Here is a 122794-nt window from a genome sequence, read left to right on the forward strand (position 1 = left end):
ACCTCGCTTTTGGAAGTGCAAGCATTCATGCATTATTAACTGCAAACCCGACGCGAAAGTACTTACCCCCGTCAGGCAAACTAGACCGAAGAAGTATGATCGTCTTGGTCTTATTGTTAGCGGGAGACATCCATCTGAATCCGGGCCCGGTGCAGACAAGAAGCCAGTCCTGCAGGCTCGAGGAGCTAGCATCACAATTAGCATCAGAACTAGCATCTCTTCCGCTGCAACAACAACTACGCGACGACAACGGAGACCGAGGAATAAACGGAGACTTCGAGATTCCCCCGGGGACGCCTCGGCAGACAGACACGCATGAGGCAGTGACGAGAGGAAGAGAACCGAGATCCGAGGGAACAAATATCCGTCATGTTGTTAGCCACCCTGCTAGCATATCAACGGCTAAAGCTACAACGGATCTCCAGTAAAGGGGTTATAGCATGCGGTTTAAGTGATCATTATATGATATTCTGTACCCGCAAAAAGCTAAAACAAAGGGCCGGCTGTCACAAAACAGTCATATCTAGAGACCTCAAAAACTACTCTAGCGAGGCCTTTAACCTAGAACTGGAGAGCCTGGCCTGGTCAGATGAGCTCAGTGGTACACAAGTTGAAGAAACATGGCTTGGTTTCAAAAACAAATTCTCTGCAATACTCAATGATTTGGCCCCCCTAAGAACAACCAGGGTAAAAAATCGCGCTGAGCCGTGGATGCACTCCGGCATACTGACCGCCATGAAAACCAGAGACAAAAAATGCTCTGAGTTTCATAAAAGTCAGTCAATGCTTTCCAAAAGCACGAGCAGTGAACTCCAGGCCCACGTGACTGAACAAAAAATTGAAAGAAACAGACTAAGAAATGACGTAAGCTCCATGATCAAAACTGCCAAAAAGAATTTCATCAATGTCAAAACTGAGGAAAACAAAAATAAACCCCGTGAACTTTGGAAATTACTCAATAACCAGCTTGGCTGCAGTAAAAAACTCAAAACGAGATTTTCTAACTTAAACATAAAGACAGATAACAGGCTCATCACAGACAAACTGGATGTGGCCAAGTACTTGACATTTTTTTTCACAAACATAGCCACAACTCTTGTAAATAAATTACCCTCCCACTCAGGGCTTTTTGGAGTAGATCACATCATGACCTACTACAAAAACCTAGGGGTACGCAAAGATGATTTCAGTCTAGCAAGGGTAACAACAGCAGAGGTACTCATTAAACTGAGCGCCCTCCAACCTAACAAGGCCACTGGCCACACCAAATTCCTCAGAGACACAGCAACCGCCATCTCACCAGTCATAGCTCACATAATTAACCTCTCCATAAAACAGGGAAAAGTACCCAAAGACTTCAAAATTGCAAGAGTAACCCCCCTGCACAAAAAGGGCAGCAAATTGGACCCAGGCAACTACCGCCCTGTTTCTATACTTACCTCCATCTCGAAAGTCATGGAAAAAATAGTATATGAACAGGTCGAAAAGTACCTCGCGGAAAATAAACTAATCTATGAATTTCAATCTGGCTTTAGAACATCCCACTCCACTGACACATGTCTTCTTTATTTGAGCGACCACATCAAACAAGAGGTGGACGAGGGCAAATACTGCGGCATGGTGATGCTGGACCTACAAAAGGCTTTCGACACTGTCAATCACCCCATTCTGATTGACAAGCTAAAAGCAATTGGTTTTGATAAACTATCGGTGAGCTGGATGCAATCCTACCTGGAGGGGAGAGAACAGATGGTGGAGGTAAACGGTACTCTGTCTCCTCCCTCCCAGTGAGCTGTGGTGTTCCACAAGGAAGCATATTAGGTCCGTTACTGTTCCTAATTTATGTAAATGACATGTCATCAGCATGTGACTGCAACTTGTTCCTGTTCGCGGACGACTCAGCCCTGCTGGTCTCTGACAGGAACAGGTTGCAGGTTGAAAAAACCCTCAGCTCCGAGCTCGGCAGAATCTGCACCTGGCTCGCCGATAATAAATTATCATTACACCTGGGTAAAACAGAGTCCATTCTCTTCGGTTCGAAACATAACCTCAGCAAATCCGACGACTTCTCAGTTGCAGTGGGTGACATTATTGTCACAAGTAAGAAGGAAATTACATACCTAGGATCTATTCTTGAGGCAAACCTCTCCTGTGACAAAATGGCATCCAATGTAATAAAAAAAGTCAATCAAAGAACTAGATTCCTATACCGGATCTCCTCTCTGGTAAACAAAAACACCCTGAAAACTCTGGCAGGAGCACTCATTCAAGGGTACTATGACTATGCTTGCACGTCATGGTACCATAGCACCTCCAAGGCGCTAAAAATAAAACTTCAAACATCGCAAAATAAACTGGTCAGACTACTGCTTGACCTTTGATCTAGAACCCACCTCACCTCTGCCCACTTTGACAACCTAGGATGGCTTAGAGTAGACGACAGAGTACAGCTACTTGCAATGGGCCTGGTCTACAAGATCCACTACACCTCTATGGTACCCATGTACATGTCAAAATTCTTCCCAAAGGTCAAGGAATACCATGATCATAACACCAGAGGGAGCTCCACAAATCATGTGAAACCCAGATTTGGCACAAAAAAGGGGGAATACACGTTTCGCAATTATGCCACATCAAGGTGGAACGCTCTTCCCACAACTGTAAAGGAAAGTAAAACTATACTTACCTTCAAAACCTCTCTTAAAGAGCACCTTCGGGGGAGAGCATTGCAAAACTGGCCCCGGTAATGGTACAAATCTCAACCTGTCGTTCAATGGACAGCTTCCCCCCCCATCTATGTATATACTCGCATTTTAGACTCTGTTACTAACTGTATATCTGTAGACTTGGTATGTCTTAAATGTCCGGTTAGGATGTATTAGAACGAAATCTAAAATGAAAATTGTAAACAAGCAATCTGTATGTAAAAAACCACCTGTATGTAAATTGTAAATAAGCCATCTGTATGTCAAATATGTCTTATATGTCTTAAATGACATGATGAATTGGAAATGGGGGACCCTGATGTAAACAAGACGAAAGTCTTTCTCTGGTCTGCATCCCCTTAACAATTGTATGTTTTGAGCTGTACTGTACTGTACCCAATATACAAGCTGTTAATAAACTTTTCAATCAATCAATCAAAACAATCCCTTTCTAATGCATAAGAAAAGCAAAAAAACACATTTTGTGGTGGAGTGTGGCGTCTCACAGCTCGAGTAAAGAAGCTGCTCTGTAGTGTGATGGTCCAGCATTGGATAGTTTTGTATTGCTTGCTAAATGGCAGCTAAGTAAACTGGCTGTGGCGTGGGTGGGTGGGTGTTGTCCTTTATTATCCTTTATGCTCATCACAGGTGTTTCTTCTCACAAATATCACAAATGTTTGGTAAATGGGTTCTAATAATGCTTTTGCACAGTTTCAATCACTGAGCCATCCTGTCTTGGACTGTGCATATCCCATGCTTCAAATACATGTTTTCAGCTTTGTATTACTTCTATTAAAAGTAACAAGAACTACAATGGTATCCACAAATACTTGGTTATATGATGATTGAAGCATTTAACCAATGTTTGTCAACTGTGGTGGTGATGGAATATTTGTTATTGGCAAACTTACAATGCTGAAGAAATCTCAAATGGGTAATGACATTAATAATTCACATAATAAGCATTCAATTATACATTTAATGCATCTTTATTATGAGTCAAGCATTTCCCAGTCTTTGTTTATCCCACTGTTTGTTCTTTTCCTTATCTTTTTTAATGAAACCAGCACAAGTACATGGCATGCAGCAGCAGAGAGGTCTATAATCAGTTGGATCAGAAGACTCTTTCCTGTGTGACACATTTAATGCATAACATGCTTCCAGTGAGAGCTCTTGAATGGGTAGAATTTTGAAATGTGCCAGAGTGGCTCCCCACTGAGCGGTAAGCTAGGTCTTTGATGTATCGCGCTGTAATGTGGTTGTTATCCATAATCGGCTTGAATTCAGGAGGGCCCCGGCTGAAAGAGGTACAACGGTAACATGTTCTTGTGGTACATTACAATTTGACTCTCTTCCCATTAAAAATCCTCCACCCTTGCCCATCGTGACCGGAACTAAACACCTTGAAAATCCCTATGTGCATTCACAAAAACACTAAGATTTAGTAAAAGCCAAAATACCGGTGTTTCTCAGACAGGATAAAGTATAATATTAGTAACAGAACATTGTATATCATTTAAATCCTGTGAACCCGTAAGATGATGCGCAAATGGAGTTTCTTGATGCTTATGCAAATGTCCTGTTTCTGCACGTCTGTGATACCATAAGTTTAAACAAGAAATAATCCTGACGCGATCACATTAAGCTGTGCTGGGAAAGGTGGGAGGCAGACAAGAGTTTGTGATACGCATCAATGTAGGGCTTGCAAGGAATATGAAGATGATATTTTGCATTGCATGAATAACAATCAACAGTTGAGGAACAAAGAAGTGTTTTGAAATATGAACACTATTACGCACTAAAACGAGACCCCCTAGTAATGGAGTTTTAATGTTGCACAACGGAGGGGGAATTTTGTGAGAAACAACCATGGAAGTGACTCGGACTAATAAAATCTTAACATGTAATAATAATCACGAGTTTTGCTGTCATACATCATCCAAGTAATATGGGTGCTCTCCAAAACCGAAAGCCATAACACGGCTCCACATTGATGCTCATGCATACGTTTCAACAGACACTAATCTACATAACCCGTAATATTTGTGCTGTAATAAAAATATTTTGATGATGCAGTTAGAGCTCCTAAAAACAGTCTGATGGCCTGCCTAGTAAAAAATAAATAAAGTTAAGCACCCAGGTTGTGATTGTTGCTCTAGAGATCTACAATATTATTACCTTCTAGCCCGTGCTTAGGGTTTTAATTTAGCAGTGATAATTTGCTTATGCAGGCCTCCACTGATTAGACTTCTTTGTTGCACCAACTGTTTTTTAATATAGTGTGAATTACCCACTGTGCTTGTTTATGCCACCCGAACAGGACTGGAAATAAGCAGCGAGCCTGGCTGAAATTAAACATGGTAGAGGAACGAAAAGACACACGGAGAGAGATAGCAGTCTGGTGGAGACGGACAGCCAGACAGAGGGAAATGGATGAGATTGGGGGGTGTGGTTGGGGGAGGTTGAGTGTTTGAAAAGGAGAGTAATCAAACTGCAAAAAAGACCAAAATATAATATTGAATGCAGCTGACTCTCTGACATTAGCTAGACTATAATAGTCAGGTTTGAGAGGCCATCCTCATTGAGGTTGGCGCGAGTGAATGGAAGTGTACTAGTTATGCATCATTACAGGGGGAAGAGCTGTCCACTTCCTGCTGAGAAGAGATGCCCTCTGCTTTCACACTAAGCGGAGTAGTTCACAAAATAACAGCATACCAAGTGTCTGTCCCCCCTCTCTTTGACAGAGGGCTCATATAAAGAGCCTGTGGAAAAGGATACGCATCCATTTAAACTTAAAAGCAGGCATCTAATTAATAGCTTACAAGAGAGAAGTCATAATAGCGTGCAGTTAAAAGATGGCAAAGGAGGAAAGGGTGTCAACAGTACATAAAAATGCACAATTACAACGGTAAAACATGCAATTTGATGTTTTTTCCAACGGGAAAATAGCACAGAAGCAATATTTTAAATTAAATTACGAGACGGATTGTAAAAGCAAAAGAAAATCGTTTTTCTTTTGACTCTCAGTGAGCAGGCACAAGGTTGCCCCACGCATCATCAATCTGTATTGTGAAGAGCTCCTGAGGTTTTTTTCATCAAGGTCTTATCCACTTCAGAGGTTCAACAGATTAGCGATCCACTAGGGTGCAATGGCTTTTCAGCGCAGTGCTTTACGTCCAATTTGAAGTGTCTAAGAGCATTCTTGTCATTAGTGTTTACTCGAGACTGTTTTTTAGAGAGCCCAGACTGAGTGTGACATTAAAGACAAATAAAACCACATCAGCCGTGTTGATCTTTTTCGAAGGCTCTGGAGAAACAGGCCCAACATTTTATCTTAGCAGACAGCAGTTTCAGAGGTTATAGATAGGCCAGCTAGTCAACGCTATTATTTACCAATGGAGCACAATGTCAACCCGCCTATATACCTCTTTGCTTTTCTCTCTGTATTGTTTGTTCCGGCCTTTGTGAAAGGGGGGCACTTTATGGAGGTGAGCGTTGAGGCAAAAATATTTCTATCCATCAATGGATCAATGGAGATGTGTTTACCTGTCTAGGGGCACAATGTTCACTCCATAATAATGGATATTAAACAGCTTGTTGACTGAGTGCTTTTGTCCTGGTCACTTGTCAATCCCTTAAACACTGCTGGCCAGTGGAGGGACACACACTACCGCTGAGGGGTGACACCTTCAGCTATCAGCGTCTGTCGAACTGTTCATTGAGGCCCTTCCTCCCTCGCTGGACAAAAAAGGACATGTCGGGTCAATGAGATTCACAGTAATTTAACTGAAAGGGGTCATATTCAGTGCAAACTCTGAGGCCCTTTAGGTTTAAGTGGTTGCTTTAGAAGGTGCTGGCCTCTGCACACACTCCCTCATCAACCTGAGTAAGCAGAGTTGCCCAAGTTTCGAAAAGAAAAGATTGATCGGCACAGAATGTATATTTAAAACAATATATAACCCCCGCTAAAGAATACGGCTCCTCTCTTTGGATTCAAACTTTTGATTAATGGTGATAAAATGGTGATCAAACTATTAAGAGTCCAGCAGCCACCAATTATACCTCACATAAACTCAACTTTACAAATGTTAAGCTGCAGGGAAAGTATTAATATGTTGCCAGAATCATATCAATGACGGATACCTGCTGAATATTAGCGCAGTCAGCTAAATCCTCCACCCCCTCCAGTTAGACAGAATGAACCACCCCTTTGTTTTTAATCATGACTCCTTGCCTTCTCTATAACCCAAACTGTTCTTCACTGTAATAACTGTCTCTCATGTGGAGTGGATTTTTAGCTCATACCTCAATAAAACAGAAACCCATGGTCATTTTGTGGCTGTTGGGCTACTTCAGGGATTGCAGAGTCTGGGTTTCTAGCCGCTGCAAAGTGGTGCGATGGGAGCAGCAGAATGAAAAGGCTGGGTTTGTTTTACATAAAGGCTGTAGCCATCAGGACTCAGCAGGACAGGCGGAGAGTGGCTCTCTGGGCCCGATAAATCATGACCTGCATTCATTCATTCAGCACATTCAGGCCCAGACACACATTTCTCTCCCAGCATCTCTGCTGACTCCTCATTTTTGATCCTGTTTTAATGTGTGACCTTATGCTAGGATTTTTGTTTCTCTGTTCAGGGGGAGGGGAAATGAGATGGCTGACAATTCAGCATTGAGATGCTTGTTTTAGATTTGAAAAAAACTCCTTCACTTTTAGACAGATTTAAAGTTGTGTGTGTCACATACTCACCAACTACTGGTGTATATTTTTCCATTCTTTCAGGTGAATGCACAGCTCTCTTTAGGTTAAATGGAATTCATAGTGTTGAGTGACAGGGTTTGAATAGGCTGGAGAAAATGGGGAGGTAAAAGGGGCATTAGGAGTAGCTAAAGAGGTGGGGGTGGGCCAAGGACTGACACCATCTTCTGCCTGTGACACGAGCACACAAACACTCAGAGATATTCAATAAAGGGTCAAGGTACAATCATTTGAATACGTTTGTGGTGTGTGTGCACTTGCTTGTGCGTGCGTGGAAATGCATGTTATGTGCAAAAAAAAAGCCCTTTCACTCTTTGTTTCAATGCCTGAAAAGACCTGCAAGGAGGAATATGCAAAGATACATTCAGCTACTGGTTACTCACAAGACATCAACACAATTTGGTGTGACTACCGGAAAAAGGAAAAAAAATAGAGAGAGAATAAATCTGAAAAACACTGCACTTAGAAATATAGTGGAAGTAGCTCAAGTAATAGTATAGGAGCTCAATACTTTTCACTTTCCTGTATTGATGGACTATGGGTAGAGAGGTCAGTGCACATGTTGGTGATGGTAATTGTTTGTTGGTTTAATGCTCGGTGAGCTGTGTTTACCTCCCATACAACATTGGCTAATTATGTCCTCCGACTGAAGGCAGAGCTGATTACCACATGACAACCAGACTTCCTCACTTGTCATTAGCACCGCAGGATGGCAGAGAACATGTGAATGCACTCGCCTTTGTCTGACTTTAGCCAGGGATAATTGTGTATTGTTCTACAGAAATCACCTCGGCAGCATTTTTGAGAAAATTAATGAGTCCAATGAGGCAAACTGAGAGGGAATAGGACAAATCCTTCAGTCAATAACTCCTGACAGATGTTACTTTTAAAAATGCTTGGACGAAGCAAACATTTCCTTGGATGGAGCTCGTAACCATGGTTGGGTCTTTAAATAAATATGTTACTCTGTACGTGTTTAGGACTGGCAGACGTCTGGATTCCTCATACATTAAACAGACAGCAGTCTGTGATAAGCAAAGGCTTCCAATGTTATTAATTTGTTATTTCTCCTCTGTTTGGTCCCTGGCTGGATTATCGTGTTGAACACACAGTCCAAATTCCACTGTAAACATTAACAATTAATCTTCTCACCGGCTCTCCCCCCTGAAATGACTGCTTTACATAAAGCTGATCAAATTAAGTTGTTTGCCGTGTCCAAATTCTGTTGTCACTTTGTCTAGAAATGATACAACATCCATTTGCTGATAGCTGGTTGTGCAATCCTTAGTTACAGTAACAGACCATCATCATAATTTGTTTCCCCTCCTCGAGCACGTCTTATGTGTAGCCGACATTTGCAGCTCTAGCTCTGAAACAGGATGGGTGTGCACAACAGAAAACAGCCAGTCCGATTTATATTAGAGTAATCCTTTAATTGCTTCATGGCAAAATGTCTATACCATATTAAGTCATTCAATACAGCCAGTTAATGGAAAGGCAGGGAGAGATATCATGATTTGCATAAACCTTTAAAGCCACTGCCTCACAACGTGGTCTGCCTTTCTCATTTTGATCACATTGACATATTCACATCCGAGGTAATCCCCAATCTATTTTGGGGCTAGGACTGAAGATGATCTGACTCTGAGAAGCCTTGTGCATGTTTCTATACAAAACCACTGTTACAATCACATCATGTTTATAAAAATGCTACTTTTGTTGGACTAGGTAGATCAACATAAAGAATACAATAATTCCTTCACAAAAACTAGAGCTTTGTTAACAATAACATGATTGTGTTGAAATGTTGCCGATCAGTCACACAATTTATTTTGATTCACGGTACATCCATATACATAATCCTTGACATGGGCCAGGTCAGAAGGAATATCTAATGTGTAAATAAATGCAATCACCATTTCACATACGATTCATTAAGTAAACGTTGATTTTTGTGACACATTTAGGTTTATTGTGACAGCACAGGATACGAGGACATGAAAGAACAATGACATGTTTTCATCTTAAATATTCCTATATGTTTTGGTAACAATCTGACAGTTTGTCATGTGCAGGCCCCTTGTGATGGCCTGAGGGACGTTCTGAATACCTGAAGACATCAGAAACCCTATCGACCAATGCCTTGAGCAGTATCTTTACCGAGTAGCCATTTACTGAGGATGACTGACAAAAACAAAGAATCTATGGGCGGAGCGTCTCAAAAAGCATCTGACCTGCATCTGCATAGCAAACCCTGTCATGTCATAATGAAAGTTTTGACAATATTCAAAGAGGACATGATGGAAAGCAGTAAACCATGAATGCCGTTTGAAGTTGTGTAGTGCTCTCCTGGGAGAAGGCTGTCTGAGTGGTGGACCTTTCTTTGGTAACACCCTTCAGAGGCGCTGGTGGGCCTGAATGTTTTGGAATCATCAGCTCCAATTAAATATATTCTTCCTTCACTTAACACTCAGTTCCTCTTGTTGTTTCGTTGGAGGATGGATTAAATGCTCTTGAAGAGGTTTAATTTGTATACATGTGTCAGTGTATTTAAATGCTTACTTGTATGTAGGACTCAAATTCTAGCAGAAAGATATAGGCTACCAATATTTGCTAAATTTAGCGGTGATTATTCAAACACGAAAACAATGAATTGTTTGATCAAGACTTTTAACAAAACTACAACAGAAAGCGCTGACAATGGACAGAGCGAAGGCTTGTTGACAACGTTTGACTGCTGGCACATAAACCGTCCATTGTCAAGGCCAACAGGCCGCCATTGGCTGCTCTGATCACCATGTGAAACAAGCTTAGAGCAAAGGTCCAGCCAAGCTTTCTCATCAATGGATCTCCTCCGGCCCCTGCAGGACGGGGGTCTCGGGGGTCGCAGCTACGGGCACCATGTCCCAAAGCTAAGGTCAGTAGGGCTGACTCAGGTTCATACCTCAACAAAAGAGCGCAGACGCACACAGTGAGACTGGCGGGTCAGATGCATTACTAAAGAGTTCAGTCCGTTTGTTGTTCGGTGTCTAATCCTCTGGGAACAGAAAATAGTCACTGTTGCCCTCTATACAGAAGAGAAACAAGTAAGTATGGCATGCAACTGAGTAAGTGATTGATATGGGAATCAAACCTGTCAACCTGTCTGTAGGAGTTAAGACACTTGAGCTGGGTTTAACGGCAGTTGATTTAAAGTTGGATTTCAACCATTGGATTTGCACCAGACAGATGTTGATTGGTGTGTATCTTGTGCTTTTGGGCTTTAATTATATTCCCCAGACTGATTAGCTTTGTAAAATATAGATGGTGGGTTACTCACAACTCACCAAAGCTGACCTATTGTAGTTTTTGCGATATCTCTGTAGATATCTCTGTATATCTCTGATATCTCTGTAGCTGTAGCCTCCATGTTTACTTCCATGCTTCTTTGAATCATTGTATGACCCTTTACACCCTTCAATTTTGTTGACTGTTGCTGGATGCAAGGTCAACATATTTAATTTATTTTCATTGTAACAATACTAAAGGCTTGATTGCACTGATTTTCCTGGCTTGCACTGATTTTTTGTAGCTTAAAGGTAAAGATCTCAATCTGCAGTGGATGAGTAAGGACAGAGAAGGCCAAGAAGACAATGGGTACAGGCCAGGGGACAGGGATCTCATATTTGGCTCGTGATTGCACTCAGGGTAGACAATAAGTAAGATTCATTAGGTCATTTTTTACTTGTGTCTGCCAAGAGCTGGAATGAAATGTTAAATGTTTCATGGGCTAAGAAAAGGGCAGAATTTGTCTTTGTGTTTGCCATCAGGAGAGAAGGAGATAGGGAGAGAGAGAGAGAGAAGAGGGAAAGATTTGAACAATAAAAATAAAGAATGATTGGATGAGGCAGCATGCGCGAGGAATACTGCGAGAGTCTGGGAAAGAAGGAAATAGGAGGGAGGGCAAAAAAAAGAAGGGAAGGAGTGAAAAGGGAGAGTAGGTGTGTGAGGGAGTCAGGAGGAGCAAAGAAAGGAGGGAGCATGGCTGGGTGTTTTGGGCTGTCTGATGGATGAGGGTGTAGTGGGGTTGGTGGGGGCGGTGTCTCCTGAATGATGATGGCCTAATATCATCATCCCCCTGTCAGGCCTAATAGGCTTTCCTTGGTAGGAATCACTCACACAGAGCCGCCATAATGCCCAGGCCCCTGACAGCATCATCCATCCACTCAAGCCAAGCCAACGTCTCCAAACTAATAAGGAAATATATGGTTCAAGGAGATCTGAAAAATTAAACAGGTAGCTTATGAACAATTTGTTTCACAGGGATGTTTATTATATTTATTGAATGTTGTAGCGGTTGAGGTGTCTCTCTCACTATGGCTTCATGTTTGAGACATTGGCTCGGAGTACGAGATGCTGACAAGGCAGGTCTGTAAAGTAGGAAATAAACATCCTCTCCTTCTTTCTCTACCGCAGGGCTGGCCTTGTCTTCCAGTGTTGCCTGGCCTTACTTTTGTCATTCCTAAGCAAGACAGAACAGCTCCTTTCATCTCGGTAAAGCTATATTTTCCACCGTTGTTGAATTAACAATATGCGCAAGCAGGGAGGGTCATTATCAGTTGGAATAAAAATACTTTTTTTGAATCCTTAATCCCCTGATCTAACGGTCCATTGTTCACATCTTCTAAAATATTCTAATTTTAGCGGCAGAGCCTTGGAGGAGTCACCCATTCTTGTTTTCCTCGCAGCAAGCCTATCTACGGTACACCTGTCATTGCTTTCCCTCATGCAATGGCTGATCACAGCACACTTTAAACATGGTTACTCTCCTCTTATCTCTTCCCATACCCTACCGATCCTGCTATCTCCAATCGCTGCTTTAATCATGTGGCACCTTCTCAGCAACCCCCCCCCCCCCTCTGCCTCCTGCATCCACAAGAGAAAACTGTCGCCATCAATAACGACGGGAACTTTTTCAAAGTCCACTCTTAAAAGCCCCTGTCCCATCAAAATGGTCAGATTCCATTATCGATTGCGCGCTATGAAAAAGATACTTCCTCGCACATTAGACAATCATTGTTTTGGCTTCACTTTGACAAGCTATACATACATCCATAACATGGCGACATATACATCAAAAGTCCTCCTCTGTCTTCCTTATACATATAAAATAATTACTTGAACGCTCTTCACTCTTTCTGACAGTCAATATTTGAAGTTGGAGGGGGGTGGAGTGGCCCTTATACACATTTACAAGCATGCACATATTTTCTGAGTTAGACTTTGCATATAAGGATACATTTTCATTGCTGTTTCATAGTTGTTTTTTCGCTCCTTGTTTTTTAAATCTGGTTTGCGTGTTGTTATTTGTAGTCAAACCTGGTAACTGATGCTCTTACAAAGATATGGCCACAGACTCATCAGCAGCCTGCTTTTTTGGTTAACATCTTATTCATAGTGAGCCTCTATGTATTCAGCTGCATCTCAATTGTGGTCAGATCTAACACTGACATACACACATCTGCAGCCATGTTATCATTGTGCACATGGCATACGGTCCACCCTGCGTACGCCCCTCTTCAGTTGTAGGTTAAACCTGCAGCACGAAGGGTGTGTTAATAAGAGAGGGCTTGGTGAGGTGCGTTGTGAGGCCATTGTGGTCTCCACGCTCGCTGGTTTTCTTTGTGCCATGAAAGCCCGGCGATACAGTAACAGCCAGAGGCAGAAAGGAGCTGTCTGTCGTCGAGACGGCTGGTAACACTTGTTTCACCCACCCTTCCAGGGGGCCGTGGAGAATAGAGGAGAGGCAGCTGGTAGGCTTAACAGGAAATGCAATGGTAACAGTGTCAACAGCTGCCCCCATGGCCACGCAAGCCAAACGCCCGGCAACAACGGGCCGTATGAAAAGCAACATGTTTGGATAGCTGGGGGGATTTGGTTCATACTGTATCTCTGTGTAATGCTGCGATTGCCAAATGAGTGCCTTTGTGTGCTTTCTCATTAGAGCTTTATACTCTAAGCTTAGTCATTTCACAGGTGATGACAACAGTGAATGTTGAGTAAACAAGACAAAAACAACAGCTGAAGAGGAGCGGACCTCTGGCCAAGTGAGACGGCCTGCTGCTTTGTAACCTTTTAAACAAAAGATTATCCATTCGGTTCAGTGTTTACTCATGCAAGCCTGAAAGCATACTTTATGTTATGTGGTGGTTATGACATAATAAAATGTTTAACATGTGTAGTGTAAAACGTCTAAGTATATGTTGTGAGCTGTCCTGATTCTTATTTGCATAACGCATGCTGCACAGTTTGTATAAAGTGAAGATAAGGGCAAAAAAATTCCCATTACCCGTGGCTGTTACAGTGACCTCAAACTGGGGTCAAGATGACCTCCCGAGGAGTCAATAAATCACGATGTCACCTCTGCTGCCCAATCCCCTCATGCTATCACTAACTTTGAGTGTCCTTAGCATTCTTTCACTTCCCCTGCTCCTTGCTTGACCCCCAGTCCAAACAAACCGCCTGTCAGCGCCACAGCGACAGGTACGACAGCTCCAGCTCAACGTGAGGAGTGATCTCCCCCAAAAAGTAACACTCTCCCCGTCCTCGACTTTCTGTCTCCAATGCTCTGTCTCTACTCCCGCTTCCTCCCCTATCTCTCAGGAACAACTCAAGGCTCACATTTGATGTCTTTCCCTTCCTCTAAATCATACTTGAGCTGTGAAAATATGTAATTATCCCATGCCCGCTAAGCTATTTCAGGATGGAATTTGTTTTTAGTCTATATCTAAATTCCATGTGAGGGTTTTCAAATAGAGAACATGGGGGGAGAGCAGTACAAATTTCAGTCGACACTATCAGAGCCTTTATTTAAGTCTTAGTTACATCCAATTTGCCAGGAGCTTTAATTCACCCTTACAGGATCATTGTTGGACATACATCTACGAATCTTGTGGTATTATCTACCATTTGCTAACTTTAATACCTTGCTGGGATTGCTCTGCATTAGAGCTTATTCTATGTCTGACTTGAAGATTTGGAGCTCCTTTTATGTACAATTCATTACTTTAATATGAAAGACTCATTGGGGTCATCTTGGAATGAATGTAGCCATCAGTTTACATTCTTAGTCATCATTAGAAGAATAAATATCAATGAGATTACCTTCATAAGCCTCGGAAGTTCCCCCCACGACCCCACCGCTACCAAGTATTCTCAGACATGGGGGGAGTATTAAAGGGCTATTTCAGTTAGCGTGTAAAATCTTAGCTGTGAAATAGCCTTTGCTTTTGAGCCCTGGTGAATAATCCACAATCTTTTTCATGTTGCAAGGCGCTTTGGCAAAACGTGGCTCTGATAACACTAAAGAGGAAGGCCAACAGACAGTGGAAGCTGCTTTCAATGACCTTAAATACCTTATCTGCACCTTTGAAGCCAGGGCGAGGTGATTGGCAGGTCAATTTGTGATAGCATCGGTCGATGTACTTGGCACTCTTAATGCTCTTTGCCGCAGATAAGTCTGCTTAATATGAAAACTGTCATAATTCATCCGCCTTTGCCCGCAATATACATTTTCTTGTGGAATCATCAATCCGGTCACCTGTCAGAAAAGACGTGTCAGGATTCCCATTCCACCATCCGCCCTTGTGTGATTTCACTTTATGGAGATTATCCCACACTATGAAGCAGTTAGGATTATTCCTTTGGTATGTTGAATCAAAGTTAGTTTTTCCCTCCCTGAGCATCACATGTAGTAGAGATAGGGGGAGCGAGCGAAGCTGCCGGACCCCTCGGAGTGGATGTTTTCACTGTGTCCGCTCTTTGTCCAGTCTCCTGTCAAACCCATCACAGTCCCATCCCCTCTCAGTCGGTAGTTTCCTGTGTAAATTAACAGACTCAGTGGTGAAGTAGATTCCAATTTTGAAGCAAAGTAGAGTGTGCAAATTAGCCATGTTTTTTTAATTAAGCCCAGTGCACAGTGTGAAGGCAGCGGGGCCGTTGTTCCGGATGGACCAGGTGCAAATGTATTCCCCGGGGAAGCGCCACGATGTCCGTCCTCCAGCCGAGTCCCATCCTCGGCCTAATCAGTCCCCAGCTTGCAAACTGTCCACATTTTGGCCCCCACTTGCTGAGACACTGCTGAGAGTGGTCAGACATTAATCATTATGTGAGGGCCTCATTTGTAACATTTCCATTAAAAGTTGCCACCATGCAGGCAGGCTCAATATTAGATTGTTTGATAATTATAGTTTGGTGGCCAAATGTATTTTTGTATGTGTCTCTCAGTGGAGGCTGTGACATATTTTTAGGAGTCCACGGTGCTGCCAATTTCTGTCAGGTCCCCCAGGTACGATGTCCTAGCATGCTGTCAGGCTATCCCAGTGGGTAGTATGCTGGAAATGTTAACATTGTGTCAATTTCATTTCTCACTTGTTTGAGGTGTTTTAAAGACATTAACAATACGGAAAAGTTAGTTAATCTTTAAGTTGAACAATGGAAATATAATCAACATCTATTCAGTTTATTTACTGCTTTTCTTTGTTACACATCGTTGTTAATGTATATCTTTAGGTATCGGACTTTTAGTTAAGCAAAACAATAGGTAATCTAGGGCTCTAGGCTGTTGTGAACAGTATTTTTTGACACTTTCTTTTGACATTTTAAAGACTATTAATTTATTGTCAAACTAAATAATAGTGATAAGAAAATCATTAGTTGCATGCCAAGCAAACGGAAAATAAGCAATGTGAAGAATAGACAAGTTTATGATTTTAGGTTGAGAAAAATAGTTGAGCCAAAAGAAGAAATCCAGTTCAGCATCCTGTTCTGGAACGAGTAGAACCTAAATTATGAAAAAAGCAGATCCTCTTCTGGGTGACAAGGACAATTGCGTCTCTCTTTGGGTTGTACACATTGCTCTGTGGGGGCTGGAATCAGATGGAGACTAGCCACAGATAATGAGCTGCCTTTAATCATGGGAGACAGTACTTTGAGATGCCTCACATCACATTTGCATGCAAGAGAAAGGGGGGGTCTAATTACTGAACTACAGAAAAATCACACGGCTTCCTGTCCGCTGCAACTGATGTTGAGTCCTAACCAACCTTGACAGGAAGTGACAACAAAGACTGTCTCTGTTCTGAACACAACAAAACAAAGAAAAGTAAAAGACAACAAAACTGAAGACATTCATGATTGGAGGGTGTAGATTCATGAATCCTTTCCTATTTCAGAGTGAAAGCACAGTGGTTCTCATTTGAGCTTTTCTTTGGCAATACAGATAACTATGTATGCTGATAAGATACAATATAATGCTAACGGTTGACAGCCTATACCGTTGACTTTATGATGTTTAAAAAAATGCAATTCTTGACAGCTTTGTGTGAACATTTCCAATGCAGTGGTAACCCGTTCCTGCTGACAGAATGAAGATGAAACAGTGTACATCAAAATAGAAATGCATCAGAATGTGAGCTGAAGCTGACTTTGACTCAAACCCGGTTCTGACTGAAATTGGCAGGAGAGGATTCTTGTCAAAAATGCTCCAACACAGTACAGAAGAAGTGAATACATTTCTGGATTGGTGATATAAAAACAAAGCACACGTCCTGCACTCCCTCAGTGTCTCAAACACTAATTGCAAATGACATTTTAAGATGTTTTAAAAAATGAAACGTGACTCATATCATTCCTCTGAGGGTTTTAAACCCGGTCAGCTCATAAAATCTAAATCTTCATCAGACCACACTTATTCACACAATGTATAATAAAACAATCTTAATGGCAGAATCCACCTTTCCTTCTCTCATCCATGTACATTCCATTAAACTAAAATAGCTGCCTGAGATAAGTCCTCCAATCCCTCCACTATTTCATCTTTGTCCATATCTATAAGCAGCAAAAAAGATTTGCCCCATAACCTTGTGTGATCATTTGCATCTAAAACGATATTCGACATTTGTTATTCCATCAATCAATACCATCTCTTCCATTCTCTGTGTGCATAATCTCAGAAACCTGCATGCAAAACGCTTAACAATAACATGTATGTTATACAAGAAGCCATATTTCATCCCTGGACGCATTTACATCCTGTTAACAATTTCTCAGGGCAGATTAGAGGGCGCTGAGACAGCAGCCCAGATCCCATGAGAGGTGGGCTTTGGGAGCTGATAAGGCCAACCATAGGAAGGCAGGATTAATACATATGACCAGGACACATGGAGGCCCTCTTATTATTCCGGCAGAAAAACGGCCCTATCCCATCGGCCCCCGCGTGATTAAATACAGCCCGAGTGCGGACAGGGAGGCAAAGGGATGGGGAGATAACCGATTTTATTTATGCAAGCCGGTTAGCCTGGCAGATCACGTCTGAGGATTGTTCACGCTACAGGGGTGAGGGATCGCACCGGGGGAGCTCACCCCTGATCACACACAGCGCTGCTTTAGCTGTCACTTCTCCACCTTGCCTTTTTCCCTCGTTAGAATATAGATCAGGTATTCCCAAATATTACATGCCAAGGATTGACAAATAGAGTTGTGGTTTGCTGCGAGACCTTATTTGATTTGTTTTACTTTTATTGCTACTGATGAATCAAATCGGACAAGATTTTCCACATGAATATCTATTTGGGTGGAGGATTAACATTTTATATCAAAAGTTTGATATCAAAAAATCTATTTGACATTTATTTCCTTTTGGAAAGACATTTCTGAGGTGGTCAAACCTCACTTTGTTTTGGAGGATTATCACTTTTATAAAGAGTGAACAATTTCCTAATGGCAATACATGGAGGTCACATTCGGGTATTACGGTTTAGGAGGAGCTCAACTTGAGTGGAACGACGTATTTAAGGTTCGACTTTACATTAACATACTCACATTCTTTCAAGACGTCCAACTATTTAGGCTACTTGACAAGAACTTCTGCAAGTTTTAGCAGTAATTGTAGTTCACATTAAATTCTGAACACAAATCTTTGTCGGAGTGGGGATTACCTAATTAACTTCTTCAAAAACATGTACTCATTATAGATTGAAATCCTTTTGGTAGTTAGAGGGTACTTAATTAATTAATTGTGTTAATGACCCATTAATGGTGGTGCACAAGAAATTCTAATGAGCCACCTTAATTAAATATTATCTCACTGTTTAATCAATGCGTTTAATTATTCACATGATATTTTCTGTGGAATCAATTTGGTCCCGGGTCGCAGGAGCCAAATGCTGATTGTGTGCACTCTCATTGATTCATCGCTGAATTGGTCATTCAGTTCAAAATCCTCTTTTAATCATGGGGAATATGAGCCATTTGGCTCAGATCCATACATTTTTGTGTAAGAGAGTAATTCTGATCATTTTGATATCAATTTTAATCGACCCTGGGTCACATTTTACATCTGTTTGAGAGACATGTTTTAATTAGAGATATGAGATGCAATTACAACGCCACGGTCACAGTGTGTTCCTAGCCATTAGGGAAGATAAATGGTAGGTATTCATACATTTTCATATATTAATGACAATTTACCTGTAATTTGCTCATGTACACTGACAATGTTGTTTAATACAATAAAATGTGATTTTCTATATTTCTTTCGGAGGGTAACAGTTTGACTCGACTGTGTAAAATCTTGAGTTTTTTCACAGACAAGCCGCGGACAGATCTCAAGTTATCTCCAACACTGAATACACATTCACAACATGTGTAATATTTAGGTGAGAACACATCCGTGCAAGAGAATGCATGTTCTCTAAAACGGGACTCATAGCCATGTCATCGCCAAGTTCTTCTCCATTTCATGTCCGTGAACCGCCGCTGTTCCTCTCTCTGCCACCCCTCCCCTGTTTCTCGCAAACTGGAAGAACTCAGTCATCATCCTCGTTTTAGCTCAAATTTGGTGGGATCAAAGGTGGCCAGCTGGGTGTGGGCGGGGAGCAGATGGCTGCATGCTCTGGGGGGACCGGGCAAAGGCCCTTCAGGTTTTAACACCTCCTCTCCCCTGGGTGCCCGGGTGGGGGGGATCCGGCTCGAGGAACCTACCTGAGCTCAGTGGCATGACCAGCAGGCTTCCACTGCTCCACCCCCTACTTGGCTCACATATGGCGCCAGCCATGGGGGCCTTGAGCTGTGGATGTGACCTGAGGAAAATAAACTGTGGAAGGGCAGAGGAAGGTAAGCTTCACTCATTAGGATGAGTACACGACAACGAGTCCGTCCTTTGACATGCCAAGAATTCACTTTGTGTGCAAGGAGTTGTGGACTTTGGCATGCAGCAAAGTTATGTGGTTGACAAATATTTTGGACACATTTCTTTTTGTAATTATAAGAAACCATTTGAAATGGATTTGATGATTTTTTAATTAGTAGTTTTACCTCCGCTGTTAGATCTCTCTGGGCCAGGCAGCGGCTGTTTCAGACTGCAGGTGCTGAGGCAGATTAATCCCTTGCCAAATCAGCTCCGCCTCAGCAATCTCAAAGTTCCAGGAAAGGAGCCTGCTGGGAACGTGAAGTGGTACTTGTGGTCTGGGATTATGACTTTCAGACTTGTTGGCCTTGAGAACACAAATGTAGCCTCTTGAATTAAATTTGCAGAGGGAAAAGGTTCTGTGTAGAGGGGGGCGGGCCGGGTTGGATTCATCCTCCGACCAATGTTTTTTCGGGGATAACTATTTTTCCATAAATCCATCTTAAGTAGTCACATTCTCCCTGTGGCTAATAGGATCATGATGGGAATAATCTTTACAAATCTGACGGAAAAAAAGAATGTCCTGGCCTTCAACTTCTTCCTCTCGGTAAATGAACAATTTCAAGAGTCTTTCCTGTGGGACATTGGCAACGAGACAAAAAACTAAGAGAAAAACAACATCATTTTCTCAGGAGAAGGGATGAATGCAATTGCTGAAGCTATAAAGGTTATACTGTGTCCTTATTTTAGCTCTAATGGACATTCCGTATGGAAACTGTAATGCAATACAAATAAAATATACATATATTTATATAATGCACACGTATTCCCCAACAGTAATCGCTAGCATTTTTCTGTATTCTGCATGTGAAGACTATGAATACTGATATGTTATATTGAATTGTAATGAGTCATAGAAAATTAGACATTAGGACAATACAAGCAACCTGTATATGTCCAGGGAATACACCTTTTAAAAAATGGCATCGTGGACTGAAATTGAAATGGTGCCCAATCAGACATTTGCACCCCATTCTCACCTTGTCACTCACACGTGAATCTACATTGCCCCACAATAACCCTGAATGTGAACAATATGACCAAGCAAACCTCTTTTGGTCATATCAAACTCTGACAGCTCAGGGATACAGATCTGCTCTATATTTACCCACCTGCTCCCACATACAAACACATATCAGTCTTCACAATTTCAAACAACAGAAATTACACCAGAGAGAAATCTGTAATATATATTTTTGATTTATTTTCTCTTACATGCCTGTCCTCTTAAAGCCTACTCTCTTGGAACATAACACCAACAATTGCTCAATTGCTCTTCTAGAGCTCAAACAACAAAGTCAATTACATTATTGTAATATCAACCCCTCGAAAATCCAAAGATAAGACAAAAAACTTAGAAAATAAGCAGTTCCTCACGTTTGAGAAGCTTGAAATGATTACTAGATTTTCAAAAATGTTACAGAATTAATTTTGATGTAAATTTGGTATATTTTGGTTTTAAACTCTTGGTTGGAAGAAATGAAGCAGTCTATATAGTTTACTATATTCTATGGGAATAATGATTCTTAATGAATACCTATGTTATGAAATACCTTATAAACTACTTAACAGAGCTATTAACGATGTATGAACAATTTATAAAAGTAAATAAATCCCATTGATCGGGCTGGTATTGGCTATGTTTTTTCACCTATGTCCGACTCAAAGACAGTGAAGGTATTGGCCGTGTTGTAACTGAGATCCACAACTTAACAAAGAACCTCATGCGTGGACTATTGCATTCTGGGACAAAGGTGCCATCGCAGGATCCATCTATCTCACAGGATCTCATTGAAAGCTAGGAGTTGATTTAGGTTGCATGTGTGTTTTCTGTCTATGCCTTTTGTTTGTTTGTATGTGTGTGTGCCTGTGCATGTGTGTATATCTGTGAGTGACCCATTGTGGCCAGACACCTGCCCACAGGCTCCTTGTCTGACTGATGAATCAGTATCTTCAAGGTGTCTTTGAAGAAGTCTATTGTATGCCTTTGTTCTACACTCTTAAGCATCCTGTCCTGCGTCTCCCTTTGCACACTAAAGAGAAAATAAATCCACTGCTGACACTGCCACAATGAATGGCCTGGACCACCGTCCCATCAGCCATCTCTTCTCAGCTCAGAACAGTGGAAGAAAAGGATAACAGATGCTGGATCAAAACAAAAAAAAGAAGAAAAAACAAGGGTGTATACAGAACCTGACAATAGACTACAATTTATTTTCCATCTACCCGTCATTTCTATGAAAGAGTTCTGAAAAAACTCCCCAAAAACTTTTTCTCATTTTTATTCTGTTTCGTGTCTTTATTCACTTCATTTGATTCCTCTCTTATTTGTGATGTCACACCTGCTATCATTCATGTGCTGCATGGTCTGTCAGGGCAGATTAGAAGCAGGGGCTTGTGCCTCGACAGCCATCGTACAGTATCAATATTGTGACGGCTGAGGAGCCGCCCGTCCTCACATCTCCTCGCAGTGCAAAGACAATTGAAAAGAGGAAGCGTCACAAACCTGACACCCGAGTCACTTCAAGGAATCCCTTTCAAGAAGAAATAAAACCTTACCTGACAAAGCAAAGCTAGCCCAGGACAAGAGTAAATAGCATCAAACAGCAAGGGTATTTCCACTTGTAACAAAAGGAAATGCACCCGCTGGAATCAATTAAGATGCAGGAAGTACAATTGATTTAGTTCTTACAAGTTTTATTTTACTACAGCAATTTAAAAAAAGTTAAATGTGGTTTATTGGGCAGTCGTTTTATAAATAAAGAAAAAAAAATCTGCTCTGCTCCAAGCAGATGCAGAAAAGACTTGCTTTCACTGAGAGTTGAGGTGATTCCAATAGCAAACAGTCTCATTAAGCATCATAAAGCATTTTCTATATGGGCTAATGCATGTTGTAACATTAGCAGAATCACTGCCTTGGATTTTTCATGCTGTAATGTCTGCCACGGAAATGTTTCATAGTTGTAGTCTAAATGTAATAATTTCCTCTAATACTGTACAGTACCACTCATTAACCCCAATTACTCTTCCAGGAGGCTATCAAAATGACTCTTTTCCAGTGTTCTCATAACTCCAGCTGCTTTCCTCATCAACCAGTTTAATCTGGGCGAGTTGGACTGGGATGTAAGCCAAATGAAAAAATGTAACATGAGGTTAATCACCCCGAGTACATTCTCTGAGTAGTGTAACCGTTTTCTGTTTTTTCTCTTTGTGTGCGCACACTCCTACCCTGCTGAATGTGTAATTAAAAGTTAGCCATTGCTTTCTTTGTAGAATATTTGCAAAGTTTGTGACTTCTGAGTTAAATGTGCTCTGCCAAGAACGGGTTAAGGAGAACTGTCACTGTGATCTAAATGCTAGCTTGCTGCATGCAACCAGCCTGGTTATAACCAAATTCCTCACTTTTCACCTGAAGATATCTAATTGACCCGCTGTCTGTTTACTGCCAATGCACACTTTGCCAAGCCAGAAAAGCAGCACTGTTTGTGCACACCACTTAAGATCTCTACAGAAAGCAACAAAGGTCCAGAAAAAAAAAATACAACAACATGAAACAAATGGAGAGAACGTGACAGAGAAATTGAAAAAATACCAAGCAAAAAAAAGTCCCAGGGTGATTACAAGATCAGCATGCCACGGTACAATTACCATCACTTTGGATTTGAAATGGCCATTTAAAGGGCAGTAGAGCATCCTGGAAAATTAAACTGGAGCCTAATTAGCACACTCCAACCTGACAACGGAGCAGCTTTCAGCCTGGCTGAGCAGAGCAGTCAAGCACGAGGAAGTGACTGACTGAAGGACTGAAGGACCAAGGAGGCCCTGCCGCTCCTGCTCTGAACCCATCACACACCCAACTGTGAGACACACTTATGCACACACACACGCGCACAGCAACAGCATTTTGTCTTTTCCCGGCACACCCATCTTCAGAGACGTACAATAATGATCAACTATACACATCAAGTATATCTGCATGCATTTCTGTGGTGAATTCATGGTGTAATTGTATGTTTTTGTAGAAGTCTTATAGAGCAGTGCACTTTCCTTTTTAGCAGCATGGTGGAACTCAAGCACGCCTTTTAGCCCTCTCAGCCTGCCAGCAGCGGTTGGGTCAAGCTCGAGACCCCTGACCCCTCACTGTTAAATTAACTCTGCCCCCAGTTGGGTGTTGTGCCAAATGTCAGGAGCGGCCTCTAATCCTGACTAGCTGTCTGGTTGGCCACTCAGCACCAGACTACCTTTCCTGTCAAGGCCAATATACCTACATACCAACCTCAGCTCAACTCTGCTGTACGCTCTCATGGAGAAGGACCACCTACTTTATACACCTGAATACTCGGCCGTCAAATTTAGTTGTTTTAAGCACCAACAAAATGATGCAGCAGAAGAGTTTTAGTTTCAGCTGGAAAACTTTTGACCATCAAAGTGGGTAAAAAGTGGAATGGCAAAATTCTGCCAGAGGGATGGAAAAGTGCTGAGGGGAGGTGAAACTAGACACTGTCAAGACGGCTCTGTGTGAGTGTGTGTATGTGTGTGTGTGTTTCACCTCGGTCTTTCCTGAGCCCTAGGGTCTGTACTGAGGTCTGGTCAAAGAGAAGGAGAGCCCCATGGCTATATCTGTCACACAGTACAACAGGTCCACTTTAACTCCCCCTGAAAACTTTGCAGTGAGTTTGATAGTTAGGTGTGACCTAGATAAAGTTAGAAACATAGTGTGAAATAATTTAAAATGGCAAAGAATATACAATGTCATGTATGTCACAATTTTGCCATATTGATCTTAGCTTGAGCAGGAGAACATTTCCTCTGGACAGATCAATCCTAACTGGTTCCTGAGACCTACAGTATGCAGCCCCTCCATACCACACACATGGAAAACTGGCATTTTCTGAAGGCACAGCTAATTTGATTCGAGTCAAATGTGGGGCTCAATCACTGCCTATTAGCTTAGATTTAATTAACCCAAATCATGTTATTGTGTTTGATGACAAAGAGGTTTCTGTGCGGGAACCTCATTGTCAGATCATTGTTCTGTTGTCTCATTCAGCTCAGTCAAAGGTTGACATAGAAAGACCAGCTGCAAATATGGACTATAGAGGGAAACAAAGGACTTGCTTTATTGTTAATCGAGGGCGGCTGCTGGATACCTGGACAGAAAGACCGTGTATTGACCATAGGCTTAAAATAAAGAGCCTGGATGTATTTAAGAGTTCTCTTTCAATTCAAATTAATCTGACAAATAAGGCACCCTACATTTTGAATAAATGGAAATTGTTGTCATCATGGAAAGAAAAGAAAAACTCATTATTGCCTCACATCACATCACTTCCTTTTCACATTCAACTTCTTCAGTATTTTGGCTTTACTCCCACTAATGATGCTGTACTAAGGAGGACATACAGTATGTATATATATAGCATTAAGGCAGTTTTAACTGGTCTTGCTTTCTTGTCACAGCATCCCATATTTGAAATCAAGTCTCCGTTTCTAACCGTTTCAAGTCAAATTAGCAGGAAAAAAAGCCTGATACGCAAAGAATGAAAAGTGCAAATCAATCACCTTCAAAGAAAATGACATAAATACCATTAAATTCCATAAGATCTTATTTTACCTCACTCCACTCTTAATGCCTTTCTCTCATCTGGAGTGACATGATATTTTTTCCCTGTGATACACGCTATAATTGACAAAGCCTGGCTGCACTTTGCCAAGGCGTATTGAGCTGCTATCTGGTTGAAGAATACAAATTCATCCTGGATTGGAGGTGCTCAACAAAAATGCTGCCAATTATCTGAAGCCCTGTAAATGATAACTCTGTGGCCACTCGAGCATAAAACAAGGAGATGAAGATGAATCTAACTCTTCCCCATCATTTCATCCCATTTAATTGACAAGCTCTCACTTGGCTGTTAAATTTAGAAGATTACAAATATGAGCTGAATCCCGAGCACCCAATCCACTCGCTCTAATCACATGCAGAACCTGTCGCAAATTAATCTACATATTTTAATAAGGTGCCAGTAGCGGGGAAGGTGTGTGCAGACATTTAACGGATTATCATCCGCCGTCCCCCGAGTTCAGAAATTGAATACATATCTTTCATATAAACATTGGAGCCTTGGCTGTTTTGAGCAGCTTTTCTCTTTCCAACTTGCTCATATTCTCCTCTCTCTTCGTCTCTTTTTCCCTCTCCTAGACGATCATGTGGACTAGGCTTTCAGAGGATTTTACTTCACTTGTGGTCCATAGTCTTATACTTGGGCCGATTAACAGTCCAAGCACTTATTGAACAAAGACGATGTAATTTCCCAGCCCGGCTAATACCAACAGCTCCTGGGTTTCTTACTTGCAATATAATCTTTATGAGAACAGGAGCTAAATATTATTGCTTTATTGAGAATTAAACCTGCTCTGGAGATGAGGAAGCCTTTGATTCTGAAAATGGCCATGTGTAAAACACTATTATAGCTTGCCGTTTTAAAAGTTAATAGGCAAACCGAAAGCTTATTGGGGTTGACTCATGCCAGTGTCGAGTACTGTACAGAAAATACTGCAAGCAGAAGCTAAAACCTGATTAAGATGAATCCAATGAGTCAAGACTGCAGTGTTAGTCTGTTCTGAACACTTTCAAATATATTGTTTAACACTTTTTAACTTCCCTATCCTGTACTGAATGTAGATCACAGTCCCAAGTGCATTGGTCCATACTGAAGACACAAATGTTTAAAAATGTAGATTATACTATAATGAAACATTTCCCAAAACAGTTGTGCACTGTAGTCTTTAGCAAACAGTTCTAAAACAGTAATGCACACACTTTTCACTTATTGATTATAATTGTTTTTAAAGTTCTTTTGTGCAACAATAATGGTCTATGACACCAATGAATAAGCATTTTGGATTCTAGGATTTCTGTGTGACTTTGACAATAAGAAGAATATAGCATATAACCAGACGTATCTCTTAACATTGACCTTTGTAGGCCACGTTTGTCCATATTGTAATTACATGTTTTCATTGTGCTTAGCTTTAATCCCCGCTCTAAACAAACACAAAAACATGTACTCGAGCCGTAAAAACACCCATCCTTAACATGCAGCTTAACCTGCTATTCACCCTCTTAAACATACCTATTTTCCTGAAGAAACACTGAAAATTACAAGCTTCCTCATTCACCGCAAATAAACCGGTGATGGGAGACCTTAAGTGGCAGTGCAAAGAGTTATAAATTGTTTTTTTTGTTCACCTTTTCACAATGCCAGGAGGAATATAGCCCCATTACACTCTTGAGGGTCACTTTTAGTGTCTGAAGGTAGTGCTTACACAGACTTTACAACGTGTATCATTATAGCTCGCCATATAAGGAAGCGGCGGGGACGAGAAAGGGAAAGAAAGAGGAGGTCACTAAGGCTGTCAGTTTCACAGGGAAAGGGAGGAGCAGAGATCAACACTCAATTATCACCACTTAACTGAAGTGAATCTTCCTTCTTATTCCTGCCACCTGTTTGTGAAATCAGCTATTTGAACTTTTCGCACTTCATACAGTAGCCTAATGCGTTCTGTGTTCCTTTAAAGTTCCCCTTTGTGGACTACCACACAAAACTCACAAATATCTCTCCCAACCAAACACAGATGTATCCTCAATCAGTGATATCTCAGTACCAAGAGAAAACATTGATAACCCCCCCTCCCCCCCACGACAGTGATTTGTCATTTAGAAATGATTCGTCTGGTGCTGTCCCGTCTCCTGGCTGGGTAAGACATCACATGTCAGCGGTGATTGACAGTTCCCAGTTCTGTCAGTTAGCTGCAGGGGAGCTGCAGGGAGAGATAAGGACATCTATCTGTGTAGTCCCCCATGGCAGGCCGGGGTCACGTGAAGGTCCCCCCCAACCATGATGATATCTGGATGTAGTAGGCCTGGGTTTACTCCTACTATAACACCTGTCCTCGGCTGACCTCTCAACCCTAACTGACCCCTACAACTTATCTGGATCAATCTGCAGGATCAGTTAAATACAGTATGTGGGTCAGGTAAACATCCCTAAGTGAAGCAGAAGTTCAATCGTAAAGCATCATTGATGTAATTAGAAATTACCTTTATGGCCAATGTTTGATTATATTAAGGAAACACTTGAAATCTTCAGATCTGTAAACATTTCAAATCGTCTATTATATGAAAATGTGTACATTATCACGTAAATTATGTAGAATTTAAATATGTTTGTGCTAAACATTTTAGGTGCGCTCTCACTTACATAAACCTATTTTGTTACCCTTTTTCCTTAATCTGCCAAGATAAACATGTATTTAGCTCTATGTTAGTGTCAAGTCTAGAGTGTGGCATCCCTTTGCTTTCACTGTCAGTTATCATTATAGGCAAGGAAATTAACACTAAAACCAAGTATAAATGTTGTTTTAAATTTTTTTCAAGATATTAAAGGAGGACTCAATAGATATAAAGCATGAAGTTTAGTTTACTTGTCTTCATATGTCTTCTGTGACTCTTGAGGCTCTGTGTCTTTCACAGGTTTGATATTTCCCAGACTTTGCTTGATGTCCTGGATTGTACCAGACTACTCAATACCCTAAGTGTTTTAGCAGATTGAAGTGTGCTTTATTTTTATCTCCTCCAATCTCCTTATTTGGCTTTATACAAAAGCAAATGAAGAATCATTGCAGGGGGTACTAGAGGGGGAGGGGCAAGCCCTGCACCACTTAACCTTAAAGTACCTTGTATTTAAATCCCTCAACATATGTAGTCTGGAAATAAGATCCCTGTCAGAGTTTGTTTAAATGTGTTGAAGTGAATAGCTCTTTTATAATGTGATTATCTCAGAATTACCGTGTTGACTGTAAATAGGTTTGTGTGCAGTTCAGTGGAGTATATGCAATGCAGTTAGACGTCGAATCACTTGAGGTCAAACGACTTTACTAAAGCATTATACTGTAAGATGGATGGGCTTAGAGACAAACAGGACAAACACTTAGACAGGAACACATTTTAATTACAGTATAGGTTTCACTGTGCATCTGTCAAGAAACTCTGATGAACCAATGTGTGTGTCTGTGGACATGTGTTGGCCTGTTTGACTTGCTTCTTAACAGGAAGGCTATTAAGGTCAACCAGGTTTACCCTGTTTGTGTTTTTATGTCACAGGTAACATGAGTCACTATACCAAAGCTTCAACATGGGGCTATAGGATATAACGTAATTCAAAGAGATTCATTTATGAAACATAATTTATGATTAAAACTATTGGACATGGTTCTCACTTTGATCCATAGGAAAAATGATAAGAAAGGACTGATAAGGATTGATGTAAAAAAAGTAACAGCAGCAGCTCCAAATCCATAAATGACCTTGTCTCTGAAAGAAGAGAGGGAAAAATGCAAATAGCAACGGGAAACGACAGAGTGGAACAACAGGACATTTAAAGGAGAAACGAGACAGAAGGAATCAGGGGGGGGAGTAAAGGGTAAGAGAGAAAGCCTTGCTTATTATCTCAATCATCGAGCGGAATAATAGGACAACAAAAAGCCTGAGTGTGCCCAAACCCACCATACCGCCTGCCTGCCAGCCGGACCTGATGTGGTTAAAAAAGAGTTTGGCTAATCGACTAAGCTCTTGCCGTCCCCACCCCAGTGACCCAGAACAGCCATCTTCCTCTCCCCGCGAGACCCCTACAGAGCAAACACTGCAGGGACATTAAACACTCATACACATTTTTAACCATTATCCTAAATAGCAAGGACTGTTCTTTTCTCCTTCCATAAGGTTTGAGCCATTGAATAAACTCAAATGATAATCCATCAATTTATTTCTACTTAGGGTGGTGAATAATGGCGCAATATCAGTCCTGGAAGGAGCATTAGGGAGTACAGATAAGTTCATGAGAAATTGACATCATTTGTTTCAGAAGGGACCTGGATATTTTTTTTAAACCTTTTGCAAGAAGAAAAAAAATCCTAAATATAGTCTGCCAGCTTCTTTTCACCCGGCTTGCCCATTTGTTCCTTGCTGCCCCATTTCACCGTATGACTAAACACTCCCACATGGCCTATGTGTGGCAGTAACACGGGCAGCATGCCAGAGCCATTGTTACTGTAAATACTCAACGGCTAGTGTTTCCCCAGAGGAATATCATTTGAATTGTAGCTATATCTCAACCACCTGTAACATGTGAACTTAGTTTGATCCCTCAAACATTTCCTGTCCCAGAAGAGAACATAAGGCTCAGTGATGAAAGGAGGGTAAAATCCCCTTGTGTGGATTTCCTTTAATTACAATAACATTTGCAGTTAATTAGGTACAAAGAATTTTAACAACACAGGTTGCATGACCTGCTGTGTCCTGAAATATTTGAGGATATGCAACAAGACAGAATTGCAAGTGAATATAAAAAGAACCAAATCTTATTACAAAAATAAATAAACAAACAGAAATGTAAGCCAAACAAGAAAGCAGCCACGTTATTAATATTCCAATTTGTTTAAATAAATATATCAAGTACTTATAATTATCTTTATATGCGTGTCATATACAACAGGTTAATGCCGATCAGACACTAACAACAATATTTGTATAATATTATGTATGACAGCCTATGGGAGGGTTTCAAACCCTTTCACTGTTTGACAGGAGGCATTGCAATGCTCTAGCAAAAGCATAGAAGAAGAAAGATGCTAGCTAGCACACATGGATGGAAACAAATCTCAGTGTAAGATACCTGAAAATCTGCGGTTTGCATTTTGGTAATAAAAACGTAATCTTAAAGCTGGTTAGATGTATTTAAATCTTCTTCCACCACTGGCTGAACGTGATGTGAAACAGTTAGCTCTTTCCCAGTGGGTCCTCCAGGCAGCTAAGAAAACAACGGCCCGCTCCTCTAACTCCCTATTGGCTTGACGCAGGGAGCGAGTTGGCGTGATGACTTCCTGTGTGTGAGAGTGTGTGTGCGTAGAAGTTTGTAATAGCGAGGTGATTGTTAATTTACATCCGTTCATTGCCTTCCCTGGTTTTTAATTCCGCCATTAGAGCATAAAAGACCCTGTTGGCAGAGGCCCCATTACTCTGTTACTGGGGGATGTTGGAATGAATGTTATTATATAAATACCAGCTACTTCCTGAGGTCTAACTTCCTGAGGTCTAACCCTGAGTCATGGAGGGACCTGATTTACTGTAACTAGCCAGGGGTGGACGTGCTTCTAACACTTTATTTCACCCCTCTGCGCTCCTTCCCTCCTCTCACTCCTTCGCCTCCCCACCCTTCACAGACACCCAGGTTTCTCATCTAATTTTAGTACTGGAAATCTCACTCTTTGACATATCCTGGGGTTGATTTTCACCTCGACCACCGGTACAGCTGTCCGTCCCTGTGATGTCCAAAGGCGAGATGTTCTGCTTTATTAAAAAGTGTGAATATAAAAAAGAGAGCAGGAAAGAGAGTGAGACACGCACATGCAAAAAGAGGTTCAATGGCAGAGACTGTTAACATGCATCCATCCAATTTGCACATGCAGAGAAGCAGACTTGCATATGCTGGGGTCGAGGTGTGTTTGAATTATAACTGGCCATCATGCATGTTGTGTAGAGTACAAATCCTTAGAAGAAAGGGTGCTGTTGTGGATCTATTCATCTGACAAACTTCTCAGGCAATTTGAGGTAAAAGACAAAAACAATTTACATGACACAGAGAGAGGGGAGAAAAAAATGATGCAAACTCCCTGCCAATCAAACTTGCTTTTGTGTATACCACAGCAGATAAAAAAGAACCTGACTTTGGAATGAAAAGATTAAAACAAAAGCTCCCTCGTCGAGTGTCTGTAATAGCGCCAATTCTCTGGCTACTGATTATATAGAAAACAACTGCAATTACATCTCTGCGCTCACAAGAGAGAGGCGAAGAGGCAAATCCAGGCCCAGGAGAGATGATTAATAATTAAATTTGTATTCAAATGCAGCCACACCGTTTCACTGGTTCCCTCATCAAGTGCAAAGCATGGTCACCTGAAACAAAAAAATACTAAAGTTCTGTGTTTTTTTCTTGCACAAAAAACCACTTGTCTCACATTTGATAGGAGAGCGACGGTGGCGTTTTAATTTAAATGTGAAATCCCACTTCTCTGATAGAGAATGATGCTATTTCCCCCCTAGTGAGCCTTTGGAGAAATCCTCTCCCCTGTGCCTCCGTAACTCCTAATTTATTTCAAGAGTGTGTGTGATTAGAAAAACCCTCCTAAATTACTGTATCGCACAAAACGGTATAATTAAATTAATATTGGATGTAATAATTACTTTGTGGATTCTCATTTTTCATACACACAGCTGCTTTGTTGCCTGAACCATTAGCATTTGTCTGCTGCAATTAACAAAGGCTCTAATGAGATTTCTGTGTATGTACGTGTGTGTATGTGAGCGTGACTTTATGGGGGCCTTGTTTGAGTGTGTGTGCGAATGCTTATGCATGCAGATTTGACTGCACGGTGTGTGTGTGTGTGTGTGTGTGTGTGTGTGTGTGTGTGTGTGTGTGTGTGTGTGTGTGTGTGTGTGTTAGCAGTCACGCGCCTCACACGTACACATATATAACAGCTCTGCGTTTCATGACACGTTAAAAGGGTTTTGTCATCGCTGGGTTTTTTACGAGTATCTTTGGACAGAGTAATTTAGCTTCGATGAGAACATGAACTTTAAGGAAAAGGTGGAAAAGTTCCCACTTGTTAATGACTAAAGGTTGAAGAATCTCAGTGGTGCCAAGAAAGGTACATTACTCTCAATCTCAACTGTAATGTATTCCACTACTAGTGAAAAATAGCTACATTTGTCTAATGCATGTCATGGAACCGACTTAACTCTGAATGATGATCTCGTCCACCGATTTCATTCACATTCTCACGCTTCCCAAGGACATGAGTCATTTTCTCTCAACTTTAATAGTTACAATTTGATATTCACTGTAACTTGTACAAAGAGTTTGACGTTAGGCTCGGTTAGGGAAATCCAATTTAGAATCGCACATCATGTTTCACGTCCACAACAAATAGATTACATTACATTAATAACGTGGCTAAATATGTCTGCTAGTCAATAACTGTCACATGCTGTTGGCAGGTTTGGGACCTGCTCAACCTCCTCCAGTGGTCTTCCAGATAACCCTGTCCATTTGTAATGTCTACAGTGTGTGTCACAGTCGACTCTGTGTATTCTGACTGGCAGGTGAACGTCTCTTTTCTTCAAACAGGACAACAGTCTCCCTCTCTCTCTGTGTCTGTCTTCCTCTGTCTACAACACTTCTGTGCCAGTACTGTCACTGCGGATGAAAATGTCCTCTAGTTATCTGCCTGTGTAATTGCTGTCTTGTTTGGTTAGGAGATTAGAGGGCTGAAACTCTTTGTGTGGTCTTGCAGATTGAACACACAGGCACCAGTAAGGAACCCCTGTCCAAAAACCACAAGACAGACTCTTGTCTGTGTGACGATAGCGAGCCAGATGGACTGGCGCAGGTGATCATTTTAGAGTTTGGCGTGTTGATGGACCATGTTGGATGTAGCCTCATTTGAAAGCCTTTCCGCTCTGTGCAATTACGTTTCCACATATTAGAGGTGAAGTTTCTCTCAGCATGCATCACACCTAGAAACTCAGATTTCTTTTTTGCATGATTGTATAGTTACAATTGCGGTAACTCTTTTAAGTTCTCACAGGGCCACAATCTGTCACTATTAGCTGGCCTGCCCTCTCTTTAGTGTTCTGTATACAATTACTGCGCTCCTCAGTGAAGTGTGGTTTAGCCCTGTGTACTGTTGCTAGTCAGAAGTGACAGGCTTTATTTTAGCAGCTTGCACTTTTCCTCCCTGTCTCTGAGGGTGGTATCCCATCAACGACACAGCCTAGGTCTCAGTCCCGTACAATACTACTCTCCTCACTATTAATGCAAAATCTCCATCCCAAGCCCTCCACTCTCCTTTGACCGTGCCTGCTTTTATAGCCCCTCTTCTCACTCCTTTACGCTTTTTCTTTCTGCTGTCTTCCCTTCTGTTGAGAAGCGTAGAGAGAACGTCAGGCTCGTCTTGTCACGGTGGCTCCAATCAGCGGAGCAAAGCTCAGGGATCATGTTTGATACTGTCAGATGGCCTGGAAAATTAAAAACCCAATTAAAGTGGCAGTCCAGAGGTCAGCTCTTCTGCATATCAAAAGCTCTCCTCTGGCTATTCTACACACATTATATCCGTTAACAGCTCACTTTGCTTAGGCTGCACCAGCACAGCACTTAGGGAGCAATAAGTGCTTTCCCCTCTCCCTGTTCCATTTCAAATGTGAACAAATCATTACCAAATAATTTCGCGTTGTTTCTTTCTTTGAGTAAGACACAAAGGTCTGTCCTGTTTTATTAATGTTGTGCGAGAAAAAGAGAAAGAGTTTATTTTAAGATATGTTACCACCTGACTATTTTTCTCCTCTTTCTCTTTTGTCCACACATGACACGCTACATTTCTGCTCGTATTTATCTTTTCGCTTTTTTGAGAAATAGCCACCGACTAATCCCCCCCATTCCTCTCTCGCTTTCTCTATGTCTTTCCTTCTTTTGTGTTCCCTGTTTTACCCACGATTCATTAATTCCTGTACAGTGGTAGGGAAAGGACAGAGAGAAATGGCCAACCAAGCTTAATGGCATGCGTCTCGGGCCAGGCCATTAATATTCAGCTTAATGTTTCTGATAACAGGGCTGGAGGCCATGAGGAGCCGCTGGCCCAGACAGCCTTATTAAGCAACTGAAGTGGAATGATGCTCGCTCACGTCAGGGATCAAATGCAAGAGTAAACACATATGCACGCACACACACACACACACACACACACACACACACACACACACACACACACACACACACACCACACACACACACACACACACACACACACACACACACACACACACACACACACACACACACACACACACACACACACACACACACACACACACACACACACACACACACACACACACACACACACACACACACACACACACACAGTCAAGACAATTGTCTTTTGGACTTCAGACAGCATCAGGATCTTCCCACTAAATCGCTCCAACCATCCGCCCTCTCTTTATCTGTGTTTCAGTAGCAGCCTCAGAGCTTTAGTAAGTTGCAGTAGCTTTTTGTATATGCATGGCACTATCATATGAGGATGTTATAGTTCATTGTTACAGGCTGGGCAGCTTATTAAACGTTTATGTTCTCACAAATGAACCTTGATAGCCTTGACATTTCTCCTTTTTTTATCACAGATTTGTCTCTTCTATTCTCCCCCTCCTTATTTTTTTTTTCTACAGCAAGCCACAAGTCCTCTGCGTTGGGTCTTTTAGCGCCATCTCATTTACATTTAATGACATGATAATACACATTAGTAGACTATTTCAAATAATTACAGCCTTTCAATCGCTTTTTACCCTCACCTCTCTCCCCCAAACGTTCTTCTACGCCCTACATGCCCCCTTCTTTTTTTCTCTAAACTTTCATATTTTTAATGGCAATAATAGAAATGCTTTTCCTCAGAAACAATGTATAATAATATGGCACAGGGACAGGGGGAAAAGAAAAGATTGAGCAATTTTCCGAAACGGTGCATGGCGGCTGGGTGAATAGGACATTAAGTTATTTTCTCTGGTAGTGGTGGTGTTTTTTTTTCTTTTCCTGTCAAGCTAACAGCGGTCGAGCAGACGGGAGGGTGACAGCTCTCCTGCCAGGTCAGCCATGGCCCACGGTGAAAAAGAGCTGCTGTAATTCTCCCTTAAGTTCAAGAATCCATTCAGAAAACAAGCTGTGAATCATATTATGTTCGCTCATACTTTTCCTTGTTATATGACAAAAATCTGGCTGTGGATTTTAGTCAGAGAGGGAGAGAAAGGGTGAGATATGTTTCTGATAAGATGTAAGATGCCAGGTGCAACATAGGCATTGTTTAATATGAGAAATCAATGGATAAATGAAATTGGGATTGGTATCACAAAATCCCCATAAATATTTTAGATGTTTTACAATTTTGGTCTCATTTTTCATAGTGTTTACCATTATTAATATCAATTATAATCTTTACTATCAACATGGCTTCACAGGAAAGTCTGATGGGTGAGACAAGTTGGCAGTAGTTTAACCAAAACTGGCATGCATTGTCATAAACATTTAAACCTGTGAACTGTATTTAATATCACACTATTTATGAAACCAGTCCAATGAATATAAGTAGCGATGATCAAAAAGAAAATACCGAAACAGTAATAATCCAGAGTTGAATCTCTCTCATGTCATCTTTATTTCCTTCCCAATTTCTCAAAATGTGTTTTACAGGATAAAGGCTTAAACATCACCATGCTTGGCTATATAAACCACACTTTAGTCTATTTAGGGATGTGTATGAGGGTATTATCATTTTGGAAACATAATGAGAGAACAGTGTTGGCACCCAGTGGTCCCTCTAGTCCTGTAAAATGGTTTCATATTCGTTTGCCGTTATGGTACCCTGCAGAGTGATCACTGGACCTAATGACTCTGAAACGTTGGCTGACCACGCCATTCCAGTCCTACAGCTTGTTTAACACAAGACAACAGATGTTGTGGGCTAATCCATTTGTAATTTAGGCAAATATGTGAAATAGACTTGAATTATATCACTTTTTCCATTATCTCAGGTATCTATGTAGTTCCAATGGTAGTTATAGCATATGCCTAATCAGTGTTAAAGATATGAGGGGGCCCTTGGAAATTATTTAGTCCTGCCAAGCCCTAAAAGGTTTAAACCACTGGTCTACCCTGCTGTGTTTTCATTTGTCTGTAATAATAATTAGTTTTAGTTGTGTCCGCTAGGTCTGTCAATGTTCATACGCGAGCTCCGTGGCCCACGTGTCATTTTGACTTCAAGTTTTTTAAAGCTTCATTGCAAACTTCAAGCACATTACCCTAATATATATTTTTTGTATGAATACATGTTCTAATTTTACAGTGGACGCAGGACACTAATAATGGTCTTTTCTATGTTGCTAGTGTCCGGCTAACATTTAACCTGCATGACAAACCATTGCAAATGTTGTTGCACACATGGAGCATTTTTTCTTTGTATACTCCCTGTACAACTGACTGATTTCAGAAGCCCCTGTTTATAGATGGGAAATCCAAACAAAGGGAAGGAGAACCTGAGACATTGTAATTCTCCATTATGTACTGAAGTAGCTTAATATGTACATTGTCTAGTTAGTTAGCATATGACAAACACACGAAATGTTATCTTTGTATTAGCATGCGCTTTTGTATGAATACATTTGTATTTGCACATGCATGTGTGCGCGTGATTTCTCGTCTTAATGTGTCTTGGTCGGGGAACACGACTTGTAAATGAAATCAAGGTTTCTTTAGTGACTTTATTTTCCCCTCATAATATTGTGTGAAAGAATTAGCCATGTGGAAGAGTAAGCAGAGCTCCCTGGTGTATGAATCTATTCCTCGCAGTTGCACTGTACCGGTCAAACAAATTAAATTACCCCAGCAGTATGTAAGTAATTTTATGTAAATGATAGTGTTAATGTCCTGCGTTGTGCTGTTGATGATAGGCTGGTGTTCCTCCTCTCTGGTCTGTGGGCCCGGCAGTCACCAGCTGGAAATGAACATGTACATTTGCCAAGAACAGTCAACAGTCTGCCCTAATTTCTTTCCGCCACTGTATATTTAAAAGGATTTAACATATCTTAGTTAGCTTGAGGCTAGAGAAGTAATGGGACTTTGTAAGAATGGTGGAGAGGATGGTTAAGATGCACAGGCCTTGTCAGTACAGATATCTATACATTTTGGATTTTTTTGGCCAGGAGGAACACTTGTGTAGAGGCTTTGAGTAGCATCCTTTATATTGTGGATATGATTAATCAATACATCTTACATTTTTTAAACCTATATATCTGAATTTCATGTTTCCAAGGTGTTGTTTAGTACAACTTTAAAGCAAGGGATGACAATTACAAAAACCCATTTATGGACTTACATACTCAGTTACACATTAAACCTCATCATCATCAACCTCCGTCTCCTTTCTCCCTAAGGGAAAGTCTCTCCGCTGGCATCCTCCCTCCCTCACGGTTCCTCCTCTGGCGGCTACAATTTATAGAGCCATGGAGGAGTGCAGGATTTACGCTGGGATTTTTGTTTTAGCCATCTATGGAATTAAGAAGTCTATCCTTGCATTTCATTAAATCCTGCCTAATGAGATGACTGTCTCTCCCCAAAGAGCAGATGATAAAGTATCCTATGCCATGGTGCATAAATTAGTATGGTGAGGTTAAATGCTGGAACTGACTCATGTTTCACAAGAGGACCCTATCCAGCAGTTAAATCAACCTGCATAAATACTGCCAACCGCGGGCTGAATTCAACTGCCTACTTACAGCTTGCATTCAAAACTAAGGAATCATTTGTTGCTTCATAATGAAATCAAAGGCAAAACTATTGAGAAAAGTAGAAATGTAGAACTTTGCACAATGCACCTGTTTGCTAATTCACAAGTAATTTTGAGATTTTGAGTATAACATCAGAAACAATGCCACATTGTACAAATACTCTGTCACTATTAAAAGTACTCAATATACATTTTTAGTAAACAAGAGGATCTGAATGTATTTACTAGTTTCTATGGATTTAAATGACATGTGGAAAACATAAAATACAGAATATTTCCAACTAAAATGTAGAACAAGAAGAATGTAGCATATAATTATCAAGTAAAGTACTTATAAATGGCAAAGTACATTTACTTGGTTAATTTCACCTCTGCAAGCCTCTCATTGTATTGAGCTTCTTTTGGTTCCAGTCGGTGTGTTGAAGGATAAACAGTGAATGGTGATAATCAGTTTGATATGTATTTCAGTCATATTTCATATGACTATAATGATGTGCCGCACATGGCTCTCGCACTTTAAAGGATGTATTAGTATAATTACCAGTGATGAGGAAGTAAACCAAATTTTCTTGTCATGAGATCATCGGAAATGCAGTTGTGCAACTAACACGCACGCACACACGCACGCACACGGAGCAAAAGAGAGAGAGAAAACCATCAAGAACTGAAGAGTTGGGTTCATGCCTGATTTGATCATCACCTCTAATTGGAAGATCATTTTCATAAAGCTTTTCAATAGCTGACAGCTTCTGTCCTCCATGTCTGTCCATCCCTGCAACTCTTTCGCCATATTTCTCCATGTCTTAAAAGATGCCTTCGGCAGAAGGGGAATGATTGGAAGGGATGCTTGGAGTTTGCTGATATTCCAGGTATTTTAAGCTTTTGTGTCCACATGGGTGTAATGGACTTATTCTCAAGCAGTTCTTGTCGCTCTAATTAGTGGTCCCCCCTCGAGCCGTAACAAGGGCACTGACGAGAGAGGCTTTTCCCCAATGATAATGTGAATGGATACCTGCAGGGGGAGATTTCTGCACTGTTCCTCATCCTGTCAGCCACTCTCGGTAACACAGGGGCTTAATGAACCTGAAAACAAGACACTGTGTGTGGTGAGGGAAGTGTGTGTGTTGGTGTGTGCGCATGTGTGCATGAATCCAGATGGGAACTGTACAGTAGCCTACCTTAGAGCTGGCTTTGGTGTAGTTAAAAAAAACACAGTGAATCTCTGGTGAGGAATAGGCACTCTGTTATGATGATGAAGTCAATTATGTGTTTGTTTGTTTACGATTTCATGGAGTATGTTAGCTGTAAAGGTGAAATGAGCGTCGGCACAGTTTACCTTTTATAAAAAGTGCAAGAATCCAAGTCAAACTCGCACTTGGGACTCAAAAGCTGCCGAACATTACATTTGATATGTATGTCCTGCCTGCCAGAGGGTTTGACTGATAAGTTGACACCGTGGAGATGCATATATTGGATGCATGCAATGTCAAAAATGTCAGTTATGATCGATCGAATGGCGCACTGTCTGAGTGAGAGGTCATTGCTCTCCATATCCAGCCTGGGGAGGGGGAGGGGGGACAGAATGCTCTGTCAGCACATGGCCATATTTTGGACGCAACATTCCCACCCCCCTCTCTTCTTGGGTGGGTAATGAGCTGAGTTGTTGTTGGTGGAGCACACGTCACTCCATGTGACATTAGACTCACTCAATGCTGCCACAGCAGACCCTGCTTTATCCTGGACACTAGGCGCTTCCAATGAGGGGCTGCAACTACTTTCTCAAGCTTGCTGACATTGAATGATGTGTTTGTTTATTATGTCTGATAGGTGTCATGTCAGACATGCATTAAGTCCTTGCACAGTGAGCCATGCATTTTTGTTCTTCTCCGGTAATAATGCTGTGGACCAAAGCAGGAAAGCTCTTGCTTGAGGAAGAAGTGATGGGGTAATGTCTAAGACCGTTTAGCAAAGTGAACAATACACTAAATTAAATTAACTTTGAGTAGGAGAAATATGGACAGGTTGTGTGATAGGGATGCAGAAAGACAAAGAGACAGAAAGAGGGAGGACTGAGAGACAGAGATGGAGGAAGGGAGCCACAGATGTAGCGGGGCCTCGGGCGGTACAAGTCATTATGGTGTAAACTGCTCCAGTGGTGATGTTGTGGGGAGAGCAGAGAGGTCACCAGCTCGGGGTGTGTCAAGCAATACATGCAGGCATACACATAAGCAGAGGCGCACACACGGAGGAAATTGAGAGAACATCTGGATATGTGCCACCTGCCTAGAGGAAGTCATCTAGTTTACACGCAGTACAGGAGGGGGTTTGTCCCTTCCTGGATGTGCAACCTTCATGCTAGCCTGCACCACTGGGAGAGGATGGAGGACGAAGTGAAGAGTGAAGAGCGTGCAAACCAAATGACACACTTTACAGGGATTAAGTGTTAAAGTAAACACGGATATCGTGAGTTGGGACAGGAAATGGGAAGAAATACACACCGCCACCTCCTCTGCAGAGCCCTGTCATGTCACCACAGTTGCTTGTTTTACTCAGCTGCAAGGCCCGGGACCGAGGTGCTTGAAGGATGCATTTTTACAAGGGCTTAAGCCATTGCAAACCAATTTACAGGCATACAATTGAGAAAATAAAGAGATTTCAAGTTTCACAGAAAATGTCCGTTAAATGTATATATAAAAAAAAATGAAATATGTTTTTGTTTGTTACGCTTTTTTACTCTTAATGCCTTCTTGACTGTAAAAGCAAGATTGAATGGAGGAAAATAAAAAAGACAGGAAACACAAAACTCAGCGCTAAGTATTGACCATCTGGCTCCAGCCCAAGCTAGCGTGCTACAAAACAATTGCATTCATTAGGTTAATTTATCATGGTGGTAAGCTCAATTTACTTTTGCTTTTGCGAGCGTGGCTCATTAAGATTCAGTCTGCCGTTTCCTCAGGCCGTCTTGTGATCATTCACACAGGGTTAACGCATTTTGGACCAGATAGGAAGCACTCGGGGGTTATCTGCCAGACCTAAACTGTTTAAATAAAGGCAGCAAAAGAAGAGGTGGAGAGAGGGATTACGGTGGCAAATGAGAGAATGAGAATGGGATGGGAGGGGGGGGGGGGGGGGAGTGTCAGCGGAGGAGTGATCTGAAGAAGAATGCCGTTGAAGAGAAGTGCGGAGAAAGAAAAGGCTCAGCTCTCAGAATAGATGTTGCGGGGCCTTGGTGGAAGAGGAATGGAGAAAGAGCGAGGGAAGGGAGGCACGTGACTAAATGTATTCTGATAACTGAACAGCAGATGTCTCGCATGGAGCTCCTTTGTTGCCTGAACAGCAGGACCCTGCACTTCAGTGGGCTCACTTCACACCGCATTCATTTGCCTGCCAGCTGCCAATTTAGGGTAGAGAGAGTGAAAAAGAAGGCGAAAGAGAGGGAGAGAGAGAGAGACGGGGAGGGAGGGAGGCTCACACCAGTCCGTCCCCTCCCTCGGCATGTCTTGCAGAGAGGCTGCCATTCCGTTCTCTTTTTCCCCCGGTGGCCTGTACAATTAGTGATCTGCATAACCACCCACACCTCCACGCACGGCTCTCACACAGCGGAGGGGGAGCTGCCTTTGTCTTTTGGCTGCTCTACAATGAGTCGCTTTATACTTGGCTGGAAGCCAGGAGCCATGGCACAAAACTGCGTGTTCTTGATGGATGACGAATACTCCCGGAGTTTTGTTTCCTCATGCAGTTGATTTGGCAGGTCAGAGATGAACTGCAGAAGCTGCCGTCAACAGCCCTTAAAACACCTCCTAAACTGTGGAAAGGGAGAAGTTTGTGAATTGTGAACTCTTATTATCCTCCCAGGTACCTCTTGCTCAATGGAAGCCTGCTCTCATCAAGCACACAAAGCCCACAGTTCATTAACGCCTGGGCGAAAACAAATTCACACCCCTCTGCTAAGTGATGCGGGGCATCGAGGCTGGCTGCGAGGCGAGACTCGTGGTGACTAAAGCCACAACTTCACAGCTCACCTGATGCTTGTGACATCGCTGAGAACCAAATCACATCTCACTTCGTGCTACACATCCTCTGTTCTATGAGCAAGAAGAAAAGAAAAAGAGTGTGAAGTTCCTATTTAGGTAATATAATTGGCTATGAGCACACTTCTTATGTAATATTAGAGGTACACTTTTTCCCTGAACTCCTTCGTCGTTGCTTTCTCCTGCATTTCACAGTAGATTACTCCCTGTTTGACTTTCACCATGTTATTATCGTAATTGTGAAGACCATTCAGTGATGGGGGTGCTCCGAGGGTTTGTAGTGGAGTGCTAACCCCATTATTAGGCTTGTGTGCTGCATCGTATTGGAGATAATGCGCGTATTGATCGACGACCACCAGCTCATCTAAATGTTGCTCTCTTGTTACAGTACAAAAGGCAGCAAGAGCAGATCCCTCTCATCACCCTCCCCAATGTCAATTCACAGGACGAGCAATGGAACGAGCATTATCCCCACTTCCTGAGTTGGAGAGGAGGGAGATGATAAAAACTTTTTGATTAAGGGAAGGGAATGTTCTATTTCATTCTGATTCGGGAAGCAGGAACAAGAGCGGAGGATTAATCTTAAGGCCGTCGTTTTACTGCCTATCCCCACTCCTGTCTCAGAGCTGAAGAAGCGCGAGTGAATAATGGGGTGTCCATCAGCCGTGGGCTCAAACCCAGATTGGGATTTTCTCTGGGGATAATACAAAGCAGGGCGACAATTGATGATTCATAATGTACAGTTTTAGCCTGGCGATAGCGCCAGCTATTGTGGCGGGGTTGGCATTAGTATTACAGTATCTCCCGATGAGGTGTTCCCGCCTGACAGCAATCTTTGGAAGTGTTCCTTTGCTGAGCATGGGAGAATCATGCGTTTATAAATATGGATACAGAGAATGGTATATTCTGTAATTCAGACAATGTGACAACTTGCACTTTTAAGTCACTGTGGAAACATCATCATTCAGTCATACATGCACACTATTTAAGTATCCTTTTGAAAGGAAGGGAGGATCCAGCCACGGCAGGAACCAAAGAGGAATAATGGTTCCTTGCTGCGTTCACTTATTCGACTCCCTCATTTTGTACACTGCAGCTTTACATTGAACCGAGAACAATCCAGCTAACAAAGTTGTCTGGCTCTCCAGTCATGTGAGCAGCACCTGTCGTGTCAGGGAGTGGAGGCAGAGGCGGCGCTGGGGATCCATGGAGGGGACGCTATCCATCAGTGGTTCCATTTGATATTTAATTTAGACTTTTATGAGCCTTAGAGGATGGGCCATGTCATTTTTCTCTCTCTATAGGGATTGAGGATAAATTCCTTCCATCCGTGCAGCAGCCTAACCAAGGCTCGCTCAGATTTATAACTGTATATGATAGTGGTGATTCTGGTGGTGCGCCACATTTAGGACATAGCACCTGGGTCTCTGTCCGGGTCACATCTGCACTGTACTTTCTCGAATTTGGATATAAGTAAAAGAAGCGCTGATTCATTTAAGGTTTTAGTAGATGCCATAAAAGGTGAATATGAACATTACTACATTGGCATTATATTAGTGAAAAAGAACTGTTATGATGTCATATATGGCGTTTTAGGAATATTCACTGAACAAAATCAATTAATTTAGCATTAATCAACAGTGTGATATTATGCATACATATTTTTTATTTCCATGATTTATGTAAGGAGTAAAATACGCAATATTCTGAGAGGGTAATTCTGAGAGCAGCAATGAGTTTTATAAACTAATCCTCTCCCTAATGGTCTGTTTTAACGTAATTTATAGCTTCATTCATTACCCCTTTTGTATCAGTAATTATTTCTAAAATACCAAAGAGCCATCTTTTCTTTCCTGGTTCTTCACAGGCTCTGATTTATCACCCCAGCTCTGGCCTGATGCTGTCTTCCCAAGGTGTGACATTTCAAAAATATTTATAGCTCTGGCACATTAAAGGCCTTCCTTTGAAGGTGACCGACCGCTCTTCCACACCAGTGTAATTAATGGAATCTCAGCTTGTTCGCCGCGTGTTATTTATCCACTCCATTCTGCCGAAACTCTATGGAAAACAGCACGGTGTTGGCTTAGCTACCTCAGCTCATAAACAGGCATGTTATACCCTTTGGTACCAGAATGCATTGCACCAGGGGCGACAGGGAGACCATTCCACGTCAAAGCCCCAAAAGTTTAATTTTTTATTGATTAGATCTAAACCTTCTGTCCAAAGTGGCAATTAAAATTCAATTAAACTGACTGAAAGCATCATATTAAACTTCATCTCTTTATGAGCTCCAAGATAATGCTGGAGGACAAGACTTGAATATTATCACACCCTTTTTAGATTATATTACCCTGTTCATTCACTATAAAAGTGACACATTTAGGTATACTTTCAATATTTCTTATCTATAACATTCTAATGAACACATTTTACAGCCATTAAATCAAATATTATTGGACGTTGTAATAAAGAGAGATGGTTACTTTTTGTTCTGCATTCCACATTAAAATTGAATTAGTTTCATCTAATGTTTTCACACATGTAAATGAAATGTCAAAGTAACAGTAAAACACAAACAAAGTGTTTTAGTATTCTTTTTAAAACACCAATAATGCCAACATTACACACAACGGTGCTAAATTATTCTAGTATCCAGTGATGGAAAGATAATAAGGTGGCCTCAAACTTTTGTTTTATTGAAATGCACACATCAATAATTAATTTGCATACCTTTTATACAAGAACAAAGACTAAGTCTGCAGCCATGTTTGGGCACAGTGGTGGTTTGAACATCGGCTTGCTAACATGTGCACACAATGATAACATGCTAAAATGTAGCAGGTGGAATGCTTAGCACGTCTACCAACTTAGTCTAGCTTGGTACTTTTCATTGGGTTATTAGCCTAAAACACAAAGTAGGTGGCAGTTAAAGCTAATATCAAAGAAAACTCAGGTTTGACATAACAGTTAAACAATCTGAGAAACCCTAAAGAGTTGGCAATTCATCCAAAAGAGGACATACATTTTTTTTTTTTAAACCAACGTATTCATTGTTAAAGATTTCACTCTGAAAACAAGCATTATCCCCACTCTGTTGCTCGTAAATTTGATCCTGTGAGGAACATGCATTTGTGAAAAATGTCAAGTCCATCCTATAGTTGTTGTGTTGTATTTTAGTGTGGACCAAGGTTGTGGACAGACAGATCAACAGCCATGCCAACATGTCTCCATTATTACACATATGTTCAATTTGTTGATCCAAAATAGTGTCAAGACTCATTTTGTAACTCCACCATATCCATTTATTTTTTCCTCTGGGCTCATTAAAGGTCAAAGGTCAGGGCTAAGCCACAGCCAAGCCATTGATCCTGGAGCATCCTCCGCAGTAAGTAGGCTATTTAGATGTACACAGAGCAGTGTGAGAGACTGAGAGAGGTTGTTATTACTGAGTGCCTCTCTGTTTCCCCATGACTGTTTGCTCTGTGTGATTATTCTCTCCAGCTCCCCGAGTATCCACGCTCCTGCCCCGGTGATAAAGATATTCATTTACCTGATATGAAAATCTTGTTCATGCCGATCCCAAATGACTCTAGATAGAAGCGGGAGAAAGCAGCGAGGTGAGAGAGGGCGAAGTAGGTTAGAGGAGGTGATAGGATGGAGAGTGGCTGGAAATAATGGCACGAAATATGAATACGATCTGAGCCAATATGACGCCTAAAGTTTTCATGATAACAAAATAAGGCCTTGTTCCAGATGTGAGTCCAGGATTTTTTTTATTGATTTATGAAGAAACCATTACCAAGACATACAAGTCAGCTGACGTGGAGACTATAAACCTCCCAGAGGTTTGAATGTGTCTGTCTGATAGTGATTCTGGGAAATTAATGAATGTATGGACGTTAGACAAGATTGAGTGTGTGTGTGTGTGTGTGTGTGTGTGCACAAGCTTCAGTTGTAGGTGTGAATGTTTTGCGTGTTTGTTCTTGAGTATTTCAAGGAGTATCCCCAGTACACATCCTCCCCTTTCTGCTAATGATGAGATTCATATCGTTTAAACTGCCTGTGAATGAGGAGGCTTTGCATGCATTGATGGCAACCATCCATAATGGAGGGGGGGGGGGGGGAAGAGAAGTCTAAACCTGTCCTCTCAAATGCATCCTCATGGTTAAAAGGGTAGCATGAGATGCAGGGGTACGATAGTCACTCCCCCTCATCACATAGCCATCCTATCTTCTGTTCCTTTATTTTGTTTGAGTATATTGCTCACTCATCTCAGGTTTTATTGTCTCCATCTCGGAGAGCGCTGCGTTTCCCTATAACACGGTCACCATGCGCGGCACATCAGGCAAGTTCTTGATTCTGTACTCAGTAATTTAAAGCCTTTATGGAATTGCAATTTCAGGGCTCAGTGCTTGTTTTTCTAAAATGTACTCAAGGAATTAGCTACTCCAGCCACAAATCAGTTGAATTTATGCACAGTTGTAATACACTTTATGGGCTCATGGTACATTGCTTCAAAAACAGCAGATGTGAAATTATGATAAATATAATGAGGGATTTTTTTTTCCTCCTCACTCGCCTCTTTCTGTCCCTCACCCGCCTTCCCTCACTCTCTCTCTCTTGACTATGAGAGAGAAGGATGTGAAGCGTGTTTACTTACCCCATACAATACATTTAATGTCTTAGTAAGGGCCGCCAACAAAACCTGATTAATGTCCTCATCTCTTTTATTAAAGATAAGAGTGGCACTGCAGTCAGGAGATAGAGAGAGTGCCATAAATCTCAGGCAAAATGAGCAGTCAAATAATCACTCATCAGAAATGAAATCTACATACATTAACACTCGCAGACATTCTGCTGTGAATATAAACACAGGGCTACGGGCAATGAACCCAGCTCCATTTATCCACATATTCGCGGTTAGGGGGAGGTAAAGGTGTCTGGAGAGGGTAAGCTCTCAGCTGGTGATGATGTTTAAGGGGGTCCTGTCCTGCTAAGTTACAGTCCACCAGACTAACCATGTGTCCAGGGAAGCAGACGTACAATCATTAGGGCAATGGATGAGTTGGATGGTGGAGGCAATTAAGCATCACCCTGAATAGGACATAATGTTGATCCATCCCTACGATTAATCAAGGCATGCATTAGACAGTGATGGGCGACCCTGTGCCTTTGTGACAAAATGATTCTTCATCCCGTGTTTGGGGATTGGGATCCTGAGGTCCCTAATGCGCCTTAGAGGCGCCCCAATGAAACCCTGTCATTTATTCTGTTTCTGTCCCTGACAGCTATCAACCTGTCTTCTGCCAGCCAAGGAACATTATCTGAACTCCCAAGGCGGCTAGCGACAGGGACTCATGAGAGGTGGTAGCAGATATGTAAAGCAACAGACACAATCAGCAGCCTAGGTATGTACACTCAGTTGGAATGTGGGAAATTAAAACAAATATTACTACGTTTTGTCACACAGGTCTGAATAATTGGGTAATTTACAACATAGTTTTAAGTTTAGGAAATGTAATGAACATCATTTGGCTTAATGAAGGACAAATACAGAGTATTGGCCCAAACTGGTTAATATTAAACAAATAACCCTTTTGGAAATGTTTTTGTGTTTTTTAAGGGATATTTTGAGATTTCTTGGAACCCGAATTTTGGATATTGCTTGGTTGGCAGTTTATTCAATACATTTAGGTTAAAGTAACGCAATACAAGTCAATATCACTACAAACTGCAGTCTCCCAAATAACCGTAACGTTTAATCAACAACTTTAAAAAAAAGTGTAAACCAAAGCTGAGCATAAAAACCTTCATGAAGAAAGCACATACCCTACTACTACTACTACTACTACTACTACTACTACTACTACTACTACTACTACTACTACTACTACTACTACTACTACTACTACTACTACTACTACTACTACTACTACTACTACTACTACTACTACTACTACTACTACTACTACTACTACTACTACTACTACTACTACTATACAAAAACAGGTATAGAGGTATATAGATAAATATAATGATACAGTCTGTTTGTAAATGGCCATGTATGCACACATGCATTAAGCCATAGATAAACATACTGTAATGATAACACCACAAATAGAGCCCCATGTGCATTTCCCATCTCACTCACATCAGAGGCCTCAGTGTGACAGATGTCATATGCTGTGATTAAAAACTTGAGGAAAATTAAAAACAAATGCACAATGCAGTATGACTGCTCTTTGTTTTGATGTCAATCACGTCTTAATAATCAAAATGATTTTTTTTCTCATTCGCCACTGCTTTGGCATCTGGCAGGGACATGCTGACGACGTGTCTTTACAGCGGAAATTACAGAAATGGATTTTCCATGCTTGATAAGAGTGTCAAATGACTTCATATAGAGTTGTGCAAAGTGCTGCAGCTTCACTCAAAATATTGACAGGGATGCGTCGCTGGTCTCACTGTGATAATGGCTTGCTTGCAAGCTGATACTGAAAATGTGCAGCATAGACACAATGCCAAACCTCATTTAGGGTTGTTAATCCCCCAGAATTAATCACTCATGATCAATTTATTATGTCCTATTTGTTTAATTTAATAGTTTTCTGTGCAACACACTGTGACCTCTTAAAAAGATTAAAAGGAATATGATAGAAACAACATCATTTACCTTGGTTAAGAATCATATAACCCCCCCATATCAACGTAATTTTACACATTATTTAAAAATATAAAATGTTTAGTTGTTCTGCTACACAGTTGTTGCCTCTCTGTAGTCTCCTCTGTCTATATTGTTGCCTAGTCACCTGTATTGCTGGATCATGAGATTGTCATTAGCTCCATCATTGAGCCCAGGCTTCTAAGAGCCCGTTAACCTGCAGCAGGCAGACTGTGCTGATGGTACAATATGCTCCTTGTTATTCTAGGCTCATTGACGCTAAAGCCCTGGCAATCAAGTCAGTTTTGTCGAAGCTCATTGGCTCAGTGGGGTCTCTTCTCATCTGCAAGCATGGAATGAGGTAAAGAGTGTTCGGGTTATTTGGGTCGTTAGGTAGAAATTCTTTGATAATGGTGCATGTTACATTAGAGCCTTACAAACCAAGGATAAGGGTTCTACGGTGGCCCTGAAGTACAAGACACCACAGCATTTCAGAAAACACAACAGCATTTGAGAAAACACTACAGCATTTCACAAAACACAACAGCATTTCAGAAAACGCCACAGCATTTCACAAAACACAACAACATTTCACAAAACACAACAGCATTTCACAAAACACCACAGCATTTCAAAAAACACAACAGCATTTCAGAAAACGCCACAGCATTTCACAAAACACAACAGCATTTCAAAAAACGCCACAGCATTTCACATTGGACGGAAAGGGTATTCCTTAGGGAGAACACTTCTTGTTTGTGATTGGACAGAGCCAGCCATAAAAGCACTGCTGTGATTGGTTGTTTTTGCTGCCAGTCAAGAAATGACGCTGCGTGATTGGCCCAACACATCAGCCGTTAGCTGTTAGCACACAGAGCTCACAGCTCAGTGGCGTAGCTGTGGGTGGGCCCGGGTGGGCCTGGGCCCACCCACAGCCAATCAGCGCTTCATAGCGCAGAGCCGGGAAGCCCAGAAGGAAGTGCCACAAACTGCAGTTCATCTAGTGGCCGACAGGGGATGGATGCAAAAAGGAACAATTCCCATAGACCCCATGTTAAAATGCCCAACTTTACAGCAGAAATAAACATGTTTGTAGCCTGGATCCAATCAAACTTATTCTGGATATAGTTAGATTCCACCTTCATGACAATGGAATAGGGAGTGCATTTTTTTACCGTGAGTTTTTATAGTAAGTAAAGTAACTTTTGCCGTGAGTGAATGAAAGTATTATTTCTTCTTGAGGTCTGCAGTTTAGCGTGTACACATTTGCTGAATATGAAAACACTCAGTGTGTGCCCACTGTGCGACTGTCAAGGATAAACAACCTGTGGCCCCCGATATATGTTGTATGTATTATTGCTAAACAAACATTACATTGCAGTTTAAGTGTCGCCAACTCCGTTTCTAATATGCAAAAAGACAGCAAAATGTGTCTGATTATTTTTAGTATTTTAGATCTTTCCAATCCAGACAAGAGGTCTCTCCCCCGTCTGTGTGCGAGGGGGCGGGGCAGTTTACACACACGCAGCTGCTACATGCAGCAACACACACACACACACGGAGGAGATGGCGGAGAGAACGCGCTCCGTGGTGTGGTTAAACTTTACCCGTCTCGATGCTCGTTACCAAAAGTGCAATAAGAGTTTAGCATGTAAGGGCGGTAACACGAGCAATTTGTCTAAACATTTAGCAAAAGTGCACCACATTCAGACGGAGGAATGCACCGGGTTCGACCGTCTTTCTAGTAGCTCTGTAGCCCTATCCACGAGTAACGTTTCCACGTCAGGTGTTATGTATGCTAGCAGCAACACACGGAGTTAACTACATTATTCAAACATGGGTTAATCATTAGAGGTAACTGAGTTATTTATTTTGTTAAAGTTTCAGCTATTCTGTTTACAATTCTGTCATCAGATTATTTAATACGATTTGTTAAAACATTGTTGTTTCTTTTGATGTGAAATATTATGTATTTTAATTTAAATAAAAAGCAATGTTAGTTTTGTTCACAATTTGTTTAGTTAGTTTACCTTATTTTTTTCTCCAAAAGAACCCATAAAAGTACCGTTAAAAGACCGGATCGATAAGCGGTATCGATAAAAGTAGTAGTACCGTTAAAACCTTAACGATACCCATCCCTAATCGTGGGTGAGTTAGAAATAGTTTTTGTTTTCACTGCTAATTTATGCTTATGTTCTATTAGTGCATTAAAAAATCATTAAAATCATTAATGAAGTTTCAGCTCAGACCCCACGCTTAAAGGGATAGTGGAAATCCGCGAATTTTGGGTTTAACTTATGTATTTTTATTAAAAATAAGCATAATAAACAATTTTTTTTAATTTCATGCGCCTAGTTTCATTTTATTTTCAATTTTACTGCGCCCTCTCAATGAAACGAAATACTTCGGGAATCGTCGGGAATCTTCGGGTGATGACGAGAGCATAGGAAGACGGGCACAAACAATGGCGGACATTCAATAGCATTTGCATGTGAATAGCCGACCTATATTATGGTGAATAGATGTGTTTTGTATGGCTATAGTGCGACAGAAAAATTCTACCTGACACAACGACATTGGATTAACCTTGAGATGCGTTTTTATTCCGTTGAACACAACTTTTGATCACAAATCAAAAAAGGTAAGACGTAATTATTGTAATATTTTTGGAACCGGATGTTGTTTACTTTCTCTTTTCTGGCTGATAGCTCCAGGAATTCGAGGTCTTACAGTGATGACATTACAGGTGTGGAATCTGTGGAGTCTCAGCTTTAAATCGTATATCTTGTTTGTGCAGTTAAGATAGTAATAAGGGTATTTCTACCGTGTGTTGTGTGTAAAAAAGCGTTAGCATTAGTTAGCATTGTTTCGCTCAATGCTAATTCAAAGGCTTGGTATTACTCTTGTGTTTTTTTCTAGCTAACAATTGTTCTTATTGTCAGTTAGCGGAGTTTCTTACCTTTAAAAGGGTATGAAACATTAATAGTTTCATAAATGTTAAGAAGCCCTGAGACATGTGAGAGAAAAAAAACTGTGGGAGGGGTCCACTGGGGGGGACCTTCGGGCTTAACTGGTTAACAATGATTACTATTTGTAAAGGCTACAGGTGATCTTAAGATGCGTGAGCTATGCTTAGGGACCTACCAGTCAAGATTATTTGTGCGTAGGGGTGCATCATCTGGCGCCTGGTCCTGGTCATCCTTGCCATTGCCCATGCCGTGAACCATCACCTCGGGCTCGGGCTCGAACAAATAAGGACGTAATGGTCCATCGTCTGGCTCAATATTGTCACCATCGTCGCTTACTGAACCGGATTCAGATTGAGTTCCTAAAACGACATTTTCGTAGGAAAGCCGAGAGGATGTTTCTGACTCGCTATCATCACTGGATACCTCGTACAATCCTTCTTCTTTGTCTGGTATATTTGCCCTTCCACGTTCATTCTGCATAGACGCCATGGTTTGTTATCGTATCGTCTTCCTAAGTTTTCGTCACTTCCGGTTTGGCTGAGTCGAACATTTCGTTTCTAAAAAACTTCGGGGAAGCTGCAATAAAGTGCTTCTAACATGCGTAAGGCAATTATTATATTTTTTTAATCAGGTGTGATTGTTTTGGTACGTAATTATGCTTGTATATAAGTTAAAACGAAACTATTTGAGGTTCCATTTCCACTATCCCTTTAATATGTCTCCCCCTGGCCCACCTACATTTCTCCAGGCCCACCCACACAATAATTCCTGGCTACGCCACTGTCACAGCTCCTCATATCTGTTCAGAAACTGGACAAAAGTTAAACATATACAAAACACAGACTGTCTATGTCCTTTCGAATACAGTCGCTGCTTTATTTATGTCTGTATGACGTTGTTGTGATTGTGGACGGAGCAGCTACAGGTTAGTTTAGCCTGATCGATCCGATTCCGATTTACATGGAGATACGGCCCGCCCCCTCTCCAGCGTCTTGTTTGAATGACAGGAGTAAACACAGAATTAATGCTTTATTAATTCATGGTTTTTAAGGGGCTTATCTCCATGTAAATACTATGGTAGACTGTAGCTAAAACTTCAAACATCGCAAAATAAACTGGTCAGACTACTGCTTGACCTTTCATCTAGAACCCACCTCACCTCTGCCCACTTTGACAACCTAGGATGGCTTAGAGTAGACGACAGAGTACAGCTACTTGCAATGGGCCTGGTCTACAAGATCCACTACACCTCTATGGTACCCATGTACATGTCAAAATGATTCCCAAAGGTCAAGGAATACCATGATCATAACACCAGAGGGAGCTCCACAAATCATGTGAAACCCAGATTTGGCACAAAAAAGGGGGAATACACGTTTCGCAATTATGCCACATCAAGGTGGAACGCTCTTCCCACAACTGTAAAGGAAAGTACAACTATACTTACCTTCAAAACCTCTCTTAAATAGCACCTTCGGGGGAGAGCATTGCAAAACTGGCCCCGGTAATGGTACAAATCTCAACCTGTCGTTCAATGGACAGCTTCCCCCCCCCCCATCTATGTTATACTCGCATTTTAGACTCTGTTACTAACTGTATATCTGTAGACTTGGTATGTCTTAAATGTCCGGTTAGGATGTATTAGAACAAAATCTAAAATGAAAATTGTAAATAAGCAATCTGTATGTAAAAAACCACCTGTATGTAAATTGTAAATAAGCCATCTGTATGTCAAATATGTCTTAAATGATATGATGAATTGGAAATGGGGGACCCTGATGTAAACAAGACGAAAGTCTTTCTCTGGTCTGAATCCCCTTAACAATTGTATGTTTTGAGCTGTACTGTACTGTACCCAATATACAAGCTGTTAATAAACTTTTCAATCAATCAATCAATCAAAGCTGTGTTTTGCTCCTGTCATTCAAACAAGAGGCGCTGGAGAGGGGGCGGGGCGTATCTCCATGTAAATCCTATGGGAGATACCAACTACAACAAAATGAACATATTTGACCGTGATTTAATTGTAATACACGTTTCAAAGTGATGCCGAAGTAACTACATACTGATAACGGTTAGTAAAAACCATGAATTAACGCTTTGACAAGTCTGCAGATAAGACGGCAGGCGAAAAGCTTTTAAAATGCGTGTTTTCTGAATAGAATCGGATCCATCATGCTAAACTAACCTGTTGCTGCTCCGTCCACACTCACAACGTCATACAGACATAAATAAAGCAGCGACTGTATTCGCCATGACACAGACAGTCTGTGGTACTGGTTTGTAGCCTACATGTTTAACTTGTGTCCAGTTTCTGAACAGATATGAGGAGCTGTGAGCTCTGAGTGTGTGCTAACGGCTGATGTGTTGGGACATATTTCGCTGTCGGGTGTTGACCAATCACGAAGCGTCATTTCTTGACTGGCAGCAAAAGTGTTCTCCCTAAAGGAATACCCTTTCCGTCCAATGTGAAATGCTGTGGCGTTTTGTGAAATGCTGTGGCGTTTTGTGAAATGCTGTGGCGTTTTGTGAAATGCTGTGGCGTTTTGTGAAATGCTGTTGTGTTTTGTGAAATGCTGTGGCATTTTGTGAAATGCTGTGGCGTTTTCTGAAATGCTGTGGTGTCTTGCACTTCAGGGCCACCGTCGATTTCAGAGTCTGTGTAATGTAATTTACTGAATGGTTATGGTAGATAAGAAATTCTCTTGAAGTGTGAAGTATGGAGATGAATAGTTCCTTATTAATCTAGACTCATCACATGCTTTACAGCCAAGTTACAACATGAATAGATTCATACAAATCCAATACACTTTTACTGCAGATAATATACGTTTTTTTGAGGTGCAGACCCAAAGCAGTTGGGGAGGTATAATTGTTTCTGCTATCGTCTCACTTGTTTAAAGCAACTGTCCAAATAACAACTAATTGCATGTAGCATAAGACATTCATAAATGCACAATAGTTGTGAGCAATCTCTCAGCATTAACAGGAGCCTGATGAAATGTACACCCATGATGAAATGGGAACAGCTGAACAGCTGAGGCCAGAGGTGTGAGCTGCAGCTACCACATTCCCCTCCACATGAAACAATGGTGGGACACTTTTTCATTGGTCCCCTGTGAGATCAACATCCACCATGAAACGTTTGTTATGGCAACTTTGTGTAGCCAAAGTTGTACTGTATAGCATGCTATCACAGTCTAATATTGGGTTCATCTTCATGGATGGATTCATACAGCTTAATTAAATTAAATTAAAAACATCTTTCCAACTAAATTCTTGCAGCAGTAAAAAAAAATGCCAAGCAATGTCATATGATCCCTTCTCTTTGGGTACTGTGTGTTTTTTACCTATATTTATTTAATTTAAGTTTCCTCAATATAACTTTATAACAGAAAACATAGGACTCTCTTGGATGTTTTAAATGTCATAGAGGTCTATGTTATGGCCAGTTTTTTGTTAAAATGAACGGCTCAACAGTGTTGAGTTATGGTGAAATCCTCAGCAGCATCTCCAGTTTTTCCCTGTCCCTGTGGGAGGTCGGCCTCTCAGAAGAAGAGGGGGCCATCTTTGAGAAGGTGGCGTCACACAGCTGCCATAGCCCAGCAAAGCTCCTTGAGGAAAGACATGTTGTCAGTGCGCATTAATCATCGGGCCCACCATCGGAAACAGATTCCCTTCATAAGCAATTTCACTCATTAGAGTTACGCTGCTGATTTGCTGATTGGAGTTACACTGAGGCTACTGCACTGTGAGGGAAGGAGAGGAGGGAGGAGAGCGGGAGAGAGGCTCCGACACATTTACAGTGATGTGAAAGCTGAGATGTTGATTAATGTGCATTGTTCCTGTCACATAAACTGAATAAATAAATATCAAAGAAAAGCAGAGAGGAGAGACTCATTTACAAACCAGGAAATGAAAGTTCCATTTAGTTAGGGAGTAAGACGGACTGGGATGACAGTGTGTAGAAACGACTGTAAACAAGAAATCACCGCGGTGTGAGTCGAGGCCCTGTGCCCACATGCACACAGCACCTGGTGTGGCTGCTGCGAGCATTCCTTAAACTGACTGCGTTCAATTCTTGTGGCATAGACAAAACATTAAGAGGAGAGCCCCGCTGCCCTGCCAGCTCCTCTGAAGTCCGCCACTGCGATAAGTGCTCTTCCTGGTTAGCATGACATCTCGCAATCAGCTCTTGAAAGCCCTCGGGCTGTGATTGGTTTCAAAACAATCTCACAGCCCGGGTATAAAAGTAAATACTTTTTTTTACTGAATTCAAAAGCCATTCTACATGCTGCAAGTGATGCAGGCTGATAACAGAATATTCCATCCCATCCCCATTTAGGTCAGATTTAGGATAGGCTGTTTATATTGATCTTCATATCCCATTCACAAACACCCTTGTTTACATAAATAAACAATATTCTGTTTGCTGCTATGGAAACAGAGTTTACACAGGCTGCAAAAATCACCATTTAATGGGGTAAGATGTTTACATGCCTGAGAATGCTGGCTAATAATGGCATATCTCAGCTGTCAGACTCTGGTCTCTCTTAACTGGGCTGTGTGTTTATCCAGGCCGGCTACTGGCAGTAGAAGACGGTGTTTACGAGCTACAACTCTTAAATGTAACACTTGTGTTCGCCAAGTAATTTCAGAATACTAATGTGAGAGGTGCTCCTGTGATAATCCTCAGGCGGCAAAAAATGTGGATTTAAAAATAGAATGTTTTTGATCATTATTCCATATTATATTTTTGTTTCTGACATGATTTGTAACTATTTTCCTTCTTTCTTGCAGTGTGAACAGACTGGATGTATTGTTTAACAGTGCCAACAACTTTGCGCTGTGTTTTGGTTTGATCCTATCCATTACATCCTCTCTGTCGGGTCCTTACGTGACCCCCCCCCCCCCCCCCACTAGTCATTAGATCATTACTCTGTTTTAGGGAGCAGCAAACATCCGAGGCCTTCTGAACTTTTGCTGTGGAGTGGAGCCAGCAACCGCATGACTTAATAAATGGTGACAAACATAAGCCAGCACTCACAACTGCAGCATTACATACTAACAGAGACTTGGAGCAAGTTCAACCAAATAAATGGTCACTACAGGTTCTGTGTATTTATATGTATGCGTGTCTCCTCCTTTGTCATGCCGGCATCATTTCTGTGCTTTGATCATTTTTAAGTGATCCTTGGCATGTCATTCTTCTCTGTACAGATACACAACATGCGCTAATTAGGCTTTTTCTGTTGTCAGGTGAACGATGGCTACCGATACGCCCCTCTGTCATTTTCTTCAAGAGAAAATGCACTCGTGCAGGAATTCCTGTCTGCTTCCCTCAGCTCCTTTTTTCTCCCTGCTTTTGCAGATTCCGCCGTCCGCCCGTGCAGCCCAGGAGAAGTCGTTTTACAGTTCAATCAGGAATTCTAATAAACTGACCTGTGCTTTAATGACTAATTCATTGTCTCCTTTACTACCTTCATGGGTATAAAGCGGATTAATGACTTGAGCAAGGTTAAAAACAGTACCACTGTGCTTTTCCTTTATCCATTATCAATCATCCTTTAGATTCTTAAGGAGAGCAACGGAAATTGAAGAAGAATTAGTAATCCTTTTGATGGATGATAGCATAGGTACGAGTGTATGCGTTAGATATAAGTGTGGCCATAGCATTAAATAGAAATCGCCTGATAAGAAGCGTTGCATGAGGAGCTTGCATTTTAAGACGTGCCACATATATGGAACAAGTTAATGCTGTATGACAGGAGTATTATCATTCTGTGACAACAAAGCCACCACGGTTTTAGAGAATCCACATGAGGAAAATAAGTCGTATTTTTGACTATCCTCACCAGTGGACTTATAAATACCTGTAATACAAATGGCCTAGAAACATAATCTCATATATTGCAGATCATTCTTCTTTACAGTGTGTTTACAACAAAGCTATTGGGAAAAAACTCCAAGGAAAAAAGTAGAAACTCAACAGCAGTTAAGAGAATAGAAGTTACACATTTCTTGTGAGTTGTTAAACTTATTTGACAGTTTCTTTACTTTTTCTCACACTGTAATTCTTTTTTGTTTATTCAGAAATCCCATGGAAGAGGAGAGGAAGGCAACCAAAGGAGGAGGCAAAGGGGAACAAGTGCGTATAAGGCTGCCTTTCTTTGTTTACCATTCCATATTCCCATCATACGTACGTATGCTTCTGCTGCATCTCGGGGCTCTCCCCATTCGTGGCCCAGTCATTTCTGACAATGTTAATGATTTAGTAGAGAGCCCTCCACAACGGATGATTTGTGACATGTAGGAAAGCTCGAAACGGGGGAGGACTAGGCAGGTTTCTGTGGGGAGTGTTTGGGATCCAGGGATGCCTTGAAGATGGTGATTCATTATATTTAAGACAAGTGTGACATCCTACTTCAAGGTAGCAGCACACGTATGTATGGAGGAGGGGGGGGGGGAGATTTTTCGGGTGGCCAAAGTGGGGAGGGGTAGGTAAGTACAAAGGAATGCCGGCGTGTTTTTTGAGATGACACAGGAATAGGAGGCAGGCATATGGAGAAGGCAGACTGGAAAATAATGGGTAATGGAGGAATTTAGCTCCGGGCTATATGCCTGCTTTGCCTACTTCTGTATAACTAGTATATATTTATAATTCAAATACATACCTTTAATAATTAACAACCAGTGAATATTAAAGGAGAATGCAGGATATATTTTCTACAGATGGAGTCAGGTGAAAAGAAGTCTTACATTTCAAATTTGACAACACTATAGAACAAAGGACCGAAGAGCGAAAAAAAAAAAGTTGCCTGACATTTCTGACCAATTTTTTCTATTCCTTGGCTCATGAAATATAGACAAAGTGGTCTTGTATAAGTGTGACATTCATTTGAAGCACGTTGTGGTGTTTCTGCTATAAAAACAGCTTTTAAAAGATGGTTAAATATTTGTGTTTGTTATCCGTCATGTTTAAATTAGAAGACATTTAATCAGTGGCTGCTGTTACACTATGCTTATTGTTTCTGGGTTTCTCTTAGTCAATCATTGTGTAAGTCAGTGGAGGGCAACTCCCTGGAAACTTAAGTGTGCGGTTACACAAGCAAACATCTAACTGATTTTCCTGGAGTGTCTCATTCAGAATTTGATTGTTGTCTGGAGTCGTAGGGAACCTTTGCTCTGCGTTACAGCACCAGCTTATGTCTTTTTTTGACACCCCTTTTGTCTGGCCAAAATGTAAATTGCAGTGTGACATGTTGACACAAAGGATAATATTCATGTAACCGAGTGATGATAATCAGCGCTCATTAAACACACCCTACTCCATATAAAGTCATGTCATTTAAGACATATTTAGGCCGCGTAAATACGAACTAGATGCATTGAAATTCAGCGTATTTACACAGAGCTCTCTTTTTAAAATAAAATATCCCAGAGGACAGTGTGTTTTGTAGTCTGTACACAAGTGGCACAGAAAAACTCTCATACAGTGTGTCAACCAATGTTATGCAAACAGCAGAGTTCAACAAAAATTTGCATATTCTGGATCTGAAATGTGTTCCGCTTTTGTGCAGGCCTCATTTCTATCTCTACGCTTTGATGTGGTTCATACATATTGACGACCCGCTGAAACAAACCAGCCATGTTAACCAAAGCATGAGCTCAATTTGTGCATCCCCTTTAAAAAGAATGGTGCATTAGTTTGTCCCATTTATATTTCCAGGGTTAATTAGCAAGTGAGAGATTGGACAATTAGTTCATCCATGCTAATTGATTATAATATTACAACTAGGTGATGATATGATGAATGCAGACTCCTCGTTCCATATTCCTCTAAGGGATTTGATAATATATACAATGCTTCTGTGTAATGAGGGTTTTAAAAGACCAAATCAGCTAGGGAAATTGTTAATTCAATTCCACTCAGATGATGCTTAGTTTTTCAGAGCACAAATGAATTGGATTGAATTGCGGCGATCTTTCGGAATGACAGTGTCCTTTTTGATTTCGGCTCATGTCAAGACAGATGATGTAGATGAATGGTTCATTTCTGTCACAATATGATGTGAACTCTCAAAGACCTGATCTTATCTGGGTCATTTCTATCTTCTGCTTATAATAGAAAAGCACGATGGAGGGAATATAGAAGGAAATAAACATGAGTGTGGTCGCTGGTCTTCCCTTTTTCTAACTTTACGGTCATATAGGAGCCGTTCTCTGCTCAGTTGTCAGATGTGTGAAGCTCAGGTATGGACCTCTAACCACCTCTCGCAGGTGGCCCCACTCCAACTCAATCACACTGTGACAGTCTGTCATGAGGCGTAACTGCAGGAATGAGTGCTGGTGTAGTTCACCTGGAAAGTTACACAGGAAGAGCTCAAACTCCCACTAAAAATGACAAATCAAAGGAAATTTAAACAAAATCAACTTTAAAAGACAAATATATGTTTTGCTCTTCTGTGTTCAGTTTAGCTTACTTAGATGTTAATTATGTATGAACTCATTGCTCGTCTTCTACTTAATAATTGTTACTATTTATCTTTAAACTCTTTATTTCAAGCATATATTTTCAGCCACACGACAATTGTATTGAAATGTTTGTCCTCAGGTACAGCAAATAAAAAACTAAATGTATGTGTTAAATGCTGAAGTATTACACTTCTATACTGTGCTTAATAATTAATAGCCCATCCCATCACCCTATGAATATTAACATGCAAAGTGTCCCTGGGAGCCTTGCATATGCCAGAGGGAGGGAAGTGTGTGTGTTTATAGCATTAAACACTCAAACATCGTCACCAGCCCTATTTCGCCTCCAACCATGGAAAACAGTCACTAAAGCATTGTGAGCATTTTATTTGTTGTTGCACAATGTAACCCATTCAACTTCCATTTAGACGTGGCAAGTCAAATTACAGGTACTCTCTCTGTGCTCGACTGAAATCCCAGGACGCCGCTTGTCGAGTCGAACGTGAAGGGAGCAGAAATTAGGTTTGGTAGAGGTTGTTTCCAGAGCGATGATATTGCTCATTGAGATCACCTTCCACTTACTGTGTCAAAGTGTCAAAGGTCTTGTTGTCAGCCTTGCTTGAATCAGCGGAAGAAATTACATAGTATATTAGATTATGTTGTAAAAGCATTGGGAGAAAAGGTCACTCGAGCCTGTGCAACTTTCAGCAAGAGGAAAATACAAACTCTGCAAATTATAAATGATTGCTGCGGTTATCTGAGCTAATTACGCCAGACATTAACTTGCTATTCGATTCTAATCTTGGCGACCAGCATCTCTTTATTCCTCCTTTTGGGTCTGATGCAGAAATTATAGAATCAATGCTGTAACAGAAGTTTGGAAACTTTGCATGACCTGCTTGTGACAGCTTCTGAGCACGATCAGATTTCCAACTTCTGACGTCAGGAGAGACGAGCAGGAAGGTCGAGGAATATAGCAAAATCCCTCTTGTTAAGGTTGCACTGTGGCCACTATAAAGGATTCTACGAGCTAATAACAAACAAGTATGTAATACAAATAAATGTGCTGTTACTTGTGAACCTACATGTTTGTCTCTTTTGCTTCCATTGGTGATATTTATCGGAAGGGGAGGCTGAGTGTTGTTGTTGCCTCGCTGCAGGTCCCGAGCTCTCAGATCTCCTCTCTGTCTCCTGTGTGGATAAGTAGTGGCTGCAAAGGCAACGCCGGTCTTTGATATTTCACTCCTCATTTGAATCAGTGGTCTCTTTATTTGACAATGCCGGGTAATTACCTGGGTACCTTGCTTGATCATGTGAACTCCTGCAGAACCAGAGTGGAGGCAGGGAGAGCCGGGCTCTGGGTATCGCATGGAGGAGATGGAAATGGGAACATGTAAACAGGAAGGGAAAAAAAGCATGAGGACAGAAACAAACAAGCAAAGCATCTGCATTTGTTTACCTGCATTGTTTTCAGACAAGGGGAGTCATGAGCGAGACTGTGTTGTGTTAAGCAAGTCGTGTGTGTTTTATTTAGACCTTTAGCAGTGTTTCTTTTCTGCCGGGACTGTCCCATATACTGTGGTGGATAAGTACATAAAGGCATTCAACAAGAGAGACGATACACTAAGTGCAGGTATACTATAACTCCAATGAATAGTTTTTGTCTCTTGGGTTCAGTCAATTGATTAGCTTATAGTCTCTGTGGTGTGTGTGTGTGTGTGTGTGTGTGTGTGTGTGTGTGTGTGTGTGTGTGTGTGTGTGTGTGTGTGTGTGTGTGTGTGTGTGTGTGTGTGATGATTCAGTGAAACCTTTTAGTTGTGAGCTTGTGTTTCACGTCTGCAAGATAGAAAAAAAGACAAGAGGAAACCAAAGAACTGTTAAAAAATGTTTTATGAAAGCATAAATAAAGTACAAACATTACAATATGTTTTCAGAGAACAGATCATATGTTACAACATGCACATACAGATTAAACAAATAGTGTCATCTAAACAAAGATGCCAATGGGATTGTTTACTAATTTATTTACATATTTAAAAAAAAAATGCTGATAAATGAGGGTTAAGTTCTGTATTTTAAATAGCTGGATATGGAACCTTGTCGATGATGTTTATTGAACAGGAGAGCAGTGTTTACTCTGTTGTGTGACTAGAATATCAAAATCCGTCACTCTGTGAATGCAGCTGCGTTCAGGCTGACTCTCCTTGGAGGAAATCAGTACACAACTTAGGCTTGGTCCTAAAGTTGAACTGGAACACTGTGGCAACATTACATGAAGAAAACAACCATATCACTCATGTACTCAAATATCAAATCCAAACGTTAGTCTTGAAAGCATTATCTATTAGAGCATTTTTTTAAATCTCAAAAATAAATAAAGACAGCTGTTTTAATGGCCTCCCTGTGAAGGGCAAGTAATTCATTAGGGCTATAAATAAAGGAGAATGACGCAAGTCACAGAAGACTTTTCACAAAGATCTTTTTTTCACCTCTTAATTAATGGTATAAAGCAGTGTGCATTTGTATAGATAGTTATTGCCTGGTTTATTCGGCGTAAGTTAGGATAAGATATGCACATCTACTTCCTTTACAGTCTTGTTACATGTCTCTGACACTCCCGGACGCTGCATGCATTATTTCGCATGGGTACAAGTTTAACAATGTGGCACTCAATGCTTTAACATTTTATTCACTTTGTAATCATATAGAAACCATGAAAACATTTCCTCTGCCCCTGCCGTGGACAAAACAACACACGAGTGGAATTTCTATTCATTTCAAAGTGGAGAGGGGAATTAAGACAATTTAATAAAGGCTTAAACTGCTGGGGTTGTCTGTACAGCGCCTACAGCCATATTTCCTCTGATCAGCGGAGGAGGGCGACTTTATTGGACATGTTTCTATTTCCAAATCCGCATAACAGGCAACGAAGCATGTATTTCCTATAATGTAGATAAGGGAAAGAGGGTTTGATATGTAATAAAAGGTGGGTCTGTGCTGCCTGTTTAAGCCCCTTAAGCCTGATAAATGATGAGCGACAGAGGCACAGCAAGAGGGTCACCGCTATTAACTCCTCGGTTTCCCGGCCTCCACTTAAACTTCTCTCAATTACATCTGGTAATGTGGCTGGATAAGGGCCTTATAGGCTTCGACCTGTTCAATCTTACTGCGAAAAAAAGGAAGAAATCTTACGTAAATCTCCACAAGCGCCTTTGCGGATGTAGGTGTAGGCTGTCCCTAAAGCCACGTGTTAGGGGGGAAACACAGGGATTATCGTCTGTGGCGTTACTAACATGCACACCAGGTATTCTGGGACAAACACCCAATGCAAGCTCATTAAATCAGCATTTGGTGTTTCCGCACAGGCGTTAACGACGGCCTCTAATCTCGGCGGTGACCTGCTCAGACTGTGTCAGGCTCTGAGCTGCACACACAGAGAGGTGGCTGACAGCAGACATTTAGTTTGTACAAAGCTTCCAGCTTCCAAATACATTTAAGAAAAAATAAATCGCAATGTAGTTGTTAATGTTAAATATGTTGTATCCTCAATATTGTTACTAGGCTATAATTATGAATTCATAAACGCGCTGTTTTCCAGATCAAAATGTTAATAATCTTAACATTTTTTATTTTATTTCAATTGTTGAGGCTTCGCTCGATTTTTTAATTCTCAATGTTTTATTTCTATATTACAACATGAAACACCGTGTTTAATATCAGATGAAAAGAGTCGTCCAGCTTGTATCGATTTTAAAATAATCGTTTAGCACCAACATCAGTGTGTTTTATCAGTATGTGTATTAAATAATTATATATCCATTGATATGAAAACCGAATTTTAAATTAATTTAAAAAATCTCATAAATTCACAAATTAAAAATAATTCTTGCACACGCAATTAAAGACAAACTAGGACTAATAAGGGCCCCATTTTTTCTGGGTTGTTTGACACAGTAACCATTATTTAACAGCTTCACATGTGAAGGGTGTAAACAGCTAAACCGAATTTATGTTCGAAGCTTTGCCAGCAAATAAATTAAGAATTACGGAAACGACTCCCTGGGACGCTCGATGTGAACACAAACAACATCTGCATTTTATAACAGGCCTATTCATAATTTCGATTTACGTTTCTGTGTTAATGATTTGACTGAAATCACTTTCATTTGAATCATCACTCACGATTTTGTTAATATTTGTGGATGGATTTTGTTGAAATTTAGTCGATATTTTTGTTTTGTTTCATTTTATGGGCCTTCTCTTATTCGTTTCAAAGCTTTCGGCAGCTCGGCATTATCTGTGGCCGCCAGGTGTCGCTAGAGGGCCGCATAATGTCTATCTGGTCTCAGAAGGGAAAAGCCACAGTTACATTTGGTGTTGGTCTTCCCTCTCCCCTCTCTCTCTCTCTCTCTCTCTCTCTCTCTCTCTCTCTCTCATCTACTCTACTCTACATCTCTATCTCTCTCTCTCTCTCTCTCTCTCTCTCTCTCTCTCTCTCTCTCTCTCTCTCTCTCTCTCTCTCTCTCTCTCTCTCTCTCTCTCTCTCTCCCCACCCTCCCTTTACTAACCCTTTGACACTAGACTCTGAGAATCGGTGGAGGGGAAAATGAGCCTTTGGAGCTGAAGAATTTACAGTTAGTCGCGAAACTTTTACAAGTATTTGAGTTGCTCACTGCACTTTCTGAAACCCTATAGTCACATTTCACTCAGGGGGTCAAAAAAAGTTCAGATTCAGATGACTGAGGTAATGCTTTCTGTAAGAGGAAAACACCGAGGATCGGAGTTATTATAAACAAGTCATAAATAAAATAATCTAAAAGCATGTCCGCAAAAGAGGAACATCTAATGCAGTCTGTAGAGATGATTAAAATAATCTACCCCGTTGATTTCTTTGGAAAAACGCCGAGCTCCATTACTTTTATTCAGCACAGAAAGTACACTTTTAAATGAAATGATGCATCAGTAGCTGCATTTCTTTAATTTTAAAACTGCTGCATACAAAAAGAAAGAAATAGGCAGGCTGCAAGGTTGTTACTTTCCAAGCCTCTCCAGCAGTCAGTCTATGATCCAGTCTTATCCCAGCGCCTTTGCACATTATAGCTTTGCTTATTTGCATAATCTCAAATACTGAAGAGGGCCAAAGAAGAACAAAGTTACAAACAAGATTAGGGCGATTTTATTTGTTCCTGCGGTTGAGCGCCAATTGTTTCTCCAGGAGTGTTTAAGGCCACTAAGAGGATTTGAGGCTCGTTTCATATCAGTGGTCTTTTTGAGGGAATTAATCAACAATGCTTTTCTCTCCATATTTAGCAACAGGCTTGTGTGTGTGTGAACAACCGAGCCCTGCAGGGCAGAGAGGGGGAGAGGGATTGTAAATCCTGCTAAGAGTAAACAGAGGAGTGGAAGATCAGTGCTGCTGTTGGGGCGCATGCAGGCGGTCCTCGTGCACCTTTAGGATGTGACATGCAGTGGATCTTTAGCCTGGTGATTGTCCCAGTAGTGTTTTCCTTGAAATGGATCTTGTCCCCCCCCTAATGAATCCAAACGCAGCTGGCCATGTCCCACACGGACACCGAGAGCTTTAACCCTAAACTGACCTCAATTTGACACCACCAGATGAAATTGTACCGCCTGTTAATGCCGTCCACTGATTTTATTTCATATGCGTAAGAGTAGTGGTGCACCTGAAAAATTCTCGCATCGTTGTAAGAAATCTAAAACTCTTTAAAACATGTAATTGTCTACGATGGGTGTCCTCCTGGAATTATCTGGTTTGTAAAACGCGTCCAGGTTATAAACAGGGGAGTTTAAGTTGGCACAGGTTTTGTTTATGAGGAAAATTAATTTTTATTACCTATCGAGTGAATGATGATTAAAATAAAATTATAAAATTAAACACCGACTTGTGTGATGTCGCATTAAAAGCGAAATTAACCCGTTTCGCCACCTAAATGTTGTTAATGATGATGTCTTGTGTTTATAGCTTCCATTAATTACTCAAATAAATAGTTCACAAAAGAAAGAGTTTAAAATGTCCACGTCGTTAGGAGTCGTTGCTGGAAGTTTTATAGGGAAGGATGTGTTTCTGTGGAGCCGTACATTGGACACGCATAATTAGCCTCTGCTATTTTCACACGCTCTTCGGGTGTTTACATCACTCTCCTCGGGGGCAAATCACATATTTCCACAATAAATGCGGAAAGAATGCGGTTAAGATCTGGAAATATGTATATTTAAAAAATCATTCAAGCGCTCGAGTTTTAAGGATTGTTCGCGTTAACGGCATATTAAACATAAACTACATATGAGAATATATTCCATTGTTTTATAGTCCAGCCTGAAAACTGTCCCTTTACTGCGCCGTGAAAGGACGCGCGTTCACAACAAAGCGTTATACAGTATAAGGTTTGTGCTACTTACCGTCGTTGTCCAAAGGAGAATGATGAAAAAAAGTCAATCTTTAGTGCACAAATCAATGTGGACGATAGTAGCCTATTTAGCTTATGAAAATATCAGTCTTCAATAGCAGAGTCTGCCGGGCTGGTTGTGTTTACAGAGTGTAAGAGAGACTTGGAGACGGTGAATGCCTTGGCTCTGCGCACCGCTCTGCAGCTCCTTCCCGGGGTATTGCACGTTGAAATGTCCACACAGCCGTTTGTCAAACCCAGCAGTCCTACTTCCCACCCCCCTTTATGCCAACAAACATAACTGTTGTCACGGTTTCATTTATTGAATCGTTTTCCTTAAAAAAAAAAAAGCCCTTGCTATTTCTGTGATCGACCTCAAGCAACTCTGTTTGGGATTTTGTTTGTTGGGAGAGTTTATTGACCCTCCAACAGTAGCCACAGCCCCTCTCCCTGAGCGTGTGTCTACTTTAATCCTAACCTGTGAATAATTAATTTCCTACATCAAAAATGTCACGGAGCTATAAACGGAGCCTTTATGTGAGCACCTATCAATACAGCCATGATGCCATATTAGCATTGATGGAGCTAAATATTAAAAGGAATAGATGGCCTGCTTCTGTGTTGTGCGTAAAAGTGCTCAGGCTCCAAAAAGGGCTTCACTGCAATCGATGGCCGCTCCGGCTCCTCCTCTAAACTTCAATCTCCTCACATGATTGATGATCTTGGGGAGCTTTGATAATTGACTACTCTGAGGTAAGGCACGGATTTCTATCAAGAGAGGGGATTGGACGAAAGAAACATACAAAATTACTTTCTCCTGAAAAGCTTTTTTTTTCCTCTTGGAAAAGTTCATTCTGTGCTTAGAGGGGTGCTGTGTGTCCTTTAATTTGCTGAAAAAAAGCAGAGCAATAATTAGCAGTAAGATTAGCACGTATTACTGATATATTAGGCACACCAGCTTAAACCACAAAACAGATAACACGTAAGCGTCATGCTCATATATTAAACTCAGCATATCCTGCAGATGCTTTATAATATTTACTTAGTTTAACTTCTATCACTGACTGTAAGAATGAATAAAAGTCCCAATGTGCATGTTTTTTTATCTATAAATGTTACGTTTCTTCTTTCCCAAAGTGTGCATGCTTCGTGCGTAAAACTGATTTAAAACAAATATATTATTTTATCATATGATTCCTGTGATTAAAACCAGTCAGTGTTGTGTGTGATTGAACTCAGAGGAGCTGCAGCTCGAAGTGTCCCTGTTGTTAAACCTTACTCATTCTGTCTTCTCTTCTTTTTCTTTAGGACTCTTCACGGCAAAAATAAATTGGGTGGGAGTTGGAGCTGTTGGTTTGGCTTTTACCCCCAGTGTGGTGTTGAATCCGTCCCTGTGCCTCGCATATACTCTGCATATCACAAGATTTGGTCTCTCCTCTCTCTTTTCTGGAGCTGCTGTAGGACTGGCTATGGCCACCGCTACTTCCGGGATCCGTCATTTCATTCGCCCACCGCTCAGCGCTGCGAACTGACTCCGTTTCTATAAGCAAGCTAGCAGCCAACCTGCCAACACTCGCTGACACTCACTCATCTCAGTCTCGCCAGATAGACGAAATACCTACGGGGGAAAGAAAGGAGAGATCTGAATCGCTATCTCTTAATTCCTACTGCTTTTTCCCTTTTTTACAGTGATAATAAAACAAGATAGCGATCTGGAAGCATTAAAGGAGACGCGGACTTGCGGGATGAAAACGGACTAAAAAGATTCGTCCTTCTCTTGAACATCATCACCAACCGTCATTCATTCATTACCTTGACAACCTCTGGCTTTGATTGACAGCTGGAGTGGCAAAAAGCCATGAGACACGACAGTTTAGTTACATGCAGGTTGTTGATGGGCCGATTGTAACCTTCACTTTGGCGCATTTTTTCTTTTTTTTCCGAGGAAAGAGGGAAAACAAGAAAAATTGCAAAACTCCCTGATGCTACGATTTCAACTGAACCACACTGGCGAATAGGAGAAGTCGCAAAGTTGGTTGAAAAAAAGGAATCTTGCCTCTAAATCACTTTTAAACGGGACTGGGATATTAAATATACCACAGATTCAGGAGTTTATTGGAGCGCAGCCTGATGGCGCAAAGGGTAGGTTTTAAATCTCCTACACTTACCTGTTCAAATCCACTAGGGAGGCACTCGTATCGATAACTTCTTGTCGGGTGGTGGCAAATTCACAAAGTATTCATATCAAAGTCGCTATATTTGACATTTCAGCAGCGCTCCTACTCTTCAGTCAAAGTGACAGCCTGTGCTCTTACCGACAGCCTCCACAGCAGTCGTGGATCAGTTTCACAGGAGACTCCATACTAATTCGCTCTTTTCACACACCAAACTCTTTTTCGGGAAGTTATCATGTTTTTGGTAATGACAAACAGTGTATCAGATTGAATATTAGACACTTTTACTGCCCTCGCTGTATCGCGTGTTAGTTTCTCCTTTGCGTATATTCAAAAAGACACGGCATGCTTTTTGTACTTTTCACATTTGTTTAAAAAGTAACCGAGCAGACCGCTGACTTTTGCTCTGATTTTGTTCCCAGTACGATGAGCTGGCCCACTACGGTGGGATGGACGGAGTCTCGGCGTCGATGTACGGGGACCCGCATGCTCCCCGGCCGCTTCCCCAGGTCCACCACCTGAACCACGGACCGCCGCTGCACGCCAGCCAGCACTACGGAGCCCACGCGCCTCATCCAAACGTTATGCCCAGCAGCATGGGCTCTGCTGTCAACGACGTTTTAAAGAGGGATAAAGATCAAATTTATGGGTAAGGTTTGCATGAACCAAATAAGCGTAAACTTATTTTTTCCTAAGTTTCAAGCTTTTCTGTGAGATGTTTTAGTTGGAGTTTTCTCTCTCGTCACTAAATTCACATAGTGTTTTGTCCGGGGTTGACCGCAGTTTGGAACTCTATTGTTGGTCAGGGCTGTTGTTGATGTGTAATTTTATACGCATTGTAGAAGGCATCGTCAAGCCTGCAGTAAGTAAGAGTAAGCCTCGAGCTGGAAATGCAAGCTATAAAATAATAGGGAAGCTCTCTGTGCTCAGTCCAAGTGCCAAAGTCACTGACTGCATTGGAAAAATAATAAAATGTATTTTCAACACTTCCATGTTATAAAGTTAGCGTTTAATATTGCCCTCTATACTTTTTCAATCCTTAAAATAGTCTGGAATATTTTTTATGTTCTCGTTGCTGCCTGAAAAACTTCTGAAATGTTTTCAAATAATGTAACACAGACACACACAGCGCGTTAAAACGCACCTCGTGTCTTTATATGTATACGTAAATGACATTATTCTCAACAATTAAAGAATAATAGACGCTTTTACTTCTAATTGTAAAAAACCCCAAAACTAATTAACACACGTGCACAGAAGGTGCTATAATCCACAGTGTATCATTATAATCTGAGATGTAGTAGAGTAAATCCTCTTCATCTCGTTTACCCACATTTTATATTTTATACTGACATACATCTAAATGACATTATATAAAAGGAAGCCAGTTTTAGAAAATTAACGTTTGTTCCACTAAAAGTATCTTATTCTAAAATGATATGTTATCTTTTAAATATTATCTTGATCACTGTTGGTCTCATAATGCTGCTGGAGTGGTATCAGTCGTATTTTTATTGAACTCTGCTCCACTTTTAAAGCCATAGTTCTCGGTGCCTCATTGCTTCTATAGTGTTACTCTTAAAACATATTATTTAATTTAAACTTTTTTACTGACCGTATAATTTATCTGTAACAAACAGTAACTGTTGTATAGTGTGTCATTCCTGTTTTTGTTGAGTTTTGTTGATTTATAAACGTTTTGTAGTTTGCACTGCAAAAAATGTCAGTCTCAACAAGTCGATAAATATAATATTAAGTGTAAAATATTTAAATTCCCAATACGATGAGTAAACATATTTCAGATTGGTGTGTATTGTATGCTTGCAAGTCAGAACCGCTTCTAAAATTAAGATTGAATCCGGAGTGCATTGTTTAATCAGTTGTCATTATTATTTTAAAATGTGGTCAGAAGTATGTTAAAACTACACAGCGGGGTACAAGTAGAATTCCTCTCGTACTGTTATGTTTGATTTATAAAAGTATAAATAAAAGACAGATAAGCAGGTTGATGGGAATTTTTTTGCAGTGGGCATTGTGGAGCCGGTGTGCTGCTTGTTCTCAGGCTGTGTTTCCCCTCTTGCAGTCACCCTTTATTCCCACTGCTCGCTCTGGTTTTTGAGAAGTGCGAGTTGGCGACGTGTACTCCGAGGGAGCCCGGCGTAGCAGGCGGCGATGTCTGCTCCTCAGACTCCTTCAATGAGGACATTGCAGTCTTTGCCAAACAGGTCAATTTCAAAAAAATAAATATTTGGGATGTTGTGGCTGCGTCATGGCACATAGTTCTCTGCCTGCTTCATGTGTGTGTTTCTGCAATAACACTTTCTCTTGATATGATTAATTAATAGTGTGTGTTCGCTGCAGAATGTAACACAAACTCATTCGTGAGAATTGTTGTATTATCAGGTTACATTTCAGAATAGAAATAGACACACATGCCGCACATTTAAAGCCAAACTAACTTTGACATTTGGTGTATTATTTTAGGTCCGAGCAGAAAAACCTTTATTTTCATCAAATCCAGAGTTGGACAATTTGGTAAGAGCACCCTTTGACCTCTCTTGTCTCCAAATGTAATTGCCGCCTCGCTGCGGTTATACTGCCTTGTTCTGTGATAGGCCTACTGTGGAGTGTCCGCAGCATCACACAGTAAATATGTGAACATATGATTAAAACTTCCGCACTGATGTCGGATCAGTTTTGGAGTGAAGCAGTGTTACCACATTTGCCGCTGTCACTGCTCAGTCCATCTGCTGACCAGCGTGTGATGGTCAGCTACATTGTGAAAGCTTCCTGTATACTTAAAAATAATAATTTGCTGCTGCTGGCTGTAGTGCACTCCATAGTGTTATGACGGGGGGATCATTACATAATACTGAAAACAATTATAAATTCCTGTTAATTTATGTGATGTGAACTGTATTTATTTTTTGCCATTTTCCAGATGATACAAGCCATACAAGTATTACGGTTTCACCTCTTGGAATTAGAAAAGGTAAATATTTTATCTGAGCTTAATGCCAAATGCACAAACACCTTGTATTTTAATGCAACTGATATTGTTAATTGTGGTTCAATATTCATTGCAATGCTGAAACATTTACAAATAAACCGGCATGCATTAGGAGAAAGTTTCAGTTATCTAATTTTCATAAAATATGCTATTTTATTTAGCCAACTATTTATGTGATTATTGATTAAATATACTGAAGCCTCTTTGCACACGTTGCACATTGTTATCGATCTACAGATTTAGTTTCAGCTGCTCATTATTCCTGCAGCTTAGACGGCATGCTGTTTATTTTTTGTCGTTCAACTTGTTGCTCCAGTCTCAGGAGAATAATAACCACTGCAACAATTTCACTATTGTTTCCTTGACGCCGATAATGCCCCCATAATTGGAGTTATTCTTGGACTGACTCAAGCGTTTCCCTATTCTGACAAAAGGTGCTTTCTTTCTTTTTCTAGGTGCACGAGCTCTGCGACAATTTTTGCCACCGGTACATCAGTTGTTTGAAAGGAAAAATGCCAATAGATCTAGTTATTGACGAACGGGATGGCAGCTCAAAATCAGATCACGAAGAGCTCTCGGGGTCGTCGACTAACCTCGCAGATCACGTGAGTAACAGCTTTTTATTCATAACAAGTGCTGTGCTGGTTTTGTCTGCATGTGTCTCTGCTGCTGACAGAGAACACCCGAGCATGTTTATGTCTTTTTTTAAACACAATGCCAATGAGTAATCGGTTGTTTTTAGATAATCAGATGTGTTTGATGTGTCTCCAAACGCCAACTTTTTGGCTACTTAGCCTGTGCTCAGTGTGTGACCCTGCTGTGCCATCAGTAAATAGAGCATGCTCTGTTCTGCAAGGAAAATCTGCCGATCGATGTTCTGAGGTCAAAAGCTAGATGTGATACAATAGACTGAGTTATTGTTTTAGTCTTTTGATTAGGGGCAGTCATATGTGCATAATGCGTCCGTGCTTGCTTGTGTTCCCGGGGTCTAAGAGGGTGTGTGTGTTTGTGCGCGTGCATTAGAGGGTGTGCGTGTGCAAATCGCTGCCGTGTATTATGGAGAGTTGTTGAGAAAAAAAACGCAAGGCAATTATCTGTTACGCAGGTTTAACGTTAAAGCAGGGTATCAGTGCTAAGCTTTAGCTTTAGGCCAATATTTAAAAAGAAAAGGGCTTTATATTTGGGGCTGTGGGAGCTGGATATGGCCTGTGCGTAAAGCTGTGGATTTTTGCTGCAGAGGTGGAGAAAGTGGTAGCCTATTGAAATAGATTTCAGAGCTAAAGGCTTACCATCAATGTCAAGTTCACAAGACATCTGATGGTTCGTCTGGAGGCCTTCCATTGCTGTTGATGTTAATGTGTTTAATTGTTTCGTATTGATTGCCGTGCGGTTTGCTCTGCAGTGGCTCTCTCCTCTGCTGCCCATTTTATGGCTGGAGGCTCCATAATGCTGAATTCAATTATATGCACCTGAAGTACAGTAGCTTTACATTTGAGGATCGATTCTCTGGTTTAAATCGTGCATTTTCGGTGTAATAAACACTGGCTCCTCCCGCATTATGGATTCAGCTGACAGTGTATTATTGAGTTGATTTCTGTGACTTATTGCGTCTTGCATGCCTGTGGTAAAGCTAATGTTTGGTTGAAAAAAAACGAGCTGTTGCGAGTAAGTGACTGGTTAATATGGTTGCAGCACGAGGCCAATCCTATTAGGAATAAAGCAGTTTTAAGTGTTATGCAAAGTCGGTGCGCTGCATCTGTTGGCTCTGGCTATAGGCCTAATAGCAGCGGATTTCCCTCTGAAAGCCCGTCGCGTTCACATGGCCACGCAGTGCCCGCACAAGGTGCATTACAACACAATTAGACCGACGATACTGATGTTGGTCTGAGAAACGGTCAGAACGGAAATATTGTGGTCCTCCAACACAAGTGTAGAAATGAGGCATGCTGTTGTTTATATTGTGGAGATTAGGTAAACTAGCCTGTTTAGTTTCATGGCAGATGGTTGATACTCAAGCCAATTTCCAATGGTGCCTCCAGTGCTCAGACACCAGCTTTGTCATCAGTCCACTTGTAAGAAATATTTTTGATAATTAGACAATTAGATAGGCCTATGCCAATAAAGCAAATCAGGAGCAGCAATAAACAAAGAAGGTTGCATGACAAGCCATTTATCTTGAAGTCATTTGGACTGACCACCTCATTAGGTATTTAAGTTTTGAAGGATTTATTTCACTTCTGTGGCACCAGTAAACTTTGTATTATACCTAACTGCTTGGGCTGAATTTGACGAAAGCAGAAGAGGTTTTTTTTCTCTCTCTCTTGTTTGCTTTAGCTCTGTCTGAGCTGAGAGTGGCTCAAGGCTGAGCACTGCATGTTATGGAAACATACACGCTTTAGTTTATAGTTATATTTGTATAAATAAAAATGCCTTATTTGTGTTCAGTGTGTGAGAGCATGTGTGCACCTGGTGAGGCTTTAGTGGAAATAATATTTGCACAAAGTGAAACTATTGAAAGTGAAAACAGTGCCGTCATGATCCACAAGCCTTCTAGTAAATAGTTAACTTCTTCAGCATAATTTCCATGTTTAATTGGAAGGAGTCCAGCTTTTCATGCCCAAAATGTGTTTTGGATATTGCAAACAATGCACAAAAATGCACATGGATGCAAAACTGTGCCGCTGAATGGAAAGCAATTGTTGTCCTAGTTGTCTTGATTTATTTATTTTATTTATTCATTTGTTTTTGGGTCTATATTTTATTATTCATCTCTGTCCTCGCTTCTCATTGAGGAGAGGAAGGCAGTTTGATAGTTAGATATGCTAATTTATTTAGTTAGACTCTCTCACGTCCATTTTTCTTTGCTTTGATATGCATTTTTAATATATAGCCCTGGGCTACATCTCATTTGGTGAAAGTTGGTTTTCTGGAGATGATGAGGCTCTTCACTGTGAAGGAGGCGGCACGTTGAGCTTGTTTATATGTGTGTGTGCATCTGTGTGTGTGTTTCCTTCCTTTTTTGTTTTTCTTACGGTTTCCCTCTTCTCCCCTCTTCATACCTGACAGCAGAGCATAATAAGCACAGTTTTATTTACACTTGAATGCAGCATTGTCTTAGAGCTGAGAGTGGGATGAGGCCTTGCTGACACTGTTGATTTCCCTTATTTTCGCTTGCGGTGACTATCTCAACCATGTAGCCCACCCAAGGCTTCCTAACTCATCGCCCCTCCTCAGATCAACCCCATCCCAATTAAAAGAAAGGAAAAAAAAGATGTTGCATTACACATGAAGGGTGATGGGGAAGAAGGAAAAAAACACAGAGCGGTGTAGATTTGTAAACGGTTGATACAGTGTGTGTGCTTGTCAATGGTTTGCTCTCTTGTCTTTTAATTAATGAATACAATTTCTGTCTCTTCTGTGCTACATCCAATTAGAGAGGCAAATAGAATTAACACTGGCTGAATATTATCTGTTCTAATGAATTAGCCTTTGTGTCTTCCTGTGCTATTGTGCCGCTTCTCCAGTAAAGCTTGCATATTAGCAGAAGGCTTTTCATTTCCTCCATGCATATGCATTACGCTTCTGAAAGTGGCTTTGAATTTGTGCATAGTTTCAGATTTCTTACAGAGAAAGTGTGTAGGATTTGCAGGTCCCGGCGCTTTGTTTTGGAGAGCTTTTTCTCAGGGAGTGATAGTAGTTCCCATAGAGTTTATGGTGTAGCTTATCTTGCCCCTGCATGGCTGGAAAAGGAGAAGGGGGGGAAAAAGCTTTCTCTGTTTACATTTGATTTTCTGCTACAGGCTCTGAGCACAGTGGTCAGAAATGTTGATGTCACAGGTTCAGTCACGTAATAGCAATAGTTCATCTTGTGCCCATGCAGTGAGTTACTGTGTGTATCCACGGAGATGTGTGCCCAGTAATGTCCTGTTTCTGTATGTCTCTTTGCATGGTGCAGCGCATACACAGCCGTGGACAGAAAACCCTCGGGCCGAGCTGGCCTGCTCAACCGTGGAATTTCTCAGTTTTGGAGGTGTTCTAATTCAACTAGCTTTGTTCTCCTCGGGGACCGGCTACGTTTGGATCTCTCCCCCCTTCTCATGAAAACAGTGCAGCGTTGACTTGGACCGCTCTGTCTGTTCCACACAATTGTTTTGTGATGGTGGGATGTCTGGCCTTACATTTCCTTTTTGATTAGTGTTCAGAGGCAGGGCCCTGTTGGCAGGCATATCTAATCATCGCTACCGCGGCTGGAGAGAGAGGCTAAGCTCACTTGTTGCATCTCCCACACTCCCTTTCCTCTGACTGCATGCATGCTGTAAACGACCGCAATGAAAACAGTTGCCGGGCAGTCGTTTTACAGTCATGACATGTATGTTTATTTATATTGAAATGCGATATACAGATATTGTTACATATACTCAGTATCCCACAGCTCTATCAATAATTCTGACTCTAATAAGATAATAATCTTCACATTTTGTTTATGTTTATTCAGTTGTGTAAATTCACTTATATGTTTATTATTGAAGTCATAGTTACAGATGCTGTATTGGAAAGTAATGATTTCTCCACAAATAATTGCAGTACAATTCAACTTTATTATTAAAACCTCAATTTAATTAAACCTCTCTGACATTGTCAACAACATAAAGTTAATTACAGGCATCATACATATAGACTTTATGGTTATATTTTATTGTATATTCTATTGCACTAGTTAGTACAGGTGGACATAGTAAAGTAGCTGGTGAATGATTTACCCTTATTTTAGAAAAGGAATAACTGAAAGTTGAATGGATGTGTTTTGTATTTATGCTATTTCCTACTTTTGAATTGTCATTTGGGTGTGTGTTATAAATACATATTTGCACATGTCATGTGCCATCCACTACCGTGAAGAAGGTTGTTTTTGCCTCAGAGCAAGTTTTGAAGCATGAATACAATCACTTAATCCCTGGTGTCTGTTAAAACACGCTCCGGTGAATTATTAGCTTCTAAATGAAGGACTCTTTATATTCTGGATAATTGGGGGTGTTGTAAATACTCAGTTGTTTAGAAGAGGTGCACCTACACATTTTCTAAAGAGGCTGTGTATAATTACGAGCTCAACTCAACAGAAAAGTAGCTTTTCTCTGTTTAGGCTATGTAGCAAGATGTGTCTTGAAATGTCAGCTGGAGTTATGATTTACGCTCCTGTGTGTTTCTGGTGAGTCAGCAATTCTGTACATGTTCAGCACAGTGCAACACACACACACACACACACACACACACACACACACACACACACACACACACACACACACACACACACACACACACACCACACACACACACACACACACACACACACACACACACACACACACACACACACACACACACACACACACACACACACACACACACACACACAAACCCGTACGGCTAGTCGTTTCTCAGCCCACACCAACAGATTTCTTCTCTTTTCCTCCGGGTTCCAGGGGAATTTGAGGGAAATTCAATGATGCCGCTAAATCAATTTTATTTGAAATTCCTAGGGATGTAGGCAGAGTGCAGAGAGGGAAGTGAGATTGTGCCATGCAGGTGTTTGTAAATGAGAAACAGGGGACAGGAGCAGAGGAGACGACAGCATTCTCCGGCTCTCCTGTGGCCTGGCTCCACTACAAGCCTTCCTCCCCATATTGTCTCCTGCCTTTTATATTAATTACAACTTGTATTATCAGCTGCCAGTTGCTAACCCCAGCAAATAGAAAAGGCTGCCCCCCTAGAGACCACGCTTCTTTTGTATCTTTTCTCTATCTAGTCCTATTGTGTGAGTGTGTGTGCGTTCCCGTCTGCACATGTATGTGCTTTTGCTTGCTGCCGCCCCCCCCCCCCCCCCCCCTCCCCCTCCTCCTCCTCCTCCTCCTCCTCCTCCTCCCTCCTCCTCCTCCTCCTCCTCCTCCTCCTGGTAACACTGCTCTTTAACACAATTAGTGAAGAGCATGGAGTGAACCATGTTTGACTCCTAATTATGCCCAGCTTTAGGGAATAGTCACATGGGCTAGAGGCCTTATTTTCTCTTTTGCTTCTTCCTCTATTTTTCTTCATCTCCTTGTGTATGTTGAAGAAGACTGTTTGGGTGACATGATTTTTTTTCTCCCAACTTGTTTGAACTTTATCAGACCCACGAGGGTTGTGACAAAATGGTTGTGTGTGTTTGCGCTGTGCGGCGTCTGTTGATGCAGCCTCCATAGCTCAGAGAGGCCCACTAAATTATTCATGGGGAGGAAAGGCTGTTGCTTTTGTTGCCTTGTTGAGCGTGGAAAGTTAACGCTTTGGTTGTGATATTTTGTTGTCTTGTTTTGCAGACAGCGTTATGAATGAGACATGACTCACAGGTATTAAACGAGGAGAGTGTTCTTCATTAAATATATCTGCTGCATATTCACTGGGCGTAGAGTGTACTGTATTATTATTATTAGGTCATATAAAGTGCTGCGCTCTGCTTTTTGCCCAATAAGAAACAAACCAACAAAGCAGTATCTATATCCCTGCATACAGGCCCATTAAACCCCCAGGGTAGCAAATCACAGCAAAATATCATTCCCTTTAACACCATTAGCTGTGGTGTCTTTGAATTTAATTTAGTGCCAGCACCATTAAAAATGACACATTACTCTGCAATGATAGCTAAATTAAGTCCTATCGATTCAGCTGTTGCATTAAAACTGTGCTGTGGCCATTGCTGGAAAGTGGTACAGAGAGAGAGAGAGAGAGAGAGTGAACAAGAGTGTGTGAGAGCAGCCAGCATAGTTTGTCAGGTCTGTCTCGCATCTTGCCGACAGTGGATGTCTCATTGTGAGGAAGTAGAACCCAGTCATTTTCTTCTCTTGGAACAACAACGGCCCAGCTCTGACTAAATACATTATACAGTCTGGGACTCTTACCTCCTTCCCTGTTTGTTCCACATGACATATAGAATTAGACTGTTTTCAGAGGGTTGGTGAGGTTTTCCCACATTAGTGATTGTACGCAGCATACTGTGTTGAGAATAACAGACAACAGACCTTGTTCCCATGAAGTATGCCATGTGGTGATCAGGCCACATCGAGCAGGGACATTTTCCCCTCCGTTCACTCTGGAGGGCTAAAACCCACGCACAGGCTTTTGTTCACCCTGTCTTCGTACCCCACTTCTGAGCAATTCTCCGAGCTCTTTATCTGATTGCCATCCGGTGAACAGCTGACGCTGAGAGGGCCTTGAGTGGAGCGGAGGGTCTGAAGGGCCTTGTGTGTTTCTGTCTGCTGTTTTCAGCTCCGAGCTGTTTGAGAAAACAGCCCTCCTTCCCTAATAAACTTAGCAGATAAAAGGGCCTGGCTCACAGGCATAGCAGCAGCATCAACAGCAGAACAAGCAGCAGCACATCAGGGCCGCACACCCAGGGGAGCTCGGCAGCCGTTTGTCTTATATCCTCTGTTTCCCTGCAAACCATCATAGTCTCCGGGCACTATCCTGTCTGTCCTCCACCAGTACAGCTCACTCTGACTGGGGCACCACAGCAGGCAGGCAGGCTCCTCTCTGGCGGGAGCTGAAGGAAAAGAAGTTCATCAGGAACTGAAGTTAGACAAAATGGTAAAAACGGTCTCTGTTTTGGAATACTCTGTGGCGTGTACATTTTCCTCCTGCTTTCTTATGTATGTATATGTGTTGCTGTGTGTTTGAGGGAGAGAGACAAAATACATAGCGGGAACCGAGAAGTGGGTTGAGGTTTGTGGGAAGCCTTGGTGCAGGCCTGTGTTTGTTTGGCTTGGGCTCGGCTCAAGGGGCCGCTTCTCCCGGGGCCCCAGACAACGTTGGGCTTACGTTCGCCAACATTTTGTCATCGTGCTCAGGTGACAGGTTGAATTGGGAAAGACTAGCTAGGGTTTTGTAAGCCGTATTAACTCTGTGTGAGAGGCTTTTCAGCGTGTATGGGATCGAGAATAGTAAATGACGTGATCCGTCTGTCCCTCTTTCGCCTGAATGGCAGAGGAAATTCCACCTCCAGCCTGCCTTCATGTGGCACTGATAAAGCCTTTCCTGTACAGTAGAAAATCCTGTTTCCCTGTGAGCACCGACAGGGCAGAGGGAATGACCAGGAAAGAGAGCAGAAGGAGAGAACCTGAGCTGAACGAAAAAAGAAAGCCGCCTTAAAAGCTATGAATTTGTTTATGGACATTTCTTTGAAGTTAGCCAGCAGAGATTTAACACTTTTTTCAGCATGTGTTTGTATATATAAAAGTGAGTGTGTGTGCATGTGTGTTTATACTTCTTGCTCTATTATGTCATTAGCATGTGTGCGTAAGTGTATTTCTGCAAGCCTCTGTGGGCGTGTGTGTATGTCGCTGTGGGCGTGGACACATATTTGGCAGATTAGCAGGAGAATCACTGTCATATCTTATTTTCATTTCTGACAGTGGTAATGATTAATGGCGGCTGTGGTGTGTTTGGACTTTTTACCTCTATATTTCTCACTTGACACGGAAGTCTCAATTGGTTATGGTATAAACGAACTCCACTGGGCTCTGCCATGTGTGTTTAGACAATTACTCACAAGTGCTCCACTTGCACCGTTCAAAATCAGACGCCACATTAACAGTGCTGCATTTTGCTCTCATGCATTAATGAAACACTTTGATTACAGTGTTTTGACTTATTGCCAGCTGTTTTAGTGCATTAGTTACTTTCTATTCATCTAAGATTTTAGTGGCATCGTTGATTGTCTGCTAGCAGGGAAATACGTGATGGGGCTCTTCGGCTTGGCAGGAGAATGTAAGCAGGCCAAGGACCTTCACAGTGCCTGTAGACTCTTACAGATGTCACTCACTTTTCCAGTATACTCATATGGTCTCTTTCTCTCTCTCTCTTTTTCTCCTCCCCTTCTCCCCCCTCCCTGCTCTCTCTGCTCCTGGTTTGCGGTTTGGATGGGGAATGTGGATGGATGCACGGATGGATGGATGGATCCCACGCTCGCTCTGCTCTTCTCAAACCTCAGAACCCAGCTTCCTGGAGAGACCATGATGACGCCACCTCCACACACTCCGCCGGCACACCGGGGCCCTCCAGCGGGGGACACGCTTCACAGAGCGGTGACAACAGCAGCGAACAAGGTGAGCCAGCACAGAAATGGGCATGCACACACACACACACACACACATTTACACATGCCCTTGTGCACTGAAGCGCGGAGACATAAACATACATAGATGCAGGAGCAGGTCCATGCAGGACATATTAATCATCATGCATGAGTAGAGTTGCCAACACTTCCCTTCAACCCTTTTTAATGTGAGATCTACACTGAATAGATGGCACATCTCTCTATACATATACGTCCAAGTCCCTTCTTTTGCACACTGGATTATCCTGTTTTTTGAATGGCGTCCATGTAAACACATAGTCACACCTAAAAATGAACCTGCTTATCACACTCGCTCTCAAAAGCAAGCAACAGCGACTGTCATACACCAGCCTAGTAAAGGGCTTTCCAGAATGTTGCTATTTAGAGAGCCTAACAAAAGCTGGTGATTAATACTATGTTTCTGCCAGTTCTTGATTGCATTTAAAGCATATCAAGTTTGCTCACACAACAGCCACTCATAATGTCTTAGTGAGCCTTCTGTTATCTAGTACACGACCTGCCAACTGTAATAATGCATTTCAAAACAAATGTATTTGAATTTTTTACAGATAGCTTGTGCAAGTCTCAGCTATCTGCCTTGTATTTTTGTCACGGTCCATATCAAATTTGACATGTAAACGAACAGAAGCATATGCTGTTAGTTAAATTCAGAGGCGAGGACAAGCATCAAAACATTGTGAGGTTACATGTTTATTAAATGCAACTGCTGCCTGAACTAAGACAACAGATGATAAGCTCTTGGCCTTTCCTTTCTTGCCTTCCCCTTGTTTTGAATGCAGCAAGATCTCATTTCAATGGCGGAAGATTATGTGTGTGTGTCTGTATCCGTGTGTACCCTCTGGCAGTGTCCACGGTTTTGCATGAAATTTCATCACGCTGTCTACACACACAAACAGGCTCAAACACTCAGACACACACTTATAACAGCTCGCTCACAGACTGAGGCCGCTTGTCTTGTCCCATTCAAGACTATCGTTTTGCCGATAAGCGATCAAACGTATCGATGGGATGTTTGTCTGTGGTGGGGCCATTTAAATCATTTTCTCCTCTTCAGAAAGAAGCAGCAGTTGAACCATTACTGACCACAGACCAGGGGCCACAGCAGATCTCTGTGGTTGGCTGTGTCAGGACTAGTTGGATCACAGGCTAGTTGATGATAGCTAGGCCTTGGCTAAGCAACAGGATAGGTCTATTTGACAATATAAGCGTAATGGAGAAATGAGGTACAATAAAATTACACTAATAAGAATAGGGATAAACCACCATGTTCTTTGCCGCTCCATAGTGGGCCAATAAAAGGAAAAGAAACAAAAAGAGAAGAAAAAGAGAAGAAATAAAGTGTTGGATATCTGGTAGTAATAATATTATGTAAAAACACTGCATAATTGCAGGTCAGAAGAAACAGCATGAGTGGAGTTTTTGCACTCATCTGTGCAATTACAAGTAGCATGGGAGATGAAGGCAGCAGGAACAACAGAGTGAGGAAGGGGGGGCGGGGGGCACGAGAGAAAGAAATGCACTGCCTATTGATTATCTTACACACATAAGTACAAGTGACCTGTAATCCACAGAGCACTTATCGACTCCTCTCCCCACCGTATCCAGTAACAGCGGATCAATATGGGCCAAAGACAGTTACGGTACAGCAACGCGCATCGGGCCAAGATAGGCCTGGACTAGATCAGGGCCAGAGCCTGACCCACACTTAAGAGGGCTAAATGTTTCGTGAAAAAAAACACAAAGCAAGCATCACAGAATAAACGCAGAGATTTAAAACAAGGCGAAGCAAGAGACATTGAAGTACAGAGGTGAAAAGAGTATAGAAGGTGAAAAAGTATGCAGAGCGAGAAAAAGCAGAAGCAGAAAAAGAGAGAGGGCAGCTGATTTAATGGTCTAATGAGGCCGTCCTCCAGCCAGTTGTTTTGTGTGAGGCATGCTCTGACCTTTCGCTCCGCTCGGGAGCCCCGCCGCCTCATTTTTCACATTCTTGCAATTACGTTAACGCTTGAAGCGCTCGCTGACTCCCGACTCTGGCCCTTCCATTCTGACAAGAGCCTTCCCTCCCCAACCTCTCCACCTTTTCCCCCTTCTCTCCTCCACTCCACTCCACGCATGAACTCTCCTCCTTTCTCAATACATTTCCACATAAAATGTGTAGTCCACACTCTCAAGTCCACAGAGAAAATGTGAAATGTGTGCTTCACTTCAGTAATGGGGTCTTTAACAGCTTGGCCCCTGTTAAAAGGGGTGACGATGTGGATCAGTTGAGGAAGACAGGATAGATGGGAGCGGGAGGAGACTAAGAAAGAGTGCGTGAGACCCTCAGTGCTTTTTGGTTTTAACTGCCAAGGCAAACATTAACTCCCCTTCTCATCTTCCATCTTTAAAAGGTGTTGGGGGTGAAAAAAAACTCAAATTATGCCAGAAGCATCAGTGTGTTGATTATATGAATGCACTCCATTTTCCCAAAGAATGGTAAAGCAGTCAATTGCAAAAGAGTAAAAGGTTTTAACTTTCCCTTTTCATTTGGCTGCTCTTAGGGGACGTACAGAAGTATAAATATCAGTATCACTCGCATACCTTTTAGTACTGTACATACAGGACTCAGGGTGGTTGCTATGAGCAGAATTCACTTCCACAAATCTTCGGCTTGTATCTCAGCATTGAGCATTGCTCTGAACCTCTGCCAAAAAACAATTTAACAAGTGCACAAATATGTATCGCCCCTCTTGTGGAATAATTTATTGTCAAGCAGTAAACCAAGGTGAAGCATGCTCATAGCTGTGAGTAAAGATTGCCAGTTAAAGTTCTGACACATATGAAAAAGGTTTGGTTCAGTACTAAGATCTGTAACCTCTCCCCAACCCCCGCTCTTAACATACTTTTTTTTGGGTGCTTTTTCTCAGAATTTCCCTCCTAAAAAAGAAAATATTAATTATCACCCTCAGGGCAAATTCTGCACTCTCACTTACTGACTCTTAGAGAGTGACTCCCTATGTTCTAGCTAGATAAACACATTTCAGCGTTTACGGGAGATGGTTCAGAAGGTAACACACAATAACTTAATTGGCTCTGCTCGCACTTCATTTTGATTAACAGTCCTTTGGAGCTCCTCCAAGCTAGTTTATCTAGAAACATCAGAGACATCAGTTGCAGGGAGTTAAACTTGACAAATGTGCATGCCTTAAGATAGCAGTCATTTCCAAGCAGGTGTCCGTAATATGTTAAACATACAAAGTGTGATGGAGCGGCATGATGAAATACTCTGCACGTTTGCCCACACCAAACACAGTAGAGTCAAAAGCACTCAGTCATGAATTGTAAATCCCCAACTCTGATTCAGCATGGTAGGTAACGTTTCCCCCCTCTTGCTGTATGTGTATACGTGTGTGTCTGAGTGTGTGTGCGTGCGTGCGGGCCTCAGCTCCAGTCCACACTTGTAATTATTAGCTATGCATGAAGACCAAAATCCACGTTGACATGTTCAGTGGTGAGCAAAGGGGCTTTCTGTATGATTCTACTGTAAATGGGAAAGGCTCAGCAGAAGAGAGGAGAAAGCATTTTGTACATTTTCTCAGCAATTGAACAATCCCCACGCTCTGCGGATAGACGGACTCCCCAGGGAGACTGAGAGAGGCTGAGATGGAGAGAAAGGGAGGAAGAGAGGGATAGCTTGAGTGTTCGGCTCCAAGGGAGCATGCTGCGCTTGATGGTATTGTGGTACATGTGTGTGTATGCATGGGGAGTGTGGTGAGCTCCCCTGGCCCTGACCAGGGGCCCCACTCAGCAAGGTCTTTGTGGTTGAGCTCACCAGAGGGGGGTCATTCCTGGTGGGGACACGACTCCCGGGTCAGCCCAGAGAGCGCCAACATGAACAAGGCCTGTTGAATCTGGCGTTTTACAGACCTTTGGCTTTTCTTACAGCAACACTAAGGGCTAAAGAAGACCCAAACTTAGTGAGGAACATTTATAAAGGAAATGCAATCACATCAGAAAGATCAGCAGAGTCTGTGCTAAACACACGATGGAAGCCTTGATGCATTTTAGTAGCCTATACTCCATCTCTGGAGTGATCAGTGAGGTGTGTCTGTGTATAGAAAGTATATAGTGTGAGTGTGTGGGTGAGTTTCTGTGCATGTGCGTGTGTTAGCTGGTTCCCTCTAAGTGCCTGTTAGAGTTTAATTTAGTGTAGTAATTAAAGCTGAACACTGGCCCATAAACAACAGATAAACAATAAAGCAGACCCAAGCCCTGCTGTTTCATGGCTCTCACTCCCAGCTGTTGGAGCACTGATAATTGTTACACAGTGCCCCCACCTCGCCACAAAACAATGCTGAAGCAACAAGGGTGTGTATGCATTGTAAATGTGTGCATGGGTATATTTTAGTGTGTGATGGCAGAGGCCGAACAAAAAAAGGCCAGAAAAACACATAAACACACAGGATATGTCCACTTCCCCTCTCACACATGCCCTCAGCAGAATGTAAGTGGAGCAGTTTGCCACCATAGCCCTTTACAAAACCAGCTCAATGTCAACAGCAATCTCATAAACATTACAACAAGTGCAGCCAACTATTCAAACTATAACTTGCTATATCTCTGCCAGTGTCAGCAAGTAAACTGCATTTCAACAGAAAACAAGCTCAAAATATACCTGCCTAATGAGGTTAACAGGCTACCTCATGCAATTTTAGCCTTGTCACTACATGTCAGCTCCATGTTAGTCAGGTGTCTGTTGTGAAAACAGTGCAGTGTGTCTGTCTGATGGTTTGTTGGGAAGGGGCAGGGCCATTGTTGAAAGCTGAGAAGTGTTGCAGTGGAGGGGGAGAAAACACGGTACGGAGGGGATACTTTCATGATCCCATTAGCATAAGAGAGGCTAAATTATTCATGTGGAGTGCTTAATCTATGGGGAAAAGTATAGTTAATGCACATAGTTTTAAAATGGATCTCTCCCTGCTTCTGCTCTAACACCAGATTCTTGCTGGATTCAGCATTCACGGGCATTTACGGGAATGGCTGTCGCTCTCCTGTGCACCACACACACACACACACACACACACACACACACACACACACACACACACACACACACACACACACACACACACACACACACACACACACACACACACACACACACACACACACACACACACACACACACACACACACACACACACACACACACACACACACACACACACACACACACATATATACATAGTGTGTGTGGGCATATGTGCACTCTTACTTAAGCGCTGCTGCACTTCAAGCTGTTTCAAGGGGCTCTGCTCTCAGGCTCATCCCCTCTCTCCCTCTCTCCATAAGTCCCTTTCTCATATTCTCTCTCCCTCTCCTTCCATTTATTCCTCCACCTCTCTTTCTCCCACCCTCTCCCCCACACTCCTCTCCTCTCTCACCCATCTCTGTCTCGCGCTCGGTACCGCAGACTACCTGGCCCCTGTCCAAAATGTGATGAAAGAGAATGATCAGCTCCCTCAGCCCTCTCCTTCCTTCCGCTCTCTCCTCCTTTTTTTAATGTCTCTCTGTGTTTCTCCTGACCCTGTGTTACGTTCTTAGAGTCTATAGATGATGAGAGAGAAAAAACACATGCAAACAAGGAAAGCAAAGGAACTGCAAAAGGATGCGGGCTGCCAGTAGAGTCGGCTCCACTTCCAGTAACATACTTCTGAACCCACAACATCACCACTACTCCATCCACACTGCAGCTCATGCTTTCCCGCTTTTCCTCTTATCGCTTCCACTCCTCTCTTCCTCCCTCTCCACTCTCCCTCAGTTCTGGCTGGGGCCTGGTCCCTCTGGTCCATAATCACGAACAAGCCCCCAGTGCGACCCGGCCCAACCCAGCCTGGCCTAGCTTGGCCGTGAACTGGGTCCTACACAGCAGGAAAGGCACATTAACTGGGTCAGCCTAATGTGCAAACTAATGTTTGGAGAACATAGGGAAAGAATTACCCAGATTATTCTGACAGCAGCTGAGGGGAATGTCTGTTTTGCACCATTAAGGGAAAGCTTGGGGGGGACACTTTTTCTCTTTTCTTCTCTTTCTATGGGAAGTAGATGAAGATTGGTTTATCTGTGAGTGAGTTGAGAATAATTAAAAAGCAGAAAAGAGAAGGTGTTTCAGGGAAGTATTCTTGACAGTGAAAAAGAGGGAGTGACTTTTTCTCTCTTTTATGCAAAGGCTTGGGCCAAAAACAAAGCTGAGTGCAGTGCTGTTGTGTCAGTTCATCGGGTTTACACACCCATGTTCCTTTGCTGATTACTCCAGTGCATGTGTTGATGATGAGGAGTGCACAAGGGTCTGATGTAATACGTCTAAAAGGGATTTGAGCGTGTGCCCCAAAGGGCATTTCCTCGTCCATTAATGCTGCTGCCGCTGTGTTTTCACTAGGATGACAGTGCTTCAGTTCTTTAAAGGGAGAGTGTTTTCCCAGGAAATGTTCTGTCTTGTTTCAGCAGGCTTGCCTGAAGGGGGTCAGCCAAGAAGTCACCTTAAGAGGTGATAATCCAATTGCTCATGTCCTCACCAGATTTGTTTTCCGCTTGTCTGGCAGTGTGTTTGTGTCTGTATGTGTGTTTACAGAGAGTTTAAGCATGCGTGTGTAAATGTAATAGGCGTAGAATGGGAAGCAGAGGCAGCAAGATGCCATTGGTTTTCTTCTGTGTCCAACCCCGGGCCCCATTCTAGATCACAGAGAGGTTATGGAGGCCAAGTCTGTCAAAGGCACACCTGCAGGGAAAGTCCAAAAACCCTGACTGCCAGCTTACAGGCCCGTTTAAGGTGTGCTTATTTGGAGTTTAACCCTGACTTCAAATGTCCTTTCCCTCTCTCCCCCTTTGTGTTTGACCAATGGGCCTTGTGCTCTTTTACTTTCTTTCCTTTCTTCTGCCTCCCTTGGCTCTTTAATCTCCTCCACCACCCCCACCCTCCCAATTCTCCTCCCCCTAATATCCGAACCCCACATCACAGAAAAGGTCCCTCCCAGAGACAGCAAGCGGTTGAGTAGAGTGGCTTAGCAAGGCCAGCTATAGCTTGTTCACTTGCTGTGTGGTTTTCCCTTGTGTAAACCAGGGTTTACACACTGAAGCATGTTTGGAACATAGCAGAGCAGCTATACCCTACAGGTAGTGCTTTAACCATGCTGCCGCCATCCAAGAGAGTGGGAGGATCATAAAGGAAGTGTGTTACAATCCCGAGTTCTTCCTCTCTGCTGCTGATTTTCACGCACACATCTTTCACGTTTATGCAAAGCTTTTGAGGGCATTATGCAAGATAAGCTCATTTTCTCGTCTGATTCCCACTCTAGTACATGCTTTAATGACTCTTAAAGCCAAGGGCTGCTTTTTTAGGCATAATAGAAGTCCCGCAGTCTCTCAGTTTCAACGTAGCCAGAGTGCTTTTTCCACACCTGATCACTTTTGTTCACCCATTTTATGGCTATTGGGGAGCAGGCGGAGGTGAGCGATTTGACAGTGGTTGGTGCCATGAGCCCTAATGTTTATTGGAAGCAAGCGTCTAATAATTTTTGATTACCCCAGAGGAGGTATTAGCCATGTTAGTCAGCAAGGATAATTTCTTATTTACATGCCCCAAGCAGTGAACACTCCGAAGGAACACTGGGGCTAAATGCGCAACAAAACGAATCACACATGCCAAACGAGAAGCTCCATCCTGGCTGGCTGCAGGGCTGAAGCTGAGAAAACCTTCATTATGCATTTAACATAATTCATTTAGAGGGTTATCAATTTGCAGAATACAGAGAGGATGTTTGGAGGGGGAAGCAAAAACACCATATCAAAACGAAGGAAGAGAAAAAGGAACAAGGAAAAGCGAGATGAAAAGGAGAAAGATATTCAGGGATAGCTCACTGCCTGGATTTTTAAAATGTTGTTCCAATTACACACATTCTGAGGCAGAACTTCCATGTTAAATGCTGCAATCTCCTCTCTTTTACCAGTGTCCCGCTCCACCCCCTAGCTGATTTATTTTTAATGAAAGCCATTTGGCAAAGGAGTTCTCTTCTATACATTTTCTGTTGAGATTGAGGGCTTCGCAGTTGTAGTTCAAATATGTCTTTTCTGTTCATTTAGGGTCACTCTTGTTTGGCCTCTGTCCTGCTTACTTAGGGGCTTCTTATATCTGTCTCTCAGTGTGAATTTCAGGACAGTTACTACATGTTTTCATTTTTCTCCCATGGCAACACACACCACACACACCACACCACACACACACACACACACACACACATACACACACACACACACACACAAACACACACACACACACACACACACACACACACACACACACACACACACACACACACACACACACACACACACACACACACACACACAACACACACACACACACACACACACACACACACACACACACACACACACACAAAGACCTTTAAAAGCATCTTTCCCTCTGCCATCAGGCAAGGATGACTAAGGCCTCATTAGAACAATTGCAGGAAACTTAGGGAGACGGGGACTGTTTAAAAGAATGAACGCAGCCAGAAAACACCACTATCTTGTGATAACCAGTTCTTTCTCTCTTTATCTAAACACAAAAACCTCCACCTTGGAAAAATTACCCTAGCTTCATTCAAAAATAAAACAATGAAATCAGAGAGGTAGGAAAAAGAGAGACAAAAAAAGAAATACATTTAACATTTTCCAAAGTAAGGAGGGGGGCTGCATTGTTTTGAACAAATGCTTACTCCCAGGGATGCAGTCCTTAGACAACTGAGTGTCTGCAGGAGACATCTGTGAAGCCTGACCTTGTGACCCCGGAAAGAATGCTCTTAAGGTGGGGGGAAAACTGCCTTTACCACTGCACCATGGCCTACAGGAGAGCCCAGCAGCAGCACAACAAACACAACTGAAAAAATAACAACACAACAGACCAACAGTCGATGGAAAAAATGAGAGTGAGACAAGCAGAATAAAGAGAAAGAGATACTGTAAATACAGAAAGAGAGGGAGAGAAGAAAAAAAAAACATTAGAGATAGAGAAAAAGGAGGTAGATAACATGCAAAGAAAACACAGATCTGATCTGGATTGTGCCTCACAGGCCTGGCCGTCTCTTACTCCTTCGCACCCCCCACAAACCCCCCTTCACCCCCCATGAGATCATTTTCATCCTTTATGAGTCAAAAGGAAGCCCGGTTGAAAATGAAAGGTTATACAAGCCAGAGCCCGAGCCCTCGGAGTGAGAGAGGAGAAGATCCCTGCTGCAAGGGCCCTGCTGCTATTCAAAGCACCTGCCATTGTGTGGGCGCCCATCCAGGCCTATTGTTGTGCAGAAATTAGTCGTGCTCCCTTTGGCTCCAGAGGCATGCGGCAGACCCCCTTGTTGTTTTGGGTTCAGATATGTGGTCGGATAGATGCGTGGCCCTGGCTACCATCACCACTGGCTGTGCCCCTTTGCCCTTTCTACCAAAGCAAAGTATCATTCTGTTTCTTTTTTCTCATCCTCCCTCTGTTGTTCGCTTCTCAAGAACACTTTCAGGCCAGCAGTCTTATAGTCTTTCTTTTGTACTCCTACTCTCCTTTCTCCTTTGGTGTATGCTTATTGTTCTTTGGAGCACCCTCATTATACCCATGGTTATATTTTAAGGGCCTCTCTCTTTGATTCTGGTCTCGTTGGGAGTGAGTGGTGGGCTGGTGGGAGCTGTAGGGCTGGACCAGCACTCCGGAGAGTGGGCTTGGGGGTATCGTTGGGGTTGGGCACTGCTGCAGAAGCTCTGGTGCTACGGCTAGCGCAGGGGGTGGATGTGAGGGGGGAAATTGAAAAGTCAATAACGAAGGCCTTTCCAAAAAAAAGGAAAAAGAGACTGAAACAAAAGGAGATGGAGAGCTTCAAAAAGCTGAGAGCTATAGAGCACTGCTAATTAATAGCATCAGAGGAACAGCTTTTTTTTTCTTCCTTCTGGAACTTTAATGCTTCTTATTAACTTGCAAGCCAAGAAGATAAGGAGCCTGCATTGTGAGTCGGGTCCATCTCACTGCAGGACGCCTACAGTGGCCATAGTGTATAAAAAAACCAAATACATCTTTGGTAAATTAATATAAAATAACTGTACATTATTGTTCGCGGACATTTATTTGCTTGCATTTGTTACATTTGACTATTATTTAAAATGATATTGCTGTGTAAAACCAAAAGCTGAGGTCCAGGAATGCAAAGAATAAGAATTATGAACAGTCGGCAAGGCAGAGTTGCAGTAATGTGAACCAAGGCTTTTCAATTTGTATTTTTCACAGCAGTAATAGGCTCCACTTTTTCTGCCATAGCAATTTCCACTGCCAACAGCTGTCAAGCCCCTAAAATCAAAATTAGTGCCATGGAATTGGGCCTTAATGAAATGACCTGCTGGATTTACCTTAAGGAGCAGGGCGGACAGTCAATACTTGCCTCGTCAAAACACTCTCTCTGCATGCTGCGGCCCCATTAACGAAAGGAAATAGTCTCGAGTAAATGTATTAAGCACTACTTCCCCCTTCTAATTATATTTTTCCTTTCTCCTTTCATAATTCATTCACTCTTTCATTAGTTCTTAATATTGGAAAACGTTTTTAACTGGCTCTTCCGTCCTCACAGGGTCACCAATTATTTGTCACTATGTATTACAGGAATGACAGAGGAGTCCATGTTATGTGTTGGGGATAATTGTAGTGTCCCAGCACAGTTAGGATGTGGAAATATATTTCCTCATGAGTTTCACTGCAGAAATACAATATTATCTTCATAATACTGTACAGAATAATCCAGTATTAACACCATGGAAAATGTAGCTGTGGGCTCCCCTCTGCCTTTGCTTCCTATAGAACAAGGCAAATGTGTGCCGAGGCCCAGTGGAGGACACTGGGCCCTAGTTATTGACTTGTAAAGGAGCCAGTAGGTGAGGGGTCTTGACAAGACATGAGCGTCTGACTCTCTTGTAAAGCTGTATCTGATTTTTCTGCTAGTTGGCTCCCTGGAGAAACCCACACTACCCTCTGTTGATCAGACTCACTCACAGCTGTATTGAAAAACGCGTTGTTTTGTGAAAGGAGACGCACTCGCAGTGTATGCGATGATTCCCTGTTAGGGTGAGAATGAGAGCGAGGGAGGGAGGAAGCAGAGGAATCAGCTGCTAGGTGAAAGAGCTGTATCCAAGAGAACATGTAGTGTTTCAGTCAGTATGCCAGAAAAAAAAATCCCCTTAAGATTAATGTTTTTGTGAGTTGTGTTAAAAGGGCCTCTGCATTTGTGTAGGTGTGATAGTATGAACATAACAGAGAATTGTATTAGCAAGAGGCCAGACAAAGCAAGTATTAGCTGAGCCAGATACTCACTCCTCACAGATCTGACTAATTTATGAGGGTAAACTGCGCCGACAGAGAGAGAGAGATGCAGGTGGAGGAAGGAAGTTTTCATTGACTCTCCAGAGCAGGCCGAGCCAAAGCCCCGCAGGGATCTCACTCAGTTTGAACTTTATCAGGGGCTACGCTTAATCAATACACTATCGGAAAAAGAATTAATTACTAAAGCAGAATAAAACAGCTGCATTTTAAACCAGGGATTCATCAATTCTGTAATCTCTTGGTTACAGCTCAGGTGTCAGGAGGATCATTTCAGCTCCATGTAATGAGGAACTGTGGGAGTTTACCCCAACCCTCCATCCCCCTCCTCTATGTTTCTGACCCCCTCCCTTCCAACCAACACCCATCCACCTCCTCATTAAGATATATTCCTTCCCTTCTTTTTCTCTTTTTCTACCTTCTCAGCTGTTTGTCATCTCCCTAATATCCTCTCTTTCTTTCTTTTTGTACACATCTCCCTCTTCCTTTGCCCCATCCTTAATAGATGAACTGTATTCTACTCTCTCATCCCCCCCATCCCACTACATTCCCTTCCCACCAAATTCCTGTCTTTGCGGGGATGGGACGAAGGGGTATTAAACTTGAAATCTCTGGTGCGAACGCTGACTGGAACGGGACATTCCCGCTGCTGCAGCCATCGAGCCGGACATTCCTCCGCTCAGGCTGGGACACCGCTGGTATTGGGCAAAAAGGGGGGCGTAGGGGATGAGGGAGGTTAGTGTAAAGAGTAAAAAAAACAACACATTGTGCGCAAATAGGAAAAATGTATTGAAATCATAGAGTGTGACGATCAAAGAAGAAGATTGGCTGAAAGGAAATGAATTGCGCACACTGAACACGTTTAGATACTGCAGGAACTCCAAAGGAAGTTTCTCTAGTGTCACAATAACCTTGGTCGTGCTGTTGCCCCTACTGCTGATATCCACCCCTCACAGTCCTTGACCTCAGCCCAAAGCCTGCAAATGGACTGTCCTTGACTCCCCCACTACGGGGGATTTCAAGGCAGGTTGAGAAGGGGTTATGGGTGATGAATTGGGTTTTTAGTGAGCTCATTAGGAAGCCAAACAGAGTTTAGACTGGCGGAGCGGGGCAGCAGCGCAGTAATCAGTTCTGCTCGCTTTGTTCCCTGCCTCCAGGACATTTGTGTGGAAAAAAAGAAAGCAAGTAGAAGAAAAAAACTTCATGGCATTTGCCTGATGAGAGGGCTGCTGAGCAGAGGCTGCAATCTGATGGTTGACTTGTTGATTTATAAACCTTTAAATCCATTTACTCTGCCAACCCCTCAGCTCTCTGCTGAAATATACTTTGATGCCACTGTCCATCAGGTGTGGCAAAGATGTCTGCAATGTTTTGGTTTGAATTGTAATTGAGGGTAGAGCATCCCCGCTGATGCTGTTGTCATACATTGCCTCAAACACTGTAAGCTGTTCTGAATCACAAAACCACATTCAGTTAAGACTGGCAAACAACACATGGCTGCTTGCAATAGCGAGGATTCTAAAGCAATTTTCACTATTAGACAGATTCATGCATTTTCGTGCTTTCCATTTCTTTTGGTCTGTCTCATCTCTTTATTCCCTGCTTTCACAACATTATTGTTCCAAAGTAGAGCAACTTAGTCATTTTAACAAAGGAAAAGTGTGGAAGCAGCTTGTTTTACTAATGATCATTCTTGTTTCAATTCAACATCGCCCCGCTTGCTTTTGGGAAATACCTATTCTTTGATATTTAATGCAGCATCAAACCTGAGAATGTAGGCATGCTTCTCTGTGGACTCCCAGTCCTGTTTTTCTCTCATAACAATTGTAAATTATGGAGGGAGTAGCGTACATTGTAAGCTCTAAGATCAAGAATAGCTCCATTGTACCTTTAAGTAAGGGGGAAAAAGAAGGATGAAGTCTACCTGGACAGAAACAAGGTTTGGACAGGTGCATTGGCAGGTTGGTTCATTTGTTTATCACGAAACAAGAGAAGAACTGCGATTACCTGTGAGACCAATTAGCCCCATTCGATTTGGAGTTTAAGGGGAGCACAGCAGTAGTGTTGGAGTGCAGGGGGAAGTGGGGTGGAGTTGTCAGTGAGGCAGAGAGTGTGAAATGTCTGGTGGAGACCCAAAGCCCTTCATTAGCCACTGATCCCTGTCTGCTGAGTGAGGAGCAGTCATGGGCATCACAACTCCCTTTTAGTTCCCCCAAAAAGAGCGGGGTGGAGGGTAGCTCCCCCATCCCCTGCAATTTAGCCCTTTGCCATTCATGCAAATTGGGTCCTGACATCTGCAACAGCCTGCCTCCTTTCTTTTATACATCTTTATTCCATCTCTATTCTTTGGGTCTTTTACCCTCCTCAAATAAAGCCCCCTTAGGATGGCAAAGTCTTGTCTCAGCTGACATCATTTTATTTGTGTAAAAGTAGCACTTTTCTGTGCATTCAGATACACATGTATATCCATGGAATAGAAAACCAACCTCAAATTATTATGATGTCATGAGGAATGAGTTGTTTTAGGTCAGGTTAATCAAACTAATAATGTGTTCAGTGTACAGCATTGGATGGTGTGCATACCTTTTTTCACACAGTGAAACATTTTAAGGGTTAGGCAGATCATCTTATGAAAAGATCAAGAGAGTTGTAGTCAGTGACTCTGGAGAAAAGGCAGTAACCAGGCAGCCTGCCTCCCCCCCATCACCCTTCCTCCCTCACCCTTCTGGACAAACGAGTCTTCTTTGGCTCCAGGGGAGAGGCTGTAAGGGGAGGGTGGCTTTGCTCCAGCCCTATTTTGGATTAAAAGGTAAAATAGCCTGACTGGCTGTTAAAAACAAATTTTAGCTACAACCCTCCACCCTCACCCCTCCCCTCTCATTCTCTCCGTTGCCTCCACTTCAACCTCGCCCTCTATGGTAGGGATGTGCACAGTGGGGTCAAAGCTGTGCCTGTGAGAGGAGAGAGGCCTTGTATCGGTGGAGAGGCGATAGTTATCTCCAGCATTCCAGGGATGACAGAGAGATATCTGCCTGATGGCAGGGTTAGGGGGCTTAGAGAAGGGGCGGAGAAGGGAGGGAGGTACAGGAGTTGTTGAGCAACTAGTGCTCCCCCCCCCCACCTCCTCCCTCCTTCCTTTCCTCCCTGCCTTTCTTACTGCCTGACTGCCTCGCTTCCCCACACATAGAAAAAAGCCATCTAATTAGAAGCTCTTATTCCACTTCATTTAAGGGAACACTTAATGATGTGTTTTTGGGGGAGACAACTACGCATTACTTCTCATGCAAAAGGAACCACTCAGTCGTTGCACTCAGGATGCAGATACAGCTGTGTTTGAGATGGAGCCTCGTCCTCATTTCTCCCTGGTGTCATGGCTATTGAAGAATTGAGCAAAATGTCCTCTCTGCTTCACCTTTAGCCAGGGTCCTGGTGGTATCAGGGGGGTGGTAAGGAGGAGGCGGGTTGTGACATCTGAGTTTGGCAGGGGGACTTGCTGAAGGAGAGAGTTTGTTGTAATTGCTCTGACAGGTTTTAGGGCTGTTAATGACTCCGGCCTGAGCGCTACCAATTTGTCAGCATGCTTGCTGTTTACTAAGCTGTTGTTTTATGGTCCAGTGCAAGGGGCTGCTGCTTGTTTAAGCACAGATCAGGAAATAATCAGCGTAAAACACTAGCTGCAGTGGTGCAGCCCCACTAAAAGAGTTCCGTTTAGAGCCCTCATCTACTGTATGGATCTGAATGAGCGCAGTAAACCATATGGTGTGTGGTCACACCGATGTGTTACTTACTGTTAGAAATTGGACGCTCAAGTGTGTGTTTTATCATTAAAGGGATTATGTTCTACTCGTTAGCACTCGTCTGTTTTGCATGTTACGTGAGTGAGGAGTATATTGCTAGCATGCGGTTATAGCCAGAAGACCTGTAATCCCCCGTCAGCACAGAGGGCTGGCCATTCCGCTGGTGTGAATAGAGCCTCTACGTGTTTGTGTATGTGTGTATGTGAGAGAGATTGTGTGTGTGCGTCAAGAGCATGTGGTCCCAGAGCCGGCAAAGACCCCTTCGTAAATCCAGAGTAAATAAAAGAGGTAACCAGACGGACAAAAGAGGAGCCCCCACTGCTTCTCTCATTCGCTGCCATTTGGGGGACTGAATGTGCTAAACGCCGCTTATGTTGGCTGAAAAGTTGAGGAGAAAAAGAGGGAAAAGGGAGGCTCTAAATCCCCTTCTTCTTTTCTCTTCATTCTCTGAGGCCAAGCCTGCAGGGCTAGAGGTGGTGTAAGAGGAGGGTGTAGGAGGGAGGGTTGGAGGGTCACAGTGGTGCTAAGGTAGAGAAGGCCAAAGGAGCCTCTTAGCTTCTGTTCTCCTTCCACTCCTCTTTCCTTCTTACTACCCTCATGAGTTGGTCTCTCCTCTTCATTTGGGTGAGCTCGGGTGAACATGCCTGACTAGTTTGGGCTGACAGGGGTTGTGGGGGGTCTGTTGTAATTAGTCGCTTTAACCACAGCTTCCATAAGCCACTGCTTCTACACTCTTGCTTCATTACCCTGAAACAAATGCCGGAGCCTCCCAGTGCAAAATCGCTGCACAGCCTTTAAAATAATACACACACAACATCTAAAGCTTGTCTAGAGGCTTTTCAGTAGATGTTCTTATTGTACAGGGACCAACACATCTGGGGTGTTATTTGATAACTAACCATGACTGGGTTTGAATGTTCTCCAACTATTGACAAGTCATTATTCATTCATGCATGAATTTATCGGAATGGTAGAGCAGCAAAGGGAGGGCGTTCTGATAGACCCGCAATATGCTTTACTCACGGCCATATCCATAACGCTTCCAGGCCTGACTGACCTCAGTGGCTCCCCGAGGGGCAGGGTGGCTTGTAGACGTGAAGCATGATCTCTAGAGTCATTAGGACTCCCCCAAATGACCTCTTACTTTCCGCAGACACACTGTGCTAAAGCAAGGCATCCTGAAGCGACCCTGAATGTGCCAACATTAGATAAGCAGAGTTGCAGTGTGTTTACAGTCCTTTCCCAACCCGTTAATGAGCTCAGCCCTGAGACCAATTTACTCACAGGGCGATATATCTGAATGCATTTTTAATAACCACCCACTGGTGATGAGAGAGGGAATGTATGTGAGTGTAATGCGCTCTTGGACTTGGTGCTTGTTTGTTTTCGAGTGTTTTCATTCACTCTTGCCCTCATTGCGTCCGGTCATTGTCTTCCATCTTGCCTGATTACACCTTCTCGATTTCCGTGCGAATAAAAATAGGCACAAACTTTCATTGCAAGCACTTTAGGTCAACATTTTTGATAGAGTGGGTAAGGGAGAAGGAGAGAGGAGGAAAGACTGAGGGAAGACAGACAGAGACTGGGGAAAGAGTGGGAGAGAAGGGGGGGGCTTTCTTTTTTCCGTCTCCAAGGGCGCTGCTTTTCCAAAAGTGCCTGGGGCTACACTCCAGCACCTCGGCTCCCCTAGGCCTTTCGGCTGCCTCCTAATAGCCAACCCCCATCTGTGTCACATGGCCAGATGATGGGACGCTTCCCCCTGCTTGCTCTGCCCTGCACTTTTTTTTTTCTTTCCCCATTTTTTTTCAGAGTGCACATCCACACAGGTTAGAATGGCAGAGTTGCCAGGGAACAGTCAGAAGCCATTAGCGTTTGGGACAATTTGCCCTGCAGCGTTCCTTCTCTCGTTCATAAGAAAGGAGTGGGGGTGGATGCAAAGCACCAGCTCTCCTTTAGATGTAATGAGGTTGTGCAAGTTGGGTCTTCTTTATTCTTTTTCTACTCCTTCTTTCCTTCACTTTCCTTCTTCATGTTCCTCTTCTGTCCTTCTTTTTTTCTTTTCACCTTCTGTCCACATTTGATCTTCCTATATTTTGAATACACACATTTCTGCATGTATATTTTTGTTCAAAGACCCTATCAATACTGAGTACAACGTTTGTGCTTGAACGCCACATGTCTGATCTGCGCACACTTGACAGTATCCATGTGCATGTGAGAGAAAGACAGAGGGAGAGAGTAGCTGAAAGCCTTGGAGTCCGGTTTCACCCTTGCGGGCTAGGGCAGGAGGCAGCGAGCATGCTGGGTAATGAAGTGACAGGTCAGTCTGTAAATACGCACAGGTCGCTCAGGCCCTGGCCAGGGGGGAGGCTATCGCATTGCAGTGAAAATGGAAACGTCAATAAAATTAATCTGCTAGCCTTTTGGCCACTGTGTGGTTCCATTGGATGAGCCTGACTGCTCACAGCGGGAGAGGGATTCAGAGACTAGCTAAAAAAACAACACAAAACCTAGCGGCAACAAACAAACAACCAAACTGTGTATCAACATTATTCAGTGAAGCTCAAAGCACAGAAACAAGGGGAGGGTGGTTCAAATTCACAGCTCACTAGTTGTTGTTATTGAAGTTTGGAAGCAAACTGGGGGAGTAAGACTTGACTTCCGTCTGGCTCGCATTTCTCAGGAAGCCCCTCGCAGTCAGGGTAGGGCTATGGCCAGACCAAAGTTTATTGTTTTAGGCTTTCCTGAACACGGATTCGTACTTAGCCTGGGATTTACGGCATTTGCCACTAATGAATGCCCATTCTACAATTACAACACCCCTAGTCTGTGTCCCCATTCCCATATGTCTTTCAGAGGGGCTGTTGCTTCTTTAACTTCACACAGGGAGCGCAAAGTCGGCACTTCTCTGTTTTCCTCTTTCGGGTGGCTCTGCGCTAATGATGTGGAAGGAAAACACTGTGCACTGAAAGAAAAGAAAGAGAGACAGAGAGAGAGGGAGGGAAAAGTGGGAAAAACAAGGGAGAGGAAGAAGAAGTGGAAAAGTAGTCTGAAGCGAGGGCCCCTGCTGTCCTTGTATTCTTCATTTATTTTGCATTTGATTACGCCACCAGTCGGATCCTTTTTCTTTCCCCCTTTTTAATGTCATTAGTTCAAATATTTATGCGAGATTAAGGCTTGTATAGGTGGTTATGATTGATGCCTCCCCAAAAACAGGAGGACATGCAAGTCTGAATTTTGAGAATGTCAGGGTCCTTCGCTGTCTTAGTGGAGGAGTTTTTCAGATACATAATTTAGATGCCCTCAAGGAAGGCTTTCAAGGCATTTGTGCCCGGGGGCAAGAAAAAATAACTATGACTGTTAAAAGTAAATCATTTTTGCTAATGCACAATTAATGCCGAGGAAGAGGAACAAGAAAAAGGCAAAGAACAAAGATGGAAACTTCGGTTTAAAAGAGAAATCGTGCCTTGGTTATGTGCATGTTTTCTTTTTTAAATCAAACGCTGACGGACGTTAATGCAGGCGAAGCCGCCGCTGGCCTGTCATGCTAATCTTGTGGCGGAATCACCTAGGGGAGGGGTTGCTGCGAGGAAAGGGAGTGGGAGAGGAGGACTAACTAACTAGAGTTGGGGCTCGGGGTGGGGTGGGGGAGGCAGACAAGTCCATTATGTGCATCGAAGTGCAACAATGAACCACCCCAAATCACATCCCTACTTTACGTGAATGATCAACTCCTATGAGTTTTGTTTGTATGTGAGTGTGTCTGTGCACGCAACATGAATTTATGAATGTCTGTGTAGTACTGTATATGTCTCCGTCCTCGTCCTGTCCCCTTTGGCTCCCTTCAAAAGATGAAGAAGAAAATGCTCTACATTATGTCAAGCATGCAAATGTAATTGAATTAATGACATGAGTCCGAGGCCCCTACCGTACTTGAAGGCTCCTTGTCCTTTTTTTTGTCCTCTGGCTCCATTTTTTTCTCTTTCCTCCTCCTCCTACTGTAGAACTGAGTGAGGGACCTAGTGTTTCAGCGTCCAACCATAACATTACCGTCATTAACCCCTATTCCCCTCTCCCGTGCTCTGGGGCATACAACAACTCTGCTAGGCCTCTGTGTAAACCCCTCACTCACTGTACAGACCTTCCTCTAAGGCCATCTAAATCCCCCTACCTCCATATCTTCACTACACAACACTGGCTTTGCTTTGGCGATCCTCTACCCCTCAGTTCTTTTGAAATCCTATATATCTCTGGTATTTGTCCGTTTATCCATTTTTCATAAGCCTTAAACTCAGCTTTGAGTGTCTGTAGCTCTGAGAATTTTGAGATCAGGATTTTCTTTAAAAACTGTATTCTGAGCCAGTGTTGTAGTGGGATGTTATTTAACCCCTGGTTGGGTTTCTGTCTAGGAGATGGCTTAGACAACAGCGTTGCATCGCCCGGCACAGGAGATGACGATGATCCGGACAAGGATAAGAAGAGGCAGAAAAAGCGTGGCATTTTTCCCAAGGTGGCCACTAACATCATGAGGGCGTGGCTGTTCCAGCATCTCACGGTAAGCACAGCCATTATCTTTTTTTAGGGAGATGCACATGTAAGAAAGCAACCCAGCTATAAGCACACACACACACACACACACACACACACACACACACACACACACACACACACACACACACACACACACACACACACACACACACACACACACACCACACACACACACACACACACCCACATACACACACCCACACACACACACACACATACACATACACACAGACACACACCTGTCACATAGTCGTTACTGAGGGACTGAGTGACGGCTGAGCTGTGATGCTCACCTGTCAGCCACCTGTCACAGGGACACAGTGACCAGGTCAATCTAATCAGTTTGGACTGTTTACCCTGCTCAGCACACTCTGAGTAAGAGGGAGAGGGACCAACAATCCAAGACATTTACTCCAATATGAGATGTTTTTTCTGGGGCAGATTAAGAGCAATGGTAGCCACTGCTATTACACTATTGTGAGTGTAAACGTATGTCAAGATTCAGGTCAAGTACAAATGGAAATTGAAATCAAACATACATATTTGTTTTTACACTAACTACTATAAGTAAGTCTAGATTTGTAGAGGTTTATGGGTACACATTGTATACAGACCAACACCAAAATAATGTTTTCTTTTTTTATTTGAAATGAGCAAAGACTTAATCTATTATCTCTTGGTCAGTTGTTATAATCCTCTTTACTTTGGGACATTATAGCTCGTGTTGGAGGTACATCCTTATTTTTGTTCTCCTGCCTAGCCATTTATGTGTGTGTCAGTCTGTTTCTCCGTCTGTCTGTGTGTGTCATGTAAAAGGGGATGAACCACATGTCCCCCCACCCTCACTAATGTCAGGACATTATCAGAACATCAGGCAGTATTGATTTTGCAACACAGGTCAGATTTCAGAAGGAGGTGGCCTCACCAGGACACATAAGCTGCTCTCGGAGCACGTGGCTCCCTGTCCCAGAGATGGAGGGGACCGTGTAGGGGGGAGGGAGAAGTACAATAAGAGAGAGTAAAGGAGACTTGGTTTAGAGGTTCAGTCTTATGGATCATCCACACATGTAAGAGGCCCTTGTGCACTCTGTACCCCCCCTCTTTACCAATGCCCAGCCACCTGCCCAAAGCCCCTGTACCCTGATTACCTAACCAAAAGCCCAAGTAATGTGTGGCCAGCAAATACGGCCTAATTGAAAGGCCTGTAATCCATTACATATTGGTCCGGGATAATCAGGAGTGCTTTAATCACTTTTATCTATTCAGGAGCAGTGAAGCTGCAACAGCAAAGCCCTGAGCCTCGCAGGCCTTAGCGGCTCCACCACGCTAGTCTGCATGCTTATTATTCTCATCATTATCAAAATGACTTCACAGCTGTTCACAGCTTCATCGCTCCCTGACTGGAGACCTCTCACCAAACCGTTCATACCATTCAGTGGCTGAGGGCCGGAGGCAGGATCAACTCCTCTAAAATGTTTTGCTTTATTTGCTTCTGCTTTGTTTTTGCTTTAGGTCATTTCCTTTTTATCATTTTGAAGGAACGATGCCTTGTTTGTGCTCTAAAGGGACAAACAACATTGGCAAAGTTTTTATTAAAGCAGATATTACTGTATGTTTTACTGTAAACCTAACTTGAATTAAGACTAAAAAAGTAATTATTTAGCATCTGTCCTGGCAAAGGCCTCAAACTGCTTCAGTGCTCCCGATATAATGAAGCATACAGAGCTTTTGGAAGAGTCGCCAACGATTATCTTTAGAATTGTTTTAAAACTCAATTGAAAGAGTGGAAAGCAAAGGAGGGGGAATGAGAGCCCTATGTTGGGCACAGGCACATTTTTTCAGAGCGCTGGTTAATTCAGACAGAGCAGAGCTTTCAATGCGCTCTCTGTCCCTCTCTCCTTTATCCCATCCCCTGCTTGTAGATGTTCTCTCCAATCTTTATTTGTTTCTTTTGTGTAAAGCCCTGGCCAGTCTTGTACAAATAATAATCCCTCCCTTTTAACCTGCCTTCATTTCTCTACTGAGGAAGAGGACTAATTGAATTATCCCCCTTCTCACCATCCAATTCTCCCACCAATAAACTCTCTCTCCCTCACACACACACACACCCATTAGCCATTCTCCTTTCTTTTAATTTGTTAAGCAAATGTATTTGCCTTTGCTGGATGCGTTTGTGCAAGGGTGAATTCTTGGGGACTTTGGCCCCTGAATGGCCTATAGCGGCATTCTGCCATTCATGCATTCATTAACTGAGGGGTGAGGAGTGAAAGGAGCGGCCTTGTATTTTCCTCAAACTGCGGGGCCAGCATGGAGCTCCTCTTCTATGAGCCACAGGGGTCTCTCTACATATGTTCTCAACATCCAGCTATTGTCACATCTTCTGAAAAGCTCAAAAGGACTGGACCCCCCCCTCACACACCGAAAAAACAACACAGGCCAATAGTAACAACTGTTGGCTTTTGGATTCAGTATAACAAAATTGCCCTCTCCCTCTCCCCTCCCACCCTCCTTTGCTTCACTCTGACCTCACACTCTCTTGGGAGAAATCACAAGATGCTTTTCTTCACGACAGTCACATATAGCAGGTTGCCAACATCCCTACCATGCTAACGTTCTAGGGAAACATACCGTTTTTGTTGCCAAACAGAACAGAAATGTGCAAAGACTCCACGGTGAGTGTGTACAGGGATTGATATATCTCTAAGCTCTTTCAGACTGAGCCCATATGCACATGTTGTTGAAAGCACGTGAGCTGGCAACCTTAAATGCCCCATATGTAATTGGCAAACGGCAGGACAGATCAGCTGGTGTTAGCTGGCAGAAGACGGTCAGACTGTCTCTCCACTCCCACCTTCCATCCTCCCTCCCACTCTTTCCTTCTCTAATACCCCTCTCCCTCCCTACGAGTTTCTGGATGTCTTCCAGCCACATTAGGGGAAGGAAAATCCCAGACTGTTGGTATAAGCTTTTCAATACTACAGGGAGATTATGTTATCAGAAAGGTAAACTTCCCTGTAAGGGGTAAAATGTTATACTGCACTTCAAAAGCATTGGACTACACAATTCATAAGAGGGTAGGCAGATAGAGGGAATGTAAGATAGAAGAAGAGAAACAATTGTGTGTAAGGGAGAGAAGTATAGAGGCTGTGATGGGAATTGTTCTTATATTACACTAGGTGATGCCCCTTTTTGGGCCAAAGAAAACTCTAAAATCTACAATTAGCCCCTTGGTGCCCCTGGCCTTCCTTTCCTCTCACCCCCTGCTAGCCCCCTGCTAGCCCTTACTCACCCCTGTAAAGACAAGGGTCGGCCACGCAATGAAAACAGGAAGCACTCAGATACAAAGATACCACTCTGGGCTCTGGCCTTGTCTTTTGACTAGTGTAAACCCTCAAACACCTATGAAAATAAATAGGGGACCTCAGGAGCAAGCCAGGCCATTTGAGGGTTGCCACACGTGTGTATGTGTTAGCTTAAAAAAAGGGAGGGAGGGAAGGATTGAGCGAGAGGGGGAGAGTGGTCAGTCAGATGAGTAAAGAGGTAGCCCTCTCAAGCATCAAGCGTCTCAGGTTTTGTGTCGGGCCACCCTTTGGCCTGGGTGTTTGGGGAAATTCTGTTAAGCTGCTAAGCCAGGTGTATTGGTCCCCTGGGCTCCTTGAAAGGGAAGTGATATATCCCTTGGTCATTTGGAAAGACCTTGGACTGTGAGCAGCAGAACTGAGTTCAGATAGGAAACGTTCATGTGGTATTAGATGAATGTTCAGATATTTGTATTAGTACAATGCTCCATCGTTTTGCCACATCCATAGTATTAAAACAGTTTGTGTAATGCTTTGACAGAATGAAAATATATCTTAAATGATTACAGCCAGCTCAAAAGATGCCCTGTTAATACAGGCGTTAACCACAGTGCGGACACATCACACTTTGTGAGGAGATGAGTGCCGCAAACATCATTAGACACTAGTGACAGTGCCCCCCCCCCACCCCCACCCACCTACACTGCCCAACATAGCATTAGTCTCCATGACAACAGGGTGTCATCGTCAGGTCGAGCCCTCCTAGCCGCTCTCTCAACCGCCCTTTATAGACGCTTATAAAAGAGCCAGCTAGGGTCATTCACAAGACATAGGCACATGCAAGGCCAAACCCTGGCAACGGATGTTTGTCCCATACGATAAACAAGTGTACAAGTCCATCCCTCAAAAAGAGAGGGCATGTTGTTTGAGTAGACTAAACAGTGAGCTCTGTTGGAACCCCAGTTTTGTTTAAGCTCCTCTAGTCCTTCTAATCCTTGTGTGTTGCTCCAGTACAAGTAGCATTTAACTGGTGGAGACACACATCTGCAAACACTTTGAAATACCCAAGCCCTTTCTCCTTTTACACTGAACTGCTGAAAGCTGTTTATTCCATAGTTGCTGCTCTCACGTTTTGTTCGCAGTATACATAGCACACTATATTTATGAAAAAAAAATCATGCTTAGATAGTTAGTTCACATCACATTGTTGATTTTTGAAAAATGTACTTTTTAAAGCCATAAAAAGTCTCAAGAAGCTTTTTACTTTCTTTGCTTGTTGTGTGTTTGGATGAAGAGAAGGTGGAGACAAAGCAGAAGGACGGGGGGGGGATTTAGGGGTAGGAGCAAGGGTGAGGAGGGGGTAAAGAGGGGGCTCCTGAGGGTCACAGAGGTGGAAGCCTGGAGGAGGCCCACACACTAATCTGTCATGTGCTCATTTGCCTCGGAGCCCAAAAGTCAGCTCTGCAGTCACCCGTAGCAACCCAGGCGACAGTTTGGTTCACTGCCGTTGCCCAAATGTGTGACTATCAGTGAGAGACGCAGGAAAAAGAGTCATCACATTACTTTTGTGAAAACACCCAAAGCCTTTGTACGTGTGTTTACAAAACAGGCGTTAGTGACAATATGACAGGGTAGTTTGGTCATGTTTAGCACAGGAGTCATTGAAAGTCATTGATAATGACTCTGAAGGAGATCTTTGGGGGTTTGAGGCCAAGCCATTGTCTAGTCGCTGTGTTCTAATAGTGGCTGCTCAGCGACCCTGGAAAACAGAGACACAAGCCACCTCAGCCTGCCATCTGTTCTTCCCCAGCCGGGCCACCACAGAGGGGCTACGACAGCATGGAAAGAGACTCAGACACTACAATGAAAACACACTTAAGAAATTCTTTATTTCACACAAGAATCTCAACTTCCTTGTCAACAAATCAACCATGTCAATGTCAACAAGATGCTTTTTGGTAGAGGCAGAGAGTAGAACACAGAAGGAAAGCTTAGAAGAGGGATCCAGTGACGTCCAATTTTCACAGGCTGTATAATTATATGACGGGCCGCATCAACTTTGCCATCTCATTGCAGAGCAGCTTTGCGGTCATTTCCTAGTGAAAGGGTGTTGCAGATCAGTGGCTGATGAAAGCCTCGTTTACAGTGTGCTTTAGCGTAGTAGGTAGCCGTTCCAGAGGTTTAGTGTTGCATTAGAATGTAATAAGCCCTAATTTGTTTCATGCTCCGACACCAGACCTTTACACTTTGCCCCCTAGACCCGTTCTGTCAAAGTTGCACTTCAAAGCCGACATACAGAAGTGGAATCCACTGACGTATAAAGCACAGCACGTAAACCTTGCATACACTTTACAGTGTGTATGTTTTTCTTTTTCACCCCTATAGGCTTGTTTACCTTATAAATGTGCATCATGTTGTGCATGTGGAAATGCAGAGATACCTGGAAAAACCCCAACACTTCTCCACCCTCTGCCTCATATTTCCTCCCTTTTCCCTCCCTCCAAGTTAATTTCCATTCCTGCTGTTTGCATCTTGAAGCAGGTTGTTTAATGAAGTAGCAGAAATGAGTGCCTACGCTAAGGGACTGTTTACGACACATTCCCACTGCATGGAGGTGATTAAGCTGTGTGAACCTGCACAGTGTTTGCCAAAGAAAAAAAAGGGAACCCTCCACATATGCACCAGTAAGACAAAAGCAAGGGGGTGACAAAGGAGCAGAGTGTATGTGCAAGACATTGGTGTCATCATGGAAAACCAGAGTGCAGCATGAGTTTGACCGGCCCCTGTAGAGATGACTGCACATGCCCTGACAACAACAAAGTACAACAGGGGCGAGAACTGGGGAGGGCAGTCAGATTTAAAAACTCACATCCCTGAACAGTGAGGGACTCCTCCAAGAACACACATGAACAGAGCTGAAGAGACCTCTTTAAGGCCCAATGCTCCACGGAGAATAAGCCGGCACTGTTTCCCTGCCTTCAGCACAGCAGTGCAATCCGCTGCTGCTGTAGTCATAACACTGATCCGTCTGCTCGGGCCTGGCTGAGCCGACTCCATGAGAAATTAGGCTGAATGACGTCACAAGGGACCCCGCAAGGGATGCTGTGATAATGTACATGCCCCCGGTGGAAAACCAAGGTTATTAAGATGGTGGTGGCTGATTCTGCGCCGTTTTCCCTTTTCTACACATTTGGGGTTATCTTACTCATAACAAAATGTATAAGAGGATTTTGGTTTCACATCTTAGAGCTGGTTTCCTCAAATTACCCCTTACCCTAGCAGGGGTACCGCCCTGCAGGCTCGCCTCTTCCCTCAACGGTTGATTGCGGGGTTGTGGCAAGAACGGTGGATGCTACATGCTGGGGACCATTGAGGCCAATGATATTCTGCTGCAGGCCTCCGAGCTGCCCCAGCATTGCTTTGATATTCATCTCACAACAAGAGAAGAATAATGGAAAAGGGAAAAGGAGCAGCACAACCGTGGAAACGGCAAACTAGGCTTCAGGAGGGAGGGAGGCGAGGAGAGAGAAAAGGTTGAGGGATGGAGGCATTGAGTAGAAATTAAAAACAGACCCTGTGTTTCACTGTTTAGTTTGTCATGAGACCCTTGCTGCACCAAATCCCACTCCTGCCATTTTGTGTGATTTTTCTCTCCTCCCTTTTCCTACTGCTCTCGAATGCGTGCTTTTGTTTTGCCCAGCGCTCTGTCCAGGGGCAGGCAGTGGGATTCCTGCACAGTGGGGTCCTTATAACTGGGAGCCATGTCTCTTGTTCTCACCTCTTCCCCCCACTTCCTCACCTTTTCATTTTCACCCCCATTGATATCCTCTCGCTTTTCCTCTCTGAACATATGGACTAGTTTTTAAGAGAGAGCCCGGTCCACATCAAAGACTGAGGCTGAGCGGGTCAATTTGTTGCTTCTTTCCCCGACTCTTCCCCCCGCACAGGCCTCAGTGGACCCTCCCTGCACCGCAGCCATTTACCCAGAATGCTCCATTGCTCAAGCGGCTCTGTCTAGCATATATATTGAGCCGTGTGATGTTAGTGTCTGTTCTCCACACAGAGCCGACCTCATTCACTTCAGACATCTACATTTCTCTGCAGCTACATCCCCCTAAGATCATGTAAGGCTATACAAATGAGCATATGTGATAGATAGCAACCCCTCTATCAGAAATAGCTGATAAGAAAAAGCAGATGGATAGAGAAGGAAGAGAATCAAAGAAAGAAAATCAAATACAAAATAAATATATATATATATACATCCAAATCTAAGCAGAGCAGGCCTTGGCTCCAGATGTGAATCTCTGAATATTGATCATGGGGAAAGCTAGTCCCGCATATCCCCCAGGCTACAGCGACTGACACACAAAGCACCTCTCTTAAGCCCATAAACCAGCTTGTACAATTATTTAGATAAAGAGGGCGACAACAGCCTCGCAACCCAGAACCTCCTCCTTGGCTCTCATCCGCCTATACTACTACTCCTCCTTTTCCCCTTTCTCATCCTGCATTAAAAGATGAAGAAAATGAAAAAGGGGGCAAATGTGTAATTAGCCACACGTTTCTGAATCCTCCTTAATGTTCATTACTGAAACCAGGGGCAATTACAAGTTCAAAGGGGTTTAGGGCACCAGCAGCCCGCATAATCAGTCGCAAATTAAGCACAGCTCATTTGTCACAGCACGCACACTTTGTATGTGCACACAGAAACACACATGCATGCCTACTGTCAGAGTTGAGTCATAGACAGGCTGACAGGCATCAATTTCCATGCAGGCACAAATCTCAGCTACCCCAAGGCACCGAGTTGGGTTGCACAATCCTCTTATGCTCTGAGTCTTTGTTTGCAGTAGACAACAGCAAACACCGCTGACATCTTCAACTTAGCTTGCTCCACATTATACTGTATCCTACTTATATTCATCCTCTTATAGGTGTCCTGTTTGCACTTACAATCCCTGCCACCACCTGTCCCATCCTGTCTCCATTTTACAGCTCTCTCTATCTTCTCCTGTGCATGTCTCCTCCCACCTGGCAGTGTCTCTGCAAACACGTGACAGTGTGCGTTTCATGTCTGTCCCCGGAGGTGTATCTCGGTTACCTCTGGGGCCGGGTCACAATGGCTAATCCTGTCTTCAGGTGGCTATTTAGCACACTGAGAGGAGAGCTCGCAGAACCGGAGGTGCGCTCCTGTTACAGGACTCCCTGACCAGGGGTCACGTTAGACACACACACACACTGAAAGAAACATGCATACATGTCCTAGCAGATAAGCAACACTGCATGCACACACACATGCATACAATCAGGTACACACACCAACGTTTTTACACACAAACTGTGTCACTCCAACACATTGAGCCGGCTTATCTATCCCAGGTGGCTCAGCATTCATCTCCCTCCTCCCTTGTTCTTCTTTATCTGCCTACTGTACTACTCCTCTTCTAGTCTTTCGGTCTTCTCCCATTCCCAGATCAGTCACCCTCTTGTTCACATTAGGATTCCCTGATATGATCTCCATGAAGACTTGCTCTAGTGGCCATGCGTTGCCTGTCCTGCCCGGCACCCTCATTGTTTGAGCTGCTCTCACACGGGGACACAGTCAGGTCTCCAGTGAATTGAATGGAGCCCTATCATGTGCGGCTCAGCGTAGTGGGAGAGAGAGAACTCATTTTTCACTGGGGGAACGACATCCATCTCAGCAGCCAAACGCTGGCTGTTTCATTAAGTAGCCCATCCAGGCAGACAGATGTGTTCACCACACAGCCATGTTTGCCTATGCAAGAGCGTGTATTAACCCACAATCCTTTGGGGGAGATTAATAGGCTACCAGCCCCTTTCCATTGATTATCTCCATGCCATTTTCCCCTCCGTTCCTTGGCTAGATATTAAAAACTAATGAAGCCTATTGAAAACGGGAACCGCGAGGCTCTTCACGGATCATTTTAGGTTATTTGGACTCAAACAGAGAGGGATCTCTTTAAGGCACAGTTTGAGTCGAATTAAGAAAATAAATGTGGAGAGCAGTGTTGAAGAAACAGGAGGGAAAAGGAAAAAAAGAGTAGAGAGTGTTTAAGAAAAGACAACTCTGCTCTGACACATGGAGCGGAGACACGGCAGATGTTAGCAATTCCACAGCATAGCAAAGCATTCCTAGTGTCGGAACCACGTCCTAATTGCCATAATGGAGGTGGTAAGCGCTGACAGTAATGGAGTCGTGGGGATCCATCCCCAGCAACCTGAATTAGGGGCTACTTGGCAGATCCACTTCAAGATGGCCTGTGTTTTTTTGCCAAGATACTCCTCTGCAAACTTTTTAAATCTTGCGTCACCAACTTTCTCACCCCTGCCGTGGTGCCAGTAGTGGGGGCTTGGGGTTGGTGGTTGGCACGGGGTACAGTGTGGAGGGAGAAGGCTAATCGGATGTGGGTGAATAAGATAGATGGGTCAGGCGGCGAGTGAGCAAAGAGTTAAAAGCGTCCATGTGATGCACCAGGCCTGGTGAAAGGCGGCAGGGTGCTGTCGGGGAAAATGACTTCCTGAGACATTACCATCAATCACCAGACAGGTCAGGCCCCCCAATCCCGCCATCAGGATGAAGGAGAGGAGAGGGGGGATGGGGATGGAGGATTAGACTAGAGGGGACGAAAACAGAAAGACTGGGTTAAGGCTTGTTGGGAAACAGACTATTAACAATTTATTTTTCTCACTGTCTGACTGTTTTATGTCTTTCTCTTCCTCTGCCTATCTATCTCTCCATGTCTTTTTCACTTTCTATTTTCTGGTCTTCCATAAAAACGGCTACCCAGGCATTCAGGATCGGCCCCTGCTGGTCAGAGTCCTCTCCTCGGCTCAATTGCATCATTAATTATTCCACAGGCAGTTGGATAGAAGCAAATCTAAAGAGAGGAAGAGAAATAGAGAGGGAGCAAGAGTTAGATTGGGAGATGGGGGACAGCTGTCTCACACCCCCAGTTGGTCTTGCTTTCACTCTCTGTCTCTCTTTCTTTCTGTAAATGAAGGATGGGAGAGGGGAGGGGCTTGGGTTACCTTAGTGAGCGGTTGTGTTACATTCCTGAGAAGGGAAGGGGTAGGGGGGTGGTTCAACGAGTTGTTGAAAAGAACACAGACGCTTGTCAACAGCCTCTGAGCTAGGGAGCCATCATGCCTTGCTTTAGGCCCGGAGGTCAATGACCCTGTGTCGCACCCAGATAGAGAACCAGGTATAGAGAGAGGAGGCGAACCACCAAAAGCTACAACATATCCCCATATGGTATGTGTCACTGCTTGTCAGTGGCAGAGGTCAGTCAAAATCCTCAAAAATCTGTAAATCCTTCTCTTTCTCTCGTCACCCATAAAACACTGTACGTGAGCAGCGGCTAAGCGACTGTAGATTAGCTTTCTCCGAGAGACTAGAAGGAAGAGGAGAGGCAGATAGAGAGACACGGAGAAAACGGCAAGTGCTAGCAGTCACGGCAAAATGGCCCATTAGATTTAAGGAGTAAAAGTTCATCAGCTTTATTAATGGGAAGGTATATAAATGAAGTATGAATTACCTGACTTTTATGGAGTGGCGAGAGTGAAACTGGAGTGTCTTATGATATAATGTTTTAGTGAGCTGTTCTGAGCGCTCTGATGAGCCGGCTGTAGGGAAGAGGAGGAAAGAGAGAGAGAGAGAGAGAGAGACTGAAGTGTGCAGGGTCCCCTGAGTCCGGCGGCTGGAAGGTTGCCTGATTGTTGCTAACATGCGTAGCTGATCGGGTTAGCTTGGAGACAGGGACGTCCGTAGCTTCCAGGCTTATTCTTTGCGTGTCATTAGCTAACATAGTAGAAAATTGCCGGCACGAAGAAAAAAAGGTCAGCTCCATCTCTGATTTTGTCACTCTTCTACACATGTGCATGCGAGTGTACAGCTACAGTCGAACATGCATGCAGTTAAATATGCAGAAGTATGTTTATAAACAAGCATGCATACAGTATATGCAAGCACAAGGGCAAATGCACGCCACTGCACGGACAGACACACACACACACACACACACACGCACACACACACACACACACACACACACACACACACACACACACACACACACACACACACACACAAACACACATGCTCTTCACCATCCTGTAATAAGCGGTAAGCTGAGCTAGCTGATGGTCATCCTCCCATGGGGCTGCTGGGTGGCTGCCAACTTCCTGCCTGCTTTGTCAGTGGATAAAGCCCCTAACAAACGAGAGGGCTGTAGCTAGGCAGGCCAGCCAGGTCAAAGGTCACCTCGGCCCCCAGGCAGGATTGAGCCTAAGAGCACTACAAGTAGAGAGAGGGAGAGGATGGAAGAATGCACTTAAAGATTGGCTGCTATTAACCAGGCCTAAAAGCTATATCCCTGCCTTACCACTCCTTCTCTTCCCTCCTCTTCTCTTGTTTTTGGCGGCACTTCACAAAGGCATTTTAACTCTACATCACATGTCAACCCTGCTTTGAGGAACATTAAGAAAGTGAAAGATCCTGAGGGCATTTGTCAGTCCACACAGCCTCATGCAGCCAGCCGCCCCTGGGTGTTGAGCAATGACAGGAGATATCTCCTTGACTCATGCACCCCTAGATGAAAGGAGAGCTCTGAAGACGTGCATTTCTGAAAGGCAGAAACGGTTTTCAGTAAAAGAGAACAGACACAACAGGTAGGGACGGGGTGGTGACTGATCAGGGCTTGGCTGGCTTTGTTCCATGGAAGTACTTGTGATCTCAGATGAATGCACCTTTGGTTCAGCTATGCTGCTCTGTCTCACTGACAGAGACATAATCTGTCTGTCTGTCTGTCTGTCTGTCTGTCTGTCTGTCTGTCTGTCTGTCTGTCTGTCTGTCTGTCTGTCTGTCTGTCACAGGCCTAAGAGCTTGTCTCGCTGATAGGATAGAGGAAATAGGGAGACAGTGGAAGAGAAAATCTTTCCTTCCACCCCAGCTGTCCATTCAAGGGAGAGAAAATTTGACATGGTTGACTTGAACACATTTAGCATCATTAGCAAACAGGAAGTGTCCCCTGCAGCTGTTTTTGAGCGGGGGAGGGGGTGTTCCTGCCTGCACTGTAATGGACAAATGTTACCAAACATGTTTGCCTTTGATTTTTGACCTGAAAAACAAAAATTGACATTACAAATGTCCTATGATAGCTTCAAATTGGCTTGACATTCCATAGCCGGCCCCGGGGGGTTTCTTGTTTGTCCTCTGTAAGTGGTTGTGCTCTTGTTGTTGTGTCCTGAGGCTCGCTATTAGAATGTACCGGCCTTTCTCTTGAGAATGTGAAGTCTTAAAGAGACAGAGGGAGAGACTAGAAAGAGAAAGCTAAGAGGGGTCCTGGTTGTGTATTTGAATACTTATGCTCATTAAGTTAATGCACAATGAAAGGGACAACCATCAAGTGGTAACTCTTACAATCTTCTGTTTGAAGAGTGATCACTCCCCCCTTTTCTCTCCCTCTGTCTGTCCATCTCTCCACAAATTACTCTGTTTCTATTTCAATTACTTTGACTTCGAAAGTTAAACACACAGTCCACAGAACACAATAGAGAAAGAGGTTAATCTTAAAGGACCCTGTATGTTAATATTAAGTCCTTTTCCCAACACACTTTATCAACAGACTCTTGGTTGTCAGTGCTCTACCCTGCCTGAACAGTCTCTTAAAACCTAGAATTGTTGATACAGATACATTTATTTATACATAAACAACAAAATCCCATTTATTAGAGGCTATTTCTTGAAATGACTCAAACTGTATATTTTCCTTACCCATTAAAACTGAAAAACATAAAATATATTTATTGTGTAAACTTATTTCGCAGTGTTTTGTTTTTATTCCCCTTATGGTATCGTTTTTTAGGCCAACTCTCAGTTAGTCAGTATAGAAAATCATTGCTTTTTTACAATGTGTACATACGTCATTAAACCATTGCCGGTGTTTATTCAGTGGCTTAGGTGGTTTGTTCACTACACTTTAGCTACAGCATGTGCTCCCGGTGACTTTATGACTGGCAACAGTGACAAGTGGTGTGGATATGAGATTGTTCAATGCAGGCGAAGTGGGTGGGTCTTCTGCTTTGACAGGCCCACCAGGCCTCTAATGATCTGCTTATAGGCCCTTAAAGTCCCTCGCAAAGGCAAGAGAGCAATTACTTCACACTCCCAACAGGCAACATCATGGAGAGTACAAGAACAGGAGGTTCATTTTTAGAGAATTATCAAACATAATAAAATCCACCCAAGACTTAATTTCAAGTTATTGAATTTAGGAACAAAACCCTTTGTATGGTTAGCTGTAGTCATTGCAACAAGATGTTTTAAAGATTTCTCAAGAGCAAGTAGTGGCTGTGTGTTGACATCAAGCGAGCTGGAGAGCAGAGCAGAACAGAGCTGGGTGCCCCTGAGCAGGCAGTTACCACAACAAAGCCAACAGACTGGTCTCAAAAACCAGGCCAAATTCCTGCCCTCTAGGACCTGGCTTAAAGCTTGAGCGGAAACTTTGAAAGAGGGGGACGAGATGAGAGGAGAGGAGGGAAAGAGGTAGGGTGAGAAGGATACGAGACGAGGCCAGGCGGGTTAGCGTGTAGCGAGAAAAGGATAGCTGCTGGGGCCTATGGAGTACGGCAGGAGAAGGAGAGATCGACGGAAATGAGAGCGAGGGAGAGAGTAGAGAGGAGACCAGGCCCCTGCTGTAAGGATGGAGGGATCGTATTCCTCCTCTTGAAAGCGGAGGGGCAGCCGTGTGGTGGAAAAAGAAGCCATGAACTCGATCTGACAATTAAATAGGCGCATCTCTATGGCTGCAGGCCACAAATGAGACCAGGACCACAACAGAGCACGCACACAGTATGTGTTTATAACTGTTGGCAAACTCCAATAGATCTATAGGTTGAGTTCAGCTGATCCACATTTGGGAGTCTTTTACAGATTTCTGCATAGATAATGAATCTTCATTTTCTTTATTGGATAAAAGTGATACCTTATTATCATTATGCATGATAGCTTTTCCCCTCAAACCTTTTTTTTGCTGGTCGATCCGCTAAGTCTGGAGGTGCATTGGGATTGTGTGGGAGTGATTGCTATTTAGCCTCATGGAGCTTTGTACAATCAGATGCCTATAAACTCGCATATCCTCCAGGGCTCCTTCCTCACCCACATCGCTCCTCCTGACTCCCCTCACCCGCTTTACTGTTACTGTAGCTTGGTAGGCGAGCAGGGCAGTTATGCTGTAGAGCTTTCATACAACCTTGCGCCATCTCCAGTGAGCATAAATTAATGGTGTAGAGCAAACAGGCTGCTGGCTGTGGTCCAGCAGCTGGCTTCAGGAGCCCAGCCAGCAATTGTTGTGGCGGGCCATGGCAGCAACAGCAACAGCAGCAGTAGTAGTAGTACTGAAGCACTGCCAACCAGCCGGCCAGCCAGCCAGTCAGAGAGGCAGACAGACAGACTGGGGGCCCTTTCGCTCTATAATAGATGCCGCGGGCCTCGCCAGTCCGCCTTGTATTTGCAATCATCACTTTTTTACTGTCAGAGGGCAGTCCGCGGAGAGCCCTTATAGTTACTGGGGAAGCTGGAGTCTGGAGTGAGAAAGACAGTGCAGTGGTATGTTCTGAATGCAGATCGTGTGAGGTGTAGATATGGATGTACTTTAATTTGCTGTTATCAGAGGTTGGCATGCAGTGTGAGCAGTTTTGTAGGTTGGCATCAAAGTTCTGTTTATAAGTCGGCTCTATGTATGTGTGTGTGTTTGTGAGTGAGTGTGTGTGTGTGTGTGTGTTTGTGCAATCAAGAGTGGGAGAGAGCAGCCGGGTTCAGTCATTGAGTCATGTGGCATTCTTGCCTGTTTTCAGACTGTTGTCAGGAAGCGGTTTAGTTCTCAGTAAAATAAAACAAACACAGAAAAAACACAAAAAACTTGACTCCCCCAATCTCAAACCGCCTCAAACAAAACACACAAAGAGAGGGAGAGAGTGATGGAAGAAAATACAGAATAAAGAACATATATATAGCATTGAGCATAAAGATATAAATGGTGATGATAGGTGTGGAAATAGTAATACATATATATTTATATTCGTTAATGCTCGGCTAAGTATGATAATAAACTAGACATTAGTTCACAATTGATTAAAAAATCTAATTTAAGTTTGAAATCACAAAGCATTACTTCGGTCAGAATTTTTATTTGATAGTAATACTTTGCTGATACATTTGAAAAATGATTATCATAGAAATATGAAGCTCCTCTTTTAATTGTCATTCATCGATCTATTTGATGTTTACAGATGGAAGTTATTAACTGCGTGCTTCCATTTAAACCACAAAATCTGTCAGAAAACTGCAGCTAAAAAGCCAGAGATTGCTGTGCGCATAGTAAACACGCGTGATGGATTCAAAAACTCCAACTGGATTTATTTGTCATATCTGTTTGATCTCCCGGTAATGCCGATATGCATTCAATCTCATTGTCATTTGTCAAAGGAGCCAATTGTAGCATTATTAACAATGGCAACTTCATATTTAAAATGTGCCAATCTTATGCAGAATTCATATTAAAATGTCATTCCTATATTTGATTGCGTTTATTTCTGACAGTGAATGTTATTATCATCCTCCCGTCGCTTTGATTAAAAACAAATAAGATTCCAATCAATGTGAGGGAGGGGATATATGAAAGGAAATACTGGGATACAATAATGCTGGAAACTAAACACAAACTCACATTGAAGCCCATCAAATATTTCCACCACGCATTTCTATGCAAGAAGCTATTATATAAAATGATGTCTGTTAAGCATTTGCCACTTTTTATAATCACTAAAACTTTAATACAAAGTATTTTAAACATATACAAAATATATACACGAGATTATCTAATAACCCAATGCAAGTGAGAAAGAAGCAAAGGCTAAATCACATGAATCGTCATCAGCAGATCCTCTGTGTTGCCCCGGCAACAGGGTAAACAGCCAATGGCTTTTGATTTCCTGGAAGTCATTAGCATGGAATAGGTTTGCAAGCCACTGCGACCTTGTGACCTTGCTCTATAACTCATGTCACACACTGATGATGTCATTAATCAATGGGGTCCACCAGCGACTCTTGCAAGGGTTGAACGGAGCGACCGGGATAATGATCGGGCTGTGGGGTTTGAGGACGGCGGCGAAATAGGTGTCGGGAGAGTATCTGATATACAGCAGGCGGGATGTTGAAGGAGTAGATAGGACTGGTGTGGTGTGAAGTACGAGTGGTCCAGCACTGGCCGTGGTTATTGTATATGGTGAAACGCCAAGCTGGGGCTCAGGGGGGGTTTAAGGACCGTACACAGCAGATGATGGAGCCCCCTCAGCTTGTAATGTTCTGCAACCATAGGGGCCATTACATCCAGCACTATCAGAGAGCACAGAACACATCGCACCCTGTAATTTAGCCATCACACACACACACACACACACACACACACACACACACACACACACACACACACACACACACACACACACACACACACACACACACACACACACACACACACACACACACACACACACACACACACACACACACACACACACACACACACACACAGCTTCATTCTGAATGACTGGCAGAATGTGATCCACCTGTGTGTGTGTTTGTGTTGATGTTTAGCTGTGCTTTTTTAGGTGAGATTGCAGGAGTTGGACAACATGTGTGCATCAGGATAGTGCAGGCTTGTGCCATTAACAGCCTCCAGCATAATTAACAGAGGTGTTTTCGATCCCACTCTGCCTAGACAACAAATTAAGGCTGCTTATTTCTCGCTCTAATTATTTATAGACTGGATGTTTTACGTTTTGCGGTCAATCCTGTTTTAAGGATATTGGCCTTGGTGGTTGGAACTGAACATATTGAGCGGATCCAAAGCTAGTGGGGAGATTATCAATACCATCTTTGATCTTGCTCCGTGTTTGTGTTTCATCCATTAAATAACCATGTCATACTGTCTCCTGAGGGTAGGGAAGGACATATCCAGGAAGAAACACATTAGAACAGATTTAGCACTTTGTTTAAAATGCATTCGCCAATTCATCTCACGTTTACTCTTTTCATATCAGATTTGTTTTTGTGCTCATTGGATGATTTACAAACATTTTTTTATTTTTATTGAGGCAATTAACATTAAGAGGTTACCCAGAGGTCTAAATAGACGTTCTCCAATTTCACGGCTGCTGCAGCGCTGTAACCACTAGGCCCACCATGTCGGCTTATTTCTCACGTCTGTGTTTCTGTGTGTGTGTGTCACCATTGCCACCACACACTATTTTCTGTAGCTTGGATTTCTGAGCCCCATACTCTAAGAAAAGCTGCCACAACATAAAGTGTGGGTGGCCTGCAGTAACAGTCATAAAAAGTATGTGTGTGTTGGGGAGGGGGGTCAGCAAGAGTTGAGGATAGATGAAGTGAGGATAGGTTGTATACAGACATATTGTGTTTGTATGTGTGTGTTTGCGTCTCTTGTGCATATGTGCATGCAAGTCTTGGGAGTTGCAGGGGAGAAATCTAGTCTGACACAGGGAGGCGAGGAGAGGTGGATGAGCCAGAGCTGGGAGGGGTATATGAGATGAACGGAGTCGTGTCTATGTGGTCAGAGTAAATCTCCTTACTCAGGGTTTTGTGTGTGAGGGGGGCTTTAACGTCCCCACTCTCCTTGATGAGACATCTTTCTTGTTTGTTCAAACCATTCATTACGTGGTGGCTGCTGGACGAGCTATGCCGCTGGCCGGGCGTATTTATCACTGGGCTAAAGCGCGCTCCGGCTGACAGTATGCGATTGATGACCGGGTCTGGGCTTGAGAGGCTGAGGAAGCCTTAATACAATGTAAATGACCCACTCCCATTTCCAATCTAGGCTGCTCCTCTCCCCACACCTCCATACCACATCATCTTTAGCTCTGTCTCAATTTGTGTACATGTTTGTGTAGTGTGCGTACACAAAAAAGAGTGCGTGTTTTGATCGTGACCGGGGTCATAGCTAATATGAAAACGCCTAGGAAGCTTGGGTGTGTAAGGGGGAGGGAAAGAGAGGTTGTGCTCTTATTACATGTTGTTCAAAATGGTCAAACACACACACACACATGTACACACACACACACACACACACACAGGGATGTAGATGTGTATATCTGTTGCACACATTGCATTTTACTAAGCACATTTACACACACACACAGAAACCAATAGACATTGCTCTGTCTTGCCTAGCCAGGGAAATGTCAACACGTGGCAATCAAAAAATGTATTCCTATGCAAGCATTATCATCTTTCCTTTGTTAATAATTTTAGCATATTAAAAGGGACCACGAACACAAGTACAAATCAGAGTAATCATTTTCTGCAGCCGGGACTCATTATTTGTCCAATCTCAGCCTTGTTTGTTATTAATTGAGCACATTCCTCTAACCATTTTTTTGGTCTCTCCTTTAATTAAAACAGACTACATTTAGACAGGCAGTACTACCTGAAAGGAGAAATAGTCCTCTCTGCTGATACGGAACCTCACTTACATCAATTATTTCAGCAGTAATAAATGAGAAAACTGTTCTTGAGCAACTGTTATCATTTCAAGTTAAAATTGAATTAAATTAACGCGAGTCAGGCAGACATTACCAGCTTCATGCAATTTGCTTTCTCGATGAGTGTGAGGCTGAAAAAAGCGTCTAAGATGTGAGGCTATAGGTGTTTTCATTGAAGGGGAAGAATGTGTGTTAATGGAGCTTGAAGCCATCCGAATATAGAGGAGGATTTAAGTGTCAGCTTTAAAAAGGGTTTTTTTTGTGTGTTGTGATTTGCAGGTGTCATGTCTAAGAATATTTACTTGTGTGCATTTCTTTTTGCACATAGTTGTACACAAATGAATGTGTATCTCTGTTTGCATGCATGGGTTCTGTCTCCAGTGGCTGAATGAAACGCATAGTGTCTCATTTGTTTCATTTGCGTGCGCCCCGACTCCTAATCTGGCCCTTAAAGACATCTGTCACCAGCGATCACTGTTGTTTTGTCATGCTTCATAGCAAGCCCAGGGGGAGCAAGGCAGACCAAGGCCTGCCATTTATATCAGCCCATGTTCTCTAGATTGGACCTGACACAAATAGTATCATTGCATCCCTGGTCGCAGAATTACATTTTCAGGTAGAATTCTTGGCGAGGCTGTGGAGGAGATTTCACAGCATTCTGTTCTTTTAGCATTAGCCCGTATTCAGCTGCTCTCTATGAAAGAGCCAATACCACGATACATGTCAGACATTCAAGAAAAGATCAATGTATCCACTGTAAATCTGCACCCACTCATTATGTTGCTCAGTATTAAAAAAGGATCTTCAGAGTGACACCACAGTATGTGCTGTTAGGCCCGCTAGAAAATCTTTGTGTTTGCTTGTAAGAGTTCGTTTATTTCTGCTTGTAGACATGCTCAGTCTGTACATGATATTTTGTTTGTGTGTGGGTGGGTGGGGTGGGGGATAGGGGAGGGGGTTATCACAGTTGACAAACGTGTTGGGCCAGCTCTGGCAGTTTTAACACTGAACTGTGCATGTGTGTTGTTGTGTGGGCGGACACGTGTGAACTGTGAATGTCTATACAGTGAAAATGAAGGGCAGGGTTGGGTAGAGGTCATAAGAAGGTGCAGTCTTGGGTTACACAATACACAAACAGGGGCACATATTGAATACATACAGTAACAAGCAATAGTCGGGAACTTGACTCGGAGCAAGTCCTTCCAGCGCTTCCCTTAATGAGTGTTTTTATCTGAATATTTATATTAATCTGTATGTTTCTCTCTCTGTTTGCTCTTGCAGCACCCATACCCCTCTGAAGAGCAGAAGAAGCAGCTAGCCCAAGACACAGGCCTCACCATCTTACAAGTAAACAACTGGTGAGTCAAGATTTCCGTTCGCCCTATCTCCACCACCAGCATCGCTCTGCCTTTCATTTTCAAAAGCCTTCGCCTCCTTCTTCCGCGCCAAGTGTGAAAACCGTTTATGTACAGCCCTCCCCGCCGCATATAAACACACACGTAGCAGCACACGACGATCTACACACGGACAACCTTTGTAACATTATTACATATAAGCTACTCGGATGTTCCGGTGTTATCGGCAAAGTGTTCTGCGGCTAAGTCAGTGGCCTTTGTGGTTTGATGCACATGTATTCAGTGGGATATATTTAAGGGAGAAAGGCAGCGATCATAAGCTACCCCTACAACCCCCACACCCACCCCACCCCTTCATCCAAAAAACATACCTAGCACCGTCACTGGTGCCCCCGACAAAAGGCAAAACTGACTGCCACCCCCTCCCCATTTTGCGCAAGCTATATGGTGGATTAAGGTTTTGGTGGCCTGGCCAGCAGGGCCTTTGTAGATGGCTTAGCACATAACTGGGGGTGGTGGATTAAATAAAATGATCACAGAAGCAAAGAAATGATACAGGAATTACTTATCAAAATACTAGCCCAGGTTTTATCTGCAGCTTAATTTTGTTCAGTACATTCTCAGGGTGATGTTCAGATTAATTGAACTGACAGCTTCTTTTCAAATTTCCGGGAAGGTATTTGCACGGATTTCAGGTCTTACACAAACTTAATTATATGGAACCCCATTTTATCATTCTAATTCCATGTAGCGGGGGTTCTATTTACAAATGACAAGTCTGTGCCTTTTATTCACAGCTTTCCTTAATATATTTATCAAAGCGGGTTCATTTACAAAGTGCTCTATCTGTTGGTTACAGGCAGGCCGACATTAACGAAGCTTTTAGGTTTATCAGACTCACAGCCTGACAAGCCACCCGAGGGTCAATTGATTTTTTGGTTCCGTGATACATTTTTTTCCTCATTTTTCCTGGATCACAATGAGAAACATGCCTAGAGAATTAGCCTGGTTTGTCGGCCTTATCTATCAGCCCCCTCCCTCCCCCTCCCCCCATCCATTCTGACATCCTCTCTCTCTTTCAGTCTCTGTCTCTCACCCTTTTCTTTATTCCCTTCTAGCCAAGGGAAGTCAAGCTACTTAAATTGGCCACAGGAACCGCTGTTATCAGACTTTAATGCACCCTACAGTGTGGATAGCATTTCAATTACACCAGTAACCAAAGATTAGCCCCCGCTTGCCTGTTTCATGCCTCGTGCCACCGTTTCGGGACGCCACGCACCTTACCTACAGGAGCAGAAAATTGAGTTGCCTTGCCTGTGTCATGGTGATTAATGCAGAAATAGTCTGCAAACCTGCGAGGAGAGAGGGAGCGAGAGAAATAGACTGAGACAGAGATAGATATAGGAAGAGTCCCTGCCTTCTCAGAAGCCATGAAATCCAAGCCTGGCTCCGAAATGCCTCAGATCCATTTATAAAGCAAATCTCGTGCTGGGCAACATCCTCATGAACCCTGTTTACACACACACACACACACACACACACACACACCACACACACACACACACACACAATCTCACACACACACACACCAAACACACAACACACACAACACACAACACACACACACACACACACACACACACAACACATAACACACACACATCACACACACACACACAACACACACACACAACACAACACACACACACACACACACATAACACACACAAACCCACACAACACACACACACACACACAAGCACACACACCGCACACACCACCCACCACCACACACACACACAC

General features: G+C 42.7%; 1 protein-coding gene across 1 annotated transcript; it reads left to right on the top strand.

Annotated features, from left to right (window-relative positions):
• The first annotated feature begins 68051 nt into the window (after positions 1 to 68051).
• Positions 68052 to 121318, top strand: meis2a (Meis homeobox 2a). Its single transcript, XM_034231782.1, has 9 exons — positions 68052 to 68819; positions 69274 to 69500; positions 70935 to 71076; positions 71336 to 71386; positions 71793 to 71843; positions 72317 to 72466; positions 80878 to 80992; positions 100614 to 100759; positions 120918 to 121318. Exons 1-9 carry the CDS (start codon positions 68808 to 68810, stop codon positions 120996 to 120998), a joined length of 975 nt encoding a protein of 324 aa, XP_034087673.1. The 5' UTR covers positions 68052 to 68807; the 3' UTR covers positions 120999 to 121318.
• The last annotated feature ends 1476 nt before the right edge of the window (positions 121319 to 122794 follow it).

Source organism: Gymnodraco acuticeps, unplaced genomic scaffold (genome assembly GCF_902827175.1).
Source record: "Gymnodraco acuticeps unplaced genomic scaffold, fGymAcu1.1, whole genome shotgun sequence".
Classification (NCBI taxonomy): domain Eukaryota; kingdom Metazoa; phylum Chordata; class Actinopteri; order Perciformes; family Bathydraconidae; genus Gymnodraco; species Gymnodraco acuticeps.

What these genes read in the sequence shown, in the direction of transcription:
- meis2a (XM_034231782.1), top strand. An exon ending in TTGCAGTCTTTGCCAAACAG is followed by an intron (nt 71,077 to 71,335) that starts GTCAATTTCAAA and finishes GTATTATTTTAG; the next exon opens with GTCCGAGCAGAAAAACCTTT. An exon ending in ACCTCTTGGAATTAGAAAAG is followed by an intron (nt 71,844 to 72,316) that starts GTAAATATTTTA and finishes TTCTTTTTCTAG; the next exon opens with GTGCACGAGCTCTGCGACAA.